Raw genomic sequence first — 144179 nt, forward strand, 5'->3', positions numbered from 1 at the left:
GACCACAGTGCACCTGACACACTTTTTGTTCAGCAGCTCTGCTTCTCCATTTCCAGTGCCAAAACACCAAGGGGGAATTGTAATTAGGTCAAAGAGAATTTCACAGCCACGGAAAATAAATGCAGAGAGGTCAGGAATAGATTTGGGGACAAGAACAACACTTTCAGACAAGTTTTGCAGCTTCCTGCACAGGGTTACATGGGGCATTACAGTTCTGGACAGGACTTCCTAAACCTTGCCCTGAAAGAAGGGAAATGGTTGTTTTTTACAGGACTGACAGCAGGGACAGGCATAATTAATGGGAAGGGGCTTTGCAGAGAGCTTGTATGCTCTGAGGCTTTGCCTTACTGGTTCAGTGACCACGATAAACTTGAATTTGACACCCTGTGGCACAAATCTCTGCCAGGTTGTGAAGCCTGGCAGCACCATCACAAGAAATTCATCACCACCAGCTGTGGTGAGGGCTCAGAAGAGGTAAATTAGCTTTTTCAGCCTTCAAAGGCATCTCAGCAAGACAAATGGAGCACTTGTGTTGCCTTTGGCAAGTTGGGTCCAGGGATGGAGGAAGAGGAGGCACCACCCTAGCTCTGATTGCTTTGCTATCCTTAGTCTAGTCTTTAGAACATGGAAAATCCCACATTCCCTCTTTGAATAACCTCTGTGGTGTACTGGCACGTGGACTCTGATGCTGAGCACAGCAATATCAAGTTTACAGGCATTGCATGGTAGCACATGAGAAAAATGAGAAGGAATTACTGATTTGTAATATGAGGATAAATCCTTGTGGGGAAAAAAATGTAGCTTAATAAATGAGAGTAATAGCAGAGAACCAGTGGGGTTGGGTTTTTTCCAACCTCAATTTCATCTTTTAGGGCAAGCTAGGTAGGGATACCACCCTGGTGATGTTATGAAGAACTCTGTGGGGAAAAGCTGGGGTGAGATGCACGGGAGCATTGCTGCTGCTCTGCCCCTGGCCTCACTGGGTCAGTGCTGAAAACCACCAGGGAGCTCTTGTTTGTACAGTCCTGTCCCTCTGGCAGCACTGCAACAGCCAAGTCAATCAAATTGTCAAAGCCTCAGTCAAACAGGAGATTATCTTGGTCACAAAGAATGTCCTGGAAACACACCCAGCTCAAGCTGATGAATGCACATCCCAGGGGATGCCTGGGAGTGTTTGGGGCAAAATGTGTTTCCAGAATTAAATATTTCATTTTCTCTTTACTTCCCATTCCTGAGGAGTAATCTGAATTAGCCATTAAATGGCTTTGTTTCTAGAGTGTTGATTATATTTCAGTGTTGGGAATGGTTTTCATTTCCCTCAGGAGAGTGACTTTACTGGTGTTATGTCAAACCCTTACATTGGTGGTAGGAGCAGCTCAACTGGTCCAGGGGCTGCACAAGCCTGGCCTAACTCACAATCTGCAGCCTAAACCTCATCTCTGGGCTCTGCACCCACTAGGCTGGAAAAGTATTTACTCCACAGTGTTTGCAGGCATTCTTCTTCTGTGCTTACAATTAATCATGCAAGGAACAATTGGCCAAGATGGAGCAGCAGAAAGGCTGGGACGTGAAGAGCAAAAGCTTGGATCGATTATTTGTGCTGTGTTTGGGGTCTCATGCTTGGCATATCACAAGAACAGGGGTTCTCAGTGGTGGGACAGCTTTAAGGTCCCTTCCAACTCCAGTCCAGCCTGGGATTCTGTGATCTCAGGCTCGGCTTCATGGCCCAGTGAGCCAAAACAGCAGGGGAGGTTTAACTGCAGCCTGTGTATGGCTTGGTGGGAGGCAAGCCATACACATGTCATTTATTGAGGGCAATAAATGACATTCACAGCCCACTCAGGCCTTCATCCCCGCTCTCTTCATCTTTCCCAAACATCTGTTTCTGGCCTGGAGTAGCTTGCTTTGCTTTTCTTTCAAGGGCTGGTTGATTAGTGTAAGTTTATCTGGGCTGGGAAACAAAGAGAAACCTTCCAAGATATTCCACCTTCCTCCCTCTCTCCACCATCAAAATGTCCAATAAAGTTTTTCATTAACCTTACGACTTCTTCAGAATGAGAGCGAATTTCTGTGGAAATGAAACCGAAGGGAACAAACAGCATCTGCTGTGCAAATATTAAATGCAGGCAGGAGATGAATAGACTTATCTCCTTCATCATGATTAGCCACATTTCGGCCTTGTAATTTTGGCCTATCACTCAAAAGAAACTGTAATCAGGATGTAATACATCCTATTGGCAAATTACAGCCATGCAGCTGTTGGAGGCAGCAGCTGAGCCCTTCAGCAATTTAAACTTGGTTTTATTACACCAGGGCAAGGCTCCAATAAGTAGATTAGTGACATGATTTAAAAATAATAAGAGTTGAATCTTGGCCCACTGAAGAATGTGGAACGATGTCGGTTTTCGTGGGAAGAAGTGTTTTGCCAAAATCAGGAATCCAGGAGCTCTCAGGGGTGTCCTCAGCAGGGTGAGACTGTGAGAGCAGAGGAGCTGTGGTGAGATCAGCCCCGAGCAAAGGTGTGAACTCCTCACCGGGATTTCTGGGTTACTACGAGCCAAGAAAAGTTCCATGTGAGGAAAGTTCAGTGAAATCTGACTACAGAACACAGGGCTCAGACAAGATTTAAAATGTGCTGTGGCAAAGTGTGAATTTTCAGCTCTCTTCTTGAATGCAGCAGTGAAGGAGCTGTTACCATAACAAAGAGCACCAGAAGTGTATTTGACTTCCAATGTCAGTGTTTCAATTTTGCTGAGTTCCAAACCAAGATAAAACTAAAAGCTGTTACAATTCTTGAGAACAAGAATCCTGCAAAAGTGCCTAAAGTTTTATGTAAAAAATTGCCAGTATTTTTTCAGGCAAGAGCCATAACTCCTAAAACAGATTCCTATTACGAAGTCACAAATTATTCTGTGGGTTATTCTAATACCTTGTAAGAGTAAGAGCAGCACTGTTCTCTTTACTAGGTGCAAGGTGACACTTGTCTAATTTGCAGTGCCCATATCTATGTGTCAATATTCCCTAGACTAGCAGCTGTTTTCCATCTCCATGTGCTGGCTGTCACCAGATACCATATTCTGTTTGAGAATTATTTGCCTTTTTTTCCCCTAACGCTTTCAGTTCAGTTGGAATGACAGGGTTGATGAAAAACTTTTTGGGCTGAATCACAGAACTAGTTTTTAAGTCAGAAATCAGCACTTTCCTCCTCTTTTAAGCTGTTTTCCGGGAAGCATCTTGCATCTGGCTGTGTCTCCCTTCTAAAATACAAAGTTTCTGGACAGTCCCACTTCTGGATTCTCACTTCATGTGATAATATTATATTTGTTAATGTGGATACAGCTATGGAGTGATTTGATAGGGAATCTCAGTTGGGATCTGTACACAGCAGCCAACTTATCTCACATCAGAGCTGTAAATCAGATATGCTACAACATTTATTATCTTTATCTCCCTTATTTAAGAGCTCAAACCTGTCAGATGAAACCATAAATCTGCTCCTTGCAGCAAGCCTCTTAATATTCCAGTTGATGTTTATTTCCAAAAACTCTCTGCCAACGTTTCATTTTCCTCTCATACTGACACTTAATGCCTTAAGTGCTTGGAAAGATAAACACTGGCTTTAAGCAGCACAATCTCATGATCAGTTTAGCTGAGGATTATCACATGGGTGCACAGAGGAGTCAGGCATAAATTGAGCACTTTTTGCCCTGGCTGCTGATTTAATTGCAGTGAATGGGGTGGAATATTCTGAGAATCACTGAACTGGGATGTAGTAGAGATTCAACTTACAATTTTACCCAATTAAACCCTGCTGGGGTGAGGAGAGAAGATGAATTTTACTGGGGGCTGAACTGGTGTCTTGAAGTTAAGCACAGCAGGACAGACCAAGAACCAGTGGCAAAAGGCTGAAGACAGATTGACAGAAACATCAAAGAAGACACAAACATTTTATAAGGGAAGGTGATAACCTCTGGAAGAAATAAAAAAATTGACTGATTCACCTTTCCACTACAAGGCAAAGCAAGAACTCTCTTCAGTAGATGCTTGAATGAAACACCAACAATTGGATTTAGCAAATGGGAAATACAATTGTCTGCAGTGCACAGATGATTAGATTTGATCTCAGCTCCCTTATGAACTTTAAGCATCTTCCCTGCCTCAGGTACAATAACACAAGAGATGATTCAAAGTGCATTTTCACAGAGCTCAAATGCACTTTCAGTGGCAAGGCAAAAGTGTGGCAGCTCTGCTCTCTGGGCAAACAGCTGGGATAAAAATATCTTAAATTGTTAGAGGGCTCCAAGGGCAAAAATCATCTCTCAGAGCCATGGGATTCTTAGCCTTAAACAAGGACACACAAGCCTTTGTTTGCTGTAGTGCTCTTTTTCCTTTTCAGCCTCATTTTGAATAGATTAACTTTGCAGCAGGGTTTATGGCTTATACCAAATGCTACTTTCAGCACAGCCAGAAAAGGTGGAGTCTTCCAGTGGAAAAAGTATTTTAGAACTGATATTGTATTAAAATAAACCAGCACAAGCTCATCCCCTTAAATGAAAACCAGGCAAGAAACCAAGAAAGTTTGATTTTAGTGCATGTTGGACTGAAATGTAGAAAAGATTCTGCAAGATGTGCTGGGAAAGGGCTGTGACAGATTAAAACAAGGTATGGAACTGGTCAGCTCTGCCCTCCTGGCACCCCAGACAAACAGCTCAGAACCTGCCTGCACATCATTGAGTGCTCCTCTCAGCACATGAATAGAAACTGAAAGTCTCTGAGCAAGGAATAACAAATCCTTCACTTAACAGAGGCACAAAGCAGAGCAGCCACTCCAGGCTCTGTAGAGCTGCTGAGGGGTTCTTGCTACACTCCTGCTCCAGACACCACAACGAGGACACTTCACTCAAGGCAGGAGGGCACAGTGCTTAAAAGCTGAAGCAAAAACAGTGAAATGTTTGCTAAATCTTCTGACTTTTCCATTCAAGGCTTTAAAGTGCTCCCAGCAAGTTGATCTCTGCAGAAAGAATGAGAGTTACTTACCCATCCCCTGGGCAGCACAGCAGGGCAGGGGAGCAGGTGCTCACTGGTTACTCTGCAAAATCCTGTGCAAAATGAAAATGAATAAATGTCAAACTAAGCTCAGAAGAGACCAGTTAGGGCAGCTGCCAATTAAATATTGCCCTGGTAATGCAAATATCCCTAATATCAGTGCACAGCTCTCAGCTTTCCATTCCGCAAGGATATTTTTTGGTGAGTTTAAAATCTGCTTAGTGGAGTAAGTCCCCATTCTGCTTTCACCCCACACAGGCCAAAATCCTCCTGGATTTTTGATTGGAAATGTAAATCCCAACAAGCAACAACAGAGCTTTCACTGTAAACTTCCTTTCTAGGCTTAACTCTTCCCAAGGTTGCTCCTGGTGACACTTCCATGGCAATCTGACATTTCTTTTTTTTATTTGCTTGCAACTTGTAAATCTGAGCTGCAAGAGTGATCCAGCAATAATTACAGTGTTCCTTTTTGCTGGCTTCAATATCTGAACTGAGTACAGCTCTGCCTGTAGGAGCAGGTTGTCAGAATCACCACCCAGTTACAACTCTTCTCAAATATACACAAATAATTCTTCCAAATTTCCATTTTACTACATTATTTATACCAGCAGATGTCAAGGCAAGAACACATTGGACTGCTTTCTGAAAACTGGCACTGATTTCAGTTTGGGAGTGCATTGTCCTAATGAAAACCACGTTAGAGGAGAGGATGTTTTCAAAGCAACTGGTTCTGGCATGTTAGGTGTTGAAAATAATGATATGCTTTACTGTATCCTAAAAGAATTCCACAAAATTCACACATACTTGGGAAAACAAAAGATCTTTTTGTCTGTGTGTGAATATTGACCCGTTTCTGGAGCAAGAAATTCAAGCTAACAAAAAATCTGCAATGAGGTCAGATCATTTTGGACTTCTGTGTAGATTCTTGGACCACTCATAGCAGTGATTTTTGAAATTCTTTGCTTTTGAAAGGTTCTTTGTGAGGGAAATGGGGTCTAGATGGAACCAGGGCTTTGGGAGCTGGAATAGAAAGAGACTCCACTTTCTCATTAAACAGAACACTTTTCATGTTCTAAGCATGGCAGACCAATACAAGTCCTAGACAGGCCTGAAATTCATGATTTGAACCCACAGGCAGATCTGCCCTTCCACTCTGTTCCAAGGGAAAGGAGGAAAAGACATCCCCAGTTTGTGTTCACTGAACACTGAGGGGACAGAGAGCTCCCAGCCAGCAGCCTGATGTGCGAGGCTGACCGGGGAACAAGATGGATTTGGGATAAGCCTCCATGGAATGCTGAAAATTCTCCTCCTCAGGGATTTGGGACTATCCAGACTCTCCCAGGGCCCTCTGGTATTTTCCAGGACAGAACTGGAGAGCTCTTGTCTGTCTCCTCACACACTCACAGCTTCCCTGTGCCTGGACACACTGCAGGTTGCTGCGGTGACTAATTAATGTGCCTCTGCAAATGACTTCATGCAAGGAAATTACAGCCACATCTCCTCTGCTGGCATCATCTGAGATAAGCTCTGAAATTGTACCTCACTCTCCTTTCCTACAGAACAACAACCTTTTTACTCCTCCAGGCTTTCCTGTCCAGGTTATGTTTCAACAGTTACAAATGTGGTGTGGTGAAAGCATCACCATAGAAAATGTCTCATAAATAGTAACAGGGTGCTGTGCTACCCTCTCACTCTTCCAGAGTGAAAGATGAATTCATTTCAGCAAAGAAGTGCAGAAGAAATGGTAAAAATCTTTTATTACAGGTCATCTGCTCCTTCTCTCTGTTCCTGTTGATTGAGTAGAGGAAAGTAACAGACTGAGAACTGTGATTTTTTTTCTAATTGTGCATTAATAGGTCTATGTTGGATTCAAGAACATGAATTATTACTGAGCTACATCTGTTAGAGAACACTGTCCAGGTAAAATCAGCTTCTGCTGGCTCCTGTTCAGATGAAATCAATAGGCTTTTTGCCATCATTTATAGGCCCAGCTATTGCTGTAAATGTAAGGGTAAAATATTTGGACAGGCAGACACATATGATGTGTCTGTGCAAACTGAAGCCAAAGCTTCTCAGCCACCAGCAAGATTGTGTTCTTAATTAAGTATAAAGAGGAAGGATAATTTGATTCAGAAATAACATTATCTTTCCTGCAGCTCCCCTCACACCAGAAGGTGCATTTGGTTTCACCATCATTAATAAAAGCTCAGACCATCAAAGATCCATGGCAGTGCCACGGAGCTCCCCTGCTGTGCTGGCTAAAAACAAGCTCTGGTTAATCTGGAGCACAGGCCAGGGGCTCTGAACTGGTTTGCAAGCAGTGAGTGCTGCAGAATGTGGGGATCTGTTCAATGGAAATGGTGTTTCTCTGCAAGGGCACCAGGCCAGGATGTCCAACTTGGTGAGCTCAGGAAGAAATGATCCCTAAAAGGGAAGGAATGGTCCCTAAAAGGGAAGGAATGGTCCCTATAAAGGAAGGAATGGTCCCTAAAAGGGAAGAAGTGATCCCTAAAAATGATCCCTAAAATGGATGTATTGTGCTCTGGCATTGGCAGCTCCATCACTGCAGTGTGGTTGCATTTTTACCTCTCTTTTCTGTGACACAGTTGTGGATTAACTTCAGCCTCAGCACTGCCAAAGGGCCATCCCCACTGGTGGGATTGCTCTGTAGCTGCAATCTCCTCTTTGATGCAGCTCCTGGAGCAGAATCCTACATGAGGAAGTGGTTTTTGAGGTTAACTGAAGAATGTAGAATGATGATGGGTTTTGTTTTCTTCAGTCATCAATCTGTGCCTGAGAAAGGCTTTAAAGAAATCAGTATTTTCTATATTTGCTGGCTGCCCAGTGATAAAGGGAAGGACATGCAGAGTTCCTGTACTTCCTGTACACCTGGACATGATGGCACAGGCTGGATCACCTTCCTGCCCAGCTTTATTCCCTTTGGCTCACACATGGAGCAGTGGGGACAGGCAGCTGAATTCAGAGGACACAATCAGAGCCTCTAAATTAGCATTTAACTTTTCTCAGGGTGCAGTGCCTGTGACAATCTCTTTGGACACTGGTATGATCAGGGATCAGTTAGGGATCCCCAAGGTGTTGAAGACACATGAAAATAAAAGTTCTCAACACAGTTCCTCAAAATGAACTCCTCATTCCATACTTGGAGATTCCTCCACAAGCAATGAGTGTTTTCAGTGGAAGACACAGCAGTGGTTCCATGTGAGGCAGCCTGACAAAAAAACTATGAAAGAAAAATTGACCTCAAAATCAAAGATGATAAAGCAGAAGATGAAAAGAAAGTTGGTTTCAAAGATAAAATCTTTGGAAGGCTTTTGGAAACACAGGTGAGGAGAGGAGACTATTTGGAGTTGACTGGAATAATTTTAGTGAGAAAATGAATTCAATAGCCACAATTCTCTGTGTCTTCAGCACACTGGGACATTTCACATTAAGGTTTATGAGCAGACATATATTTCCTCTCTCATTGAAGCATTTTCCCTCTTCTATTTTCAGAGCCCTCTGGAGTGCTCAGATAACGCCTCTCTGCAAGCCAATCCCAGCTGGAGACTATTTAATAAGACTCTTTTTAAGATAAAATATTTCTACAAAGGTGGAAATAATGCTATACCTACAGTCCTTTTCAAAGGAAGCAGAACAAGAGAATTTTGCTGTGGAAAGCCCCTTTTTGATCATTCCAGTGCCTGTCTCTCTTGCAGGACACAGCAGTGACAGAGCTGTGTGATTTATGATTATGGCAATCACTGAGGCTCATCTGGAGACCCCTGAATTTCATTATTCTGTTCCACACCATTCCCACTGACCCTGCAGTGTCCTTGTACCTGCTCTGACCTGTCTGAGGGTGCTGTCAACTTAATTTGGTTGCCAAAGGACCTGAACAAAAGCTGGAGCCTGTGCTACAGCTCCTCTGTTTGCCCTCCTGCACCTCTCAAAGGCAATGACAGGGTGAAGAACAGAGGAACCTGCTTTGTCTGCTCCAGTTTAACAGGAAATCCTCTCTTGGGCTCTCAATATACATCAAATCCCATTCTGGTAGGGGCTTTCATATCCTTCTGTACCATGGAGAGCTGTTCTTGTTCATGGAAGGCACTTGGGTAATTGAGCTGTTAATTTATTTGTCATGTTGTCTCCAGCTTTCAGAATTTGTTTTCTTAAAAGCCAGGAAGAAACATTTGGACAGCTCCCCTCAGCAGGTGTTTATTTCTGGCCTCTGAGTGGTCTGAGCACCCAGCTCCTGGAACCCAGGGCTGCTGGGCTCTCCTGAGACCTGCTTCTGCTGCTCCCCTCCCTCCAGCTGGGCCTTACATCGAGGAGAAACCTTAGCCCCCCTCAGATGAGCAATCTGGGCCAGACAGGAAATCTTCAGCCTTTCATGGCCCTTCAGGGGCAGGAAAATCAACAAAGAGGAAAATGCTCAAGGTCTCATGTACTGTCCAACAGCCCAAAGTACCAGGAAATAGGAACTGGAAGTCTTTTCAGTTTATTCATCAGTCCTGCTCTCTCTGCCCCATGCACCCACAAGATAAAAGGACAACAGGACATACATTCTATATTGACAATATATTCTATATTGACTATATATTCTATATTGACTATATATTCTATAGTGACTATTGTATTTTGACTATGCTTCAAAAGATGAAAGCTTTTAAACACAGCCAAAACTTTAAAAAATACACATTGTTTAGAGGAAAAAGTAAAAAAAACCACAAAAAGTTGTGATGCTTACGACAAAGCCAAGTATTTTTCTACACAACCAAACCATTTTGTGTTGATTTTTATACGCTGTTTTAATATGTATAAGAAATTCTGTCTACTACTGACATTTCTTTCATTGCTAATTCTTCAAAGATTAATAATAACAAGTATTATAAAAAATCTAAACTATTCAACTTATCTTTTTTTCTTTCCTGCTAAACTGGATTGATGAATTCACAGGAAAGGTTTTAGTTCTGCAAAATCAGCACATCCCACAGAATTTTTGTTCCATAGGGAAAAATTTTATCTACCTGCATCCGGTAATTGTTCTATTTTTCACCTCCAAGAGACCTCAGTTGGATCAGGTCAGCTTTCCTATTCTGGTTTACATTTATTTCCAACAGGAAACCATGTCTGTCAACAACTGAGTCTTCTGCTAGCAGTTGGAATCCCATCCAACATGTGACAGCTTCTCCTAGCATGCTGCAAGAATGGAAAAAGGGCATTTTGGATGAATTAGAGGTATTAATATGAATATGTGTCACACACTAGGCATTGTTGATTTGCCATGACAATATCTCCATGGAGATACCTTAAATACATATCCCTGGTTAATGTTTTCACTAGTGATCAGAGACTCATTCCCCAAAATTTGGGGTTAATATGGGTATCCTGGGGGTTCCAAAGGAAGTACAATTGGATGCAATTTGCAGAGATTCACAGAATATCCTGAGTTGGAAGGGACCCACAGGGATCACCCAGTGCAGCTCCTGGCCCTGCACAGACACCCCCAAAATCCCCCCTGGGCATCCCTGGAGTGCTGTCCAAACTTTCCTGGAGCTCTGGCAGCCTTGGGAATGTTCCCATCCCCTGGGGAGCCTGGGCAGTGCCAGCACCCTCTGGGGGAAGAACCTTTCCTGATATGCACCCTAAACCTTCCCTGGCACAGGTCTAGAGAGGAGAGATCAGTGTCTGCCCTTCCTCTTAGGAGGAAGCTGTAGACCGCAATGAGATCTTGACCGCCCCAATGTTTCTGTAATCCCCTTTTTCCTTCCCTTCCCTTCCCTCCCCTAAATAAATAAATAAAATATTGATTGTGATTATTTTACATGCTCAGGTGTCATTCTGTCTCTTCTTTTTCTTCCTCTCTGATTTTGCTTTATTACCAGGAATCCATCCACTCCAGGAGTTCTGCTATTTTGATTGACTCTAAGAAATTAAACTACTGTCTTTCATTACACAATTTAATTCTGTTTGCTTTTGGAAAGGTTTTAGGATAATCTGCCTGCTGACCTTGGCTTGAGCAGAACAAAACTCCCTGTGTGCTCCAGGGGGTCAGTGTTGTGGCATGGGAAAGCTCCTCTCTGGAGCTCTCCTCCAGTGGGCAAAGTCTTGGGGCTGCACTAAGCTGTGTGCTCTGCACACAAACTGTGCAAGAAAAACAATGAGCATTATCACTAATGAATTCATCTCCATTTTTTCCCTTTCAGCACAGATTATATTTAACAGCTATAAAGCCAAAACAGCTGTAGGTGAATAACAGCAGAGCTCAGAATGGACTCTGGCCCTAAAAATGTCACTGAAAGCCTTCAGATCTGCAAAGCTCCCTGCTCACTCTCCCTCAGGATGGCTGGCAGGGCTGCCACAAACTGCTCCAGTTCCCTGGGCTCAGGATGGACTGAGCTCACTGTGAAACGACTTTCTGGGAAGCCTCTCCCTTGTTTATTGCAATTCCTTGTTTTCTGGAAGAGACTCTGGGATTGTTCTGTGAATGTGACCTCAGATGTCTGAATTGTTCTTTCTCTAGCTGGGAGGATTTAGCAGCATGGTTCAGGGGCCAACAAAAAATGTTCCCAGTTAGTGTGAAATGTTCACCTGGTGCCTGTGCAAGTCAAAGTGCCCAGATGGAAATGGATAATAAAATTCATGACACAAGAACAAACTCACGGAGAAAAAGTGTTGAAATAGTTAAGGCAAATGTGGCTTCAGGCTACAAAAGAAAATCCAGAAAACTCAAGCAAATTTGCTCTCAGGGATCAATAGTGTTTCCCAAAAGGAGCTCAGTCTGGAACTTCTAACAATGAATCTCCAGGATTTGCTGAGCTTCTCCTTGCTGGGACAAAGAATTTAAACTATTTCAGGCCTGACTTCAGGCATTGACTACCAGGGCATGTTTGGCAGGGGCCAGCTGAGGGAACCTCCACAGGATGGCCTGGAGAGGGAAGTTTCCTGCTCCACCACAGCTGGAATGTTTCACAGCTGCTCTTCCTTTTGGTGATATCTCACTGGACTCTTGAGTCTCTCTGTGCTTTAGGAAGAATTCTTCTTTAGGAAGCCCTTACAGCATTGCTGACTTCCCTGATGGAAGGAGCAGGAGAAATGATGTTCTCAGCAGTGCCCTGATGTTCTCTGAGTGCCTCTGTGAAAGCACTGCTGTTTTTTCCAAGCATTTTCCAGGCTGCTGGGGCAAGGCCCTGGTTCTGGGATCATCGATAGCAGAGCTCTGAAATAATCAGAGCCAGCAATACCCAGTGGATGTGGATCAGCCATTGGGATTGTGCTTCTGGTGAAATGCTGAGTGCAGGGGACAGCATTCACTCTCACTTTTCCTGCCTAGAAGAGGAAAGACCATTTCTGATAGAGGAAAAATGCTGGAGCAGTAGCTGCAGGAGATGCCTCATCAGGACAGAGACTTCTGGTCCAACATAAACTTCTCATTACTTTTTAATACATTCAAATAGGCAAGTCTGCTTGCTCTGGATCAGTGTGGTGTGATTCTGTGTCATGACTTTCTGAGCTGGCACAAGGAGCCCTTAAGCTGGATTTATTGTTTTGTTGAATCATGACCTCAGGGATTTGTGAGAGAAATGAACTGCAGCCAAGTGTTGGAGATTTTAAGGCAGTTTACAAGTGGAACCTGGGTCAGGCTGAAGTCAACAGCAAATCTCTGCATTCTTTTTTGGAACAAACCCACTTGATCTCTGAAATGTGAACTTTCTGTGAGAACATATGGACCAGGTTTGGTGTGGGTTGAATTTCTGGCCTGAGGCCTCAAGGAGAGATATTCCTTCTCTCAGAATGATGGAGAGGCCATCCCACCTCCTTTGGGATGGGGGCTGGAGCAGCCTCACACCAGGATCCTGAGCACCCTAAGCTTTCCCTGCCCCCTTCTCTGACAAAGCCACTCTGCAGGGTTTCTGCTCCACTGCTGCAGCTGATGCTCCCACATCCACCCTGGTTCAAGCACGAGGCAGGAAACACTGAAATGATCCTTGTTTTGGAAAGGGATCTTTAATCCTCCTGTGTGTGCCATTGGTGTCCTTCCAGCCAGTGACTAAGTAGTCAGAACTGGATAAAAGCCACTTCTCCCATCTCTCCCCCAGATTCTTTTCCAAGACACTTTGAAAGGCCTTTCTACTGCAGTATGGAATATTTTGGAAGATGAAATAGAATGTGGCTTATATAAAACTGCAGGATGCAGAACACAACCACATTCAGACACAATCAAAGCTTCCCTGAATATTGACATCCTTTGGAAATTTTCATTTTTTTCACCAAATTTTCAGAATCACTAAACCAGCTGAATTACTTTTTAATGTTACTTTGATTAAAATATTAATTTTCTTTCAAGCAATAAATGATCTTAGCCAGAAAATAATTTGCATTAGTTGAGCATATGGGTTGACTCAAAGACAAGTTAATTACAGAACACAGTGCAGAGAACCTTTGCCTGCTTGAAGGAGACTGCTGCAAAAAGGAAAAATGAAATAGGTGTTATCTCTTTTTAAATTAAATTGCCTGTTACAGGGGATGTACTTTATTCAACATGAAACAGAGTCTAGATGAAATGAGGAAGGAAAAGAGAAAATGAGATTGAGAAAGCATTGGGAGAAAAAGAAGAAAAAACACCTAAATAAAAGGCTGGAGGAGAGAATGAGGGGTTTTTTCTGTATTTTTCAAAAGGTCCCAAAGGAACTGAGGTAATGCTGAGATGGAAGATGGAAGAGAACAGGACTGAACCCACACTCTGCTGGGTTAAGGGAATTTCTGCTGCAATTGCTGCAACTAAGTCAGGGCAGGGCTCTGATTTTCACCAAGAAAAGCAAGTTCTTAACCCAAACAATTCCTCCCCATGTACCACAGACTCCCTGTAATTGTCCTTGGGAGCAGGACAAAGCCAAGGCCACAGCCTGACACACCAGGCTGAGCCTTGCTGTCAGCTCAGGATATCTTCATGCAAACATATAATTTCAAAAGGCAGCTTTAAACACTGGGATGATACAATTCTGCTCTCTGTGATTCCTTCCAGATTATATATGTGGATATTAATTATGGAAATAAATTTATCATTCATGTAATAACTACATATGGTGACGAATATAAACATGGGAGTCATGCCAAAGGCCAGGGAGAGGCTCTGCTGAATTTCAGAACAAGACCTTCTGGTCCCATTTCACGCTCTCTGATAAGATCAGAGAAGTCTTGGTGCACATTAGAGCTACATGTTCCAGTATGAGACCATCCAGAACTGGAGCATTTCCAGGCTTGACTTCCAGGCTTGATTTCCAGGCTTGACACACTTCCAGGTGTGAAAATGGAATTCCCCCAGAGAAGAAAAGATGAAAAATGCAAGGTAACTTTTCCCTAGCCATGTGTGCAGCGCAGGCTTGCAAAGAGCCCAGTAATTTTCAGTATCATTCTCTTTAATCTCAGTGTACAATCCATCTCCTAAAACCTACAGGATCTGAACTGCTTGGTGCATGAATTCAGATCAATATAATGAATATCAGGTTATTGTGTTTGCTGACATTGCTTGTGCAGGATAGAAGATTATAACATCAGAGTTACAATTATGTCACCAAAAGCTTTGGATTTAGTGAGTTAGTTGGGTACCTGCAATTTACTCTCTGATTGATCATTCCTCATTCAACCTTTTATTTATCCCATACCTGGAAGATGCAGAGCACATGAACCAAACACCAGTTCACATTTGATCTCCCTCCAAAAGCTTTGTTTAGTTTGATTGATTTTTTAATATACCTTCAGCTCTGGGTCACACCAACTGTGGCAATGACAGCCCTTTAGAGTAATTTCAGTATCTCATAAAAAGGGATTTAAGTCCCTGCTTCTCACAGTACATCAGTTTTATTGTATGTGTGAAAGGTTTGGACGTGGCAGGGAGCGGCCAGCCCTGCTCTGAAGCCCTGTTCTATCATAGGTGAGGAAAGGAAACTGTTCCTGTAAATATCTGGAGATTTATGGAGGTGCAGGAGTGCAGTGGATGTGTTTTATACAGTGAATCAGTACATGGTTTATGGCCCAATCACAGACACAGCACTTTTAAAGCCTTTCCAAGGCATGTCACACATTTGGATTGTCCTGTGTGTGGTAGGGATGAGCTCCAAGAGGAAACCTCAACACTAATTTCCACACGCTTTCATGGCTCTAAAAGGTCAATGTATAATCCTGTAACCCAGGTTTTGGATGGCACCTGTAGATGCACTTTCCTATTTAAGTTCCACAAATCAAGAATGTCTTCATAATTAATTCTTTGGAAAGATTAAACTGATTCATAGATGTCATTAAGGGCATAATTTAGTAAACCATCATTACAAGATAAAACCCAGCCTGGCACAGGAATAATCCCAGTTTGAGTCTAGACTTTCCTGGGGTCTGTATTGGCAAGGCACTGTTGGTATGGGTTTGGGGCAATATGGGGAGATTTCTGTGGGGAAGGGCAGGACTGAGCTCTGCACCAGGGGGGCTTTCATGGGCCTCAGGTGCAGTGGTACTGAGGTTTCAAAAGGACCCTGACCTGTCCCCAAGGATAGAGGGAACTTTCAATGTGGAAAGCTTGAGAGTAGTGCAGGAAATTCATTATTTTTAATTTTTTTTTTTCAAAATCCATCTTGTTCTAAAGGAATTCTGAACATGAGCAGAATTCTGAACACTCAGAACTGCAACCTAAAGCAGGGACACCCATCACCCAAATAGATGTTTAATATCAGAGAGTGGACTCACTAAAAATCTGTTCAAGAGCAGATGACAAAAAAAGGTTTTCCATGCCAGTCTGTGCCAAACTGGGATGTGCTGGCCAGGCAGACCCAAAGCCAGTGATGCCAAACTGGTGCCAGTGCTCAGAGCAGTGCAGGGTGCTGGGGTGGATCTGATGCCTGCCTTGTTTGCATGCTCCCCTCACTGCTCTCCTTTGCTCAAACAGCAGTTTTACACAATGCCTTTGGGACTTTCCCATCTCTGAGCAGTGCCAGAGAAAAGTAGAATTGGGGAGGTCTTGTACAGCATCAAAGTCAGAGCAGAGCACAGGAAAGAGCACTTTAACCCTAATTTGACACATTATTAAATTCAAAAAGGACAGGGGGAAAAACATCCTGGTGAAAGGGGACCATGAGGAGCCTTTTTTCCCCACAACTTGCCAACCCTAAATTAGTATTCCGTGCTCTCCAAAGGAGGAATGATTTTTTTGTGCTGTACTACTTCAAAATGGCCCTTCAGAAAGTGTTTCTCAGCATGCAGGGAACAGCTGAAAGTCTTGAAAGAAAAGAGTGCATTCAAACCAGCACTTGGCACTTGCAAAGATTTTGGCTTTCTATGACCCCAGTCCTCCCATTCTTCTACAACTACTATCCAAAAAGAAATATTTTCATCCAGCTGGCCTCCCCTGTAACAAAATAAGCCAGAATCTTTGTGTTAATTTGCAAACTGGGCAGTTCTCTGGGATTTGGGCACTCCCAGCTGTAATTTATTCCTTCATGTGACATGTATTCCAGCACAGTGACACTGGCAAGGGCTGCAGCAGGCTTTGGCCAGGGCAATGTGGGCACTTGCCAAGAGAGCCATGAGCTCCTGCCCTGCTGGAAGGGCTCAAATGCCACTGCAAGGGGCTGGAGGGAGAGGAGCTCTCTGCTCCTGCAAGCCCAGCATCCTGCTGGCAATGGAGCCTGAGCCATTTCCCCCAGGGATATCAGCTCAGCTCTTTGTGTAATTCTTTCTTCTGCCCTTTCACCAGACAAGGGACTCCACACCCAGACCAAACTCACAGAGTGGATAGCAGAAACCTTGGATGGATACAAGTTCCAGCTCATTTCCATTGCTTTGATTTAGTTTGACATCAGGTCTTTAATTTGAAATAACCTTTAAGTTCTTTTACAAAATTAAATAATTTTCTTATCTGTTACTGATTATTTTCTTATGTTCCTTCCCTGGGAGATTAAGTGAGATAGTATCTGTAAGCACTTTGAAGATGTTAAAGTGCTTATTACTGGGTTTGAAAAGTCAACAGAATCATAAAGTTACAGGGTAAAAATATATATTAAAAAGGAATAAATCCCAGACACCACTCCTGACTCATCAACACAGCTGGATGCTGAGTCCTTCTGACCCTGGATCATGTGCTGCTCTTTATCCCACTGTCCAAATCTCACTGACTGCCCAGGTGAGGAAAAAAAGGAGCATAATCTAATTCAAATTCCCAGTTTCATTCTAAAGAAGTCCCCTGGGATCCAAAGCTTGCTTTTCTCTGAGTGGAAAGGGAATTTTACATCACCAGTTTCTGGCCTTGTGTATGTAGGCAGACAGCTCTGGTTTCACAACTTGACTTGAACATCCTGGGCTACAAATTACAGCCTGATTCAGATGCTGCTTCATACGTGGCTCATCTGTGCCTTCTGCCAGCCCATGAATTGCTGGGAGGCAGCAGGGCAGAGCTTGGAGCTTCAATTTAATCTCTTAGTGCCTGGCAGTTGATGCCCCGAGGCACTGGAAGGGAGGTGCAAAGTGCAGCCCTTCCAAATTCAGGTCAGGAAGAGTCATAAGGACACAGAGCACTCCACAGATGGATTTCCCTGTTCTGCAGTCCATAGTAATTGAGGAATTATTGTGCAATTAGTGGCAAAATTATACAGAGCAGGAAATGGATTCAGGGTAGATTTAACGTCAGGGAGGGGATATTGAAGGTGGTACCACAATGTCACTTGGTTTATGTCCCTTTATCTCCTGGACAGAATCAATCCTGGGGAAAGGAATACACTCTGGAATGGGGGTTATGCCTTCACTCAGCAGTTTTTGCAGCCTTTGAGGCCTCCTGTGATATGAATCCTCCATCACCTGCAACTGCACTGACCTCCCTGTGCATTTTAAAAACTTGTTTTCTTCTCCAAAGTCTCCCTCTTTGCTTCTCCAGAGCTTCTCTTCAGTCTTGCCATCTTGGAAAGGCTTCAGTCAAACTCATCAGAGGCAGATTTGGTTTTCATTGCTCACATGACGTGCCTTGCTGACCTTCTGGTGCATCTGTTAATCCTGGTCACCGTGACACTTCAATTTCCCCAAAGTGAAAGGAGGAACGAAAAACCAAAGGGTTTCATCTGCAAAGCTTCCACCTCTGAACTCCATAAAGCAATGTTTAAATTGAAGGAGTTAATAAGTATCAGAAGTCTTTTTTAGACCTCAGAGAAGGGCAGAGAATACAGCAAAGGAACAGCACTGTCTGCAGAACTGTGATTCAGATTTCTTGTACCTTTTTACAGAGCTCCCAGAGCTTTTCTTGGGTATTAGTTCTGTCCCTTGTGCTTTGTGCCTCTCTGACACTGAGCCAAGCCTGCTCAGCTAATGCTTTTACAACTCAAAGAACCTATTTTATCTCATTATTTTTCAGCCACTTGAAATTAGGGTTTGAAACTGCTCTTACAAAGAGCCATCTGAACTGATGAGAATGGGAAAAAATAGCTCAAGTGCCCATCAGAGAAATATCCTGACTGTCAGCTGCTTCTGGGGAAGAAACCACTGCACTGAGCTACAAGAGGAAGCACCCTTGTAAAGAGCTCTTTAGCCCCCTTTTTGCTTCTAAACAGGAAATTGTGTGATCATGGTTTGAGGAACACAGTGGGGAGAGCTGAGGTGTGAACTGTGCTAAGCCCCAGAGGTGGTGGCACTGAGTCTGCATTTCAGCAGCTCAGAGGAAAATACACAGAGGGGGCTTTTCATTGATCCCAACACAAGGATAGAACCAGCAATTCAGCACTTGGTCTGTGTGCACTCAAAGGGAGCAGGAAAGGTGTTGTGCCTAATTCTCCACCACTGGTAGGAATAAGAGAAGCAGCTCTGTGAATGTGCTGTCTCTATGGTAACTGTGCAACAGGCTCTCACTGCATGGATCTGCTCACTGCTTTTTGCACTGCACAGGAAATAAACACCTGTACCTTCTCTGTGAACTCCAGCATCTCTGGATTTTATGGATTCAGAGCAGAAGCTGTGCAAAAAAATTGTAATTGTCCTATTTCAGATTTCAGTTTTGGAGCTAGACTGCCAAAAACCCTAAAAATGAACCAGGTTTTTATCAGTGAAAAGGTTTTTTGTGGGCAGGGGAAGAATTTTTTTTTTTTGTAGTGTGTACTAGAGCCCTGTCTCCTTTCTCTTTCATATGTCCACTGTGTCTCAAGCATGGATTTAAGGAGGTGTAGATTTTGTTTCTCTGAATGATGATTTCTTCTGGGCATTACCCAAAGCCAGAGTGCCTTTGTCTGCTGCTGGTCATATTCATATTTGAGTTTTCACTGGATCTTTTTGGAATTTGTGGGACTCATCTGGACTTGTGTAGATCTGGCCCCGAGGAAAAGTTTTGGATCTGCAGATATTTCAGCTCCTCAGCACTTCAGCTCTTTTTCCTGACACAAGAGTGGTATTTCACATCCATTTCAGAGTGCAGAGGTGGAAGAAGAGGGTGATGGCAAAATCACAAATTAAAAGCAGTGGTACAGAAGGACAAAAGTTCTCCTATCCCACACTCAGCAGCGGCTGCAACACTGCCCCTTTGACCATGCTTTGGTTACTTGCTTCAGTTTCCACTTCCCCCTGGAGACACAGCCTCTCCTCTTTCCCAGTTCCTCTCAGAAGCTGTTCTATCCAAGGCTGCCCCAGTCATTTCTACTCTGTGCTTACACAGAAAAAAGGCTCAGCCCAACATGAATCCTGGGAGGTCAGGGGTCTTCCAGCTCTAATAACTTCCCAAGACTGAAACATGAAAGTAGCTCAAAAACAAGAGTGAAAAGGAGCAAAAAATGATTTTGCTAAGAAGCTCTGAGTTCATGGCAGATTCATTTGCAAGGGGAGGTTCCTACTTTTCTTTCCATTGAAATACAAGGAAATAAAAAAAAACCCAGTTAATCTGCTTAATTTACTCACATCCTGAAACCATTAATAAAACCATTTGGGAAGCCAGTTGAAAGTGATGTTGTAGTCTCTTTTTAATTCTTGTAACATCTCTGGAAAATATCACAGTGGGCTCTGCTCTGGGTTCAGGCACCCAGAGAGTGGCTGCAGCAACACAGCACAGCAACACCAAGTTCTCCCTGAAATCCCAGAAATGCTTTAGTCAAGATCCTGAGCTGAAGTCTGCAATTATTCTTGTGCTTATCACAAAGAGTTTTACATGTATAATGTCCTCTTTTCGAGGAACTGGTGGCCTCAGCTGGCTCCAGCATTTATACCTCACGTTTTTGCTAGCAACAGAGGGGACTTAATGCAATTTGAAAAGATTTTAGGTCAAGTTCATCCATGTTTAATGCATTGGGGAATGATCTGGCCCATTCTGTGCATCTCAATTTGTTTGACTGCTTAAAACAGCAAGTGTGCCTGTGTCCAAGCAAAGAACAGGACTTACATGGTCAGACATACACAATTTGTGGATTTTACTGCACAATGAAAATACAATGGCTTTGTGGCTGTGCCCTGATGCAAACCAATGGGTTTCACTGCTGGAGCTCACTGTAGGTGTTACACTGGCAGGAGTCAGTGGGAATGCAGCATGGCTGAGCTGCTGAGCACTCTGGAATTTTGCCTGTTTGCTCTGAGCAGGGGCTTTGTGCCATTTCCTGTTCCCAGTCCCAGGCCTTGTCCTTACTACTGGTGCCTCCATCCTCACCCACTGACACTCCACCTTTCCACTTCCTGCTTTTTCATGCTCTGCTGACACATCCTTTAACGGCAGCAGCAGCTTTGCTCTTCCTTCCAGCCCCCCTCCTAGCTCCTGTCCCATCCTTCCTCAGATGTGGGGGTTTGACCCCAATTTCCCTTCTGAGCCCCTCCTGCATACTTCTTTGTTTCCTGAAATGTTGGTTCCAGCTTTGCTGTTTTCCTGCTCTTGTTTGACTCTTGGTGAAGGGAGCCTGTCCAGGAATGTCCCAGGAGCTCAGACCACATCAAAAATGTGACAATGGTGAAAGAGGGCAGAAAAGGCCCAAGAAAAAGATGAGGATGAGTAAAATGATTTTGATAAAAACACAAACCAGATAGGTGACAGCAGTGAAGAGAAGTATTGCACACTCAGAGCAGACTGAAATCAAGATGGGGAAGAAAGTCTGGTAAATTTAGCTAATGTTGACTCAGCTGATGTCCCCAGGGTGATCCACTAGATCTGCTTTACAGTTTCCTCAGGTTGCTGCCTCGTATTTGAGTCTTTATTAAAAAAAGCTTTCAACCAACAAAAGAACCCAAACACCTGCCTCTTTCCCCCTCAAAAAAACTCCAGAGGGTTTATCTGCAAGTGTTCTTTAGGGTGTGCTCTGTGCTGAGCCTTCCTGGAGGAGATGTGGTTCCAGGAACCACTCATCCGTTTCAGGTATGGCTGACCAGCTGGAGCTGGGAAGAACAAGCTGGAAATGCTCAGCTGAAATCCTCATTACTGAGTGTTTGGCAGAATTATGAGCATTCATCCTTTGAAGCCAGTGATAAATGCCAAGAAAAGCTGAATTTCTAGGACTGCCTGTTAAAGTGCCTCCAATGCCCACAACTCAGAGCGTGTATGCATGCCAAAATATCTGATTTAATTACTACATCTGATATACATCAACCAAAATATTTTTAAGTAGATGCTGGAAATTGTAAATGAAATACATGAAAACCTCTCCCACTTTACTCCTACAAAGGATTTTTAAAGACTACAAACCCCCCAGAATGTCCCTCAGACAGGCTGTGTGTCCAGTGAGACACAGCTCACTGAGGTGAAACACAGAGTGCACAAACCAGCAACTGCTTGTTAAGGATATCAGCCCAAGAATAGCATCCATCTGAAACACCAAGGAGAATTTAGGTCAGGAGAACATAATTATCCAAGTTGGAGTTTGTCCAGGTTACCTGGATTACCACTGCTATAAAAAGCAGAGTGGGACCATCAGTGAGTGATTAGGAGCTGTGTTTAGCAAGGCTTTGGAAGATCCTAATGTGAATTAGTGTTCCATTCCAACAACTTTTGGTCTGAGTTGTGCATCCATTTCATTAAAATCTCCCCTTTATGTCATGGCATTTAGCTGCTGCTTTCTGGCCAGTCACAACAGTGTGATTTATTTTTTTCTAAAGTTTCAGTGAAAAAAAAATTTACATAAAGCATTAAAATCTTCTGTATTAGATAAACAAGAAAAACTACGAAATGTTTAAACATTGGCAATTAGTCATCTCTTGTGTTTTATTTTTGGGTTCTTCGTGATCTCAGCCCCACAAGGAGCTCCAGATTGAACAGGATTAAGGACTATTCTTTCTATGAGCCCTAAATTGGTATCTCCAGCTGTAAACCTATTAAAAAGGCAGGCAGTTCCCCCCAACCTACTGCACCATGTGCCTGTAGAGCACAGGGAATTTCCAGATGTAGGTTCATAGCTGGGTAGCAGCCTTTGCCTGGAGGATGACAGAGCCCCTCTGTGCAGAGTTCACCTCTGTGCTGGTGCCAGCTGGGGCAGCCTGACCTGCTCCATCACAATCTGTCATTTTTCACTGCCTTCCCTGCACTTTGCTTTCAAAGAAATTAAAAATAAATCACACATTCCCAGAACAATAGTTATTGCTAAAGGAAATGGAGGCATACTGGGGCATGCTCAAGTTTGAGTAATCCCTGACAGTTTTCCCTTCTGTGCTGGCCTGTCCCTTGCAGACCTATTTGCTCTCTTTGCTGACTCACAAATCCACGTGGCAGACTTAAAAGACTTTATTATAAATACACCAATAATCTGAGCTATCACTCCTGTGAGCTGCTAAGCTTCTGCTTGGGGCAGGGGTAATAATGAGTTCTTCTATTTTATTTTCCATGAGGGAGAGCTATGCATGGATTTGTTATCAGACATATGCCCTGTGGGATTCTACAGCTACTTATTCCTATTTCCACATTCTGGGGAAGGATGGATTCCCTTGGTTATTTTGCTTGTGAGCAGAGGAAAAAAAAAGAGCAGCTAATGCTCCTTCCTTTGTCTGTGTGAATTGTGGCATTCAGCAGTTCCTGGAGGGCTGTGCTGCTCCACACAAGGGTTCAGGGAGCACAAATCCATGACTGTTTAACAAAGCCTGGATGTGGCACTGGGTGCCAGGGTTTAGTTGAGGTGTTGGGGCTGGGATGGACTCGATGATCTTGAAGGTCTCTGTGAATTCTGTGACTCCACAGCACACTGAAAAGCACAGCAGTCATGGACAGGACTGTACAAGGTTCTGAGAGAGACCATGACTGCAGGAAGGAGGATGTGACTGAAGCTCTGCCATCAACAAGGAAAAGGGAAGTCATGCTAAGCCTCCAGTGGGCAATAGTTCATTACCAGCTGTTCTACCCACAGGGTTTTGCTGCCCACCCTCAGCCTCTCTGTCTGCACCTTCCAGCTCCTCAGCCTGGGGCTGCCAGAGTAGAAGAGCTCCCCTATTCACATTTTTATTCTGTGATGTTAATCAAGTAGGCTAATTATATATGTGCCAGGGTTGACATTGGCAGGAATCAGGGAACTGGAACCACCTCCCACCCCCTCACACTCCCCTTCTGTTCAGACCTGGGGTGTTATTAATCCCCTAACACCAAATCACTTCCATTCTGTTCTTCCAGTTATGACAAATGCATGTGCCAATTAGACTTTTGCCCCTAATTTGCATGTCCTCCTGAGTTTTGAACAGCATGCCTCAAGAAAATGGGTCAAAATTCAATGAAAAAATATCCTACCACCACTGCTTCTACAAAACCTCTGCTTTCCTTGAGAACATGTTGATTTTCACGTGTTGGCACAAATAAAAAACCTCCCCCCAGACATGAGGCACTTCAATGCAGTTAAATTATTCTGCTTTGGCTTTGTGCCCAGGAAATATTTTTGGGGTTTGTACATAGAGTTCTCTTGTGCATTTCCATTCAGAAGCAATAGGATTGATGCTGAAATGATTGCTGGATCACTGTGCTCTGCAAACATTTGCTGTGTTGTCTGCTGGAGACAGAGAGGGGGTAATCACTCGTGAACTATTTCTGTGGGAGAGCCCTCGTGCTGCACCAGCCATTTCAGATGCACTGCAATTTATTCAGTGTCAGAACTGGCACTGGAGAGGCTGCAGCTGCTGGGATCACACCTGGGATCCAAGCAAACAGGAATTCTTCCCACATTGGGCACCAAGGGCACTGCTGACCAACCTCACTATTCAACAAATGCATTCATCAACCACAATCCTGTAAGGCTAGGATTAAATACTGCACTTTCTGTCTTTACTCAGGCAATAATATAACCCCTCATAGTGCTTCTACTTTCTTTTAGCATTTTGCGATTCCTCAGATTGTTCCTATTCCCTTTTGACCATGTTCATCTGCTACTTCTTAAAAGTAAAATTTAAAAAATCCCCTAAGATCTCTCTTCATTATATCACGTGAGAGGCAATCAAAGCCAGATTTGTGTGGGAGCTCACCAAGACATATTCTTTAGAGAACTGAAAAGGTCTTTTTGGTTCAATTTTCCCTATTCCCCATTTCAGCTGCTATGATCCAGGAACTCCCCTCAGACACAAAGCTCTTTTCCCTCTCAGCCAAAGGATGCAGGTAAAAATGTGTTGCTCTAAGTTTTGCACACCACATTCATTTGTGTAAGATCTTGGCTGGACTCAGAGAGATTTGTTTCAGCAAACGGTCAGAACAAGTCAAGATAAATCAGGGAAATTTGTGTTCACACCTAGAAAGGTCCTCCAGTTTCTGCTTTCTGATAATCCTGTGGCAAATTCTAGGCAGGCAGTAGGATCATGAATTGTGTAACCACACAGCCACAGACAACATCCAATGTGACTCAGAGCAAATAAAGAGTTTTTTCCTCAGAAGCAGAAAAAATATCAGCTCTGTAGGAATTCCTGCTCCACCTGAGGCAAGGACATGAAGGTCAGTGGATGGGGCAGAATTGCTTTTCACATTTCAATTTGGCAGAGGAAGATGGTTCTGAAATGCACTCAGCATCTAGAGAATAAAATACAATGAGAGATCCCCCAAGCTACTTTGCTTCATTGTGGGCACACCAAGGAATTCCACAAATCTCCTGCTCATCACAAAGTTCATCTGATGGACAGAGCTTTGTGAGCACATTATGAGCATAAGTAGGACAAGGACAGAAAAAATAAAGTTCTATTTATATCACTGTAAACAGATGTCCAAGACAAGACCAAGCAAGCAGCCAGAGACACAAAACCATCCCCAGAAGCAGCCAAATAAATTCCCATCCATGGAAGCTGAGGCTAGAGGTGTGCACACAGCTAATTAGTACTTGCTTCTGCCTAAATTAGTGACCTTTCAGAGCAGGGTGTAAGGAACAGAGGAGAGAATCTCCCATACCACTCCTGTGGGATTTAACAGAGCTCTTCTCCAGGGCACAAGCTTTTTTGGGTTTTAGGATGAATCCCTTTGCAGTTTGTGACTGGGATTGCCAGAGCAATCCTGAGCCTGTCTGAATAAAGGTAGAGCTGATGGCACACACAAGTGGGCAGGGTTTGTGCCCTCTCTGGGGCTGCTTGGGCGCCTCCACCTGCTGAAACACCACCCAGCAGGTGCCACATCAACTTTGGGGAAGGATTAGCACAATTAAAGGGTAGCTTTTAGTTTTGTACTATTAAAATGTCTCTTTGAAGACAAATTCTCATTTTAAAGGCTGTTCCCAAGGCTCAGCCACCTCCTGACTTTGGAGAGGGACAGGGGTTGCTGGGCAAAGGCATGGAGTGGCCTGGCTGGGAAGATTGAGGGTACAGCAAACCTGGGATCTAGACCCTCACACGACTAAATCATGGAGAGTTCAAAGTTACTTTGGACAACAGGACTGATTTGTGGATGGAGAGGGTAAAATACTAATTTTCCCACAACACACCAAGGTTATTCTGCAATGAGCTGAGAGCCTGCACCCACATGCTCACTGAAGCACACCTGGAGTTCCAGAGAGGACCCAGAGCTGCAGGGACACATGGAGGGTGAGCACACAGCCCTGCAGGCAGTTGCTGTGGAGTCAAATACAAAAGAAAGCATGCAGCTCTGCACTGGTACAAACAGAGAGAGATCCCATGGCAACTTTTATTCTGCAGCTTTCAAACAAACTGCTACAGCAGGGAGCAGGAGAGGTGGGAGGTGGGTGTAAAACCACAGCCATGAGACAGCTCCCTCCAGGACATTTGTGCCCACACTTCCTGGCTCCTGGTTTCGCTCTTGTTTGTAAGGGAGCTGAAGCCAAGATATTTGCCAGCCTTTCTATCACTGGAGAAGGCACCAGCAGCTCCAGCTCAGCACAGAGGAGAAGCAGCTGTCTGTTAAACCATTGGAGAACTTTGCAGTGCAGCTGCCTTTGGAGCACAAATAATTTCTGTTAATAGGCCAGGTTGGCAAATTAATTCAATTGTTTCCTCTCAAATAGGGTTTTTGCATCCAATTTTGACAGGATGTTTGAAGTGGAGGCTCTCAACTCAGTGCTTCTTGGAGACGTTTTCCAGAGAATACATTTCTGAAGAACACCTGGGAATTTGGTGACATTGCAGTATTTGTAAGACCTTGTGTAACGCAGTAGCAAGAATAAGCTACTAAACATGACTTGGAACCATCTCCATCCCTGTGCCACAAGTATCTGTCAGACTTTGGATAAGCTAAGTGAAGGAAAGGAGCAGGACATATGGGGAAAACCCCAAGGAAACAAAAAACCCAACAACCCCACATTTTCCTTTAGAAAGCAAATGCTCAGCCTAAGCAGTTCCACAGTTCAGGATGCTGGATGGTCAATTAGAGAAAGCCATGAGCTGGCATTGCTGCTAGGACAAAAAAAACATGCCCAGCTCTGGTCTTTGGCAAGTTACTACATCTTTGACCCATCCCAAGTCATGAGAGGCCTCCCAGAGGGTGAAATCCACAGCCCTCCTTCAGGCTTTGGTACCCAGTTTGTGTAAGAGTAACAGGATCTGCTGGTGGGATTTAAGGGCTAAAGAGGCAGCTTATGATTGCTGGGAAAACTCAGTGCAGCCAGGATTGGGTTTTGTCTCTTTGTTCATCAGGTACTTGAGAAGGAAGACTCTAAGTGAAGATGGGAGGATTTTCACGGTGAGAGAAAGAGGAAAGAGTCCACCTCCATTAGCCAAAAAACCCCATAATAATCTTGCTGGACAAGTCAGCACAGAGTGGCCATTCAGGAGAGGCTGCAAGAGAGCAAAGCTGAATACCTAAGGGTTGGACTCACGATCCTTGTGGGTCCCTTCCAACTCAGAATATTCCATGACAATAGGACTTCTATGGATGGCAGAGTATGTTTTCTTCTATAGATTTACATTTTTAATCTGGTACCATAGAGTTTACTCACTTTTGACTCAAAAGGCAAATAGCCTGTGTTGCTAAACCTCCAGCTACCAGCACAGCTTTTTAAACCAAGCTCTTGTTTAATGATAACTCTGGCATCATTAATTTTATTTATTTTAATAACCCCCTGGATTCAGTTTGCTCTGTGTTGCTGAATACTCTGCAAGGGCAGTGATCTAGCACACTACAATGGTTTCTGCATTAAGCATCTTCCGTGAAAAATCAGAAAACTCCCGCTGAGCAAATTGCTGGGTGTTGTTTGGGCTGTGCTTGGTGCTTTGTAAAAAAGAAATCCATCTCTCCTGCAAGCCTTAACCAGGGACTGGTGTGCATGCCAGCTGTCAGCATGAGGAAAGCAGGGTAATTGGAGTGATTAAAAGCTCACAATGGTTACAGACATGCTTTTGCATTTAAGGTGGAGTGAAACTGAGCTGTGACAGTGCCATGGCTGCTCTGGGGAAGTCTGTGTGAATCCTAGCTGTCATCTCTGCACCAGTATTTTAAATTCTGGAACCTTGACCCTACCAGTTGGCAGCTACATAAACACCTCCAAGACATGCTGGGGAGCAGCAGCACAAAGTGATGTGCTGACCCCCAAGCTGTGCTAAGGAGCTGAATTTTCAAAAAATCCTCCACTTGAATATATAATGAAATAGTGGCAATTTTAGTAGCTAATGCGAGGTGAACACAGGAGGGCTCTTATTTATTATTCCAAACAGTGCAGGGAAAGAAAAAATTCCACATATATTTGATAGGATTCAGTAAGATCTCAGAGCTAAGGATCCAGAATCTCTGTAGAAATCAGGACCATGCAAAGCAATGATATTACAGTTAATTTGAATTACTGCACCAGTGGTATTTTGCAAATTTATCTGAGGGGCTGCTTTGCCCCTCAAAGGATTGACCCAAGCAATATGAGTGTGCAGGACATCTGAATATTACCTAAATTTTCCAGAAGATAGTTATACCTTTCTGGAGCATAAAGGAGACCTTGAGGAAAAACAAACAGTGCTGTCCTCTATCTCCAAAGGCTTTCTTTACATGCACATTTCACACTGGATAAAAATAGCCTTAAACCCTGGGTTAAGTAAGCCTCTTATATTGGAAAAACCTGTTTCAAGTGGACAAAGGAGACAGAAGTGGCACACCATAAAAAGGCCTTTGGTTTCAGTGTCTGCAACTTGAAACACCATCCTGGTCTCATCTTCTGTGTCCCAGAGGGAACTAACCAAAACTGATTGCAAAGAGCAGAGTAAGCATGAACAGGGTGTGGGCTGTCTACTTCTCCTTTCTGCCTTTTGAGGTCAGGCTAAGTTCCTTTTCAAGCCTAATTGGAAACTGTGAAGAAATATTCACAAGGAAAAGACAAAAATCCATTCTGTATCTCTCATCAATACTCAAAACTTACAAGCTGGTCAAGATCTTCACTAGAGGAGAATCAACTGCAGTCATTTCCATAGCCAGTAATTTTGAAACTGTCTCATTAGTATTGAAACATTTCTAGAGACACACACAGAAATAATTACAACAGAAATAAGCTGAGTTGAAAGGAAAGTTGAAGAAAGTCGGAGAACAGGATATGAGACTTCCTGGTGCATTTTTAAACTGCAGTGCATAAAGCACTAGAGCTCTGTAGATTACTCCAAAGGGAATGGGAAGGGAACTAAGGAAAGCAAGCCCATTGTTTTGCTAAACTTATTAATCAAGTGTCCAGAAACAAAAAAGAGTCAAAAAAGAAGAGCTAAGCAAGATATTCAGAGACTGCAGGCTATTGCTCAGTTCTGCTGGTCTGTTCCCCTTGGCTGCAACATTTCAAGCAAACTTGGTCACTTCAGTGTGCCTCAGTTTCCCTAAACACCCCACACTCCCCCAGAATAAGAGGTCAGAAGGTTATTCATTTCTCATAATTAGCCACACAAAGATTATTACCTTGGAGGATTCTGGCCTGAGCCCTTAAAACTGATCCTGGTAGGACTAGAAACTAAAGCTTTATTATTATTATTTCTTATTAATTACTACTATCCCCCTTAGAAGCCTTGCTGTCAAGCCCAGAGTTTCTGTGAGAGCTCCTGGGGCAGATGCAGGACAAGCAGCTGGGTTACAGAGGGAATTCATCACTGTCCTACAGCAAGCCATTCCCACACCTGAATCCATGCCTTTTGTGATGGAGACCAGCTTAAAAGTGAAATTTAGTGGATTCCTCACCACACCAACTTAATGTTACCGCTCTAGAGGCCAAACTCCACCACTGGCTGTGAATAGTTCAAGGTCTAGAAAGGAACAGAAAAATTGGAATTTTTGTCCAGAATTATATGCACATTTTTGTGGCTCTAACAACAGAATGGGCAAAAGTAGCTCACATGAGCCCATAAGATCTTAAAAATGTAGACCTTCCTACCAAGCAACCCTTCCTAGACTGATCCCAGGGCTGTGCTCCCTCTTTGGGTGACTGGTCTCTTGTTCAGCTCTTAGCACAGGTTTCAGAAGAGCTGCAGTGTTTTCCCCTCTTCAGGGCAGAGAGCCTAGCCAAGATCACAAAGGTGACCCTCAGAATGGATTTACATGGTGAAAGACTTCACAGCACATCACCAGCTCAGGGTAGCATCACCCTTTTCTTCCTCATAGGTATCCAGGAGGCCATAACATGAACCTGTCAGGAGCCTGATCTGGCTTTAAATATCAGGTGATTTTTAAGCTGATCAGTTCCCTGATCCACTTTACTGTATAAAAAAATCCTTAGATAAAACTGAGGGCAAGACAAAACCAGGAAAAAGTGAAACTGGAGGAAGAAACTAGAAGAAAAGAACACATCAATCTAGCATTATTACTGAATAAAGAATTAAAGACATAAAATCACTATAGAATTCACAAACTTTAGGGAGAATTAGGTACCAATACTGATGATGGGTGGCTGTGGAAAGCTGTTGGACCCTCTCAAGGTTCAGTGAGAGAATCCCCACCTGCCTTGAACCAGCACAAACACATGCAGCTGTTCTTTCTCCACATAGCAACGTTTAAAACATTAACACAGCTCCATAAAGCCCTTTAAATTAAGGTTTTATATTCCAACCTGATGCACAGACTGTACTAGCACTGAGAACTGTCAGGGAGACATTTCAGGGTTCCATGTGGGTTCTTATTTCCCTCTTTTTTTCTGCTAAAGGAAATATCTTGGAAACCTTGGAAAGGACAGGCCTCCTGCGTCTGTTTAGTAATGAGTCATGGGCATGTCTGACCATTTGTTAGTACAGGGAGAGGGATTTCTCCTCCAAGAATAGATGAAAAGGAATTAGGGCTAATTGAACAACATACCTGAATAAGCCAGAAGCAAGCAATGCAAAACTCTGAAAACTGCAGATCTTCCTTGAATTTTCTCTTGGACTTTCCAAGGGAAATTTTGCCAGCATGGAACAATCCTTTGAAGCAATGGAACAAAAGTGTGAGTCACCTAAAAAGTTCTCATTTTAAACAAAAAGCTGAATTACTTGCCCACTCTAATGGGGACAGATACTAGGCTGAAAACCATGACTCTACTGATTCAGCACATTGGTGTCTCAGGAGACAAAATGTTCCTGTTGTCCAGGAAAGCTGGGAATTGCAGGAGAGCAGGGAAGCTGCCCTACAATGCCTTACAGGGCCTAAAACTGCAAGCAAGGGAAGGATAATTTTGCTAAAAAGACAGAACTGAAGTTCTGTCTGAAGGGGAAAAAAACTTACTTGCAGTCTTGACTTATTTCAAAACACAGACATAGATTCATCTGGATTTTAACACCTTTGTAAAGGAGATGGGCCATGCCTCTTCCCTGAGAAATCAGCAATGATACTGAGCAAGTGAAGCCACATAGCCAGTGTCAAACTGTACCTTGACATGCCTATAAGTTAAAAAAAACACACTTGGGAAAATCAAGGGGTTTAAGGGCACCTGTGTTAAAGGGCAAAACAAAAAGTACAATTGGAACATGCTTATTGGGGTCCATACAAGGATTATTAAGTGAAACTTTGTGGCTTCTACCATGGAAAAGGCAGATTAAAGCATTATAATGAACTGATTGGGTTCAGAAAAATTACTTGTTGAGTAAACAAAAGCATAAAAAACCAAAAAGTACAAAAAAGATTCAACAGCCATCACATTCAAGGTAACACAAACAGATAACACAGGCAGTGTTTCCACACACCCCACCAGTGCTTTCCCAAAAACAGAGCTGTGACTTGCCTCCCTCAGACTAAACAGGAAACAAGAACTGGTTTGGACTGGAGCCACATACTCACAGTAAAATGATTACTGGAGAAAGCATTTGGTACCAGTTTCAAACCCCACCATAAGACAGAGATTGCTCATCTAATTTCTTTTCTTGCACAGGAACTTTATATAAGATTTTAAACACTGCTTTCTGTGGGGTTTCACCTGGAAAAGCACGTGGCACTGGTCTTTAGGAATTAGTAGGATGGTGTGTATGCTACAGCAATGCAAGTGCAACAAAACAAAATGATAGCAAGCAGAAGATTCAGCACAGGAAAATACAGACTGAACATGAAATTCCTAGACAACACATTTGATGCAGCTTGATTTAATATTTAAATCCCCAACCTTCCTATTTATTCCTGTTGAAATGCATAATGTGAAAATCATTTTGACTTTTCCCTCCCCACAGGTGAAATCTCAGCTTTGAAAATTTTAGCTCTGAAGCCATCACACATCTACTGTCTTTTTACACAAGTGTTTTGCTAGAGATAGTCAGACAATGTTGGTTGCCAACCTTTGTTTTCACCTTTTGCATTTAGAACTGAGCCCATGCCAGGTATTAAGGGAGTTCTAGATGCTCTCCAGTCAGAAACCCTAAATACTGTGGTGTTTGAGAAACTGCCACACTGGTAAATCCACTGCTCCTAATGAGTACAGTCTACGAACAAACCAGGATTTATTTATTCCAGACATTATGAATAATTTCTAACAACAAATCCATCTGAGAATTTTGCAGTTTGCCAGCAAACAAAGGAAGTGGCAGAATTTCTCAAATTAATTTTAATGCATTATTTACCAAAGCTTCTTGTATAATGAGGTAGGGAACAACTCTCTGCTGACAGACAGAACTAGAGTAACAATCTAAACTGATATTTTTTCATCTTATGTTTCTACAAGATGGCAAGGTCTAGAAACATTCATATTTGTATCCTTCATTACCTTTATCAACACTGTGACCCAAAGCCTTATATGCTCATTAATATGATTAATTAATATACTTATGTGCTACTTAATGCAGAGCATATAATTAAATATTTACTGACAGGGCACTAATCATACATTTGGTTAATAAAGAAAAAAGTGGTGCTTGCAAAACTAAAGATAAATTAAACCAAAACATCTCTAAAATCTTCAAAAGACCTTATCAGAGTCTACTTTTCAGAGCATTTCCTCCAGCCATCTCACCCCAAGGTCTGCTCAAAGCCAATCAATCACTCCCCACCCTCCTCCTCATCATTTCCTTTTAAGCAATAGCTGGAAATAGCCCCATCTGCTCTGAAAATCAAAGAGCAGCAGCTGGTGATCAGCCCCCTTTTAGAGCAGCTTGTGAGACTTAAGGATATTGTCCTGAGCAACTCAGTCAAAATTAATTATAACCTAGATGGAATTAATTAGAGGCTATCTTTATTTCATCTCCATTGTTGTGCAGACAATTGTTTGCTACTCCTCACATGACTTGGTAATTACAGTAAGATGAAACCACTTAAGATGAAATGTCCTGAATGGGTTTTGATTCAGATTTACAAGAGTGTGTTTGCAGAGCTGGGGGGAGAAGGGTGCTGTTAGTTAAATACAGAGCAGATCTCCACACACACACACATGATTTGTCAGCTCTTATTATTGCTCAGTTGGGGCAGCAAAACAGAAAGGTTTTTATTAATTAAAAAAATAAAATACCAACGAGGAACAAGTTATCTCTAGCACAGAGAAATTGTGGAATTCTGTTGTAAAATTCAGATTTTAAATGCAGTTAGCCTTGCCCTCCCTATTTGAAGGTGTAAGAAGCTCCCTGAGATCTGTTACACGTTACCAGAAGTTTTATCTTGCACTGTGGGAGGGAGTTTCTATTGGCACTTTAATTCCACACCAGATCAAATAGCTCTAATCAGTATTTTCTCAACCTTTTATCAAGGCAGGCAAGTGCCTGCATGTGATGCAGATGCTTCCCAGATGGTTTTTCAGCTAAAAGGAAAGAGTCTTATCAGGACTGAAAAGAGACAGTGGCAGATTTCTATTTGGTTAGTAACCAATGCTCTCCATATTAACATCTTTGATTAGATTACAGGAATGAGATTCTCTAGTTTGATAGTATAAAACCCATTTGAGAACAGCAAAGAAACCCCAAACCTTGCATTTAAGAGAGGAAAACATCCATCTAGTTGTAATCTACTGAAGTAATTTCTCCCTAGCAGCATAACAAAGCTAAATTATTCTAAAATAATAATGTCTGTTGCACGTGGGCTTGGGGGAGGCTAAATGGAAGCTCACCCTCCCTGTGGACATGAGTGCTCCATGTTTCCAGGGGTAATAAATAACATATCTCTTGCTGGAACCAGCAAATGCAATGCCTGGCACCCCTGGGAATTAGGCTAAACTGAGTCTATGGCACAAAAGTGGAGCTGAGTGATTAATTCATGTGGTGCCTGCTACGAGGAAGATTCAGAGGCTCTGGGTCATGGGGACATTATTTTTACAGTGTGAAATCCTATGAAATTATCATGACTTTCACATGTATAATACATGAGGAGGCAGGGAGGCTCAGCTTCATTCTGTCTCTTCTTACAAGTAGCGGCTCATGAGTGAATTTTTACTTCATCAGTCATGTGACAACCTCAGGAGAAAGAAACAGCAAAGATAAAATGGTTCTTGATAGCAGCAAACTGTTCTAAATGGGCTCAGCTTTCTCCTTTCTGAAAAATTCACAGGAGAACACGTTAAAAATCAATATAAAAACCATCAGGTGGTTTTTGGGACAGGTAACAGTCACAGGTGTTCTAGAGCAATCCAAGACTTTCCTGAGGTAACTCCATTTAAAAAGAATATTCTGTATCCATCCCTGGTTCTATAGCAGTGATTTCCCATGGAGGTACAGAACTACATCCAGCAGCAGGAGTTTGGGTACTAAAATATTGCAGTTATACAACACACACACAAAATGCTCAGAAAATTTTAAACTGAAAAAGTACATACCTCTCTTGTTGTTGTCACAGATATGCAAAATTAACTAAGTGTAACAATAAATGAAATAAAGATGCATAATTTCCTTAGACCCTAATAATCCTGAGACAATCTGACTTGATTTCCAAACCAATTTTCCCGTTTTTTATCCTCTGGAGAACAATTGCTGTTTACAAAGTTGCTTCCCAGAAACACTGCTGTAAAATATTAAATCTCCTGTGAGCAGAAAAAGGTCATCATGGACATTATGTTCAGTGGAGCACAGAAAAACCCAATTCATCCAAATAAAATGAATGATATGTGTTTATTTAAAAGCTATGAGTTCTCATTATGTAATTGGTTTAATTAATAGGAATTTTAGTCTAAATCCAAAATGGCCATAAAAGAGTCTCCATAAACTAGCAAAAAAAAAAGAACAATTATTTATTTATGCGTGCAAAATCTTAAATATTTCACACAGCATTGTTCAAAGGATCTTTCTGTGATTTCAGTCTCATTTTAATCCTAACAGCATAAGACACTGTTTACAGTTCTTCCTGCTCTTGAAGAGGGTTTAAAAACCTTGTGTCCCAACCAGCCACACTATAATTTCCCACATTTAATTAGAAAATAGATGAGTTCAGTTTATTTGAACTGGTACTTGAAGTAAGCAATTAAGTGCTTCACTTAATAGGAGTGTGTGCTGTAAATCTGGCCTTTCATTACATGCACAGCTCCCCACACAAAAGGTTTCTGGTAGCAGACAGAAGCTTGCAGGCATTGCTTTAATAAAAATACACTATTTAGGAATATTGTGATGTATTTCCACTGCCCCTGAGGGACTTATACTAATACAGCCTATTATCTGTCCTTATTACATTGAACTAAGTATGCAATTAATTGGCACTCTGTAGTGGATTATGGAAACATTCCAGATGGATGGGGGCTTATCACAGCATTTTGCTGCAGCAGATACTGTAATTTCCTAAGTTTGGGACACTGACTTTACAAGAATTTATTTCTTTGTCAGATATTACTCGTGAGCAAGAATTTCCATTTCCTTTTACAGCAGAGGCAAGGGCTGGAGTTGCAGCACAAAGCACTGTGAGATAACACAGTATTGCTTCAGCAGACTGTCTGTGCTCACACACAATGGGATGTGTGGGCTGCACCTCCCTCAAGAAATGAAAATGCAATCAATTGACTTAGTTAATATTTTGCTCTGTGGGAAAAACTGCATCAGACAGTCTGGAGCTCCATTAATCCGTGGCACTGCTTGAGCTGTAGCAGCCTGAGCAAGAGAAAGCCCTTGGTGGTTTGCCAGCCCTCCTCAGCAATGTGGGGGTGAGAGGGGGAGCTGTTAACCTTTCTACCCTTGCCTTCCACTGCCACTGGAGCTGGATAATGCAGGAAAAAACCCGGGGTCAGGTATCTGGAGCTGCCACAGATGGCTCCACTGCCACAGGGACCATGGCTGTTCAGAGGGAGAGCTCACCTGGGAGCTGAATCCAGACAATATCCAGAGAAGAGCAGCGGACCCAGCAATGCATCACAGAGCAGGCAGGGGCTTGGAACACACCACTCTCCCAGGAAGGGTTCTTTAAGATATTAAAATAAAATGTTATTGTGCATAAACCTCATCAATGTATTATTGACAGAAAGGAAGTGCACAGAGAGCCCTTTTGAAACCAGCAGAACATGAACTCCTGTTCTGGTATAGCAGAGGGAGAGCCCATAGGAAAAAAAACTCTAATTGTATCACACTTTGGGGCAAATGCACACATTTCCCTCCCTGCAGTGGCAATGAGTATTGTTATTTATTAGACTACCTAGGTCTGTGCAGATAAAAAGTCACCTTAAAACAGCATTCATGTTATGTAGCAGCTCTTACTCCATGTCTCAAGACTTCTGTTTTCTCCCCTCAGCATAAATGCCCAGGAAGCTACTACAATGCATGGATAAGAGTTCTATTCTTGCTCAGCTGGGTATCAGTTCCTAAAAGTGAACAGCTCACTGCTTTTCCTATGCACTCAGCAAGTATCACAATTCTTGTGAACATTTATAAATGCCTATCTGCATAGACCACAGCTCAGCCAAGTAACCCAATCCTCATGTGAAATACATGCCCTGTTGGAAGAATTTTCACTTTAATGTAACTTAAGATCTAAATCTGACTGTAAGTTAAAATATCTTTTAATTCTTCCAGCTATACCTAAGCCTCCTGATTCCCGCTTCTCTTTGGCACTTTCCACCCACATTTATTTTCAGACTGGTAATTGCCCCCTTTACATTTCCATCAGTAGACCCCCACACATCCAGTGAATCTCCAGATTGCTTTTGCCATGTGTTAGGATTAATAATTAATGAAGCCAGTTGATTGTTCCAAGTGACCCATTATCATGTCAGGGCAGAGATGAACTAGAGAGAAGACAGGATTCATTTCTGAACCTCCAATTTCAATATCAAAGTTCAAAATCAAAACACCACCAGCAACATAAATCTATTTCTCTCAAGAGATCTCTTTTTTTTTTCAGAGCTGGCCAGAACAGTCCCTCAGCCTGAAAAGCAGATATTCCCATGCTCAGGGCTTTTTAAACATAAACTATTTGTTCTCCAGTATGTGGCATTTCTCAGGGCTTTTCTGACATTTAAGTATCATCCAGGTATTTAATGATAATCAAGAAGAGAAAAAGAATGGGAAAAGGAAATGTACATTAGCATGAAAGATTAAGGGACATGAATATGTATAGCACACACACAAGAATAAAAAGCTGCTATACAATGGGATGCCACAGAGCAGAGTGGGAGGGCTTCTGTTCATTAAGTGTTGATACAGTGGATTTAAATAAAATTGAATAAAATCCAGTTTAAATGCCAGGATAAAAAGCCTTGAACGACCAGGCAGGGAACAGAATGAATTTCTGTCCCTCAGAGGTCAGATCAATGCCTGACCGACGGCAGCTGCAGATGGTCGGCAGCAGAAGCCTGCAAAAATAAAAAATTAAATGGTTAGATCAGGTCTGCTGATTCTTTTTAATCCCATTCTTTGCTGTTCCTGTAACACAATATTTATCTCTGGTACAACAAAAAAAACCCCCAACCTATCAAAGGTGTCTTAACAGAGCTACCTCATTAATTTGCATCATGTCTCAAACCACCTTAGTCTCTACATGCATAATCCTAAAACAGTACTATTCAATTCTACAAGAATAATTGATGCTCCAGCAAAAAGATTGTAAATTCACCCGCTGAGAAAAAGCAAACAAACAAATAAATGACAGCTCATCAATTTATTTGAAGTCACGAGCACAGCTTATTATCAGCCTGCTGTTAATGTAGGGCTCCCTGCTTTGAGATTATTTAAGGATGACTAACTCATGTTACATTTATTTCCTCTAAACTTGCTCTGGGCTATATGAAAAGCAGGAATCAATTAATTATTTGCAGGACCATTCAGACAGCGCTACAAACAAAAATTAGTCTTTCAACACAACACTTTTGTGGGAGCAATATCACATGAAGTTGTACCACAAGAAATTAAAGAACCCAGAAAGGTAAAAATTAATTTTCCAATGGATTATAAAACCACTGAAGCGTTTTAAGTGTGAGAGCAATTTAGATGGAAACACTGATAGCTGAAAAGTTAAAAGTGCAGATGGAATTGCATAGGTTTCATTGTTTTCAATCCTGTCTGCTTTCTTTGCCACTCATAATTAATATTTACAGAATGCAAAACCTTTCTTAAGAGCCATCCTACTGCCTCAGGATCAGTATTTTTTCAGCAGATGACTCACATTTTAATCCCTTGCATGTCACAGTAGGGCACAGAAAAGGAGGGTGCTCATATTGTCTCTAGTTGGCTGCACAGCTGAAATGGTGCTGCTGTGACTTCATTGTCCCCAAGGGACTCAGCATGGGCAGCATGTTTTAGTCATGACAGAAGGCAAAACCTGTGCGTGGTTATTTGAGGCAATCACTGAATCACTTCTGTGTTGTGCCTGGTATTGATTCACTCCTAACTACTCTTGGCTTTCAGCAATAATCTCACTTTACCCTGAGATGTGTCAGGGACTGCACACATGGGGACAACGGAGTCACAGAGCAGCCTCTAATGTAAATTACAGACAGGTTACAACAAAGTGGATAAAACATCCTGAATTAGATACTCCTGCCTCCTGTCTTAATGGAGAATACCTGACCTACTCTTGGATTTCTGCTTCAAAAGATGGGCTAGAATCTCCAGCACTTGGATTAGACACTGGGATACTTGTTTAAGGAATGGGTAGATGATTTATCAAGCTGCTGCCAGCTAAAATGACATTATAACGCCATAATACAATAATACCTTAAACACTGTGGTAATAATGCCTTTTACCCACATAAAGAAAACTGTGCAGAAAGTAAAAGAGAGAAGTTTCATCTGAAACTTGAGTGGACAGCATATTTGAAGATACTTATTGCCCAAAAGGATGTAGGTACATTGTGCTTCTTCTCTGCAGGGAAAAGGAAACAAGACCTCTCCAGGGATTTTCTGAGGAGTTTGCAAAAAAGGCCTTTTTATCATTTTAGAAGAGTAATTACTAAACCACTTCAGCCATGGAGTACCAGCAGCTGTCTATCTTAATTTTTCCTGAAAATGTCAAAAGTGCAAAATGCACTGGAAAGCACCTTGCAGAGCAGCTGTGGATTATTTATGGTGCCTTTACTACCCGTGGTCTCAAATGCACTGCTCCACATTGAAGGAATATGCCTTCCCAAGAATGATCTGTGAAACACACAGTCCTAGCAGTTCAGTACTGAAAATGGGATGTCTTGAGGGAAAAAATAGAGCTGGTGAGAGTGTATTTCAAATAATAAAGTGCATTCAGTACTAATTAATCTGTAAAGTGACAATATGAACAGACTGGCTGGATCCTCTTTGTCTGGTTATTTTACTGTGTGCCAACACAGAGCTATTCAGGGATACCAGAGCAGTTTGTTAAGTACATGACTGGGTGGTACATGACTAAAATTTCCTGGAATTACATATGCGCTTGACTTTTCATGTACAAAAAAAACTGACTCAAACCTGTGCTAGGTTAGCAGTGCCATTCTTCTCGTGCATTTCTCACTTGTGTTTCAAAAACCTGGCTCAAGTTTCTGGCCTCAAGTCTGCAGATTTTCCTCCAAGACAACCATTTTGTCTGCCCATTGCACTGCTACTGGAAGGGGACAGCAACTCTTCCCCACCCGAGATGAAGTAAGGGGAAGAAATAGTCTCAAAAATCAGAGCTGTTGTCATGGAAACCAGAACAAGGATTTTCGAGGCGAAAATGGATGCATTTATAAATCAGAGATGAGGAAAATCCTACCCTTTAATAAAAATACGTTAAGTGGAAAATGCCTTTATCATAGGAAGTCAGATATTTACTAGCTCAACAAACGCTGCAGTGTAAAGCAGTATGTGAGTAAATATTTTTTTTTTCTATAATACAATATGATCTCATCAGCACCAGTGGTTCATGCATTTGAGAGAAAGGCAGTAGTAGCCATAGAAACAGCCTGCTCTTCCTGAGTGGCAGAAGGTATCGTGTGACACCCAATTTTGGTGGTGGCCTCACACTCTGCCAAGATTTGTGGCTGCTTTTGAGTGTGAGGGGGTTTTAGATGCACCTCAAGCCACTGGAACCAGTTTTATTCTGTGCAGCTCCACAGCTTGGCATTGCCTCTGAGAGGAAGGAGATTCTCTCTGCAGGATGGGAATAAAGGGTGGCTCTAGGGGTGCTTGAAGAAACAGTGCTGTTACTTATCCTCCCTGTGTTGTTAGAAAGCATGTTGCAACAGCACTGCAATAAAATCAGGGCCATTACACCATGTACTCTTTCAGTATTTGTGTGGAGAGATGTACAAGTGAACAACAAACCTGCCCGAGGCCATAGAGCAAGACAAGGAGAGACCTTGGGAAAAAAAAAAGAAGTTTTTTCATTTTTCAATCCCAACCATTTACACAAAGCATCTCACCACTTCACCCTCTTTTCCCACCACCTTGAATCTCTCCTTCCCCACATCATCTGCCAGCACAGAGCCCTACCTAAAGGCAGAGCTTGGCTTGGACTCTGATCTCCTGTGACATATTTTCTGTTTAGCGCTGGAAATCGCTGCTTTAAAGTGCAACTTGAGCCCTGTCTGGGGACACAGGCTCTGAGTCACCTCTAGCAGCAGATGATTTACAGGCAGCCCTTCAAAGCTGTCCCAGATCACTGCTATTATCTTGATCTCATTGGTACCTTCCTCAGTATGAAAGCACAGGTTATCCTCTGGCTTGTTTGCAATGCCTAATTAGGCCCAAGCTGTAAAGATTCAGACTGACCTTTAACAGCTCTTTGTACTGGGCAGAAGAGGTGGATTTGCAGTTTAAGACTGCTTGTTGATAATGGTTGTTTCCCTCTCCTGAGATAAAGTACAGCCCGAAAACAGAAAACACAGAGAAAGCTGCTGTGTCCTGCTCTGGAGAGCATCTGTGGGAGACACATCTGCCACACCTGTTTAATGAGGGTACTGGAGTACCCACACATGGAATAAACACTGAGATGGAAGCAGCTTATTGCCCTGACTTTCTCCCACAGCTCATGGCTCCAGCAGGCAGTGCAGCTGGATTACAAAGGAAGCTGCTAGATCACACAGGATCCAGCTGCTGGATCACCAGGTTTCCACTTGACTTCTTACACTCTTAGTGCAAAGAACAGGTGTTTAAAGGCTGGTCAGCCTCTGACCTGGAAATTCCCTCAGCAGGAGCATAATCTGTGTGATTTAGTGTGAATATCTTGTGGCTTTAAGAGCTGGTTACCCTGCAGTTTACAGCCTAACGTCACAGGCAGGTGACAAAACTCCATCCAGCTGGATCACACTGGAAGCTGCTCCAGAACCAGGCTTTTATAGCCCAAAATTTTGAAAAAACCCACCTGGAACTGACTGGAGCAATTTGGCAATGCTGAGATGTACAAGGACATGACTACATACTAGATATAGTATATATATATATATATACACATACACGCCTGGGAAAGGCATGAGGCAGGAACAGCTTCCTCTCCCACACTTTGATCTGGTGTCTCACCTTTTCCTGGAGCAGAGATTCCCAACACTGAGCAGTCAGCAACAACTGGGTGCTGCCACAACCTGCACTGGTTTTGTTTTGGGGAATAACCGTCCCATCGTGGGCTCTGGGTCACTCTGTGAAAGGTAACCAAAGGCTTTGGACTCTGAGAGACACACTTCACACCTGGACAGAAATATGGGAAGCAGTCAAAAAGATGAGTTACAGTGGAAAACAAACTGAGCTGCACAAACAACAAGATCAAGAACAAACAAAGAATGAATGGATCCAGCCCAGGTGGAAGGGAAGAAGCTGTATGGGAAAAGAAGCTGCACGTAACAAAGCAGGGCAATGCCGCTTGTACAAACCCCTGAAACTGCAAGAAATTTGTTTACTCAATAGCTCTTGACATCACAAGCCATGATCATGTTTCCATCACTTATTTTCAAAACTTAAGGGTTTTCCATACAACAGAGGACAAAACACTGGTTTCTTGTTACATGGTGGGTGTCAATACTGCACAGTGCCAAGAAACACAGCTGCCCTGCTGAAAAAGCCTTCCCTCACAAATCTAGGATGTTTCAAGGGGTTTTCTCCCACTGTTTGGAGAAAGAGTCTGCATACATTAAAGAGGTGAACAAGAGTGAAAATGAGTTCAGGAATGTTACCAGAACTTTCCCATCTGGTACTCAAACATGTTTTTGTTAGCCACACACAGTGCTCTAAAATTGTTTGATGTTTTTCACTGTGTTTGCACCTCATTGTTTCTGATGGCGGTGGCACTTCCAGGGTTTGGGGTCGGCAGACCAAACAGTCTGACCCCAAGGAGACAATTGTGATAACACCCTGTGAGGTGATCCACGCTCGCAAATAGAACAAAAAGTCTGGGCCACAGTGTTACTGTGTGTAGTGCTGCCCACACTACAACCGAAATAGAGAGAATTAAGCTGTGTTCTGAGGAAATGAGGAAATGAGACCTTCTGTTTCCATCTGCATCCTCTGCTTTCCATCTTGCAGTACTATATATGGAAACAACTAAAGTTATACATTTTCTATGGAAGACTTCCTCATTGGAGAAAATATCCTCAACAAATTCTAAAATTCCTTCATAGAAAGCAGCCTGTAAATGAAAAAAAAACAAAATTAAACCAACCAAAAAAAAAAAAAAAAAGCAAACTTTTGACTTTGATAAAGACTGTTGATATTCAGAATTCTACCGTTTGACTCCTTTACTCAGTTACAGGCTCTACAGTTTTCACTAAACACAGATTACAAACCTTTGCAAACAAAACAAAAGAGTTGGGTATAATGCAGTAAGTAATCTGGAATTTCATTCAAACTAGGCCTGAGCTAAGCAGAAAATAAACAAAAGAGGCTGTTTAGGTTTTCTCAGCATCAGAGGTTGCATATTTGGTGGAAAAGGTTCTCTTGTTAAGGATTGTTTGTCTTGTTGAATTGGCTGTGGTTTATACGAATGTTATCCCACCTGTAAGTACATTTTCTAAAATACTGCATGTTCCAATCTCTACCCATAATCACAGAATCAGAGAATGGTTTGGAGATGACCTTAAACATCCCCTAGTTCCGACCCCAATAATCAGATTCATCTCTTCACTGCACCCTTTCTCCTTTTATAGAAGAGTTGGTTACCAGCAGGCAGAGGGGTTGTTAAAGGGAAGTACAAAGACTTGCAAAACCCAGAACTTCCTTTGTGACTACCTAAGGACTCCGTTTGGGTGAGAATCAGACTTTCTTTTACCCTTATATGGCAATCCTACAAAAACCCGAAGGCAAATCAGGTGAGAAGCTGTGAAGTTACAGCTCCTACAGCAGCCAGTTACAGGCAGAGCTGAACAACACGGATATTTAAGGGTATGTGGGGTAGGTTTGGAGGATACCTTTTAAAGTCAAAGGAATTTTGTGCTGAGGTCACCCTACAGATGATCAGAGGGCCGAGCCTACAGCTAGTTTCATCTAATGGCATTTTCGCAAGATTTCACTGTGACCGCAGATGCCCTGTGAAACTTCATGTGTCCGTCAAAACAGGAAACTCTGAGTCTAATGGCATTAAAAGGGGTAAAATGACTTTTGTGCTCACTAGACCCTAAAACATGGAAAGGGTCTTTTATAATTTAACTCTTTTAACTCAAATGTGACCTTTTTTGCAAAGGGCAGAGTTCTGCAATAGAATGTAACTGAAATGCTGAGTAATAACTGGGAAGTGAAAAGCATTAGCTATGTTTCCTCCATGTGACTTACAGCAGGGCTTATCTACACTCCAGGCTGCAAGAGGTTTCAAAGTGAATGGCTTATTTGGACCTATAGTCCCAATCTCCCTTTGCCAGGAGGTGAACATACCCCTGCTGAAAAGTGCCTCCGGTGTGATAATGCCATTTTTGGAGTTCTCAGATGCCTGTGGCGGAGAGGGCTGGAGTTCTGCTCATTGCATGTGTGAGTGCAGCTAATTATAAGCTCTTTGGAGCAGAAATCCTGTCTGTCTGCACAGTCTTTGGCACAGCAGGGTCCCTTTCTCAGCTGGCCTACAGTGAGAACTCAGTGCGAGGTATGAATCATATCAAAGGTGAATCAGAACGATTCTGAGTCACTGACACCAGAGAGTAACAACTTTAACCTGTGTATACAAGACTAATGAGCTGCAAAATTCCTCTGTTCCAACTCAAGAGAGGAGAAAAAAATAATTTTAAAGAAACTAAAAGATAACTGAGGTAAAACAGATGTGCTAGATATAAATGCATATAAATAGTCTATTTTGTTACCTTGAAATAATTTATTTTAACTGAAGGAGACTTACCTGAACTGAGAGACTTGAACTGAAATAAGGATTACCTGGAACTAAGGTCATCTAAATTTTCTGTGGTCTTTGCAAACTAATAAAACCAAACCTACTCCATTTTATTAAAGTCAAAAATATATAGTCTTTTAAATAAATAGTTTGCGGTTTTCTGGTTTTGCTTTTATCACTCTGAAATCAAACACACATCTAACATCAGTTCACAAAATTAGCCACAATTGTTTATAGAACCTTATATGTTTTTCCTCTTTTTTATACACCAGTATATTCTTGAATGTCCTTAAAAGGCATCTTAATGTATTCTCTCTTTCTGACTGGCAGAAACAAAGCACTCGAGACACTTCACCAGCCTCTGCTGAGTAGCTGAAAATACACATGAGGAAGTGACGACTCATTTAAGGAGAGCTGCGAATTGCTGCCCTTATGCACCCGGTTTCCAGCTTGACTTTTTACACTCTCGGTGCAAAGAACAGGCGTTGAAAGGGTGGTTAGCCTCTGACCTGGAAATTCCCTCAGCAGGAGCATAATCTGTGTGATTTAGTGTGAGTATCTCGTGGCTTTAAGAGCTGGAGTTTACAGCCTAATGTCACAGGCAAGTGACAAAACTCCATCCAGGAGCAGCTGGAAGCTCGGGTTAGATTGAGGGGCAGGGCAGACAAACCCTCAGTTGGCAGTCAGCTCTGTCACAAACGGCCAAGGCTTGAACAAAAGAGGATAAATTTGAGCTAAACCAGGCCAGGTACCTTTCAGTAGCTTTTGACTGATTCTGAGCTCAGTAGCTGGAGAAAAAGGGTCTTGAAAGCATCATTTCTTTGTGAGGATGATACTGGTCACTCGGAATTGGCTGGCTGGTTGTCAGTCTGAGTGCAAGGTCAGTAAGACTAGAATCTCAAGTCTTGTCATATTTCCAGACTGAAAAGAGGTCCTACAGAAAGAGATAAAATCTGAAACACAACCAGTAAAACAAATAAATGTAAAAATCCAAATGCATGTGAAGCGATACATACACAGAAACACAAAACAATTTCTTTAAAAATAAATTAAAGAAGAAAAAGTTAACTTGAATGAAAAACTTTGTTTTTTCTTATGGTGCACGTTTCACTTTTCTCCATGAGCATCATCTGGAAGTTCATTAATACGGATGGAAACCAAACACACAGCAGACTTTGTCCAGAACCTGCTCATGTTGCTCAGGGAGGGATTTCCACCAAGAACCGAGTTTTGTCCTCACGGTCACTACGCAGAGTTAACAGGAAAGGGATAAACCAGTTTATTACACAGGTTTTACTTCTAACACAGTGTGTAAACGGGGGAATCCAAACCCGCTGGGAGCGGTGCTGAAGCCCGCAGTGTGGGGAACTTCCTAAACATGCGATGCCATCGTGTGGGCAAAGACATCTCCAGCAGTTTCCAGAGGAATGTCATTGCATCCTGGAATGCTTCCAGCTGTTTTGAGTTAAAATGGTCATCTCGACACTGCTACGGGCAGGGACACCTTCCACTAGCCCAGGTTGCGTTCATATCATATGAACATGCCATTAATTATTTCATTTTTACTTTACTATGTCTGATCCTGTTGAAGGAGATGGGTAACTCCTGTGCCTCTAGTGGTGATCAGAGAGAGTCTGAAACAGCAACCACCCTGGAATTCGGGTCAATCTGTTTATGAGCTGGCAACAGGAAGACTATTCTACAGGTTTTTATGAAATTTTGCACCTGTGAAGGTTAAAAAAAATACCCCATAATTAAAAGTTGTGGTTTAACTTTGTCAAGAGTTTTACTCATTCTTGCAAAAGAGCAAAACAGTGGGAGCTCTGCCGTGGTTAGTGCAGACAGAATCACAGATTGGGTTGTGTTGGGAAGGACTTTAAAGCTCATCTCATCCCAACCCCTGCCATGGGCAGAAACACATTTCACTAGCTCAGGGCGCTCCAAGCCCCATACAACCTGGTCTTGAAAGCTTCCAGGGATGGGACATTAATAACTTCTCTGGGAAACTATTTTTTCCCCCTAAATTCTCTTCTTTTGTACATTTCTGCTTTCTGTTAAAAACACACTGATCAGACCATAATTAAAAGTTAAATGTCAAAGCTGCTAACCTGTTCCATGATACCTTGTTGCAGGAACACTCACAATACCAGATTTGTGTGAATTTGTTCATCTCCCCCATCTGGAAGGAGAAGGGGGCTTCAGGCTCCAAGAAAATCAACCACAGTCAGACAAAGCATGGACAAAAATGGTGCTACTGTTCTGAATGTGAAGGTCTTGGTGTGCTGCAGGAACCAAACCCTGTAGCTGAAAGAACAAGGAGAATAATGCAAATGGGATGAAAAGTTGCTACCTGGAAAAAAAAGAGAGTTGTGGGACCAGAGTTTTGCAACCACTGAGGTTGTAATTTTTTCTCCCAAGTATTCACATGTCTGACTGAAGGCATGGCCAGTCCCTGTCACCTTGCATTTGTCCCTTAGCCCATGTACAGCCTTTTTACCTCTTAGCTTCACGCCAGCCTGATTTTGCCAGTCAGGAGACAGAAACCGAACCTATTCATTGAAAAATTGTTGTGCTTTCCCTCCAGTCCCCTCTGCCATTGAAACTGACCAGAGCTGGAGCATTTACCCTGAAAGTGACCAGAGTGTGTGTGTATTTATTATACACAGGCACACCCAGCTTCTCCCTTCCAAAGGCCGTGAGCTGTTTCCAGCACAGATCCGGGCCAGCAACACCTTCACCCACAGACCTTTCTGGGACCTTCCCGGGATAATTTCTGGGATGGTTATTAAAATGTTTCTGCACAAGGCACCTGGTACCTCAGTCCTGACAGGAGCTGTGAAGTGTGGTTGCTGTGTCGCAGCTACAGCTCTGAATTTTCACTCTTTTTAATACATATTTTAGGGCCAGGGAGGCTGAGGGAAAAGGGACGCCACAGGAAGAAGGGTCTCCTCAGAGAAAAGTGTTCCTTCTCCTCCGGGAGGGCGGTTTCCTAAAGGAGATTCTCTCCAGGGAAAAGGGTCCCCTCAGGGTGAACGGTCCCCTCAAAATGGAGACTTTCCTCAGGACGGAGGCGTCCCTCAAAAAGGAGGGAAGTGTCCGCTCAAAAATGAGGGTTTCCTCAGGGAAAAGCGTTCCCTTAAAGAGAAGGGTCCCCTCAAGGCTGAGGAAGCTCGGATGGAGGCGGGGTGGCCGCGCTCTGGCTGTGTCCGGAGCTCTCAGGCTGCCTCCTCACCGCCCGCCTGTCCCCTCCGGATCGCGGGGGCAACACCGCTGCTCCTCGCCTTCCAGGCTTCCCTCCATCCCTTCCCTGCCTACTTCGCTCCGCCCGTCCCTCCCCGTGGCCGAGGGCCGGCCCCGCGCTCCGCCCCGGCCGTGCGGGCGGAGGTGCCGGATGGCGCCGGCCGGGCCCAGGCTGGTGTCACAGCGCGGGGCCCATCGGGGGCTATCGAGGCCCGGGCCGGTGTCACAGCGCGGGGCCCATCGGGGGCTATCGAGGCCCGGGCCGGTGTCACAGCGCGGGGCCCATCGGGCGCTATCGAGGCCCGGGCCGGTGTCACAGCGCGGGGCCCATCGGGGGCTATCGAGGCCCGGGCCGGTGTCTCAGCGCGGGGCCCATCGGGGCAGGCCCGCCGTGCCGGTAAGCGAGGGGCGGGCGGGGGGCTCGGCCCAGCCCCAGCCTCCGCCTCGTCACCGGGATGGGGCGGGAGCTGCTGCCACGGGCTGCGGAGGATGGGCAGGGCTGAGCTGAGCTGAGCTGGGCACACCGGGAATAAACCTTTCAAAGCCCCCTTTTGTCCAGCGGTTCGCTGCTTAATTTAACAACATGTCCATGGTCTGTTTTTTAGGTTGCAGTGGTTTCCATTCACCCCTCGGTGTTTACCGCACGTTCGGCATCTTCCTCAGGCAAATAAGGCTTTAGGCCCGAAGGTGAAGCAGTCACAACCCGGCCTCTTGTTTACGGTAAACAAAGTTAACGACAGAAATACTGCATTGGGCTCAACAGTGTGTCCTTCAGGAGAGGCTGAAGAGCCGCCTGATAGATTCGTTTACACAGGAGAGGTGTCAGGAAGGACATGGAATTTGCAGAAAAAAACCCTGCAAAATGATGGTTTTGTTCCATATCTGATATTTGTCATATTGTCACCCCAGTCTTGTCTCTTCCCGAGACAGGGGGGAAGGCTGTTGGCAGTGGTGGCCGTCACTGTGGTCATGGTGGAGTTTGGGGTTACAGGTGCTGCTAGATCTGTGCTGTGCTGCTCCAAGGAGAAGGGCAGAGCACATGGCCCAGACAACACTAAAAATCAATCTGTAATGCAGGTGACTCCTGGGACTTTGAGAGAAATAGTTGTACCACTAAAAGTACAAAACAAACAAAGGAACCCCCAAACCAGTCCCCCACTGCCAGCTTTAATTCTCTGAGTACCAACTCCCGATGATTGATTTATTGGTTTCATAAAAATCTGTGTGTTTATAATGTGTCTTGAGTTGTGTTCCTAAATGTATTTGTTCCTTTGTTTCAAATTATTTTTATAGTGTGTCCATGAAAAAACCCACTCTTATGTGATTTTCAGAGACTTTGGAGTGATGGTGTTTTAGTACCACATCATATTGGCAAACTTAGGTTCAGTCCATTAATGCACCAGAAAGATGCAGCATAATCTGTCATAACTAATCCATTATCAGGCTTTTCCCTTCATGTTAGGGATGTAATCCAGCTGTCAAACTCACGGTCACTTTGTGTAAACTAATTTTACCATTAGATCATATTGGTTTTTCCATTTGATAGAGACTTGACTGAGGTTGGCATTGGTGGCCAGGGTGGTTTTAGCCAAGAGCTGTCAGACTGTCAGCTTTTAAAGCACAGTCACTGTTCACAGATGTTCTCCAGGTTCATTGAGCCTTGGTGAAGTCAGAGACTAAACAGTAGTTTTAATAATTTCCTGTAAGGCTGTTAATTTGCTCTTCTTGTAAGGCTTGCACTGGTATGTCAGTCTGTTTGATGTGTCTTTCATGGCCCTTGTGATACCTTTCTGTGTTTAATGTTTCTTTTGATTTTTTTTCTCTTCGCTTCAGGTTGAAAAGATGGGGAATGCTGAAAGCAATGCCTATCAGAATCACCTTTCCAGATTTCTTCCTGAGGAGCAGTCTGACATTGATGGACTGTTTGACACCTTATCAGGATCCAGTGGCTCATCTGGAGCAAAAAATGCCAAAGCTGCAAAGAAGACTGTGACTCTGTCAGCACTACAGGCAAGACAGTCTGTTATTCATTATATATCTGGGATGTAGTGCATTGAACAGAATTCCAGAAATAAACTATAAAGATGTGGTATTTTTTAAGGATTGCTCATCTCAATTTAATTTTTCATATGTTGGGGCAGGATGGATATTTAACTTTTTCTTGCAGTTTAACCAGACTAGTGACATTCAGGTTTGCATTTATCTCTTAAATTGCACTTTTGGGTCCGTTTGCCGTTTTCCTAATTCTAAAGTAAGATAGCATGTATGGAAATATTTTCACAGAGACTTTTGGGTCCGTTTGCCGTTTTCCTAATTCTAAAGTAAATTGCACTTTTGGGTCCGTTTGCCGTTTTCCTAATTCTAAAGTAAGATAGCATGTATGGAAATATTTTCACAGAGACCTGAAAAATGGGAAGAATATTTTTACCCCTGGAGTCTGTAGCGTGCGATCATTTACAGATTGTCTTGAGAAGCTGTCACAAAGTCAATTTTTATTTGGTTATGCCTGTCTCCCTTGACATATCACTGTCTCTAATCTCTTCACTTGTACTAAAAGGAGAGAATTCAATTTGACTTGATTAAGCTGTGGCTCCCTGTTTTAGCAAATTAACATGCATTATGCTTCTGATTAACTTTGCATTCATTTTCTAATCAAGAAAAGAGAAAAATGAGTCACTGGGATCCTTAATAACTTCAGCTAGTCAGGAGCTAAGTGGCCAAATGAATGTGGTGGTAAAGTGCAGTTTGATGTATATTACACAGATAATGGAGTCAAATTAAAGCTCATTGAAAGCAGCAGGTTATTTTAAGGTGTTCAGCAATGCCTGTGCATACAGACCAGCTTCAGCCTTCCTGCAGCCTGGCTGTTTGTGAGCTGTCACCATTTTTTGGAACACCAAGTTTGGAAATTGTGTTCCTGATGCCTGGTTTTTCAGCACTAGTTCATCCAATATCCTTGGTGCCTGTTAATTGTTTGGGACCTGGCAGAAGTTCTCTTTCTAGCTTTGCCCCAAATCAGTGTGATCTTTGATGAACATTTGCCTTTTCCCTTCCTGCCTTTTTGTTTGCCAGGTTAAATTAAAATCTTTTGGAAGACTTGCTGTAGGTGCAGAGGGAGAATGGCAATGGCATTCGTGCCTTGTAGGTGACAATGCTCATGCCTGGACTGAGATGTGACAGATTTGATCCCACAACAATCTGGTACCACTGGTGTGGCCCCAAGCATCTGAGCCAGGACAGGCTGCACTGCATAGCTTGGGAAGCAGGTGGAGCAGGAACCTCTTGATAATTTCATGAAGCCTTTTTAAAACAAGGGCTCTGAGCTGTCAGAGGTGTGAGTTAGATGGTTATTAAGGATTCCTTTTTTACACACCTCCTTTTTTCACACCCCAGGCCCACTCTTTGGAATAGCTAGAAGCAAAATGAAACAGCTCAGTGAAGTGGTGGGATTAGGTAGGGAGTAGGCAGGTAAATCAGCAGTGTGAAGTAAAAAACAGTTGAGTATAATGTTTTAGTTGTGTTCCCTGCTGCCTCTCCCACTTGAGGCTCATAGAGGATTTTTAGAAAGCCTCTCAAAGCCAGCTGTACCCCCTGTGAGCATCCCTCCCTCGCTGTGGAGCACTCTGATGGGGAAGGCTGTGGCTGCTATTTCTGCTGCTGCTGCTGGAATCAATGGGAGTTGTAGCACTGACGTCAGTCCCGGCAGCAGAGAGCTCAGGGTGTTGGATCTCTCATGCCCAGCAACAGCCATTACCAGCAAATAGGAGCAGCCCAGGTGGCTTCCCATGAGTGGTATTGAGCCAGGAATCAGCAATAGCAGCCCCCCTGAGTGGAGCTGCAGTTGGGCTTTTAGGCAGGTGGGGCTCCACTGATTTCAGCACAGTCCCCACTGAGCTACAGCCTGTGTGGAAGAGTCAAGTCAGGTCCTCAGCACACCTCTGTGCACAGTGAGGACACTGGGTAATCACCTCCCCTTCTGTGCATGTACTCAAGATTATTTATTTTTAAACTCTGTAATTATCTTGAACACTTTGAATCCAGAGTCAGATCTTTCCCACAGAGCTGTGATGAGTGATGATATATTCCAGCTAGATTTCAATTCAAAGGGCCAAGTATGCAATCCAGATGAATAAGTGCTGATTTTGACTCTCTTAACACCAGGGATGCTTTTTAAAAATCAGGTGATCTGTGCTTCAGTTCGTTGCTATGCAGGGGGAAATTTTCCAGGATAGTTTCTACACATGTATGTGGGGTTAAACACTACCTTGAGGCCAAAACTGAGATATGGAAAACACTCCACTTTGCTTTTAAGTGAGCTGCACTATCGAAAGCGGAATTAAAACACAGTTTTGAATGTTTTACTGGCAGAGCTGTAAACCTTTGCACCACCTAGAAACCCTTTGCTAATATCCTATTAAGATTTTACAGTGTTGATTTTTCTGAAGCCCGTGGTGTTTCTAGAAAACAGTATCAACCTAAATCACTAAAAAAATCACTATTAAAATAGAGATTTTTAGTTTTTCTCTTGTCAAAGCACTTAATTGACAAAATTTTGTTACTGATGCTACATACTGTATATCAGCACAGATTAACTGGAACATATCAGTTATTCTTAATTTCTAAAATGTGCTCTTTGCTGTTTCTGTCACTGCAGGCACACACCCGGGAGCCCCTGCCAGAGCCAATGACTGCTCGGTTGTACAATGGAATGAAAAGCGTTGACCTGCCTGGCAAATCAGCTGGGCTCACTGAACAGATTGCTAAGGAGCAGTTTGTAATTTTTATGTCAAACCTCTTAAAAGGGAATGCAGATGAGAAGATTAGCATAATAATGAGAATGATCGCCAAGACGGGAGGGCCTCTGAAGGGCAAACAAATCCAAGAGGTAAACAAGCAGTTAAATGTGCGTTGGGGGGACAGTAAGAGAGCAGGGCTGTGGTGTGGCTGGTGCTTCTGGGAACTGAGTGAAATGCTTTCTAGAGCTTTAGTTGCAGGATCAACTATGTAACTTTTGAGATACCACAGAACAGTAACTCACTAGCAGCTCCTACGTTGACCTTCCTCTCCCTCTTTATTTTATGGAGGTGCTTTGTGAAGTAGCATGTATGAAACAACTTGAAAAAAGATATTTTTCAAGGCCTGTGACACTGAAATAGCATTTCTGTAGTTGCTGACTTGTCATGGCAAGAAATGTTTCTGCCTTTGGGATTACAGCGTCACTGCTTCTTGACTTTATCTGCAGACAGTTCTTTGAAGCTCTTGGGAGTTTCACTTAAGAAATACCAAAATGGTGATGTTTTAATCTTTTAAGTTCACAGAGGATCTGATCACATCTGTAGTCCATGTACTGAGCTACAGGAAGGAGCTGAAAGGTTGGACTTTGGAGAATACGAGGGATTCTTCAAGTGGAGTCAAAGCTTTGGCTTCTGAGCTGCTCTCAGAATTGAAGCTTCCAGGTAAGCAGCCCTGATTCAGCTTGTCCCAGAGCTTGTGTAATCAGTGATCTGATGAGAATTTCTATCTTTAGGTCACATCTTTGAATTTTAAGGGTGAGACCAAAATTTCAAACCTAGTGCTTAGAAAATGACATTGCAATTTTATTTATTTAACCTTACCATCTTTCTCCCCTAAATTCAGGTGAGATTCCATCTGAAGTCCTAGTTTGTCATGGAACATGTCTATTTTACAAATCCCTAACTTGCAAATGATTGGAATGGGCATTTAAATAATATTTATTTAAATAGTATTTATCATGTATTTTTGGCTATGTCCTTTTATAAAGCATAGATCTATCTTTGCACTGTTGTAATAACAGATCTTGCTGTCTTGTAAAGAACATTTCATGAGTTGTAGTTCAAAGTCTGTGTTTCTAAATCATGACAGCCCAATCAAAGAATGCCACAGGTAAAGGTTTCTCATTTCTATGGTTGCATTTGTTTAATTTGTTTAATGTTGACATTTTACTGTTCCTGGTTCCTTTCATTAGTGGTTTTCTGTGCATTACAGTAATGGACTATTACGTTTACACTTCCTGATGATTTTCCAGACAGGGAGACTTACTCTTCTTCCTGTGTGTCTTATTCTTTAGATGGGACAAAACCCGTGGGGTCTCAGCTACTGGAGACAAGTTTTGACCAAAGTGTGATTGAGGACTGGGTGTACCGAGTTCCCCAGATCTCAGTTTTCCTCAGTGTTGTCATCAGGCAAGGCCTCCACGTCCTACATTCCCTCCCAGACCAAACCAATGACATCCTCAACCTGGTTCCTCACTGCAAAGGCATCAAGGGAAGAGGAGTTGTCAGTCTCTTTGACATCCCAGCCATCATCTACATCAACTCCCACCTGCCTGCAGAGATGCAGCACAAGTGGCAGCTCTTATTTTCCTCCAGGCTCCACGGGGAAAGCTTCTCACAGCTGTGTGCCCATATAGTGAACAAAGGTCCTTGCATAGTGATCATAAGGGACTTGGATGGTTTCCTCTTTGGTGGGTTTGCATCTCACTCCTGGGAGGTGAAGCCACAGTTTCAAGGTAAAACTCACTTTTCTTCCTGTATCTCTGGTAAATTCCCTGGTTTTTGTACAGGCACAAGAATCCTGTCTCCTTGATGGATACCATCCCTTTAATGACACAAAGTGTTTCTTACACTTCCAAGTGAATTTCTCTGTGGCAAAAATAGCAGTAATTTTCAAAGAATATAAAACACATGCAAAGTTATTCTTAGCATGGCAGTCAGGCATGTTGCTGATTAATATTTATAGTTTTTTATTTGATAAGGCTTTTAAAATTGCAGGACTTACTGACCACAGAGCAAGGTTTTAGGGAAATCTATCAAGCCCTGTAGCTGCTTAGGTTGAAAATCAAATGAAAATGAATGAAGTAGAGCACAGATGATGAATTAGTGTCTAAATAAGTTGACCACAGGATGGCAGTCCTCCCTCAGGAACACCTGAGCCTGCACTGTCTTTGTTCCCCTTCTGAAATCCAGCAGCCAGAGGATTCTTGGGGCAAGCTCAACTTCTCTTGTTCCCTTAAAACTTTGAGGGAGAAGAGAGGGTTTTTGAAGAACTCTTTGGAAAGAATGTTTGTGATGGATTTTAGAAGAAAAATCATGGGCTATGGGTATTTGGTGTTGCTGGGAATCCTCACTCTGGCTACATTAGAAATTCTATTCATGTCCTAAATGAGTATTTGAAAATTACCACTTCAGACAGTTGGTATAATATTATTTTACATTGATTATACATCCATTTCCTTGTATTTTTTCCTGATAGAGAATCATACAAAGCCTACAGGGCAAGCACACCACAGGTGCCTCTGAATCCTGAACTGGGCATGGTGAAAATTGCTCTAAATCATCAAATCTGTACTGATTCATCTATCAGTGTAGTCAGAACTAGGGATGTCTGCATTCAGTTTGTACAGATCTGTCAGCTGGCCAGTTTTAGGTGATATAATGCAGTCTGGGATAGGTGACATAGTGACATAATGTCCTAGTGGTGCCTCTGACTCTGCCCTTGACCACAGCCTGTAATTGCATTGATTTTTGTGACTGCACAGAGTTCACTGAGAATAAAAAATAGATCTAAAATCTCAGAAAGTCAGTAGATCTCTCTTTATGGGGGATCTACTGGCTTTCTGAGATGGCAGCTGTCTTTGAATTATTCAGCTTAAATTATTTTTTCTAATTTATTTGTTATTGCTCTACCTCTTGTCTGACCTGAGGTGCTTTTCTGTTTGCAGGTGACAACAGATGCTTTCTGTTTTCTGTTTTCCCCACTCTGGCTGTATACACATACACAGGGTACAATGACCACTACATGTATTTAAACCACGGCCAACAGACGATGCCAAATGGACTGGTAAGTATTCAGAAATGATGATTTGGAAATTGGATTTGTGGCTGGCATTTGGAAGTGTTTTGTGGGGGGTTTTTTGCATTCTGAGAGCAGATTTATTTCACTTGTTATTCTCTGAGGAAATTTGCATGCCTGAAGCAGCACAAAACAGTAATCTGTGTAACTGAGGATTCTTCCACTGGCTGTTCTCCCTACCACAGCAACTGCTTTTGGAATTATGGAGGAGAAATCCCAGCAGGATGAGAGTGCAGACATTGCAAGTAGCTGCTGCTGCTGTGTGATGACAGTGGCAGGAGCTACTCCTACTCAAGTTCACAAATGAGTTCTCCAGATGCAGAGGAGTTTCTACAGAGCTACAGCACACCACCTGTCCTGGAAATACTTTACAATTTTGGATCATTATGTGCCCATAACTTTGGGAATTTCCAGCAGGCTGGAATTAATTTGCTCTAGAAAAAGTGAAAACCATCAAATTACATTATTGGTTTCTGTAGATACTTTCCTAAATGGAAAGGAGGCAGCAAACACGAGCACTGTTTGAAATGGAACTGTTAATAGTCAATAAACAAAAGCCAGGAGTTTAATTTTGGCACAAGTGACAGATATTTGTATTCTGTGAAGCACAGAGGTAGGGCAATATCATTCAGGTAAATTTTCAGTTGTATTCAGGAATAATTGATGTAGGTATCCCCTTTCTTCACCTACCCACAGAAGTGTGGCATAAATACTGACCACAGCAGCTTACTCTCAGGTTTCCTGACTTTGCCAGTCTGTTTTCCCCGTGCAGGATGTGTTTAATGTGCTGGTTTTCTCCACAGGGTATGGGTGGACAGCATGGCTACTTTGGGCTCTGGATAGACAGTGACTACGGGAAGGGCCACAGCAAAGCCAAACCTCGCTGCACCACCTACAACAGCCCCCAGCTGTCAGCCAAAGAGGATTTTACACTGGATGCCATGGAAGTTTGGGCAGTGGGAGATGCCCCTGAGAGTGCAGGGGTAGGTGAAATTGTGTCCTGGTTGGAACAGAAGGTGTGAGTGCAAAGCTCACGGTTGCAGTTTTCTGTTTAAACACTGTCTCTCCACTGTAGTGAATAACATGTTCTTTGCCTGGCCCTGTGGTGCCATGTGTTTTGTAGCACCAAATAGCAGAACTGTCGTGGAATTATTGAGGTGCCAACAAGAAGGAATGGAGGAGCCATGAGGTGATAGAGTCAGAGTAGCAGTACTTGGAATTTCAGAAGGCCTTTTTGACATTGAGGAATGGTCTCTGGGAGGAACCTCCTTGGAGGGGCTCAGTAAAACCCAGAGTTTCTAAAAGCACTGGAAATTTTCAAGTAAAGTCTAATCTGTAGTTCAAGAAGAGACCCAAAAGCTTTCTTTATCAGTAACTTTAAATTTACTATTGTTTTACCAAAAATTTGTGTGAATAGGTTTATGCCAGTCTTTCTGCATATGGTTTATTTTTGGGAATGAGTGGAAGCCCTCTCTCCAGTCTCCTCTATCCCTGCAATTTATTCTTTTATTAAACTGTCTGGTCTGTACAGGTTGGTGAAGTTTTAAAACTTATTTCTTTTAATTTTTACTTATTTTCAAACTAAATTCATCTACCATGACTTCACTGGACATATAGCTCTAAGTAGAAACAAAGCAAACTGTTTACAGAAAATGTTGAATTGTAACTGGATCTCTTTAAAAACCTCACATCAGCACTTCAGACTGAGGTGGGGTTAACCAGGATGTCCTGGATGGCTTGTAACCTGAATAAACTTGAAATATCTCACTGTCATCTTAGGAAAAGTTTATGGCTGTTTTATGTAGCTGCAGCAGTAAAAATCATTTGATGCATTTGAGAATTTTGAAATTGGAAACACATCTTCTCCATTGTGCCAAGTTTGTAGACCTCATCACTTACAGACTTGAGTTGTCCCTTCCCTGTAGCCTGATCCTGACCTTTTAAATTGACTGTATTTTATTTTGTTTTGAAGAGAAAAGGTAAGAAGAGTATCCTGGATGTGGATCCTCAGGCTCAGGCCTTGCTGGAAATGGCCGGGAAAAGTCGTCAGAGCGAAGGTCTGCGGGAGCCCGTGGAAGAGGATGAAGGTGATGATGATGAGAACTAAAGGAGCCACAGAAACCTTTACTTTTTCTTACTTCAAGTGGTGATGATGTTCCTTGGACAAGATGTTTTTTTCCTTTTTTTTTCCCACTTGAATGTACCTTAATTGTCTGGGACAAAGCTTAAGCCTTGTACTTGTGTAATATTTAGGTGTAAAACACTAATCTGCCTGAAGGGTTTTGTTTGGGGAGGACAGAAAAATTAACTGGGGACATAATCATCAGGCATGACTGAGCTCCAGCTGAATATGAATCTGCTTTCATTCCCCATAGATCTTGTCTGCACTCTGAATTAAAAGCAGAAGTTATTGACAGTGTGGCTTTCTGTTCTGGAGAATTGATATGTACATAGTTATATATTTATAAATCCTGTTCAAGGCACTGATTAAAGCTCTTATACCTCAACTGCACATATTCATTTGCATGCAATGAAATTAAGTCAGCAAAGCTTACAAACTGTAATGATGTCTTACACTGATGAACATAGAATAGTCACATGATGCCATATGAAGGATGCTATAAATCTGCATTGCTTCAGTTAAAGCATTAAATTTCAAGATTTAGAATTCAGATTTTCAGCAGGTGATTCCATGTGAGCTGTAGGATGTTACACAACAAGTTGTATAGTACTATACTATCCCTAGTGCATCTCTCTTCATCTGTTTCTGCAGAAACTTGTCTGTTGCTTTTTAAGCTTAGACCAGAATCATTGGAGCCATATTTATCCTGAAAATACCTCCAGCAGAATTCTCTAGAGAAGGTACATTCTTTAGTAGCTACATGAGACTGGAGTAAAAGATCAGGCTGTAAAAAAGGTTGAGTAAGAAGCAGCCACACTTAATTGAGAACAGGATCTGCAGATACCTTGTGAGTGAAATAAAAATCAGGGTTATGTCTGTAAAATGGTTAAAGATGATTGCTGTACACTTTATTTCCACATAATGAGTCATTACTATGTTATGGAAAAGAATCCCCACAATGGGAAATGTAGTTGTTGGGGTTTGTGCTCTGTTTTGTGATTCTTCAGTCAGCACCGTTCTGTCAGGTCTCTTATACTCAGGACTTTTTCTACTTGAATTAGTTCCCATCTCTCAGTAATTATTCATTTGACCTTGCTAATTTACTATGTGTAATTAACTTGTCAAAAAGAATCCTGATTTCTAGCGGGGGCTGCAGTTTCTAACTCAGCAATATGTGTTTGGTTATCAGTGTCTCTGATTGTCAGTTTTTCTCCTCCTGAGGGAGAGGACTGTGTCCAATCCCCTTTGTCCTGGCATGAGTTTGTCTTCTTTGCAGCTTAGAGAAAAACAATAGAATTCTATAATTTCTGCTCATGTGGCCTTCCTTGAAATTCTTTCCCTTGATGTTTTTTTGTATGGCATTTTCCCCCCACCTGTTGTTTTTCATAGGGAGCCAGATTTGAATATTCTGAACAATCTGCACTTGTGCCTTAATGTAGATCTCATTTGTAAAAATTATATTAAACAACATAAAGTTAGCCTTGAAAGGAGAGCATGAAGAAATCACTCCAGCCAGTCATCCTAGGACTCAGCTGTGTGTTTTGTAGAGTACCTGAACTAATGCTTGGGGCATTTACATGCTCTTTGTTGTAGTACAGAGAGTGCTGTGAAAGGCCTGGAAGAATGTCCTTTTATGCTGTATTTGCTTAGAGAAACCAGATAATCTCCCAAGTTTGTAAGACACAGGAAAAAAAAAAAAGCATCAGAACAATTGCAGTGATACTTTTGTAGAGTTTTCTTCTCTCTATATATTAATAATATTAAATTTTGTAATTTAATGTAAGGAGTAGTAAGTACATGATACTGTCTGTAAGTGTGGTGATAGCAGCTTTTGTTTGAACGTTCTCAAACTCCCACCAGGAGTCTCAGAGGTCCTTTTCACTTAGCAGTGACTAAGCCTATGAAACACTCCCATGTAGATGGCATACAGGATGAGACAGTTGAATTTCTGCAGTTAAAATAAACAGCTAGACTTCATTTTCCTTCCATTACAAGGCAAAAGCTTGTTTTTGAGAACTGAAACCATCTGCAAGGGTATAAAAAAACTTGAATTGTACAAAGCTACTCTCCACCAAAAATATTTCAGTGGCCAGGTTTTCTTTGATTTTTAATGAGTATTAGTAAAGCTGTTTCTTTCTAGATTATGAACCCAAAATATAATCCTGTTTGAACTTCACCTTGTGACTATCAGCATAGCATTGTAACCTCTGAAATTGGAGTTTTTTGACAAGTTTGTGTCTGAGACTCTTCACTTTGTAGGTGTTAAGCTGGGGTAAGAAGAAAACTGACACTGGCAGTTCAGCAAATGTCTCAGTGAAGCATTATTTACTAGGACACCACTGATCCAACCAGCAGATGCGATTAATCCAAATTGTTCTTTAAAAGTAAAAGACAGGCTTGGGAAAGACTCAATTTTTATTTTAACCTGAGCCTAATGATTAAGAAATCTGGGCTTTGTTCTCATGCACCTAAAAATGTCCAGAAAGCTTTTGTCAGCAGTGGGCTTAGCTATGATCTGAACAGCTCAGTCTCTTTTGTGCAGTTTTGGTCCAGCTCCAAAGCCCAACATCCCTGCTCTGTTCCTGACTCATCTTTGTTGTCAGGCTCTTTGGAAGCGAGTCCCTTTCCCATTAAATCCATCCACTGCTGAGCACTGGGTCTGATCAGCCTTCCCTTCTCCTGTCAGTCACACAGGTACAAAGACTGACAGCTGAGGGTTGGCACTTCAGCTCCCTGCTCTGTTTGACAGCTCCCCACAATTTCCTTGAAAGTCTTGCTGAGTCAAGCCTGGGTATCTGGGAATCCACAAACACTCTAGATTGAAGGAAAAGAAATGCTTCAAGGCAGGTCTTCCCCACTCTTCTAGTGAAACATTAAAGGACGTGTCTAAATCACGAGTCTCACTCAGATACTTGTCAGTAACATTTTAAAACGTAGATTTTATTAATAAAAATGATTTTGATTTAAATAAATAAAATTTCAGTTTATGCACAATAGATTTTTCTGTACAGGTGTGAAACTCTTCTTTTGTCTGGGACTAGCTCAGCCTTCTGGAATACAGATCAGTGTTACAAAAATATACCTGCTGTTGGTTTAAAAAAGGAGCCACTCTGGAGGTTTGTGCAGACAGCTCATGTGGGGGGTAGAAGAGTCTCTGGTGTAAGGACTGTTGGTACAGCTGCACTTGAGTACCTTCAGGAAGGATGTGTGGGTCACAAAGCCATGGATTGGGATTATCACAGCTGTGCTCCAGGTGTATTTCAGAGCAGTCTCAGTCAGTTGTGGCGTCCCTTGGTGTGCTTTGGGGGGCAGCAGCGCTTTTCACAGAGTTTGATGAGCTCAGACACCACGAACACTGAGGAAGCCAGGCCAGTGAGGAACAGCAGGTCTGGGAGAGGAGAGAGTGGAGGTGAGCTCAGCTGGGCAGGAATCCCAGCCAGGGCCTTCCTGCAGCTGGGAGTTGTGCTGGTGAACCCCTCGGCACGTGTGCCCTGGCTGTGCCCTTGCCAGTGAGAGGTAGGGACACCAGTGCAGCCCACAAGGGTCACCCACAGCTGGGATGGTCCCCTTGGAGGGTGCAAACAGGAATCATCCTGTCCCTGCTTATGACACAGCCTAATGTAGATGGAACACGGTGTGGTAGGGTGCAATTTGCTGATTTAAATTAAAATCTGTGCTCCGTTTCAGCTGGGAAAGTGAAGTTTAACCCAGCTCTTTACAAAGGGAGTGTCTGCATAATGATCTGAGAAATATCATGCAGAGCTGGAAAATCTTGGCATGTCTCCATTTACGTGCAGTAAATCAAAATTCAGAATGTAAACTGGGATAATATGAACTACCACTACTATTTGGGTACAGCTCTGTGTAAATACACAGAGATTGGAGCTGTTGGTTGATTTCCCCTACCAGTGATGTGCTGGGAGCTAACAGAGCGAACCAGGAATGGTATCTGCTGTCTGAAGTCACTTCAAGGAAAAACAAAAACCCCAAACAAACCATTATTTATTCTGCAACTTACCTAACACTCCTAAATTCTCTGTCTGGAAGATCTTTTGTAGTGGAGGAATGTAGATAACTGCCAACTGTCCCAAAAATGACCCAAGCACAGAATACAAGAACATGCGGTTTCGGAAAAAGCCGATTTCAAATATCAACTTTGTCTAGAAAAGGGAAAAAAAAAATAAAATGTAGCTTTTCCCAATCTCTGTGGGAGCTAAATGACACCCTGTTTCTTTACATTTCATCTCCATTACTTTTTAAGTTCCATAAACATTAACTTAGAGCTAAGTAATTGAACATGTAGTTGCTCTTGTAATGGATAATTTTATCTGTATAAAAAGTTGATAAAAATCATACTGCTTTAAATAACATTAAAAAACCCCTTACTATGCAAAATGCTGGTATTCTAATGTTTATGTTTGTGATTTGAGACAAGAAATTACTGCTGACAGAGCCATCTCACCTGAGAGCGACATGTCAGGGCATTGAAGAGGTCAAAAAACACAAAACAGGTGAAAGTCATCGTTGTGGTTCGAGGAGTTATGCCCCCTTTTGGATTCTGGAAGCACACAAAAATTCAGGGGTTAGTTTAACCTTACAAAAATATGCCAATTCAATAGAAGAATTAAATGTTCCCGTTAATGGGCCCAGTCAAATCAAAGGGTAGTAAAACAAAGGAGTAAATCTAGCTCTAGCTATTGTAGGTAGCATTCAGTTCTCTCTGCTAATTTTAAAGTTTATGATCTTATCAACCGTATTTTAAATTCTTAAACTGATGGGGACTTTGAGTAAAGAACATCCTAAATTAAATTACTGAAACTTAAAGTACCGGCAGCAATCCATTGTACTTGGCATTTTCTGCTGGGAAAATGGAAAGCTGGAGGTGAGGAGTCCCTTAAAGTATTGATGCCACATCAAGTAATAGATTTCCCATTCTGGATTGGAAAGACCAAATTAGAGGTAACAGAGGAGCAGAGCTGGGAGCTGACCCTGCTTTCTCAGCCCTCTGCCCACACTGATCCTCCCCATGGGATGGATTCCACAAAGTCCTTCTCATGTCCTTCAGAAACTGCCCTCATTTTGTGCTCCAGCCACCCTGATGGAAACAAGATCTGAGTGCACATTTCCCTCACCTCCTTCCAGAAGACAAAGAGGGTTCCACTGATGATGATGATTGCTGACATGAAGATTTTCAGGATCAGGGATTTGCTGAGGATGGTGTCTGTGATGCACCGGGGGGGCTGCTTGATGGTGTCCCTGTCAACGGGTTCAACCCCCAAGCTGCCTCCAAGAGAAGCAGAGGGATGTGTTAATTAATGCAGGGTCCCAAAAGGGACATCCTGAGGAACCAGGATGGAGCTGGAGGATGCAATTCTTTAGGACACAGTGTGAATATTCAAGCAAGGTGACATAAGGCCCAAGTTTGTCCATGACACTGATACCAAAGGTCTTTTCTGCATATTGAGTGCATATTGAGCTGCTGAAATAACATTAAATCATTAGACCACCCCAGAGTGAGAGTGACCATAGCGTGGAAGCCGTAATTGTATTTAGCTGTAGTTGTAATTAGCAGTTGGATATGGTTCATAAGTCTTGTGATTTTGGGGCATATCCCCACTATTCCCTGGTGGTATTTTCAGGATAACAAGCCATTCCTAGTCCAAAAATGGAATACTTAAGTGATTCCACCATATACCTGGAAAATATAGAAAACCTCAAGTAATTGAAGTACTTTTAAAAAGACTAAGAGGGAACAGAAGTGCAGCTTATTGAACCACTGATGGTGATTGATGAGGAATCACAACAGTTTGTGTTCCTAGGCCAAATTCAGACATATTAAACTCAAGATTATTTTGTTCACTGGACTTTTCCATACCTCTGTGCTGGCGGCCCATCCATGATGATGTTAATCCATAAGATCTGCATGGCATTGAGTGGGTTGGGTAGGTTGAGCACTGTTGACAGGGTAATTAGGCTCAAAGCTGAAATACTCCTGCAAGCACAGAACATTATTGTGCAGGGCCTCACCCCGAAGGTGCTTTCACAGGAGCTGAAGCGAACAGGAACTTACGTGCTCAACTGGAACCGGACAAAATTTTTTATGTTGTAAAATATTCCCTTTCCTTCTTCTATGGCATTCCTGGAAGGGAGAGGGGATTTTATTAAGTCAAGAGCCCTCCCTGAGTTTACTGTTTACACTGAGCTCCCTGTGACACTCAATTGTCTTTTGTAGCCCGTATTTCAGGGGAAGTTGAGAGCCCAGCTCAGGAGGAGGTTGTCAATGCAGTTTCTCACTTGTAATTCCTTTATCAACGTGTAGATCTGAAAGCCTGGGTCATGTGGCCGGGTTTTGGTTCATAAAGCAGGCCTGGGACCTATTTATATACTCACTGTACCTTGCCCACTCTGTTGTTATGAACCAACAGAGCATTGCAAATTACGTTTTTCCTCTGAGCTTCCTGGACGAGCCAGCATACGAGGTAGAATCATAAAGGTTGGAGAACTCCTCCAGGATCACTGAGCCTCAATTTTGACCGAAAAAGCTCTGATCTACCCAGACTTTTAGGTGCTCTCAGATCGCCAGTTAGCTACAGAATCATAAAGGTTGGAAAACACCTCCAGGATCACTGAGCCCCAATTTTGACGAAAAAGCTCTGATCTACCCAGACTTTTAGGTGCTCTCAGATCCCCAGTTAGCCACAGCAATGAGGAACCAGGGCTTTCAGGTGCAAGGTGGCTTGGTCAGCACCACCTGGAAGGAAAGTCATTGTCACGTGTGCAACTAAAGACAAGTCAGAGCCACCCTGGTGCTCTCCGCTTCCATTCCCAGCCCTCCTCGCGCTACGGGCTTGTTGCAGCAGGCAGCCAGAGAAGAGCTGCAGAGTAAGAAAATCTCCAAACCTACATGACTTTTGAGAAGTCATCGTCCACGAGGATCATGTTGGCAGCCTCTTTGCTGACGTCCGTCCCCGCCCGTCCCATGGCGATGCCGATATCGGCGGATTTCAGCGCCACGGCGTCGTTGACCCCGTCCCCCGTCATGGACACCACAGCACCGGCCCTCTGCAAGGCCTGTGGGAGGGCACAGCTCAGAGGCTCTCAAACCAGAACGGGAACAAGCCATGCTGGCCATTTCAGAGCCCGGAGTGTTTGCTTTGCTCTTTTTGTTTTGAAAGATCAGTTGGACTCTGCGGGTAAAATGGAGTCGGCAGCACGCAGAGCATAAAGCTCAGACCAAGGTTTTTAAGGAGTATAGGGAATCTCACAACTCCAGCAGAAGTTAGAAGAAGGGAGTAAAACCCTCAGAAATCATTCTCCTGGCGTTGTAGTTGCTAATACCTCGCTAGTTTTTTTTTTTTTTTGCATGCCCAGGGCCCGGACTTGCAAGGAACATCATTAAATCATAGAATATCCTGAGGTGGAAAGGACCCACAAGGATCATCAAGTCCAATTCCACACCTAAAACCTTCAGAGAAACAGTGCGAGTGCTCTAGCTGGGGTTTTCCAATCCTTTAGTTTGAGCTGGTGCTGCTGGGGAAGACCAGATCATGCAGAGAACTGAGGCTCCCTCCCCCTTGTTTTTGTGAGGTGTACAATGAATTTCACAGGCTCCTAGTACCTTTATTATTTTTAGTTTGTGCTTAGGGCTTGTTCTGAAGAAAATGGAAACCTGAAAAACAACAAAAAGGACAAAATATAATCTCATATTAGATGGAAGCTATTGGAAATAGGCTTTTTTTTAATGCAATCAAAGCTGTTACATTTTGGACAGTGGAGGAGAGCTCTGCCTCTGCCAGTTGGTCCAGCTCTTCCCCAGACATGGCTTTCAGCTTCCCATTGCAGAGACCAATATTCTGTCCTGCAAAGAAAAGAGATACACTCCAAATATTAGTGGATTCCATAACCCTAGCAATGCTATTTGTGTCTTTTTAGAGGCTTAAACTGAGATTTTACCATTTCTGGTGCTAAAATAGTGGAATTAATTTACTGGCCCAGAGTTTGTAGCTGCTCTATACTCCATTTAATGTTTGTTTCAGTGGAAAAGCAAAAACTCAGTGACCTTTAAAGCCTCTACTGAGCACACAGAAACGATGATAAAGTTGATTATTAAGGGATAAAACACTTGACTGATGTGACAGACATACCACACGCCCCCAGGAGAGCAGCAGAGTTTGGTACCTATAGCCAGAGCTGTTTCCAGGGCATCTCCAGTGATCATCTTCACTGCCACACCAGACTCAAACAGGATTTGCACAGCTTCTCTCACCCCAGCCCTTGGGGGATCAATTATTCCCACCAGACCTAGAAATGTTAGTTTGCCAAGTTCTGGACCTGAAGCCAAAGCAAGTACTAGTAAAAGAGGGGAGAAAAAGAGGACAAGAGTAAATTGTTAATGATGTATTTCCGTGCTTTAAAAGGAATATTTAGAGAAGATATTAAATTGCCTGTTTCCCAGCAGAAAAAGTCATTAAAACCAGATCTTTAGTCATTACAATCAGATCTTGTATAGACACAAAAATTCAGTCCGCTAAATAAGAGTTTCTCTGAATGACAGCATTTCTGTTTGACATGTTTCTCTTAGGATTTCTTTATTTCTAATTTTAAGCTGTCTACCACGTCTTGCCTAAATGCAGATGGATTAAATCTGGACAGTGTTATGTTAAACCAGACACTGTTAAACTCCTAAGTTAAACAATAGCATTCCTGCAAAAACTTACACTTTTTTAAAAAACCTAAAAATGTGACATGCAAATTCAGTTAAAGCAGTGAAACTCCCACCATGTAAACATCCAGGCTCTGAACATTTTGTCTCTGTTCCTGGTGCACACCCGTTATCGCTCAATCATTCTTAAATCACTCAAGGATGTTTTGCCAGGGGTTCATGTCAGCATTGCTTTGATGATGGAATCAAAAGCTGCAGCAGCTGCCTGAGTTAATCACTTCCCCTCAGAGCAGTAATTTGCCATTGCCACGAGGGCAGATAATTTGGATATTGTAAATCAAGAGCTGCACAGGAGCTCCTAACCACAGGGCACGGGGTGGGAGAATCTGCACATTAACTCCACCATCCTCCAGATCCTGCTGCCAGGGCTTGTCCTCATCTCCTCACAAGCTGGGAATGCTGTCTGTGTCCCTGTGTGGAAGTCTGAGACGTTTCTGGGGGGATGTTCTGGTGATGAAGGAGGTGACACATGGATAAAACTGCTGTGGGCTGTGCACTGACAGGGATCAGGAGATTGAGAGATTGGGGCCTAGCAGAGCATTGAACCGAGCTTCAAACAGAAATCTCAGCTCCCAAATCCATATTTGGAACTCCTTCCAAAGTGGATTTTTGTTGCTGTCCTCTCCAAAACCAAAAGTTGGCAGAGCAGTGCTGAGATGGGGCCGCTCTGCAGGGCAGCACCCAGAGCGTGCCCCAGACAGTCACAGCTCTCCATGGAGGAGAAACACTCCATTTCCAGGGCTTGTCTTCAGCTCCTTTCAAACTCACTAATTTAAACCCAGCACAAAAACCAGATCAGCTAGCAGACCTAAGACATGGCCCTTGGCACTCTGACAAGACTTGGGAAGAGACCATGAAAGTGATGCTAAGAACTGAGGGCTTTAAGGTGAAACTTGAGATTTAGATTGGAGATTAGGGAAAATTCTCCCCTGGGAGGGTGGGCAGGCCCTGGCACAGGGTGCTCAGAGCAGCTGTGGCTGCCCCTGGATCCTGGAATGTCCAAGGCCAGGCTGGACAGGGCTTGGAGCAGCCTGGGCTAGTGGAAGGTGTCCCTGCCATGGCAGCGGTGGGATGAGATGAGCTTTAAAATCCCTTCAACCCAAACCATTCTGTGATTTTGTGAGGACTGAGCTCTGCCCATCCTCCCCATAACTGAGCAGTAAATTTTGAGGCCAGGTAACCTGTGAGGAGCAGCAAGGACTGACCTCGAAGTCCCGAGGAGCCCATTCTCTTTTCCTCCTGCTGGTAGAGGGCTTTCTGCTGGGGCGTGAGTGACAGCGAGATGCCACCACTGTTGTACAGAGTGCAGTGCTGGATAACTTCTTCAAATGCTCCTTTCATAAAGTAAATATCTTCCTGATCCTGGGGAGCAAGGACAGAATACACTTTATTCTAAAAAAGGAGCACATTTTAAATGAGTAAGTCTCTTTTACCTGTTTCAAGAGATGCCCAGGCACATATATTATGGATAGGATGGGATATTTTTGCTCTGGCCATTTTTCACGTTCAGCCCTCACAGACAGCATGGTGATGAAAAGGTTGGTGAGTTTTTAAACCAGAGCATAGTATCAGCCAAAATGAACTCAGTAACCCAGTAAGGACTAAGGGGCCAACCTTTTCTCCCAAAGGCCAGACCTCTCTCTCCCTGTCAGTTATCTCTGAAAAGCTTTTGTTTTCCTGCTTGAACCATTGCAAGAGAAGTATTTCCTCCTCCCATTTGAGCTGAAAATCCCCCCAAGCTGGGAATTTTGAGGTTTGTTCCGTTTTCTCCCGACATAGTTAACTCCTTAAAACATTATTTGCTGAGGAGATACCATTTCATGCCCATTGTTGAGGTGCACAATTAGAAACACGAAACCAGCCCCTGCCTCTGTTTGCTTTACCTGATTTTTCAGTGTGCATTTCACAGCCATCCACTTCTGCTCAGAGCTGAATGGAATTTCCTTCTTTCTTACATAAATGTCCTTTATGTCAGCTAATTCCATCTGAAGCAAGGTAAAACAAAAAGAGCACTGTGAGGCTGGGCACTGCCAAAACCTGGATATATTTTCTGTATCACAAGGATTGACTGTTGGTTGTGTCCTTCCAGGCCGTCAGATACCACAGAGCTCAAGAGAAAACACGAGGAGAGCAAAATTCATATTTCAAACCATTTTTTCCCTTTTGGTGTGCCTGATATGGGATAAATCAAACTGGAGTTTGAAGCTTGTTTCCTGATAAATTTTTAAATTTTAAAATTAAAGAATATATTATAAATTAAATGAGATTAAATTAAATTAGATTATATTATAAATTAAAGAATAAAAGGCTGAACCATCTGAGCTCAACAGAAATGCATTACCCAGCCCAACTGCAGGATGAGCCAAGCCAAGCAAGGATTGCTGCCAGCACAGGAGCTCAAGGAAAGTGTTGGTCCATGACTAAAGGATGGGAGAGGAGCATCTGTGACCTCGGGCAGAGGGGACAGAGGAGGACCAAAACCAGCCTCATTCTGCTGCCAGACCTCAAAAATCCAGTTTATATTTATTTACTTATTTGAATTGCAGGGAAATTTTAAACTCCAAGGGTCTTACCTTCATTGCCAGGGCAATGAGAGCTCCTTCTGTGGGCTGTCCTATCACGCTGTTTTTCCTGATAACAGCATTGTTGACCACACAGCCAGCCTGGAGAAAGGGACAGGGTTACGTGAGCTATTTTTGCCATTGCTGAAATCACAGCTTTTTCATCTCTTCAAATGAAATGGAAGAAGGGGAATGGAGGTTGGAAGATGGAAGGTTGGGGAATGAAAGGAGCCACATCCCAAAAGTTTTGGGAAAAACTCAGCAGCATCACTTGAAATCAGTTCTTGTGTTTTCTAAAGCCACTTAATGCATATAATATACCAATATTTTGGTAAAATATTATGCTTTGGATAAATTAACATCAAGAAAACATAAGATACATCTAATGAGCTTCATAGATCATGGAAATGAAGGCTCAGTCTCTCCTACTATTGTTTCTAATGTGCAGTATGAATAAAACAGGACCTAGTCTCCATTTGAGATTCCAGCTCAAATCATTTCACCACCCAAACACTCCACTTTAGCCTACAGCTGAATGTTCAAAATTTTATGTAAAGCTGACATAAAACCCAGAGAACATCACAATAAATTTATAAACTGACTGTATAGCTGGCTAATGTCTAGAAACATTAAAAACCTGAACAGGGTTTTTTTGCACATTTTTTTTTTTTTTGCACATTAAAAACCTAAACAGGGTAAAATGCATTGGTTTCTCCTCTGCCAGAATTGTGTTTTTATCCAGAATGTGATTGACTCCTGAAGCTGATGGCTCTGGTCTCTCCCTGCATGCCTTATGATCACTGCCTTTCACTCCTAACTTCAGGAATTACATCACACTCAGTCTTTCCATGAGAGTGTTTTAGCAAGCCAGTCCATTTTAGAGTTACAAAAGTGTTGGGTTTTTTTTTTTTTTCACAGTAACTAGCCAAAGTTATTTGTGCAACTGAAAACTGAATGTAACTAGGATAGGCTGGTTCATAATTTATACTTACCTCCACGAGTTTCCCAATGGAGATGTTGGAAAATTCTTTCAGGATCTCCTTGGATGGCAGAAGATAAACATTTCCTTCTCCATTGTAGCCCACCCCGCTGACCTGAGGGAGGGAGGGAGAGGGAGGTGGGAAATTTCCCCTTTGCCAGGCAGGACCGGACTGCAGATGTGTGCAGGGGGCTGCACTCCAGAAAATTCTCATTTTGAAAGAGTGCAGGGGTTCTTCTTTCTTTCTCAAAGCAATGCTTAAAGGAAGGGCTGCAGACAGTGACAATGCCACATTAAAATGGCTTTTTAGGGACAAAATAAGCCCATTTATCCCATAGGGAACTTGTTTGCTGTGATTCCAGAAGTCTCCTGCAGCTCAGGGGAGAGATGCAGACCTTTGGCAGCAGTGGCATCACTGGGTTTGTTCAAGCCCTGCTCTCTTGACTGTCTGGCTTTCCTCTGCCTCACATTTTGCATTTGCCCTCATTTTGCACAGAGAAATGAACCAAGCAGAGAATAAAACTGCTCTTAGAATAAATATTCCTGCAGGAGAGGGACCAGCAAGGTTCAGTGTCACTGTTGAGTCAGGAAGGGGAGTGAGGTGACACATAGACTCCAGGTTTCTTCAGGAGGTCAAATTGAGTTTTATTGAAAACCTATTCTTTTCTACACCATTCCAATACAGGTGGACCTGACTGGTCATTTAACCAATACCCCATCACACCACTGGCTAATTAAGAAGACACATTTTGGTAAACATCTTATGAGAAAACAGCTGCTCAGAACACCAGCTGTAAGATTGCTTTAATTCTTTCTCTCAGCCTTCTCAAAACTCCCCAGAACAATTCCTGGGAAAGCTTATCTGGCTTTCTCTCTCTGACCAGACTGTCACATCCACAGGTCAGTGGCAGGTTTCAATTTACAGTAACTGCAGGGAACAGCAGGTTATGCCAATCACAGAATCACCAGGTTGGAAGAGACCCTCAAGATCGTCGAGTCCAACCCATCCCCAACACCCCAACTAAACCTGGCACCCAGTGCCACATCCAGGCTTTGTTAAACACACCCAGGGACGTGTTCAAAAAAGTTCCAACTCCACCACCTCCTCAGGCAGGCCATTCCAATATTTTATCACTCTTTCTGTGAAAAACTTCTCCTTAATATCCAACCTATATTTCCCTTGGCACAGCTTGAGGCTGTGTCCTCTGCTCCTGGAGAAAGAGACCAACCCCACCTGAGCACAGCCACCTTTCAGGAGTTGTAGTGAGTGATAAGGTCACCTCTGAGTGTCCTTTTCTCCAGTGAACACCTCTGTGGGACCTGAGCAGCTCTGTCCCCAGGGCTGTGAAAATCCCTCCTCTTTATGGAACGTGACAGGAACTGCTGGGTTTGGGGCTGACTCTCCCTGGTTTGGGTCTGAGTGAAGCCAGGGCAGGTTGAGTGCTGCTGAATTCCAGCAGGAAGGGCTGCTCAGCCCCTCAGCCCCACGCCTACCTCAGCCTGGCAGCCGTCCGAGGCCACGAGCCGCGTCACCGTCATCTCGTTGGCGGTCAGGGTGCCCGTCTTGTCCGAGCAGATGACATTGCAGCAACCTGGGGCAGGGATGGCTGGGGTCAGAACTGGGCAGCAATGCAGCCCAGCAGGGAGACTGAGAGGGGGGAGAACAAGTTTCACTCGTGGTGTTTGAACTGCACCAGCGGAAGGGAGGAAAGATGGAGACGTGGGTGATGTTCCTAACAGGGAAGGGAAGGGTTTGGGTGCACACCGGGGCATTGTGAGCATCACTGGGGTGTGAGATGTGGTAGGGGACACCTGAAGAGGGTCACATTGTCTTGGTCAGTGTTTTTGGGTTGCAATATCACACAACACAAGAGCTGCTCTATTCCAAAAAGACAGACCCAATTCCCACCCTGCTAATTAAGCCTTGCTTCTCTAAGTCAGGAATTGCAGCCCTTCCCTGCCTCACCAAGGGACTGTGAGAGGAGATGGGTTAAAGGCTGTCACAAAAAATACTCAAAGATCCACATCTAGGGGCATAATCTGCCCCTTTGCTCTGCTTTGTGCCAATCCTGATCCAGCAAAGCACATTTTTCCAGAGCCCATTTACAAAATACCACAAAAGGGTGAATTAGCAGAGGCACCACTTCCAGATAGTTTCTACTCCCAAGAAGGGGGGAAATTAATACAAAACAAGCATCAGGGTCCAGCTCCCCTCTGAGTGTGAATATCTTCCCTTGCTCTGGAGGTGATCACAGCGCTCAGGCACAAACCCCATGAGCACAGTGACCTCCAGGTAAAAGCCTGGAGAGAAAATAAAGCAGATTGGGCCGCAATTAAATGAATCACACTTTGGAAGGATTAGCAGAGAGGTAAGCTGTGACCCCCAATACCTCATTTTCAGTGACTGATAATTAAGGAAGGATTGTTTTCCTCCTTTTCAGAAGTTTCCCAGACAGTTTTGGCCGTGCCTTCTCTGCCCCTGCAGTTCCACCTTTGTGGGCGCAGCCCTAGCAGAACAAATTCCCTCAGGAGGGAAAAGCCCTTTCAGATGTCCTGGGTCAGGGCAGAGACAACAAAATCAGGATGATAAGATTCCTTAACTGCAGAACAAACAAGGGCAGTTCAAACAATAGCAGTGTATTTCCTCAGAGGACAGGTTGTAGCTGCAGGACGTGGCCGTGCAGCAGATTTTGGGAACTGCAGGGACCAGCCTTGGTGTTTATTGTGCATTTAATGAGTGGTGCTGAAGAGACTCCGTGTCTCCTCCTCCATACCCCTGCACCCTGACCCAGGGCAGAGCAGCAAAGCCTGCAGTACAGCCACCTGGGAGTGAGGGACAAGTGAAAGATAAGGGGAGTTGGAAGAACAATTCCATCCCAGTGTGTGGTGCCCTGCAGATGTGAGGATCTGCTGGACACCTTCTCAAGTCCCCTCTGTCCCCCTCTCCATGACTTTTTGGATATCAGAGACATGGCCACCCAGCCTGCAGAACAAAAAATGGCTTTATTTCAGGAAGAGGCTGGGGAGGTTTTTTTAGCCAGACACTGAAGAAGTGGACGGGCTGGATCTGCAGGAGGATCCCACAGCATGGAGAGGAAGGAGAAACAAAGATTTTAACCCAATGTGTGCCTGCTCCCCATGGGCTGGGTTGCACCATTCCAAGCATGTGCCTGTGTTCATACCACCCAACTAAGGGAGAAGGGTGAGAAACACAGGGTAGAAAATGTATTTCATTCTGAGTGGGTTGCTCTGTCCCAGTCAGCCTATTCCAAATTTATTTTTCTGGATCAGCCCATGGCTGTCCAGCTCAGATTTTGGAGCCTGGCAGGTGAGCAAGCAGTGTGGTCCCTCTGCAGCCTTACCTAAGGTTTCTACTATGGGCAGCTTCTTCACAATCACCTTTTTCTTGGCCATGCGCAGCACTCCCAGCACCAGGGTGACAGTGACCACGATGGGCAGCCCCTCAGGGATGGCAGCCACGGCCAGGCTGGGGACAGCAGAGACACAACAGCCTCAACACGGGGGCCACACCACAGTACTGACCCAAAGGTGCCAAAGGACATCCCCAGGGCTGAGTTTTCCTTAGGGGATAACCCTCGGGACTCCTGGCACACTGTAAATACTAAAGCAGGATATTTATCCAGCCCTTCAAGCTTTTCCTGGATGATTTTGACAGAGCAGTTGTTTTTCTTCTTTACCTTGCCAAAGAGCAGTAATTTTTGGCTAAGCAGCGATGTATTTAATTTCATTTATTTAACTTTCTGAGGATGGGAATTGAATATTCCTTGGCATCAGGGCTCACACGTTTGCCACTGGCTCCTAGCCGTGTGCAGCTCCTTACCTGCTCTCTTACCCCACGATGTGGGGGACAGAACCAGCTCCCCAAATGTCCCCACCATCAAAACCTGCAACACCTGATATGCTGGAAAAATCCAGCCCCAATCTGTATATTGGATATTAGATATTCCTTGGGAAACTCTGATGTTTCTAGGCATGTGCAAAATGTAATCCAGGAGACTTTATAAAGCCATCATCTGCCCTCCAAAACTCAGGATTAACCACTTTCCTTGCACTGAATCAATTTGGCTTCTCTCTTGTCTCCTCACCTGGGATTTTTTTTTTCTTTCTATAGAACCTTTTATTTAAGAATTGATTTTAGATCCATGACAGCACCAAGTAAACAGGTTTTATGGGCACTGCTGAAAACACATTTTTATTGTGTTTGATTAAGAAGCTGTGCACGCTTCTTGATGCTGTATGAGGTGTTGTTCCTTTTTTAGACGTAAATCCAGTAGGAACAGCAAAGGCCAATATTTGCTGTTGGTACACTCCCACTGAATTGATAGCACAGATAGGAAAGGGCACTCGCAGCAGGATGAGGTAGAGATGCCAGTGAAGGTTTTTGAGATAACAGTTCACAAAATTAAACAAACCCTCAAGCTTGGTTCTGTTTTTCTCCACTCTGTTTAAACCTCACATTAATTTTGCCAGAAACACGTATTTATGGAAGGTTTTACTCAAGTTCTCTTATGTGAAAAGTCCATTGTTTTGAACAGGGAATGCCTTGGGATGTTTCTTTAGAAATCAAAGAGCAAAGGGCTCTCCAGTCCTCACCTGACTCCAGTGGTGAACATGCTGAGGAGATGCTTCCCTTGCAGCCAGCCAATGAGCATTATCAAACCTGGGGGAGTGGGTAAAGGATCTGATTTAAAAATATAATTTAAAAGTCCCTAACCTGTTTTAGCTGATGTTGTGGAACTAAAAATGCAACGAGGCACCCAAATCTCTCCTTCAGTGCTGTCTCTGCTGGAACCCCCAAAGTCCAGGTGAGCCAGACCCATTGGTGCTTTTGGAAGAGCACACAGGGGTCCCACAGCCAGCCCTGCAAGTGTGAGCCCTGCATCCCACTCACCGATTATCCCAAAGGAGAACAGGGTCAGCTGCTTGCCCAGCCTGTCCATGCTCTTCTGCAGAGGTGTCTTGGGAGTCTGGAAAAATGGGAGATGATGGTTTTTCTTTGGTTGTTGTGTGGCATGAGGAGAGGGTGGTTAGCTCAGAACAAGTGACCCAACAGTCCTGGCTGTCAATCTGGTCCCTTGTGCTTTTCCCACCCTCCACCCTCCAACAGGCAGAGCCTGTCCTGTCCTTCTGTGTCACTTGGTGTCCCTCACTCACTGTGTGGCAGAAGCAGAACTGAGCCCAGTGCATTGACTCCTGGGACTGCTCGTGCTCACACACTCTCCCCCAGGACATGCAGCACTTCCCCAGACAGGGACTGTGTTACCTCCTCAGCCTGCATCATCTTGAACACCTCGCCAAACTGGGAATTCTCACCCGTGCCAATCACCACGCCCTGAAAAAAGGGAAAAAGAGAGATGGAGGTGGAAAAATCTAGAGAATCCCAGGCTGGTTTGGGATGGAAGCCTCTTGTTCCAGCCCCTGCCATGGGCAAGGACACCTGACACTGTCCCAGGCTGCTCCAAGACCCATCCAGCCTGACCTTGGGCACTGCCAGGGATCCAGGGGCAGCCACAGCTGTGCCAGGGCCTGCCCACCCTGCCAGGGAAGAATTCCTTCCCAACATCCAAACTCACCTGCCCTCTGCCATTCCCCTTTTCCTGTCTCTCTCCATGCCCACACCAAAAGAATCTGTAATTAATGCCCAGGAAAAGCTCAGTGATGCCAGGACTCACTTTGCCCTTCCCGTATCGCACCAGGGTCCCCATGAAAACCACATTGCTCAGCGTGGTGATGTCCCCAGCTTCCAGCAGCACACCCTCAGTCTTGTTGCAAGGCTCAGCTTCTCCAGTAAAACTGGATTCATCCACCAGCAGATCTGTAACCTAATTCAAAAGGTTCATTTCTGGCACTTTTAAGACATGGACTTTGCCAGCCAGGCTGGTTTCCAGCTGAACTTACCTCGATGAGCCTGAGGTCTGCAGGAACCCTGTCACCCACAGACAGGTAGATGACATCTCCAGGCACCAGCTCTCGTGCTAGAAGGTGCTGCAGTTTTCCTTCCCTTAGGCTGCACGAGGCAAATGGAGAAAAAACAAGAAAGGGAATCAGGCTGTGAGGGTTTCATTCCTTCTGCAAGCTTGGGAATGTGGCTGGCAACAAAGCAAGAAGCCTTGCCCCAAAGAGCTTCCAATGTAAATAAGAGCGGAAAATCTTCATAGCAATGAGCAGGGGATTATGTTCAGCTTGGGCTTGGTTTTAATTCATAAATAGATGGGCAGGTGATGGATGATTTACATTTCAGAAGTGACTTAAACAGTATTTATACAGTAGAGGAGCAATGAGAAGTTGTGCTTTCATGCTTTAAGTAATGAATTGCAGATTCTTGAACCTAAAAACGAGGCTTTTTAAAGCTAGAATTACCCCTGGCATTCCACTGTTGCATTCAAAGTGGAGCCTTCCAGGCAGCTGGATGCTTCTGGTGTCATATCATAAACAAATAAAGAACCAACAGTGGGGTTTCTAAGCTCCAGGGTGAACTTTGGACCAGAGGAAAACCCCACACCTTTTTGGCAGGGCAAGGCTTCCCTGAGCTTCACAACTTTTTCCTGTTGGCTGTGACAAAACTGATTTGCAAAGACATAAATAAGGAAAACGTTTCCTGTGATTTCCAGCACTGATAACAAACATCAAAGCCGTGGGGAAAGCAGTGTCTGATCCACCCTGCAGCTGCTCCATGGGCTGTGACCTGGCTGTGCCTGTGCCTGACACGTGTGTGCAGCACCAGGCAGGGCAGGAACCCCATCCCACCTGCACCTGCACTCAGGTGCTGCTTTGTGCCCAGCTCTTGAGGGGAAAAACTATCCTAAAGCAAAAAAAAATATATACACAGGTGAGGTTTGTCCTGCCTGGGGGACAGGATGCCACAGGGATGTAGAGCAGATTTTTCTGAGACCCTCCTGTCTTTTAGCATTTATTCAATCCCACAGGGTGCCTATTCCTTAATTCTAATTTTTTCCTAATAGTTAAACAAAAATTCTAATAATTTCTGATCAATACTAATTATTTCATCCTCGACCTAGAGCTGCACCCATTCGCAGTGCCACCCCTCCAGAGACCAGCCTCTCACTATGTGCACCACAGCCTGGAATCATTCTCTTCTCCCTTTGGTGCTGCCCTCTCAGCCCCCTCCCTGCTGCAGCCCTGTCTCACCAGTTGCACTCGGGGGGCACCAGCTTGTTGAGCTCTTCCAGAGACTTTTCTGAGCGGTATTCCTTGGAGAGGAGAGGGGAGAGCCAGGTTACAGCAGAGGGCTCTGTGCTGCTGGCCATGGCCACCAGCAGAGCTCTGCACAACCCACCTGGATGAAGGCCACGGTGACCACGATGAGCACGGCCTGGGAACAGAGGGTGGCACAGGTGTGGGCACAGGGACACGGGGGGGACAGGACAGGGGCCACCACCGTGGGGACAAAGGACAGGGGCCACCATCATGGGGACAAAGGATAGGTGACACCCACTGTGGGGATGGGGGACAGGGGTCACCCACTGTAGGGACAAAGGACAGGGGCCACCCACCATGGGGACAAAGGATAGGTGACACCCACTGTGGGGACAAAGGATAGGTGACACCCACCCTGGGGATAGGGGACAGGGACCACCCACCATGGGGACAAAGGACAGGCAACACCCACAATGGGGACAGGGACAGGTGACACCCACTGTGGGGATGGGGGACAGGGGCCATCCACCATGGGGACAGGTGACACCTGCCATGGGGACAAGGAGAGGGGCCACCACTATGGGGATAAAGGACAGGTGACACCCACTGTGGGGATGCAGGAGAGGGGCCACCCATCATGGGCATAAAGGACAGGTGTCACATACCATGGTGATGGGGACAGGGGACACCCAATGTGGTGATGGGGACAGGTGACACCCACCATGGTGATGGGGACAGGGGACACATACCATGGTGATGGGGACAGGGGACACCCATTGGGGTGATGGGGACAGGGGACACCCATTGGGGTGATGGGGACAGGTGACACCCACCATGGTGATGGGGACAGGGGACATGTACCATGGTGATGGGGACAGGTGACACCCACCATGGTGATGGGGACAGGTGACACGTACCATGGTGATGGGGACAGGGGACACCCATTGCAGTGATGGGGACAGGTGACACCCACCATGGTGATGGGGACAGGGGACACGTACCATGGTGATGCTGGCGGCATCCTCGTACTCCTTGGTGATGACGCTGACCAGAGCTGAGGCCAGCAGCAGGAGGATGAGGGGGTTTTTGAACTGAGAACACAAGGGAAATATGGAAGGAGAGGTGCTGAAGGTGAGGTGGCTGTGCCAAGGGAAATTCAGGTTGGGTATCGGGAAAAAGTTTATCACAGAAAGGGTGGTAAAGTTCTGGAATATTCTGCCTGGGGAGGTGGGGCAGTCCCCATCCCTGGGTGTGTGTAACAGAGCCTGGATGTGGCACTGGGGGCCAGGGTTTAGTTGAGGGGTTGGGGCTGGGCTGGACTCCATGGTCTTGGAGGTCTCTTCCACCCCAGTGATTCTGAGAATCCTGTGAAGGTCACACCAAAACACCTGAATCCCCCCACTTTTCCCCTTTTTGCACAGGCACTGCTCCCCTTTGCAGACACAGAGCTGATTCCAAAAGCTAGATACACAATAAGAACAAACAAACCCTTTACTGTCTTTTTAGAATCTGAAACCAGAAATCCTCTTTCCTCTTCTTTTTCATTTTTTCTTTAATTAATCTGCTCAAATCTTCACTGGACCGAGGGCTGTGGGAGTCAGGTGCTGGCTTGTTTCACTTCTAAACAGAGATTTTGAGGCCCCTTTGGCTACCTGAGAAAATTACAGCTCTGTTTAACTGATGTGGAAATTGATGGAAAGGAATTAAATGGATAAAGATAAATCTGCCTGCTTTGTGCAACAGATGTGTGGTGATGCTCAGCAGGAAAGCCAGGGTTTAAATTTATTCCTGGATGGCTCCAAAGGTGAAAGTCCCTCCATTTCTCTTTAGAAAACCGAGGCAAAGGGGATGTTTACAAAAATAGCAGCTGGGAAAAGCCAAAGCAAGGGTGTGAATGGTGCAGGACCAGAGGCACCAGAAGATTGCAGAAGGATCAGAGATGAACCTGTAGGAGAAACTGGTTCTTATGGCTGAGCAAAAAAAAAACCCAAAAAAACCTCACTTTTTATCAGGAATAAAAGAATCCCTGGAGAGATTTAGTGATCCTTACCAAAAGCTTAAAGAATATCAATCATATAAAAAAAAGGGATAAAACAATTCCTGCTCCAGCTGGGCACCAAGGACAAATGAGCCAAATCTCAGCCCAGGAGCACAAACCCCGTGGGCTGGAGAGAGAAAAACAAGCAGGGTGGGACTGCAGGGGCTAAAGCTGGGATGGGACAATGAACTGCAAGGTGCAAATGGAGCAGAGCTGATCCCAGGGAGAGACCCCGTGCCCAATTGTCTATTTTAATTTTTTTTTTTGTGGCCATTTTGGGTTGTGCTGCCCAAGGTGGATCCATTGAGGCCTCTGAATAAATCCCTACTTTATTCTGTATCTCCATCTAGACTCTGTTCTGGGTCAGCCTTCACAAGGCATCAACCCTAAAACTCCCCTGAGCTTCACAGCTGCCCCTTTCCTGGAGGGACAGCCAAAATCTGAGCATCTTCCAAATCACAGCATCTCCAAACCAGAGCATCTTCCAGCCACCGCTGACTCTCCTCAAACCTTTCATGAATTCCTCACTTGCCTTAAAGGGAATAGATATGCTCCAGCAATCTGATCTACAGCTGGATTTGTGGCCCATTTCTGCAGCCTCAGGGAGCTGCAGAGGAGCCTCACAGTGGCTTTTCCCAGGGCCAGGAGCAGTTCCTGTGCCTGTTCCAAGGCTCAGCCCCTGGAAGTAGAAACCCTGAATATTTCAATGCAGGCACATGCTCAGAGCAGCCCAGCCAGGTTTTGCTTCTGCCAAGAAATGAGGATTTGTGCAGAAAATCCTCACCTGGTCCAGGTATTTCTTCCATATTGGCTCTGTGTTCTCGACTGAAAATTCATTCCAGCCGTGTTTTGACCGGCGCTGGAGCACGGAAAGCTCAGAGAGTCCAGTCTGTAAATCAACCTGGAGGGGAAAAAACCCCAACCTAAACATTTCATAGTTACAGAAAACTTATTATGTCAAATTTATATTAAACCCCTATTAGCAGACTGGGCAAGATCTTCATAGCTCAGTCCCACGTGAAAAAAAAATAAATCTGTCTGTTGTTTTTCTGTTTAAATATGTATTTTTGTGAAACTATCAAATTTTACCATCAACCACCACAGAAACCCATGATGTAAGCACAAGTTAATTAAAAAAAAAAGTAGATTCCCGAAAGGGAGAAATTGTATCATAAATGATGAATTAGAAATGTAAAACAGTAAAAGGAAGAAGGATTTTCTGGTTGCACTGTGTATTTAAAGAGGAAATAAAATAAATACACCCTGACAAAACTCAAAGGGAACAAAATGAGAAGGGATAAAACCTATTCTGACTGGATTTAAAAAATACTGAGGTCAGAAACAAAAATATAGCCAGGCACTAAAGCTTTCCCTGGTGGTGGGGACCCTCAGAGGATCCATCCCACAAAAAGGCAGAGGGATTGGGCACTCCAGGAGTCAATTAAAGGCTGATTTTGCAGCTCAGGCCCTTCCCACAGGCAGACCCCACGTTCCCAAGGGCAAATCCTTACATTTAGAGCTCTTGCCAATTCCTCCCTGTGGCATTTACAGGCGTCCTTCGGGGGCAGGACTGCCACCTCCTGCTCCTGCTGGATGATTTTCAGCTCACACTCCTCCTGGGGCTGAGCAAACACAGCAAAGCAATGGTCAGGTGAGAGCAGTGTTCATTAAAGCTTTCCAGCACCTCCTTGCTTCTTCCCTTCATCCCATTCCCTCCCCTCCCCTTGCCAGCTGGGCTCCCTCAGTCACTGAACACTTCCCAAATCTCAGAGCTTTAATACCAGCTCTAATTAATCCTGAGCACAGGCTTAAAGTCAGGGGCAGGTTCTCATGGGGGGAGAGAGGCTGTGAGGAGCTGGGGAACCAGAAAGGGAAGTTCATGGTGGTGAGGAGGAAAGGTTTGTGCTGATCAGGAAAGGTTTGTGCTGATCAGGAAAGGTTTGTGCTGATCAGGAGAGGTTTGTGCTGTTTGAAGGGTCCTGCCCAGAGCAGCTCTGTCCCCTGCCAGTGGCTCACAGCCCAGACTCGATGCTCAGAGCAAGGAAAACACCTTTCTCCTCGTGGAAACACAATAAATGAACTGAAAGTGGGAGCTAGAAATGTGAGCCAGAAGGGGAAGCAAAATCTCCCCTCCTGTGTCCAGGGCTGTTTTGCTCCCCCACTGCCTCTGCAGCTCCTCCAAGCAGGGTAAACCCTTCCTGCCCCATCCAAACCCTCAGCATCCCAACCTCTCCCTTTCAATCCCCTCCATTTCCTTCTCCAACATGCACTTCCCAGAGCAGCAGCATCCCCAAATCTCTGCCAGGCCCAGGATGAGGGCACTGTGCTCAGGCTGGGAACAGAGAGGGTGCAATCTCCCCCTTGCCAAGGGACAGGAGCTCCATCCCCTTTTCCTGTCATCCATAAATCACAGGAGTGTGTGCTCCTTAAGAAAGGAAGCCCCAGAGAGCGTGGCAGGCACTGGGCACCAGCTCCCAGCAGCCTGGAATGTTTGCTGTGGCATGTATCAGGTCTGGCTCATCCTCCTGCAGGGCCATTTGGGGACTTGGCCCTCCCTTGAATGTTCTGGAGCTTTCTAGGAACACCCAGGGCTTTGCAATCTAAAGCCTGAGATAAATGCAGAAAATTATAAGTGCAGAAAGCGTGCTTGGCTGTTTTCTCATGGACTTGGTTTCAGTCTTGGGGTTTCTGAAGAGCTGGGAGCATCTCTAAGCCCTGCTCCTGGACCAGGCTTTAGCCATACCCGTCTGCTGTAGCCCCTTTTTATGGCCATTTCCTGACATTTCTCTCAAGCTGGTTACCCCATTTTGCCCCACTGCTCCCCTTTTTGAGCCATCCTAGCACTGGACAGCACCCTTATTTCCACATCTCCTTAATGGGCCTCTTGAGAAGGGACAGAAACACCCCTCCCATGTTTAAAACTCATGATTTTTATCCCTGCTTGGGTGTCCTGGTTGTACAAATCCACCAGTTCCCTGTAACTCTGTTGACATCCAGACACTGAAATCCCAAGAGCCACTCATGGAGGTGGAAGGGTTTGGAGGGAAGGAAAGACAAGGCTGCCATGGATAGACACACCCTGGAATTCACTGTCAGCCTGATTGATGTGGCTCCTCTGTGCTGCAGGTGACACACACGGGTATCAAGGTACAGCTCTGCCCTGGAGGAGTTTAAATTTTAATGAAAGTGGCTGGAGGGCAGGAAGAGACCTGGACATGAAGATAACATGCCTGCAGTCCCCAAGGGAAGCAGGGCCCAGCTCTATCAGCAGTATTTCCCTTCAAAAAGGTGTGGAGGAAATAAATGCCAGAGGCTCTGGATGGGTCTGAGCCCTCTGTGGTTTCTCCCTGCTCCTGGCAGCCAGGGGCTGTTGTGACAGGAACAGCTTCACTGGGATGAGTTCTCCCAATAAAGGGCTTCTCTCTCATCAGCTTTTCCCACCAGAACAGTCCCTGGAATGCATCAGAAGGGCCCCATCTCCCTCCTCATCCTCATCCTCTGCAGAGCCCCTGTGCCCCAGTCCCAGCCCAGCCCATGGATGTGGGTGTCCTGTGCAAATCCCTTCCCAAACAAACCTCTCCTGGAGCATTGCTGGCTTCATGTTTACACTGCAAAGCATTTGTGGGTTATCCACAATATCCATTTACATTTATAACCTTCGTCCTTGCTGCACAAGAGCACGGGCTCCACACAGCAGGGCAGGAAGAAATAACAAAAGGGGAATTATCAGTTTATCTATTGCTTTGCAAGATCAGGAGATACTGCAGGCTGTAAAGAGCAGCTGGTGTGGCTGGGAGCCACCTTGGAGGTACCTGAGCATCCCTCATCCCAAAACAATCCATCAATTGTGCCACTGAGCAGCCCATGAGGAAGAAAGAGAGCATGGGGCTTTCTGCAGAGCACACAGCCCTTTTTGTGTACTCTGGCAAGCAGCCCAAAATATCAGTTCTTGGGATTTTCCCCCACCTCTCCCTCTGCTGAGGCTTTGCATATTCTTTTGCCTGTCTTAGGTTACTTTGGAGCAGCTAATGGACTGCAATCCAGAGTGGGCTGGGTAATTTAGTCTTCATGAAGCCCTTCCAAACATTAAAATTAATCCCTGACAAATACACAATAAATTAATCAAACCATTCTCTCCAAAGCCTTTTACATTTCTTCTTTTTGGGTGGGCATGGCAGGCAAAAAGACCCCAGGGTGCAGGCAGAATGCAGAATCCAGCCCAGAACAACCCTCAGCCCTGCAGGTGAGGAGCTGCCTTGCTGGGCTTCCCTCTCCAAGCTCCCAGCCCTTTCCCACCACCACCACCACCACCATTTCTGCACCTCCCACACCATTTCCCAATCCCCTGTTGCACATCTGTCAATATTTTTTGCATGAAACAAAGATGCAAGATACAAACCCCAGAACAGTGCCTTGCTTGTGCCAGAGGCCCCAGGTTTTGCAGCAAAGCTGATTTGAAGCAGCCAGCTGCAGCCCCTCGAGTGTCCTGCCCTGGGCTGTGCCCACTGGGGCTGCCCTGGGTTGTGGGCAGAGGGAAAGGGGGATGTAAAGAAGCAGTGCCCAGGCTTTTCTCCTGCTTTCACCCACCCTGGGATGCTCAGAAGGAAAAATCTTTGACTGTTCTTCAGATTTCTGCAGGAAGCACACAATTCTCCTGATCTCCACAGGAATTCTCCTGGTTGTGAATGGGGTGCTGCAGGAAAGGGTTAACCCATGTGCAGCAGAGCCTGCACAGGGCTGGGTGTGTGCTCTGCCATCTCCAGGCAGCACCAGGGCCACAGGTGAGCTGGCCAGCACCCCACAGTGACAGCTCTGGGACTTTCCTTCTCAGGAAATGTTGGTGAAGGCATTTCCTCACAAACTCTGGGGCATTTCCACTGCCTGCAGTGCCATCAGGTCCCCTGCAATCACACCTTTATGGCCCAGCACAGTGCCTTGACCAGAATATTTATAGGATTGAAAGTGCTCTGCAACTGTTCTCAAGTGAAGAAGCAAAATGCCACCAAGTAGGGGGAAAATGAGTCATTTACCAGCCTAAATCATACTCTGGGAATAAGTTCTTGATTTACCAAGTTCTTATTTTCATTTTACACTGCTGTCTACCTCCCACCCCGTGCCAAAGCTCTCTTCACCTCCCTCTCCTGTTACACACAGACCACTCTCTTCAAGGACCAGAGCTAAAATTCAAGAGGGGTTTCGATTTGGAAGCAAATAGATGTCACTATTTATTTTGGCACAGCATAAATGGCGCAGCCTAAGAACAAGCCAGCCTAATTGCCAGTGGCCTCCTGCCTAGGTGCAATCAGAAATCTCAGCCTCCCACCAGGGCAGGTCACAGGGACTTTCTGCAACCTCATCAAGATCTTTTTTTCCTGGGGTTTTGAGCTCTGGGTGAGCAGTGCAGAGCAGCATCACCCCATGCACTGCACAGGGTGAGAGTTCAATGTCTCATTTTCTCCTCCCTGTGACACTGACCCACCCACACTGCACAGACAAGCCTCAGAAAGGGGATTAGCTGAAATGATAGCTGGGAGAGGCTTCAGTCAGTCAGGAAAAGCTCCAAGTGTGGATGGAGATTGCTGGGATGGGAGTAAGGGCTAAGCCCACGTGCTGAAGGAATTAGACAAATGGGGTTCACGTGGCAGAGCACCCAACCCATCTGCCAGGTGCCAGAAAAACTGGGGCTTGAACCACGGGAACCTCGTGCCGAGCAAATAATCAGGTCATGCCAGCCTGGAAGATTTTGTGGTGAAAAACCAAGAAGAACAGCAAATATGTCACCCAAACCACCGCTGGGCACTCCATCTGCACTGAGGACAGGGAGGCCACAGCAGTGCAGCATCCATCAGGAAAGGGAAGCAGGGAGGGGCTTTTCCCATTGGACTCTGCAGGTCTGAACCAAAACTCTCCTTGGCCACTGGCCACCAGCCCTGACTGCAGGGACAGCACAGAAGGGTGCAGGAACAGCCAGAGGGTCACAGCTCCAGGGTCACAGCCCCAGGGTCACATCCCAAGGGTCACAGCCCCAAGGTCCCATCCCGAGGGTCACAGCCCCAGGGTCACAGCCCCGGGGTCACAGCCCAAGGGTCCCATCCCGAGGGTCACAGCCCCAGGGTCACAGCCCCTCTGCCAGTGACCAGCACTGGTGGCAGGGTACCCTGGGGACAGGGGAGCCCTGCTCTGCATTTCCTCTGTCGTGCCCACACTCCCATGGCACTCCAGGGCTCTCCCACGCACTTCTTTAGATTGGAAGCTCCTCAGAGCAGGGAACAAAGTTCCTGGGCAGGATTCGGGCCTCAGCTCTTGGATTACTGCATAGAAACAAGGCTCCCCATGGCTCCGACCCTGGCGAGCAGCATCCACCTCATCCCCTGCCGCGGGAGCCGCTGGGCTCGCAGGGAGCGGGGACAGCGCAGCCCCAGCGCTCTCGAGTTACCGGCGGGACAGAGCAGGCGAAGCGCACACAGCGAACCCCAACCACACAAACTATTCCAGCAGGTCCAGGCAAGAGGCACGAGCAATCCTCACCTCCTCTTCCGGCTCGCCGCTTCCCAGGGGCTGATATTTCTGCACGAAGCGGAGGAGCGACCTTTTCTGGAAGAATTTGGTGATGCTCCCTTGGCCCATCTTCGCCGCGCCGCGGAGCGCCCCGGGGCCAGCGGGGTGCGACCACCGGGGCCAGCGGCTTGCGACCACCGGGAGCAGCGGGCTGGGAGCAGCGGCAGGGCTGGCTCGGTCTCCCCGGCAGCTCGGGGTTACCTGCAGGGAGACAGAGGCACCTGGAGCTGCCGCCAAGTCACGCCTTCCCTCGGCCGCCGGAGCCGCGGGGAGGTGCGCGCCCTGCCAGCTGCTCCCATAAAAGCCGGCCGGGAAGGCTGGCTGCGTGTGACACCCGGCTGCCACTCGAGGCACACCTCCATGGGCACCTGAAGAGCAGGGTGGGGTTTTTCCTCCGCCCTCCGAAGGATTGTTGCGGGAGGAGCGTCGGCGGGGAGATAGGGAAGGTGTTTGGCCAGGGATAGGTTACATGCACGGCCGAGCCTGTTTGTAAACTTCCAGGCTGGGATGGTTCTCCTTAGGAAATGCTCCAGTCAGCACAATGCCGGGATTTAGCAGTGTTTACATCATGGAGGTGTGATGTGGGGGTCTGTAATGATCATTCACCAAACCCACGGTGTTTCATTTGTGCTTTCGTGGTGAAGCCCAACACAGCTAAGGTTGGACTTCAGTGTCCAGAGCTGGACTTCAATAATCCCTGTGGGTTCCATTCCAGCTCGGGATATTCTCTGTTTCTGTGATTCTAGGATTGATAAAGTGCACTGGTTGCATCATTCCCAAAGATTTATGGCTGGTTTGCCCCAGGAGACCGACATGCTCCCCCAGGCACTGTGACTGCGGGATCCACTCACCCTCAAGCTGCCCCTGAGGTGTAACCTGTGAGATTCACATCCTCCTTTGACAGTAAAAACCGCACCGAGGGAGTAAAAGTCATTCCCAGCCAGAGAAAAACAGATGTGCACTTTTCTCAGGAGTTTCCTCCAAGGATGATGTCCAGAAAGCTGCACATTTATTTTGCTCTGGACCACGATGAGGCCAAGTCCCTAGAACTCTGTGACAGCTTGTGGTGACAAAAACCCTCACCAAAACACTGCTTTTCCATGGAGCTTGTGTATCCTGCTTGCATCCCCCGGGTCCCACCAGGTCCAGGAAAAGCTGAGGAGCTCCTGGGCCACCCCAGAGCACCCACCGAGGTGCTGTGGAGGGAGGGAGGGGCTTTTCCCAGCCTGGGCGGAAAACACAGCGATTGGGAAACCCTGCAAGGAGCCGGGACCTTGTAAAGCCCAGCTCCGGCTTCCCGGCTCCCGCGGTTGAGCAATTCTTTCGCAAGGATGCGAGCGGGATGCGTCAGGCAGAGGGAGGGAGCTCCTGCATCACCCAACAGCGCTCCTTCCCGTGGGAAAGGAGCCAGCGGTGATGCTGGGCTCTGATTTTCGGGAATCTCACATCCAGGCCCTGCCCAGGGTTGAAGTAAGGTGCTTAGCCAGGGCTTGGAGCAGATACAGAGGGATTTGGGCTTTATCGTATGGGAATCAGGAGGTGGAACCTCTCTGAGTTCATTTGTGCTCTTGAACTGGTTCCCCCTCCTTGTGCAGCTCTTCCAAGGAGCTGGAGCACGTCCAGCTGGCTCTGAGAGCTCCTGACAAGGCACAGCAGCACTGCCTGCCAGGGAATCCCTCCCCCTGCCCACCTGAGCGTGTTTGTGGTCTCCACAATCTTACCATCACTCCAAATCCTTGTGTTCCTGCCAGAAAAGTGGTGAAAAATACCTTCCCCCTTTCTAGGCAGGTAGGAAGAAAATTTCCCTTTGGTTTTGCTTTTGCTGTTGTCACCCCAAATCCTCACCCATCATCCTGGGGCTGTGCTGTGCATGGTGTGCCTGTCGTGGCCCTCATTAGCCACCCTGGCTAATTGAGCAACAGGCTGATCCCTGCCTTATTTAGCATCATCCCCTCGGCACAACCCTGCTGCTTGCAGGGAGCTCCAAGAGCAAAATCCAGAATGTGCACCATGGCCACACCCTGGGTTAGGGAGGGGGAACAATGGCCTGAGTGGGACTGGCAGAAATTCCAAGGCAAAAAGGACACAGAAAAGGAGAAAAACGTGTTGGTGAGCACAATAATGCTCTGTAACAACCAGTGCAGGCTGGTTTATTATCCAGCAAACCGGGAGGAACAGCCTGGTTTGGGCTCAGGACCACAGCCCTCCCTCTCATCTCCGTGTACCCTCAGTTCTGTAATGGGAAATTGTATTCCATGAGATGGAATAAATGCAGGAAAATAATGTTGCTCTTTGCCACTCACTCTGAGAAATTGCTGAACAGACTCAAGTTTCATTTTCTTGCTGCTGTTGATTTCTGCATGTTAGGAAATCTAATGAAAAATTAATGTATTTTGCTATCCCATGGCTCAGAAAACGCTGGGAATAGACTGAATCAGGACTATCATGTTAAGAAAACAATACTAATACAAGTTGTATTTCTTCAATCTATCATTTTCACACTCTAAAAACATAACACAGCCCAATTTCAGTTCCCTTACAGCATTTCCTATTTAATTGGATAATAAAGCTCCAGTTCTAAGGAGATTATTTGGAAAACCTTTCTCTTTTTTTTTTGTCTTTTAAGTAGAAAATATCTCTTATGCAGACACACACAGCAAAGGAGCCATTCTCTGAGACTCCCTGAGCCCAAAATTATGATGCTGTGGGCTCCAAACTCACAGCTCCTTCTCCTGCTCCCCTACTAGAACCAGCCTTGTTGCACTTTTGTTCCTCTTGTGCCACCTTGAGGGAAAAAATCTCTTCTGCACGGGCAGAATGGGGTTTGCTGCTACCTAAAAAATCCAAACACTTCGCTTTTGGGTTGGGATTTTCCTGGGCTGCTCCTGGTTTTTAAAGCAAAGGACATCTTGTCCCATCAAGGTTGAGTAAAATCCTTAAGTCTGTCCCCAGGTGTGTGATGGGGAAGAAAGAGGGAGTTTAATGAAATCTTTTGGTTTCTTTTTGCACAGTTTCCTTTGCTTAAATTGAGAGAATCACCTGGAGGGGGGCTCAGGGTGAGTGGAACAAAGCCCCACCATCCACAGCTCTGCCTGGGAAACTCTCTAAAGACCTTTTTTTGTTTTACACAGCTTCTCTTGTTCTTGCTATTTTGCCTGCATGGAAAAATAACAAGGAGAAAATAATGGGAAGAAATAAGAAATAGGATTTACCTCTGCAAACTCACCAGAAAAAAGTGAGGGGATTTTTGGTTTTGGGGGTTTTTTTTGTTGTTGCTGGTTGGAGAGGTCCAAGTGATCCCAAGGACCACGAGAGGTCCAAGAGACCCTGAGGACCAGGAGAGATCCAAGTGATCCCAAGAGATCCCAAGGACCAGGAGAGATCCAAGTGATCCCAAGAAATCCTAAGAACCAGGAGAGGTCCAAGTGATCCCAAGGACCAGGAGAGATCCAAGTGATCCCAAGTGATCCCAAGGACCAGAAGAGGTCCAAGAGATCCCAAGAGATCCTAAGGACCAGGAGAGGTCCAAGTGATCCCAAGAGATCCTAAGGACCAGGAGAGGTCCAAGTGATCCCAAGTGATCCCAAAAGATCCTAAGGACCAGGAGAGATCCAAGTGATCCCAAGTGATCCCAAGGACCATGAGAGGTCCAAGAGATCCTAAGGACCACAAGAAGTCCAAGTGATCCCAAGGACCAGAAGAGATCCGAGTGATCCCAAGAGATCCCAAGGACCAGGAGAGATCCAAGTGATCCCAAGAGATCCTAAGGACCAGGAGAGGTCTAAAAGATCCTAAGGACCACAAGAAGTCCAAGTGATCCCAAGGACCAGAAGAGGTCCAAGTGATCCCAAGAGATCCCAATGACCACGAGAGGTCCAGGTGATCCCAAGAGATCCCAAGGACCAGGAGAGATCCAAGTGATCCCAAGAGATCCTAAGGACCAGGAGAGGTCCAAGTGATCCCAAGAGATCCCAATGACCACGAGAGGTCCAGGTGATCCCAAGAGATCCCAAGGACCAGAAGAGATCCAAGTGATCCCAAGAGATCCTAAGGACCAGGAGAGGTCCAAGTGATCCCAAGAGATCCCAATGACCACGAGAGGTCCAGGTGATCCCCAGAACACCTCCACTGACCCAGTGAGGAGCTCCCCTGACCCCTGGTGCTGCCTGGGGTCCCCTGAACCCCCCAGCCCGTCCCAAGGTGCCAGCCTTGCTGCACACCAGCCTTGCTGCCGTCCCCCCCATGGCTCAGAGGCAGCTCCTGTCCCTGCTGTGCTGTCAGGGCAGAGCAGCCCTCCTGTCCCTCCTGAGGAGCAGGTAGAGCAGGATCCTGGGTGGGGCAGGGGAGGCTGGGGACAGCCCAGCCCCTCTCCCGTGCCAGCTCTGTCCTGCAGTGGGCACAGCCCTGCTCTTGCTTTCTCCACCCTCTGAGGCTCCTGCAAAGCTGCCTGGGCAGCTGCTGGTGCAGCCCAGAGCACCTGAGCTGGCAGCACTGCAAACCAAGGGTCACCTCTCCTGGGGCACCACCCCAGGGCACTGCCCAGAACTGAGGGTCTGACCCAAAACTCTGGAAGGGGACAGTTTGCAGTGGATGGTGGATGTGTTTTGGGGTCTATCATCTCCCTTCCAGCGGACAAAATGACTTTTGTCTCCCTATGCTTGTGTTACGTTCTCCAACAACTGAAATTTAGAAGTTTTCTCCTTTTTTTTCCACTCCCCTAATCCAAAGCTGAAAGTACATCAAGAAGACACGACAGAAACTCGGCGGGGTTGAAAAATAGACTGGTCACTTTTTATTGAGCACCAAAGCAGAACCTGAACAGCCCAAAGCAGGGAGGATCCTCCTGGGGCTGCCCAGATCCTCGGGGATGTGGGAGGCAGTGGGCAGTGCAGCACCCAGTGACACACAGGAAGGTTATCATAGCACCAAACACGCTGCAGAGGGGCGATGGAAATGTTAAAAACATCCTACAGCAGGCATTTCCTACTGTGCTGCACCAGGCTGCTGATGGAGCATCTGTTTTTGGAGAGAAGAGCAGCTGAGGACAGCTCACCTGCTCTGTGTTTTCATTTCAGTGTCTGAGTTTCACATTTCAGTGTTTCACTGCTGAAAACACAGCACTGGGTCAAGTCCCTTCTGTGGCTTTTGTTTCTGAGTTTGACAATTAATAACTTGAATTAACTTGGGAAAAACCCCCTGAGCATTATAGCACCACGAAGAAGGGTGATGGCTGTGAAACACCCAGTAAACAGAAATTCATCATCAAATGATTAATTTGTCAATTTTCTTTCTTTTTTTTTTTAAATTCCTTTTTCAAGCAGAAAATACCTGCACTGTCCCACCCAGGTGGTCAGGTATGTGCTTCTGCAGCTACAAAGAAAACAGACACTGAAGTGAATGTGTCCACTCAAATTAATCATATTTTGGGCTGCTTTGAGAGATTAGGTTGAGATTTGAAGTTTTAATCTTTCAAATTTGTGAATGCACAACACCAGTTTTTCAGCTAACTCCTCACAAGGTTTTAGGAATTTTTTTAGTTTAAAATAGAACATTTTGGCATTTACCCTTTGGGGCCAGCAGTGATCATTGGAGGGCTTTGCTCATTTAATCAGAATTAGGTTTTTTTTTCCTGCAGGAAGTAATGCTGAACAAAATCAATCCATTTCACTGAGCAGCACTGAGGAGGGAGGCTGCAGTGGGATAAGTGACAAGTTTCTGGTCTGAACACAGATTGGAAGTGTAAAATATGGATTGGAGCCTGGACAACCTGGTCCAGTGGAAGGTGATGAGCTTCAAACTCCCTTCCAACCCAAGCCAGTCCACAATTCTCTGGTTCTGTGGCTCCTGTGTCCAAGCAGGAATTAAAACCTCACTGCAGGAAGCTGCACAGGATAAAATTCTAGAAATAGCTCTGCTGCAACACGGTGCTGCATTTAATATCTTGCACTTTGGAAAAAAGTGAGTTCAACAAATGGAGATATTTAGGGAAATGTGGAGCCCTTCAGCTGCTCCTTTGCTCTGTAAAGCACCCAGGAGTGTGTTCAGAATAGGAAACAGAAGAGCAGTTTGGCACCTTCCATCTCTCCAGCTGCAAGTGTCATGTGCAAAGTATCAAGAGTTTTATAGGTGCCTTGGATTTGGCTTAAACCATTCAGTGAGTGGGGAAAAAAATCCTGTATTTTGTGAGTGGGAGCAGGGGCTTGCATTTGTGAATTGGGTATTTATATGCAGTGCAAGTGAAAATGCTGATTTCATGCATGCAGATGGGGATGTGGACTAAACCATGGAGCAAATGTGGCTTTTCTGCCAGACAGTTCTGGCTGGTTTGTCACAATAAATGCAACTGTCCCTTCAGGACTGCCACAGGAAAGGAAAACCGTAATAGAAAATGTGTTTTCCATTGTATAATGGAGAAGAGCTAAAAGAGGCTGTGAGGCCCAAATACCAATATCCAGACTTTAAGGATTTAGGGAAATCAGCACAAAGGTACAGGACTCCTGAGGAGCAGTGGCCCATCTCCCAGACAATCATTTTCATCACACAAATTTATCCTGGGCTTGATTTTCTAACACATTTAACAAATTATCCAGACTTCAGGCCTCTTGCTGAGGTTTTGCAGGTACAAACCCCCAGATTTTGTGAGAATTAACTGAGCTGGCTAAAAGCAGCACATTACAAAACCTGGCATGCATTTGTGTGTCAGCCTGGATATTGTAGGAAGGAATCTGTTCCATTATTAACTCTCAATCTGCAGCTCACCAGACTGAGAAGAGGAAAGTAACCTGAAAACATTTATAAAGCTGTTTTTGCTCCTAGCTTAAACTTCTTTAAATTCTTAAGGCTTCAGGTTTAGCCATTTAGTGTCAAGCCTGGTTTTTATCTGGATGTAAATAGGAAAAGAAGAAGGTTTCTTTGCAGGTTTCTTTGCAGGTTTCTTTGCAGGTTTCTTTGAATTTTGAGCTGATGAAAAGGTTTCTTTAAAGGGTTGTTCAAGACAGGCAGGGACTGGGTTTGATCCAGAGAACCTCTTTAGTCTCTCCTATTTTAAAGCAACTTAGATATGATATTTAGGTAGAATTCTGACCTCAGTGGGTTGTGTTCACAGGCCTGAAATCTGAATTGGTCACACAACGAGCACACGAAGGGCAGGCTCTGTGTCAGCAGCCTGATCATGGCACTGTGGTTTACAAGGATCCCTTGGAGGTGTTTGCATTTCATTTGGAGAAGGGCAGCTGATAAACAGGGTGGCTTCCTTCAGGGGATCACATTTCTCCCCTTCCTGGTGGGGTTAAAATCTGGACTCATCCTGTTCCTTGGATAATGAGTTTTTTGGTCAGTGATGGGCAGGGATCAGGAGGTGCTGGAGATGTGGAGATCTGGGACCAGAAAGCTGCTGGGTAAAGCATTCCTTGACAGAGTGGTCCAGCTGGGTAAAAACCAAACCACAAAAGAAAGAAAAAAAGGAAGAGGAATTAAAATATTTATCCTTCCTAGGATGTTTGCACAGAGCTTGTCCTTAAGTAGCTGAGCAATCCTAACAGCCAGCCTGACGTAGGCACAGAGCAACACTGAACTGCTTTGTTTTCACAGCTCCCAGCTAAACCCAAGTTAATTTTAAAGTGAAGCTGAAAGTGTTGAGAAAACCATCTCGGGGCAGAACTTTTGGTGCAATAAGTATTTTCATTCTTGCCTGATGCAAGGCTGATAAAACAGACAGAGCTTTTGCTGTTGGCGTGGCTCTGGCCAGATCAATGTGCCTTTGCTGACATGAGTGGGTGCCATTGCTCAGCACAAGTGTGCACACACAGGAAAAATTATCCCACAAAACCCCCCAGGTGCTGCAGCATTTGCAAGACCGACCCTTTTTGCAGTCAGGCCAGAATAAACAGCTTTTCCATTTGTCTGGCAGGCCCAGTTACACCTGTGTTAGGAGAAGCCCCGAAACACAAAGTTTAAAGTCTTAAGGAACACCAATTATTTTTCATCCTCTAAATGGCCACAAGGCAAAGGTTCTGCAAAGAAATCAGGTGTGCCTGGTGGAATAAGAGTGCTTCATGCATCTGCACAGGGTTTTAAGGTGCTGTCCTCACTCCAGCATTTTGCTTAGAGGAAATACCAGCCTCAGACAATGTTTCTGTGAATAATTGCATTCTAAGCACCAGCTATTTCCACCCAGCTTTCCCTTTACTCACAGGGCACTTACCCAGGCACACCTTCAATTAGCCTAAATGCTTCTGCTGGTTTTTCACATAGCCAACCAAATTGTTGGAATTGCTGCCTGTAAAACAAACATCAGCAAAGTCAGGTTTTGGGTTGGGCTGTGGCCAATGGTTTCTCAAGGTTCCCTCAGCAGTGCAGCTTTATTGGCATCATTACTGAGCAGAGAGCTGGGCTGGCCCACACTGGAAGAGAGGAAAGGAAATCCTCTCGTGGTTTTATCAGCCAAAGTGGCCAGATTTGGCTGTTTGGAAATTTTATGTCGAAGATGCTGTCTAGTTGTACCTGAATGTCACTTCCAATCTGACCCAGATCCAAGAGGGAGCAACCAGGAGCTTTGGAACTGTGAGGAAAGATGTGGGAGATGCTCCTGCTTTCTTTGAGCCCCAGATTTGTGAGAGGGACCTGGCACCTCTGAGGGAATTCACTGGGCTCCAGCCATCCCTGATCTCTTACCACAGTCCAAGACCCTGCTTTAGACAGAGCTCTGTGTTCAGCTGCGACACAGAGGAGTCCTGGGCCAAGAGCACAGCTCCAAAACTATGCTTAAAAATAAAATTAAAAAAAAAGATTATTGGACTGGGTGGTTCCCCTGGCAGAAAATTATTTAACTCATTCTGTCACAGCTGAAAGTTCTGGTTCTCAAGAGTCCACAGTTCGAACATTGTAGATCTTAAAATAAGATCTGACCAAAGCATAGAGAAGATTAAAAAATCTTTTTTTTTTTCTATGTACAAACCTTCATTTCATAAGGAGCAAATTCCTTGTAAGCATTGCAAGAATGGTAAAGCTTAATAATGATAAAACAACAGCAAACACTTCATGCCAGCAGCTTACCAAAATATTCCTTGTAATACTTATGCCTCAGGTTGTGTCCATCTGGAAAAGAAGGTTCATGGTGAGAACATACCCAGTCAGCCTTCATTTTTCATGTTAAACTCTGACCTGCTGCGTACAGCACAGAGAAATTAGAGATAGGGAAATAATAACCTCACAATGAGGGAAATAAAGGTCCTCTGTGGCTGAAGTAATTTGGGTTGCTATAAACCTCTTGTAAACTGCTGAGATTACTGAGCTCTGTGGGCACAACTCATTTGCCATAAGAGTGGGAATTGCCACTAGCATTTTATAACTTTTTCAATAGCTACAAGTCAAGGAATTGGAGGCTTTCCCAAATGAAATAAAATCTGGGTGACCTTTCAGACCATCTTTTTGTATTTTACATAATTCAAGTTCCAGCTAGGTTGTTCTGTTTGCCATTTTTATAATTATTTAAGCCCTTAGAAATACTTCATGTCTAAGATCCCCACAGTTCTGCATTGCATTGGTTACTATGGATGTCATTAAAGAAAAGGTTATAAAGGAGATGGTCCAAAAGCCCTAGAAAAAAAAACCCTTAATCTGTTTTGGAAGCAGCTCAGACCTGGTTTGATGCTTCTCCTGTCTTTTTACAGTGACCAAATGGCAAAACTGATGTCCCATGTCTCTGCACTGAGGTGATTTGTAGCCCAGTGCCAAGGTACATATCCTACCATTCAATGAATATCTAAACATGTTATGAGCTTTCCTGGAAAATATTTTGGCATGTATGAAATTCTTTTTCGGGCAAAGGCGTCAGCAGAATGAAGGCAACAAAGTTTTGGATGCAGAAAGCAAAGCCAGAACACAAAACTGGAATTTAAAACTCAGGTTTCTCGTTGAAGCATGCAGTAACTTATAAATATTTCTAATTTTTGTGCTGTGCAGTAACAGCACACACAGACACAGCCCCAGAGGACGCTGGCACGAGTGTCCTGGTGTCCTGGTCCCTTCCTTTCTGCTTCTGCCCTGCAAGCATCAGCATGCATGAGATGTTTTATCCATTCAAGAGAGAGGGGAAAATGTGGGAAATGGATTTGTAGAGAATTCTCAAAGTCTGACAGAAAGCTCACACAGTGTGTGCATCTGTATGCAAACCTTGAGATAAGAAACACTGACTTAGAAACACCATGGAAGAGGACAGACATTGGTGAGAGAGAAATGGAGCTAGAAACAAGTTTCAAAGGGCGGCCTTGCAAATAAGACCGGGTACTTTGGGGAAACAGAGCTGTGAAAGATGCATTGCAGTGGGACCATGAGGGGTAATTTTAGATTATTTGCTTTAAGGCATCTACAGCATTGGTGTGGCTAAAGCTGACAGGCCAAGAAATGCTTAATTAGCAAATAGCTGGCTTCTGATGGTGATGGCATGAATGACAAAATCTGCGTTGTCTCACCCTTCACCCGAGACCGACAGTAGAATAAAAGCTTTTAAAACACTCTCAGCAGCCCCCTGTGTGAGTCAGAAGCAGCCACCCTGCCCCAGAGGGGCTCTCCTGCCCGCTCCCACCTGGGTTTCCCCGGAGCTTGATGCACTGCCCGCGGTTGGGGATGCCCTCGGCCGTGTTGCCCGGGTCGATGATGTGGCACTCGTAGCCCGTGGGGCAGTGCAGGGGCTCGTCCCCGTCCTCCGTGGTGCTGCAGGCCTCGGCTGCAAGAGAAGCTGTGACACCACAGGGACCCAGCACGGCCACCAGCCCACCTCAGCCTCCTGGCCATGCCCCTGCTTCCCCTGCTCAGCCCCACTGCCTGCACCATCCGCCGCTGGTGCTGCAGGGTTTCGGCTTGGGTGTTCTTCATGTATTCATAACCCCGCAATTCTTTTAGCTTTTGTATTTTTCAGATGCTGTACTGCATTGCTGTGTCACTCTGAACTTCATATGCACTCTTCAGAGTTTAGTCAGACAGAACAATCCTTTTCTAGCCCAAGGACACCACTGCAGCTTCAGGCCCAAAGTGGGAAACACAGAGAATTCCCAAAAAGTGGGAAACACAGGCAAAGAACAGAGAGTTGAGGGGAGCAAACTGGGAGGATGGGACTGAAGCTGTAATTGGACAATTGACCCCAATATGGAAATGGACCAAAACTTATAAAAGTGTGAAAACTCGTGACCTGGGGTCCATCTTGGGTGCAGCCATGGCCAGGCTCTTGTGCTGCCCAAGGTGCATCCTTTGAAGCCCTTTTAATAAATCCCTACTTTATTCCCTTAACTCTGTCCAGCCCAGCCTCTTTAGTCACCAAGTGTATAATTCTGAACTCCATATCCAGTGTCAGCTGCTGCTTTCCCATTTTGGGCAGACACAACAATTCCTCTCCAGACCTGGCAGTCAAGGACACCTCACTGCCTCAGGCCAGAGAGATGGAAACAAAAGCGAACTTTGGGGCAGCAAACTTGGGGTCAATGACTTCATTACCTGAAGCTGGAATTGGAAGATTAGCCCCCAATGGACCAAACTTATAAAAGTGTGAAAATCTGTGACTTATTGTCCATTTTTGGGTGTAGCCCCTGCGGGGCTTTGTCTGCCATAAATGCACCTGAAGGCCCTTCAATAAATATAAATAAACTGCTTTTCATCCTCTTAATTTTGTCTGACCTCTGTTTTTAGGTAGCCCAAAGAGGCATCAGCAGTGCCTGCCATGCAGGATGATCCCCCCATGGAGCTGCTCTCCCCAGGAAGGGATGAGTGTGCCCCACCAGGCAGGGATGAGTGTGTCCCAGCAGGCAGGGATGAGTGTGTCCCAGCAGGCAGGGATGAGTGTGTCCCAGCAGGCAGGGATGAGTGTGTCCCACCAGGCAGGGATGAGTGTGTCCCAGCAGGCAGGGATGAGTGTGTCCCAGCAGGCAGGGATGAGTGTGTCCCACCAGGCTCTGGGCTGGGTGAGGAGTTGGGAATGTCAGCAGGAAGCTGGCAGTGTGCTGCTCTGCTCTCTGCTCCACACCCACGGGCTTGCTGCTGAATGCAAACCTCAGGTGTGGCTCCCTGCAGGGTCAGGCAGTGCCACCCCTGTCCCAAACAGAGGTTTCACCACTTTGACTTGGGACAGGCAGCCAGTGCAGCTCAGAATGGGAAAGCAAAGCAGGAGCTGGGCAGTGTTTGTGGCCTTTACCTGTACAGAGTCTGCAGGGCCACTCCTCCCTCCCATTTTTAATTTCAAGTACATCTGCTGTAATTCTCATGCCGTGACTGATGGTTCCTGCTTCCCTAATTACTCCCTCAAGCTGAGATGAGGGTGTTCAGATAAGAACAAATAATATAAGCATGACAAGGATGGATGAGGAGGAACCTATTTTATCTTGTTTCTAGCTGTGCAGCTCCAATGAGCTGGAGGCAGAATTTTTTCTTCAAGAACTTGGAGTTTCCATAATAGATGAGAGTTGAGGCTCAGCGAGTCTAAAACCATCTGTGTAGGACCAAAGAGGGGAATTTATTGGCACTACCCACATCTGACTAAAGCTGATCAAAAGCTGGGTTAACTTTTCCATGAAAAACCCAAAAACTTCAGGTGTCCATACATCTGGGAATGCCTCACAGAAGAAAACTTCTCTTCCCACCTCCCCACTCCCTCCTTATTTCAATTTTAGGTACTGGAAAAAATTAATTTAAACCCTCTTCCCTATGGAATGAACCTGAGAAGCTCAGCCTCATTGTCAGTCTCCAAATTTAGATGCCCCAGTTGGCACAGCTCTGCAGCAGTTTGCCAGGGCTCCTGTCCAAGTCACCTTCAGATCCAAGAGCCCCAACCCCAGCCCAAGGCATCTGGGTGATGAGGCCACTCTGGATTAAAGGATCTCCCATTCCAAGTCCACCCACACTCCATCAGGAAGCTGGCAGAAAATTATGTGTATGATGACAAAGCCTTTTTCTAAAAGGAAGATATATCTCTAATTATTTGAAGAATGGGTACAAGCCCAGTCCCCTGCAGCATTCCTAGTGCTCTGCTGGATAATCCATATCCATAAAAAGTATTTACTGCAGCAGAAAGCAGCCCCCAGCACCACACAGAGTTATTCCTGTGGAAACTCCAGACAAACACCAGCAGCCCCAGCAGCCCAACATCCCAGGCAAGCTCTGTATGTCAGGGATTCGTTCTCCAGGACCTTTGTGGGATTATGGACATTGCAGAGAAGACAGAGAAATGTCCTGTACCTTGTAAGACTTCCTCTGGGCCATCCAAAAGCCACCCATTGCCTCCCAGCCAGCGGGGTTTGGGCTGAACCAGCCAGTCCAGGACTGCAAAAGGCAGAAACAAGAGACCACAGTGTCAACATGCAGCAGGCACAGGGCACAGAGTGATGGAAAAGTCGTGGATTTCCTCTAAGGGCCTGTGGGGAGGCTGCCTGATGGATTGATCTGGTTTGGACTTGTATTCATGCTCTTGTTGTCCCAGTAGAAAGGGAGACATGGATGTTATCCAGGGCCACAAGAACCTGGTGTCCTGGAGGCTCAAGCAGTTGCTGCTTCCCATTCCCATTCCCATTCCCATTCCCACTCCCATTCCCATTCTCATTCCCATTCCCACTCCTATTCCCTTGGCAGGGAGTGATGAGGTGCCTGAATTAATGATGACTTCTGTCAGCACTAATTCAGGCCAGGATTGTCTCTTTTCCTGGATATGAAAACACAGAATGTGGGGTTTGGGTTGGAAAGGACCTTAAGGGTCATCTCATTCCAATCCCTTGCCGTGGGCAGGGACACCTTGCACTATCCCTGGCTGCTCCAAGACTCATCCAACCTGTCCTTGGACACTTCCAGGGATGGAGCATGGAAAATGCCATGCCAGGAAAAACAACTGGCCTTGAGTGACTTCTACAATTCATCCAAGTAGAAATTTTGCCATACCAGTTTGCCTTGGACACTTCCAGGGATGGAGCATGGAAAATGCCATGCCAGGAAAACAACTGGTCTTGAGTGACTTCTACAACTCACACAAGTAGAAATTTTGCCACACCAGCTTGCCTTGGTGTGGCATCCCCACTTCCAGGGACGGAGCATGGAAAATGCCATGCCAGGAAAACAACTGGCCTTGAGTGACTTCTACAATTTGACCAAGTAGAAGTTTTGCCACACCAGTTTGCCTGTCCTTGGAAAAGAACTGCCCTTGAGTGACTTGAGTGCCTATCCTTGGAAAAGAACTGCCCTTGAGTGACTTGAGTGCCTATCCTTGGAAAAGAACTGCCCTTGAGTCACTTGAGTGCCTATCCTTGGAAAAGAACTGCCCTTGAGTCACTTGAGTGCCTATCCTTGGAAAAGAACTGCCCTTGAGTGACTTGAGTGACTTCTTCAATTCATCCAAGTAGAAATTTTGCCACAAAAGTTTTGCCTGTCCTTGGAAGAAGAGCTGCCCTTGAGTGACTTCTACAATTCAACCAAGTGGAAATTTTGCCTCACCAGCTTGCCTGGGACACCCTTCTCACCCGTCAACCCCGCAGAAACCCCAAGTGCGGAAGGGAACCCGCGCTCCATCCTCCCGCACAAGAAGACCACGCGCCCAACACACATGGCCATGGCCATCCCCACAAGCCCCCCTGTGTCCCAGCTCCCCCAGAGCCCCCGTACCTGGCGGGGGCTGCACGGACTCGAGGCAGGCGTAGATGCAGCCGTTGTAGCAGCAGCGCTTGTGGCGCTGGCACTCGGCGTCGGAGCGGCAGCTGGGCACCTCGCAGGCGCGCTCCGGCAGGCTCTGCGGCGGCGGCGGGCACCGGTCGCTCTTCTGCTGCTGGGAGCTGTGAGAATGAAGAGGGTACTCATAATCCTTTGCAAAGAGAAGAAAAGGAAGTCAGGTTCGGCATAAGGGACGTCCCGCAGGGGGAAGTGGGATGAGGCGGTGTAAAAGCAGGCTAGCCCGACAAAGGGGGGAATGATGAATTTGGTTCTGTGTTGTCAGAAGGGTGATTTATCATAATATAATATAATATAATATAATATAATATAATATAATATAATATAATATAATATAATATAATATAATATAATATAATATAATATAATATAATATAATATAATATAATATAATATAATATAATATAATATAATATAATATAATATAATATAATATAATATAATATAATATAATATAATATAATATAATATAATATAATATAATATAATATAATATAATATAATATTTGGACGTTATAATTTTATATATTATATAATATTATATATAATTCAAATTTTTACTTTATAATTTTATATAGAATAGAATAGAATAGAATACTTTTAATTCATAATTTTATATATTCTATTCTATTCTATTCTATTCTATTCTATTCTATTCTATTCTATTTATTATATTATATAACATTATATTATATTACATTATATTATATAAATGATAAATAATAATATTCAAAGTATAATATCTATAATACAATATTATAAATGATAATAATATTATATATTATTTATAATATCTATATTATAAATTATAATAAAATATAAGGATTTAATATTTTAATAAATTATAATATCTATAATACATTGTTATAAATCATATATTATATTATATTATATTATATTATATTATATTATATTATATTATATTATATTATATTATATTATATTATATTATATTATATTATATTATTTCTAGGGGAGCCTTTCAAGTTTATCCATGGTGGAGCTCTGGGCTGTTAAATTAGAGACCATTTCTAAATCACGGGACATTCTGGTGACATCTGTGAGAGTGATGCCAGCTTTGTCCCAGAGAAAATGAGCCCATGTTTCACTGCAGCAGAAAGAAGCTGAGCTGCTCACTGCACACTGTCAGGACAAGGGAGGTGTCAAGTGCATTAACGGGCCCAGGAACATTTATGAGGCACAATTCAGATATTTTTCACACTGGGGCTGTTTTAGCAAGAAGCCAAATCCCTGCAGCAGAGAGGTGAATCATCCCAGCCCACTCCTTTCTCACCTGTGGCTCAACCACTCCCTCACCCCTGGGCTGCAGAAAGGGCTCAGGGCACTCAGGTTTCAGATTTATTAGCAACCATTCATAAGCTCTCATAAAATCAAAAGTGGATTCTGGATTTGCACTTTTAAAAGAGATCAGCACCAAGCCAGGGGTGTGCAGTGAGCGCTGCCACGGCCTCATGAGCAGGCTGGTAAAGTCAAAAAAGAAATAAAATGTGTGCAAAGGTACACTTGGCCAAATCACTGGTGTGTTACAAAATCAGTGATGACAAACTGGGGTTGTTATTCCAGGAATAAATGTGGTGCAACAATCCCCCAGGGGTTGCTAGGAAATTTCACCAGCAGACCATGGAGAATTTGAGGTGAGATGAACATCCCTCTCTACATCCTGCTCCATCCTTATGGCTGTAACCCCCAGTGGCTTCTTTGGAGCATCTGTCCTTTGACAACAGCCTGTTCCCACATGGATTCTCCCAAAAACTGCCAAGGAGAGGGCATTGCAGGAGATGGAGTGTCAGAGAGACAGAGAATTCCTGATGTTTTCACTACTGACAGTCTCCTGCCCTGTTCCCAATATCAATAAACAATTTTCTTCTGCTTTTTCCTTTAAAACCCTTCTCTGACATTGATTTCCCATTAACAGGCTGTTTAAACCACTAAAAAAGTTTGAAAACACCCAATATTGATGATGTTTTCCATGCTGAAGGTGCAAGCTCTCACATCAGTCCATTCCTCAAAAGCTCCAAACACTCCAAATTGGAAACATGTTTTAAAAAATACACTTTTCTTGGGTTTGTTTTTTTTTTTTTTTTTTTTTTTGGTTTGCTGGATTTTAAGTAGATTAAATTTTCATACCAGGGGTATGAGGGAGCACTGAGCAATAAATCTGTGCAGTTCCAAACCCTGAACAGGTCTCCTTGTTGGAGGGAGTGCTCATCCTGGAAGGTCACAGTTTACTATTCTATCTGAAAGGTCATCTGCAGACGGAAATGGGACCAAAATAATCCTGGCAAATAATGGATACATGAAAAAACCACCAAACAATTACTGCAGTTGCTTCACAGATGATTCAGAAACCAAGAAGCCAAAATTGCAAGGAACAGCTGGCTCCATGAATGAAATTTCCGTTGGGGGAACAATATAACAGCTGTAGCCAAATAACTTTGTACCTCATGACCTCCCTGCCCATTTTCTCTGGTCACCTATTGCTCACAACTCATGGCTTTCAAAATAAGAATATTTTACTTATTTTGTTTAATAAACCCCTTGTTTATGGGTGCATAAACCAGGATTCCCTCGTTCCCCAAAATAACCTGGTCAAGGATGTCTCCAGGTTTGGGTTATAAGGTTTTTTAAAAAGCTCTCCCAGCATTCACAATTTGGCTCTGATTTATTATTTTTGCAGATTGGGACGACAGTCAAAATTTCTTTAAAAGCATTTTTCAGTACAGGAGGTAAATTTCTATTTCCCAGAGAGACTTATTAAATATTTCAATGACAATATCTGCCTTAGATAGCCAGAGACAAAGTAAGGGGAAAAGTTCAGAGTTCAGCTGAGGAACCCTGGAAGTCAACAAAGATGGGGAAGAACCTGGATGGAATGACTCAGTCTCAGGCATCATTTCAATAGCAACTGAGGGATGCAGTCTGCCTCCCAAAAATCCCAGCTCTGTTCTGTTATTTGTGTCTGGAGCTGGTCCCTGAGCTTGTGTCCAAGCACAGTCTCTGCTACTTCATATTCTGCATGGAGCCCCTCGAGGTGGCACGTGAGGTTTATTTCAGCCTCCCACCACCAGCTCAGGGTATTCCCAAACACTGGCCATAAAACAAAACAAAACAAAAAATACACAGCCAGGGGGAGTTTTGAATCCTCCAATATCTCCATTAAAGACCTGGAAAATCACCTGCCAGTGATGATCAAAGTGGCAAACATCAGGCTGAAAGCAGCTTAACCTGAAGGACAAGACCAAAGCAATGGCAATAACATTCTCCTGTTGTTAGCTCAGGATTTGTCATTTTGGATCTGCTGTTGGAAGGACCCTGCAGAACTGGGGTGGGCCCCAAGAAGATGCACAATAATGAGCAAAATGCTGGAAAGCAGGAATGCAGAAAAAGGTTTGTGTGTGTGTGTGTGTGCAGGTTCCAAAGGGGAGCTGAGGCTGCTCTGCTCACAGGTTACCCTGAGGATATGGGGGCCAGAACACAAAGAGGGTACCCCAGGGCTGATTTATGGCAGCTGGCTGCTGGAGGGTAAATAAATTGTTGGAAGAGCATTACAGCAGCTGTGAGGAATTCTTCATTTCTGGAAAACTTCAGAAGAAGGCTGGGATTTTTCTAAAACACTTGCTGTAGCTGACAGTGGAATGAAGTCCAGACTGGCCCAGTTTTTCCCAGCAGACATGATGGGTGTTTTATAATGAACTGAACCCACTCCCAGGTAGCTCCCTCCCTCTGCCCCTTGGGAATAGTCCCTGGAGTGTGGGGGCTGCAGAACACCAGCTGCAAATCACTGAGCTTGACAAACATCCCTTTGGAAAACACATGGATTTGTTTCAAAGCCCAGCTCCTGCATCCCACTGTGGCTGCCAGGTTTTCCTTCTCACTGCAATCCCTCTTTCTCCCTTCTCCAGTCCCACTTGACCCCTCCAACACCCTTCCTCACTGGGGGTGAATGAAAACCCCCTGGCCAGACCCCAGCCAGCTCCTCATCCTCACACCTGCCTGCCGTTCTGCACCCAGCATTTTTCTGGATGCACTCCTCTGCTGCAGGAGAGGATGGAGAGCAGGCTCGTTCCCCCTGACAAGGCTTGGAGGAGGAGGAGGAGGAAGAAAAGCATTTTCTGTTCTCCCTGGATCAATGTTTCTGTCACTATGAGCAATTCTGCCAGATCAGTAGCACCTGGATTCAGGGCTGCCAGGAAAAACAGCCCTTTGAAGAAGTGCAGGTTGAAAGAAGAGGATATATCCCCAGGGGAGCTGGCTCCTTATCTGAAAATCAACATGTAAATTCCTCTTCTGCTCCTGTCCTATCTCTCTGGGTCATTCACCTCTTAGTTCCTATTAAATTTGAGCTTCACTTTGAAATATGGCAGAAGAACATCCAGATAAATGCACTTTCCAGTGAGTGATTTTGCAGGAAATGCAGCTCTTTACACCACCATTTTCCAGATAAAGTGCAAACCAGGGGATACCCTAGCCCAAGAGAGGCTATAATGAAGATTTCTTACAAAATCCTGAGATGCCTTTCAAATACCAGCCCAATGTTTTCTACACAATTTCAAGGATTCGAGGCAGAATTTCAGTTTGCTCACTGGGGGCAGGGGATGTGTGTCACAATTCTGAGTCAGCAATTGCACAAACCAAATGTTGCCATGCACAAACATCACCCTTAAAGTCATGGGCATGAAACCATCCTGTTTGAATTAAAAGCTGCAGAAAACAGATGGAGGGATCTTCCTGTGACACCAAGGTGCTGTTTATACACATGCAGTGGCTGGAAGATGCAGCCAGACCTGAGCATAAGAAAATAAACTGTTTGGGGCTTGCCCCCAAGCCATTCAAGGGGCAGAAGCCTTGGCTCAGTGCTGGTTTCTAAGGGAACTTGAATGGAACAAGTGAAAATTTCAAATTTATAACTTTTCTTTTTCTTTTTTCAACAGCAAGTGCCAAAACTCAAGCTACCAAATTATTTTCCTTTTTTTTTCAATTCCCATTTCCTCTGTGACCATCTCTGACAGTCCTTTGGCCCGGACACACCAGGGCAAGACCCAGCAGCATCCCCTGCACTCGCTGCTGTCCCAGCTCCAGATCCAGCCCTCCTGCTTAATCAAAGTTCCTAAAGGTTTTCTAGCAGGAGCTGTGCTTTGGGCAGCTCTGCAGGGTGGGTTTGGAGGTGGTGGCTGTGCCCAGTGCCCTGTGGAGCCTGCAGGCTGCCAGCAGCAGGCACAGATGGTGGCACCCAGGGTGTGCCAGGGCGTGGGCAGCAGCTCTGCTGGCAGGGGATGTGCCAGGCGCAGCCTCGGGGATGGATTTCTGGGATCACCACCCTTTAGGGTGATGGGCAGCGTTTGGCTGAGCTCTCTGTGCTCCAGGGATTCACAGAACCGTGGGCAATGCCCCCATCCCTCCTTCCGAAGTTACCCCAAAAGGCAGCACAGGAGCTGGGCAGGGAACCCTTCCTGCTCCAAGCAAGAAATCCCATTATCTTCCTCGCCCTAAACCTCTCTCGGCGCCGCAGGGTTCGCATCCCCCTTGTCCCCGGTCCCTTTTCCCGGCTGCCCCGGGGGGTTTCCAGGGAAAGCGGTGCCATCCCAAAGCTCTCTCCCTGCTCCCCAAGCTTCCCCCTGCAGCAGCTAGGTGGCAAAAGTCCCGCTCAGCCCGGGAAAACTTCTCGGATGGCAGTGATACAGAGCCAGCCCGCCGATCCCAACACTCCTTTATCCCAAATCAAGTCAGGATCACTCCCCTTTCCGCGGGGAGCATCCCCCGGGCCCCCAGCCCTACTCACATCGTATCTCTCGGTCATTTTCAGCAGAGCGCGTTTCCAGAGGGTCCTGGCGCAGCCCGGCTCCGGCAGCAGCACCAGCACACACAGCGCTGCCGCCAGCAGCTTCTGACACAAACGCATCTCTGGAAGCAGCCTGGAATTCATTTTTTTTCTTTTTTCCCCAGGGAGAGATGGAAGAAGGAGCCCCGGAGCTGTCGGGGTGGGGGCGGCTCCGGGGTTCGCAAGGAGGGAGGGAGGAGAGGAGGGAGGGAGAGAGAGCGAGGGCTGAGCGCTCCGAGCTTTTCCCGGCGCAGCTTCTGGGAAGGCAAAGGGGAAGGAATTAAAAAAAAAAAAAAAAAGAAAAGAAAAAAAAGCAAAAAGCAGCCCAGAGGCAGAAGCCGGGAGCTGCTGTTGAACTTGTTTAAGTTAGATCAGGTTCTCGGCTCACATGTTCGCACAAAGCTCACCCTCTCCTAGAGTGATGGACGGGAAGATTACTTGGGAAGATTATTTTTAGACCTTTGTTCCCAACATCTGGCATCCTCCGAGAGCCCCATTCAGAGCCGAAGCGTGGGATCAGATGACAGCTGCCGCAGGGGGAGATGAAGGTCCCGGAGGGGTGGGCTCGGCAGATTTTCTGCAAACAGTTCACCCAAACTTCCCCAGAGCCTGGTGGGCTCTCCCTTTGTGCGCTTCCTGCTGTGGGTTTGCATCACTTTGACAAAGTGATAACTTCATCTGGAAGGAAACGATTTAACGAGGCGATAAACATCCCGGGGCTTTCATTAAACCAAAGTGACGCTGGTTTTCTGAACATGACTTAGAAGGAGGGGAAAGACCATTAGGAAAAAATAAATTGGGGCGTGGAATAGGGAAGGAAGGTGGAAATTACATGAGCACACAGAGAAAGCAAGGAAGGGGACGTGAGTCAGGCCGTGCCTGACAATGGGAGGGACGGAAGGAGTGGACGTGGGGTTCTGGACATCTCCGTGGACATCCAGGGCCTGGAGGATGGGAATGGACTCGTGGAGTCAGGCTGAAACTGCCCAGCATCCTGCCTGGCATGGACACAGAGGCAGGTGCCAGAGGAGAGCTATAAGAACAAGGCATTCGTGCAGATTGGTGTGTATAAATACGTATATCTGCACGTGTGTAACTATAGAGACATCAGGAGGGCTGCTCAGGGCTCCCTGAGCCAAAGGTGGGGGCTGCTGGTTTTATAATCCCCCCTGAGTTTCTCCTCCAGCAGCTTGTCCAGCCTCCACCTGAAGGAAGGAAGGAAGGAACAGAACCACAAAAGTTGTTGAGATGCAGGCACTAAGCCCTGTTTGCCTTCCCTTTACCCCACTGCAGCCCTGCTGAGCAGAGAGGAGCCTTGCTGGATTTATTTTATATCCACTCTAAAATGGGTCTGTGGATACACAAAAAAAATATCTGCCAATTATTCCTTATACCTGAAAGCTGTGGAAATCCACTTTGATCCATGCCCAAGTGTCAATAGCTGCACGCTGGTGGAAGCCAAAGGATTTCATCTTGAAGCTTGCCAGAATGTGATGATGGGAACCTGAAAAAAAGAGCAAGGTGTGCCTCAAAAAGCTCAGTAGTTAAGGGAATATATTTGATTTATTTAGAGTTGAGGTAGCTGTGGGCAGCTCCAGGGAAAGGTGACTCCCTCAGGACAGAAGTGTCACCTTGGGATGCTGGCAGAGCTCAGCACCTGCAGGGCACTGTCACCTCCACCCAGATCTCGCCCAACACCACCTGGGAGCTGTGCTGCAATTACTGAAAGGCTCACTCAGACATCAGCACATCCAGAGAGGAATGAATCATAACCCTGCCACCTCTCCCACCTCTGGCTTGGATTTTTACAGCTCAGAGGGCTTTGTCTGATGCCACAGGGTTCTCCAGTTCCTTCCACAAACTCTGTTCCAGTATGAATACCTGCACCTTGATCCAGCCCATCCAGGAGCTCCCCCTGTGCCCTGGCTCCTCTGCTCCGAGGTGACAAATGGCATGGCTGCTTGCACAGAGTAAACAAGATTTTTCCTTGGAGTATTCCTACTTTATTGATGTCTTTGTGCTGGTCTCTCTCTGCTCCGTGCTCTCGCTGAAACCCAAACCACTGTGCGACAACTGCTCACCATGAATCTCCCTAATTTAATTCCATTTTTTTGTTGTTTCATATACTTGTAATCTGCACTTGGAGCAACTAATTCCAAAGATTAATGGCTACTTCAGACACCATTTACTGGCCTTTATTTCTGCAGATACACAGCTCTGACATTTATCTGGGAAAAAACAGGGCTTGTGCCTTGTGCACTGAAGAAGGGAGAATTCTGCAGGACCAAAATTCAACAGCTGGTCATGGTCTTCACATGGAAATGAAAGTTGATGTTACAACACTTATGGAGCTGTAACTCATCCTGCACACAGCTCTTTCATGAATTCTTCCTGCCACCCATCTCCATTCCTCACATGCTTCTGTCTCCAGTCTCTGCTGGTAGCTCGGCAAGGGATTGTATATTTATTTACAAGGTTAAGAAAAACTTTCCTGGCAATGCTGAAAAAAAAAAAGAAATAAGAATAAAAAAGAAAAATAATATTTTTCTCCCCTTTTCTGGATATTCATCTTCTTGGCAGTCCCTGGCTGGGCTGTGTTGTCACAGGACAACTCCAGGACATCATTTATCCCATTTATATCCACATTATCCTCCCAGTTGGAGCTCAGTGAAACCTAAAACATGAGAGACCTCACTCCACTCACTTCTGGAGGTGTTTTTCATCCACTACAGAGCAGTTCCTGCCCTACCAAGCTCAGCTTTGAATGGCCCATTTAGGCAAAAAAAAAGAAGAACAGCCATGACTTTCTGAAGACTTTCCTGTTTAACACTGGCAGGTTTATGTCTCCCCTTTTAGTGTAAAGCATTCTGAGCAGCTTGTGAAGAAATCCTGGGCATCAGGCACAAATCCTTACAAACACAACCACTGGCAATAATTAGAAATTTAAAATTTAATGGTAAGCAGGTGCCTGAGCTGGGTAATTGATGATGGATGGTGATTTAAAAGGAATTATCACAAGGAAGAAAAAAATAATGGCAGGCAGATGTACCTGAATGAAAGGATGGGCATTTTATCAGATTAGGGCAATAAAACCACGTTCTGAAACTGGGGTTCATGCTGCCTGATTGGGATGACTTAAATCCTGGTTTTTAAAAATATTCTCAGGGAGGTTGTGAGTGAAAGTCATGGGGGCAGCCAAGGGAAAAGATCTTTTTCTAGCCAAAAACAAGGTAGGTCAGCCTAAGTCAAGACTTGCCTTTTCCCAGAGGAAAGATCTGACTTTTAGAGAAAGATGATATCAAAGGGAGAGTTTCCTGAGAGCACACCAGTGCAGCAGCACGAGGTGACTCATTCCAGCTGGATATTGTCCCAGCACCTTCATGCCAGGGGCTGCAATTCCTTTCCCAGGGGCTGTTTCCTTGCCAGCTCTGCACAGGTTCTGCTGCCAGCAGCAAAGGGCAATGCTTTTCTGGGGGTTATTGGAGATTTTTATGTTACCTAATCCAGTGGGAAGGTGATTTGTGTCCCCCCTGAAAAATAATCTAATGCTCCTCCCTGCTACTCTGGTTGACTCAAGAAGGGAGGCTCTGCCCCACTTCCATTCACTCTTAAGAAATCAGAAAAAAACCACCAGTAAATCCAGAGTGGTTTTGTTGTGAATATGAATATTGAAATGGTGAAATTGTGAATATGTGAAATTGTGAATATGTGAAATTGTGAAATTGTGATTATGTGAATATGAATATGTGAACCTGTGAATATAAACATAAAGAAACCACAACCCTGGTTCAGCTTTCCAAAGCTGAACCTGCCCCATGAAAAGCAGGGAGAGCCCCAGGGGTGCTGGGCTCCCCAGCACTGCTGGACACCATCATTTGTCCCTGCTTTGTGTGGGGTATCCTAAAGCAGCAATATTGGAATTGTTGCTTTTTTCCTTGCCCAATCCAGCAATTGGGATTGCTCCCTGCATGGATTAGCAGGAAAAGCTGTGCCAGTCCTGAGGGGTGAATACAAAAATCAACAAACAGAGGAACCTGCAGCATCTCTGGAGGGGTGACCCTGGATGCAGATGATTCACCCCCTCACCCATGGGCTTTTTTATGGCCAGCTCTACAGGAAGACCCCAAACCTGGGGCTTCAATCTTGGATTAATCCCTTCCTTTATTTATGGCTAGCTCTATAGGGAAACCCCAAACCTGGAGTTTCAATATTGGGTTAATTCCTTTCCTTATTTAAGGCCAGCTCTACAGAAGACCCCAAACCTGGGGTTTCAATATTGGATTAATTCCTTTCCTTATTTATGGCCAGCTCTACAGAAGACCCCAAACCTGGAGTTTCAATATTGGATTAATTCCTTCCCTTATTTATGACCAGCTCTACTGAAGACCCCAAACCTGGGGTTTCAATCTTGGGTTCATTCCTTCCCTGAGCAGGAAAAGCTATGCCAGATGTTTGCTACCAGCGAGCTCCTCTGGGAATTTATAGAGTGAAATAAAAGATCAAAAGCAATTCAAAACACAGCCAGGTGATTCCCTTTAAGCATCTGGCCCCAAGCCCTTGCAAAGCCTGGCAGAGGTCACTGCTAAGTGGCCCCTGACCATTTGGGCAGGCCTGTAAAGAAGAATATAAAGCCTCTACTTTCAGCCAGCTTTGCTGGAGATGAGGTCTAAGTGAAGCAGATGAATTTTATTAGGGAAGGACTTGCTGAGCGCTGCATCCCGCTGACAAAATTCCCAGGAAGCCTCCAAACGCAGGATCCCGTTAATTAGGAGGCAGAATGGCTCTCAGTGTGGGGCAGAGGCTCCTCTTTGGGGGGTGCCCTGGGGATGATCCCAAACAATTCCTCTGGGTGGGACTGCCCCAGCTGCTCTTGCCCACCCCTGCCCTGCGCCAGCTCCCTCCAGGGCACGGCTGTCCCGCAGCCTTTTGTCTCCAAAGAACCTTCTGGGAGCTGCTGGTGCCCCCCAGGAGGGGACAGCAGGATGCTCTCCTGTCAGACCACTGGGAATTGGTTCATCTTTTGGGAGGGGAGGATGTGCAGGGGAGAGCTCTGAGAGATGAGGTCCAGACTGGAAACCCCAGAGAAATCTCAGAGATTTGCCCTAAAATTAAAGACAAGGGAATTTGGCTGTGGATCCATGTTGGATTAAGCTCTTTTCTGACCCAGAAATGGGAGCATTTCTTATCTCAAGGTTTTGCATGTGAACCTTCTGCCAGGCTTTGAGAATTTTCTACAAATTCATTTCCCACAGATCCACAGCAAATCCTCAGCCTTTACCATGCTCTGCCTTCAGCCAGGCTGAATTCCTGGGGGGGACAGAGCTGCATTCAGGGCCCCCAGCCCTAAAAGAGCTGAGCTGTGTTCTGGGGGTTCCCAGAAATTGTGGGGCACGGCAGAGCCAGAGCCAGGGACCCACAGACACAGGGACACCAAGAACACCTCCCCAAAGGCATGTGCCAATCCCAGATGTCACACAGCACCCTGAGACTGGGGTTATCTCGGGGTTAACACCCTGCTCTGACCCACAAAGGCTTGGCAGGGTCAGAAGGTTCGGGCCAAGCAGGGAAAGACAAGGTCAGGCTGTTTGATTTTGGGGCTGCACCTCTCCCAGCTGAAGCTCTGCCCCAGAGACAGAGGGTTTCCCTGAACAAATGTCCTGCCTACACCCCAAAATAGCAAATTCATAGCTCAGAGAGACCTGCAGAGGCAGGGGAAAGGCCAGATGTGTATCAGCATCTGCTTGTGTGGGATTTCCTCTCTGGAACCTTTAACCTCCACATCCCACATCCTATTACAGTGCACTCCCTCGCCCTGCTGCAGCTCCTCTGGCAGGACATGAAATGATATCCCAGCCCCTGGAAATGCCTCCAGAGCTCTGAAAGAGCTCCAGCTGCTCACACCAGCCCTGGGGATGGCACCAGAACAGCTGCTGGTGTCACCTGGAGCTGTGCTGCAGATAATACTGCAAGCAAATTGCAAGGGCGACCAAAGGTGTTGAGTAGCTTAGTACAGGGTCAATGGTGCTTCTTAACTAAACCATGAACCTTCATCCTAAAAAAGTCACTGGAGACTGTGGATGAAGAGTTGACTTTTCAGCCAGCCATTATAGGAGCATTTGGAGCTAACAGGAAACAGGCAAAGTCCCAAAGTCAAAGCACGTGGGTCTTCATTGGCTTGGTCCACAGGGACAATAAAATATTACATGGGCTTAAGAGGAGACTGGACAAATGACAAATCCATTATGGATTTTGGAAGATAAACCACATCAGGAAGTCCCTAAAATGAAGTTGGTTGGTGGGCACAAAAGTATTTGGGAGAAGGTAGTATTGACTATTATAATATTCAGTTCAATATTGGGCAATATTATTGAATATTACCTAAGTATGCATGGGAGAAGGTGGTATTGAATATTATAGTGTTGAATATTATAATGTTCAATTCAATATTGGGCATAGGATGGGATAAACATTTGCAGGTGGTTTGGCACAAATTCCAGGTCCCCTTCAACTCCACCTCTCTTTTAAAGTCATCAACCTGTTCTTGAGTGTAACCAACCCTAAGAAATCCCTTTTTTCTGCCTTGTCTCCCTGAAGTAGGTGCATTCTTTCATCATCCATGTTTTCTGCATTCTGAGAGTGTTAAAGGGAGGAAGTGAATAGCTGGGAATTCAAATACTTTTTCACAATATCTCTCTGTCTTCCCTTTAAAGTCCTGAATTTGGGTTTCTTTTCCCAACTTACATCCAGCAAGAGAAAGCTCAGATGAGGCTTGGTTCTTTAATTACATTATTGGCAGGCTGTGGCATTCTTTTGTTTCTTTTTTGATATAATTCCCCCAAAGAGCTGCTTTGGTGCAAGGAGCCTGCTGGAGGTTTCTGGGGCACTGAGCCCCACATCCAGATTTTGCTGAGGCTGTGTGGAGGGAAAATCCTTCTCATGACAAGGTAATGGAGACAAATGGGGTAAGACCTCTTTCATCTGGGGCTCTGTGTCTGCAGAGCTGGCAGTTATTACCAACTTTGTCTCAATTAACTCAACACTTCTGCCAGAGGAGCCCTGGACAGGCTGTTTGCAGATTTACTTTGCTGTGCAGACCGAGGCAGCTGGTTCAGACTGTGGCTGAGAAGTTTTGGCATTTACAGCTGAGCTGTTCCAGGCTCTGCCCTGAAATGGAGCTGTGGAAATGTGAGTGGTGTCTCCTCATCCCTGGCTCCCTGCTCCTCAGATGGGAGGCCTGTCTTTGTGTCAAAGGATGAAATCCCACTTCCCCTTTGGAGAAATCCTGTCCTGTTCCATCTAGCTTCCCATTCCTCAGGCTCTTTCCTTTGGGAGCTTGCTGCCAGCCATAAATCCCAGGCAAATCAAAGCAACTTTTAATTTGGACAGAAGGGAGAGTAACAATTAGCACCCTCTGCAGAGTTATTGATTGGACAATTACCAGTCTTGCTTCTGGAAATTTGAAATAAACTTCTTCCTGCTTTCAAACATCTTCACAGCAATTCCTTGAGCAGAGAACCCTTCATTCTCCACAGTCAGCCCTGTGGCAATGCTGAAAACTCAAGCTGCAAAGCTGGGCTGGAGTAGGTTCTTCCCAACTAATTTCTTAGGATTTTTTAGCTAAGCTGCCTCAAAGAGAGATTTTCTTGGATTTAGTCTGGGATTCCCCACAGAAGAAGTTTTTCTCACCTAAACAGGCAGATTTAGACCTCTCAACAATCAGCTTATATACAGTAACTGTGAATTATTACAGAGCAACGCCTGGCTCAAAATATCAAGGAAAACAGATTTTAAACATTATTTGAATGAATGGAAGGGGTCTTAAATGAAGGGAGAATGAAGATGAATAAACCAGCAGCCTGTGCTATAGGAAGGCAGCATTATATCCAGGAGAAAACACTGGAATTTAGGTCAGAAATTCCATAACTTACTCACAGGTCACACATGACCTGGCACAGCAGCCCAGCTCCTACGGCTTTCCTCTCCCTCTGAGGAAGAAAACGTGCTGCTCTCCCCCTCCACACCAATTTAGATTTATAATTGTGTGTAATACAATTCTGATTCTGCTTTTTTTCCAAGCAATTGTTTGCTGGGAGAGCAGAAGAGATAATAGCTGAGAATAAAGCAACTCCCTTCAGGTGAATAATTGCACCATCAGCCCTTGAGTGAGAGTCACAGCCAGGAACTTCCAGGCTGCTGCTGGGACCAATGCAAAGCCTCAGGAATGCATAAGCAAAGCCTTCAGACACAATGCATCTACTGGGGCAGCCACTCACACAACACAGCAGCTCCTGGAAAGGTGGAAAAACATCTTCAGGGCAGGAATAACTCCTGGCTGGTCCCCCCGAGGGGAGCAGGCATTGTAGAGCAGCACTGTTTATAAAGTGACCTCCTAAAAATAGATGCTTTAGGGGGAAATGCTGATTCTTCATAAATACATTTTTGACAGGCATCCTGCAAACTCAGATGTCAATGCATTTCATCAGTCTGCAAATTTTCAGAGGGAGGAAATGAAAATTCTGCAGGCTTGCCTGTGGAAGGCAGTGGGATGGGAATGGGATGGGAGCTCTGAATTGAAAGGCTGGAGTCAGGCAGGGGCATTTCAGCCAGAGAGGCATTTCACCTTCCTTCATTCTGTACATCCCTCCTCACTCTGATTCACCTTCCTGTCCCTCTGTCCATCCCTCCTCACTCTGTCCCTCCTTCCTTCATTCTGTACATCCCTCCTCACTCTGTCCCTCCTTCCTTCATTCTGTACATCCCTCCTCACTCTGTCCATCCCTCCTCACTGTTTCACCTTCCTCTCATTCTGTCCATCCCTCCTCACTCTGTCCTTCCTTCCTTCATTCTATCCATCCCTCCTCACTCTGTCCCTTCTTCCCCTGAGTCTGTCCATCCCTCCTCACTCTGTACATCCCTCCTCTCACTCTGTCCATCCCTCCTCTCACTCTGTCCATCCCTCCTTGCTCTGTCCCTCCTTCCTGTCACTCTGTCCATCCCTCCTCACTCTGTCCATCCCTCCCTCACTCTGTCCATCCCTCCTCACTCTGTCTCTCCTTCCCCTTACTCTGTCCCGCCTTCCCCTCACTCTGTCCATCCCTCCTCACTCTGTCCATCCCTCCTCACTCTGTCCATCCCTCCTCTCACTCTGTACATCCCTCCTCACTCTGTCCATCCCTCCTCTCACTCTGTCCATCCCTCCTCACTCTGTCCATCCCTCCTCACTCTGTCCCTCCTTCCTCTCACTCTGTCCATCCCTCCTCACTCTGTCCATCCCTCCTCACTCTGTCCCTCCTTCCTCTCACTCTGTCCATCCCTCCTCACTCTGTCCATCCCTCCTCACTCTGTCCATCCCTCCTCACTCTGTCCCTCCTTCCTGTCACTCTGTCCATCCCTCCTCACTCTGTCCATCCCTCCTCTCTCTGTCCCTCCTTCCCCTGACTCTGCAGTGGGCTGTGTTCCCACACTCCCTGCAGAATGGGTGTAGCAATAACTCCTGCTTTCCCTGGCATCTTTCTGACAGGGGGCTTTGCAAACGAGTTCCTTCCCCACCAGAGCTTTGGGGCCACCATGAGAAGCGCTCTCAGGGCCTCTGCAGAGCTGAGGTGGGAGCCCAGGAGCCGAGGGGTTACTGCCAAAGCCACAGGGATGGAAAGGGCCCCAGGAGCCTCACAGAGCCAGAGATCCAGGAGGAATCTTGGCCTTAGCCCTGCATATCTCGAGATGTGAGTAATGTCTGAGCCCTGCTGCTGCTCTGCCCTGACAAATGCCAGCCTGGATGGTGATCCTTCCCACCAGGGGATGGATCCAGTGCCCAGCTGGAGCCTGTGCCTGGAGCAGAGAGGGGCTGTTTGTCCTTGTCCTGCTCCCTCCCTGCCCCACCACGGGAAAAATCCTGGAATCCACAGCCATTCCTCAGAGGGGATGGAACTCCTATTTATGGAAAGAAGCAGAAAAAGGACAGAAGGTTTTATGATGAGGTCTGGAATGAGGCAAGGGAAAACAATGTGAGCACTTCAGATCCCAGCAGGGTCTGGTGTTTGAGCCAGCCCCGAGGTTTTAATGGGGGCACTGCCAAGGGGCACCCCAAAATGTACCCCTGAGGAGGTTTTACCTGCTGGCATCACAAGGATCAGTGCAGCTCTGGGCAGGGCTCATTGCAGAGCCTGACTTTGTTGCTCCAGCTACCGTAAAAAATGAACACAACCCTGGTGCCTAACCACAGCTAACCCTTGGAATTGCAATTATCCTGCCTTGCCCAGGCTGCCAGCCCTGCCCCTCGCTGGGGCCCTGCTCTGTAGGAAGGCTGGGACAGCGGTGATGGTGGGAGCAGAGCAGTGCTGACAGCACTGAGTGTTTCCCAGAGGCAGGGATGAGCAGGGCTGTGCCTGCAGCCTCTGAGGGCTCCTCTGGGCCAGGGCACTCTGCAATGGGACACAGCCCCACCCCATCCCACCCAAACAGGGAATGAGGCCTCACAAAGGATCAGTGAAATGCTGGGTTTGCAAAAAAACAACCTTCATCAGATGGCTCTGCATCAATCTGTGTGCGCTTGGTCTCCCTTTCTGCACAAGGGGAATATTTGAGGATGCTTCTTCTTCTTTTCTTCTACTCTTTTTTCTTATTTTCTTCTTCTTCTTTTCTTCTTCATCTTCTTTTCTTCTTCTTCTCTTCTTCTTCTTTTCCTCTTCTTTTCTTCTTCTTCTTTTCTTCCTGGTCTTCTTTTCTTCTCTTCTTTTCTTCTTCCTTTCTTCTTTTCTTCTTCTTCTCTTTTCTTCTTCTTCTCTTCTTTTCTTCTTCTTTTCTTTTCTTCTTCTCTTCTTTTCTTCTTCTTTTCTTCTTCTCTTCTTTTCTTCTTCTTCTCTTCTTCTTTTCTTTTCTTCTCCTTTTCTTTTCTTCTTCTTTTCTTCTTCTTCTCTTCTTTTCTTCTTTTCTTTTCTTCTTCTTCTCTTTTCTTCTTTTCTTCTTTTCTTTCCTTCTTCTTCTCTTCTTCTCCTTTTCTTCTTTTCTTTCCTTCTTCTTCTCTTCTTCTCCTTTTCTTCTTCTTTTCTTCTTCTCCTTTTCTCCTTTTCCTCTTCTTCTCTTTTTCTTTTTCTCTTTTCTTTTTCTCTTTTCTTCTTCTCTTCTTTTTCTCTTTTCTTCTTCTCTTCTTTTTCTCTTTTCTTCTTCTCTTCTAATCCTTTTCTTTTGCTCTTCTTCTTCTCCTTCTTCTTGTTTTCTTTTTTTCTTCTTCTCTTCTTCTTCTTGTTTTCTTCTCCTCCTCCTTACTACTACTACTACTATTATTATTATTATCATTTATCACTACTATTATTATTATTACTATTACTGTTATTATTCTGCCCCTGCTGTTTGGGTGAACGTTGCAAAGCAAAACCCCGACCCCATAAAGCAGGAATGTGAGAGGTGTAAATTCAGCAAATGACAACAGGCAGAGAAGAACCTGAAACTGTTTCTCATTTATTTCTTCAAGATGTGTCTGTCCTGCTTTGAATATCACCCCTTAATGGCAGCTTGTCCCCTCAGCTGGGATAAGCTGCTCTGGGACCATTGTATTTTGGGAGGAAATCCTGTTCCCATTTCAAGTGGAATTGCTCTTCATTCTCATAGCCCAGGGACTGCAGCATCTGTGCTGAAATCTGTGGGTTTCACACTCTGCAGGGGGGCAAACATTGCCCTCAAGACTCAGTTTTCATTGAGGATTTTATGGAAGGAAACATTCCAGTTGTTCAAAGGCTGCATTTGAAAAATGCTGATTCTGCAAGGTCTTTAAGTCAGAGCCAAATTTAAGGTAAAGGTTATTTACCCTTTCCCCATGTCAGAATCAGAAATATGAAAAATAGTTGTCAAAAGATTTCTTTATTAAAAACCTGAGAAGAGAGGCCAGGGGGTGAAGGAGCTCTGGAAAACAGAAATCCTTAAGGACCAGGTCTGGTTGTTTTTTTCTGAATGGGAAAATTGCTTTGTTTGAGCCCTTTGAGTGTCTGCTGATAGAGGTGAAGCAAAGCCCAACCTCTGAGGATGGAAATGGAACTGAAACTCCATATCAGGGCAGGGGAGACCCCAAATGCCTTTTGTTTTGGAGGAGCTGACCCCTAGGGATTCAAAAGTCCAATACTTGACTGCAAAGCATAAAGATGGTTTGGACTGGGTTTTTTTATTCTTTTTTTTTAAATTATTATTGAAAATCTAAAACCAGACATAAAGATGCAGGTTCACGTGGCTTTCTTGGTGAGGTGAGATGGGAGTCACTCTGTTATCTCTGCACAAATCTCTGATTCCTGTCAGTGCCAACACTTCCAGGGAGCTGCTTCAAAATATGGAGGAGAGAGAGAAAATACAGTGAGAGAAAATATCTTGGCGTTGATGTGATCAACTCCAAGACTTTCCCTCCTGACCTCTCTTCTTTTCCCAACAATTTGCTTTTTCCTTCTGCATTTTGGTCATTCTTTCTCCTCTCTCTTGGAGAAAAATCAACTTAATTTTATTTTCAGGGCTCCTGGGATGTTCAGGCTGCTGATGCATCAGGAGGAGCAGGAGATCTTTGAAGGGAGAAGTTTCTTGGGTGCAAAGGAATTTCTGCAAAGACACATCAGAGATATGGAGCAGTTGGAAATGCACCAAACTCACCTAGGGAAGACAAAAAGTTAGTGACTCCTTCTTTCAAAGAGTGATGTTCATTCCTCTTGGATTACAAGTCAAAATATCTTTTAAGGGGAAAAAAAATGAATCAGTTGTTCTTATTTTCCCTAGGATTTTCACTGTAGAAGTATAATAGGAGTATAATTACCTTAAATCAGGCATGGACCATGAAGGAAACAGATGCTTATTTCTTTTAGAGATTAGACAACCTTGCAGACTGCCCAGTAGGAAGCAGAGTAGAAAGCAGGCCATATATCTCATAAGCATCAGGCAAATTGCAACATTGCTCAGGAAATAACGAGATTTTATGACTGATAGGAGGAAAAAAAAAAAGATTTATTTTTTAATGCAGGTTGTAGCAAGATTACTTTAGAATGAATGAAATCTGCCTCTCCAGGAATTGTATTTTAGCCAGCTGCACCTCCTAGATGTGCCTGATGGTTTGAAAGAGAAGGAAAAAGGGTATTTCCTGAAAATCCACTGACACCCCTATAACACAGCCACAGCTTTCCTCGAGCTGCCCTTTGGGGCTTTCTGAGCTCAGGATTTTTCAGGAGCTGCTGATCACCAGAGCCCACATCCCTGTGGGGTGCTGGGGCTGCTCCCCAGCCCGGATCAGCCCCCAGAGCAGCATTTTTGCTGTCAGGGTTCCCTGCCTGCCTCCAGCCCGGCTCAGGAGCGCTGGGAGCCTCCAAGCATCCTCCAGCAGAGATTTTCCAGTTCATTAAAGGCCTGATCCATTAATGGGCTGTGATTCCAGGGGCTGCTGTGCAGGGCTCCTGCAGCCGGTGCCTGGAGCTTGTTAGTGTAATTTTCTAAAGATTAGCAAGCGTGGATTGCACTGGGAAGCCTTGGGGAAATGCCCTTCATCTCCCCTGACCGCGGGGTCCCTGCTGGGCTCCCAGGGATGTTGCTGCTGCTGGGATGGGGCTCCCAGGGAAAGTTTTTCTCTTTATGAAGCTGCAGCAGCTGCAATCGAGAGCCATTAGCTAATGGCAGCTCCACGGAGGCACAAACTTGGTTTTTACGTCCCCCCATCACCACATTTCTCTGAACAGAGAAAAGGGAGGCAGAGCTCCCCGAGGACAGTGTGAGATTCGCATCCTCTGCACCTCAGAGAGTGATCCAAACAATCCTTATCTCCAATCCTTATCTCATTTACTGCGCCCGTGCTGGTCACAAGGGGAATGCACTGTGGAAGGTTTACCTGAAGGAAATGGAGAATTGCATTCTGGTGTGCTTTGATTCACTGACCAAGTGAATCCAGGTGTGTGTGTGGGGACTGTCAGCTGACAGTCACCAGATGCTGCACACTTGAGTTGAGTGCTTGGCAGATTCAGTTTAGATGTGTGATATAATATAGAATAAGATATAATTATAATAAATAATATTATATATAATAATATATACTAATATATAGAATATGTGTAATATAACAGAATAATAATGCAATATAATGTAGAATATATATAGGATATATATATTCTATAGAATAATAGAGTCTAATATAATATATAGAAGAATGTAATATATAGAGAGAATAATATAGAATAATAATGTAATGTAATTATAGAATAATTTATATCATACATATTCTATATAATAATAGAGAATGTAATGTAATATATAGAATAATGTAATATATATAGAATAATAAAGAATAATAGTGTAATATACTTATAGAATAATTTATATAATTATATATTCTATATAATAATAGAGAATGTAATGTAATATATAGAATAATGTAATATATATAGAATAATAGAGAATAATAATATAATATACTTATAGAATAATTTGTATAATTATATATTCTATATCATAATAGATAATGTAATATAATATATAGAAGAATGTAATATATATAGAATAATAGAGAATAATAAAATAATATACTTATAGAATAATTTGTACAATTATATATTCTATATCATAATAGAGAATGTAATATAATATATAGAAGAATGTAATATATATAGAATAATAGAGAATAATAATGTAATATACTTATAGAATAATTTGTATAATTATATATTCTATAGAATAATAGGGAATGTAATATAATATATAGAATAATGTAATATATGTAGAATAATAGAGAATAAAAATATAATATATTATAGAATAATTTATATAATTATATATTCTATATCATAATAGAGAATGTAATATCATATATAGAAGAATGTAATATAATATATAGAAGAATGTAATATATATAGAATAATAAAGAATAATAATGTGATATACTTTTAAAATAATTTATATAATTATATATTCTATATCATAATAGAGAATGTAATATAGTATATAGAAGAATGTAATATATATATAACAATATGGAATAATAATGTACTTATAGAATAATTTATATAATATATATATATATATAAAGTAATTAATTAGCCTTCTAATGAGATAGAGTCAGATGCATCATTTTCTCCCTGCCACGGGGGTCACCCTGTTTCTGATACCCCCCAGGATGGCTGAGCCCCCAGGGCTCCCACAAAAGAGAGGCACTGACTCAATTCTGCCTTCACTTTCCCCACTGGAGCTCCTTTTAAGCTCAACAAGCTCGGACAGGGATGCTTTAGATGGAATTTTACCTGCTGGAAGGACACTGTATGTATTTTAACACAGAAGGGTTGTGTATATGTGGGAGTTATTAGACACTGGAGAAAGAAAACTAACCAGAATAATTCAATTTCCTAGACAAAAGGTGGAAAGTACTAAAATTAAGTAGCAAGTAATTCAATTTTCTGGTTACAAAACAGAACATTCTTGGTAGAATTAATGAATGAACGCTGAGTTTCTGAGCCAGTGTTTACAAATCAAATCTCACAGTACACAGGTGGCAATAAAAAGTCTAATTCTAAATTAGGCCCACCAAAGGAGGAGCTTGGAAGCCGGTTTATATTTTGAATAACTTTTTTCTCCTATTGTGTGTGAGCCAGTTTGGGATGTGAATACATTTCCAACATCTTGTTCTGAATGCAAGAGGACCTGCAGTGGTTTTCAGTTTTGCATTGTGTGGAGACAGGCAGAGCCTTACCCCAGGGAAAGCACTATCAGCTGTGGCCCAAACAGGGACACTTAGAAAGAGCAAAGCAAAGTGCCTCGAGATAGACAAATTGTCTGGGCTGTCCAGACATTGTTTCCTTATCTCTGGCTGAGCTGGGGAAGGAGATTTGTTGGCCTTGACAAGGAAGCCCTTTGTAGGTTGTGGGAGCAGGAGACCCTGGGGGAGGAGAACAATGGGGGATGGATTACCTTCAGGAAGTGCATGTGCCTTGCCCAGTGATTGAATTCCACCAGTGCTTTTTCAGGATCATCTAATTATGTTACAGACTCTACCCTGCTCCTTTAAATGGCCACAATCTCTTTTACCACAGTAATGGAATAACCCCTGCCCAAAATAATGGCATTTTTGTGATGGGCTGGCTTTGCAGCCAGAGCTGAGCATTTTCTGCTCAGGCAGCAGAGGCAGCTGCAGGGATGTGGTGGCACATCTGTGCAGGCAGGGGCTGTGGGTCTGTCCCTCCAGACCCTGCTCCCCAGCTCCTCAACCACGCTGGCAGGAGTCTGGGGAGGGAGAGAGCTCCGAGCCGCTCCTCAAGCAGCAGTGAAATGGTTTGGGGGATAAAAAGGAAGGAACAGCAGGGCAGGGCTGGGTTCCTGCTGCATCAGCAGCTGCTCTGCATTTGGGGACGCTGCCTTTTCAGAGTTGCAGGGGACACTGCTGGTGTAAAGCACCGAGGAGCAGCTCACAGGGACCCCAGGGCTCCTTCACCAGCCTCACAAACAACCCAAACTGTCTGAGCAAAGCACCAGGCTCGCTGCTCCCCTCACACCCAGCATCTTGCAAACAACAGCAGCCTTCTTTCTGGAGCAATCTGGTTGAGGAAAGCTTGTCCTTTCCCTTTTCCTCACAGTATTTGTTTCCAGGGAGATGCCAGCTCGCCCCACCGCTGCGGCATTGATGGAGAACCTTGAGCAGGGACTCCCTGCATTGCCCAAGGGCTGCCCTCAGCTTGCATCTTGCACAAACAGGCCCTGGTGGAGAACAAAGGGGATTCGTGGCTGTTTGCTTACAAACTTTTAAAAGCACAACTGTAATTTATGGGAGATTTCCCTTTCCTGTCAGCAGAGCTCTGTGTTGCTCGCTGTGGTTATGTGCACACAGCCCTGGGATGCTGAGCTACCAAGGACACTGCCTTGCACAGATGTTGGGGATTTTATTTTATTTTTTTGTGCTGAAAATGATGAATTCCAGAGATCACAAAAGCTAGAGAGCTGTCAGCAAAGAGCTTGTGGTTCAGGGCAAGGGAAGGCAGCTGCTGGGAGCACCTCTCCCCACGGGGCCCCTGCAGTGACCTCCACCTCTGGCAGGGGATCAGTGAGGAGGAGTGGGATGTCAGAGCAGGAGGGAGCTCCCACGTGGGGTCAGGGAGAGCAGAGATGGCCGAGATGTTTGGGGATGAATCTGCTCCCAGGGAGTTAAAGGTTTGTGAGCAGAGGCCAAGGGAGTGGGTTACAAAAGATGCTTTACTAAAAAGAGAGCTCAAATTGACAGAAATTACTCCTGGCCATTGCTGCCTTGATGTTTCGCTATCTAATTAAATCAATTTCTTTCTGATTTGCACAAAACCAGTTTGTGACTTTCAGAGCCCAGTTGTGTGGCAGAGGAGACAGACCCACGGGTGAATCATTCCCCCTTTCCAACTGACCTTTTGCTCCCAGGGATGAAAATCTCCACTTTATTTACAAACATCAGCTCACCGAATGAGCTGCTGAGGGCTGCAACTGTTGATGGATGCTAAGGTCGTCTGAAAGATCAAAGCAAAGGCTATTTATGAGCAAGGATGGGGAAAACATGGCAAGCTGCCTCTCCTCCTCCCCAGCCATGTGCTGCAGCCACCCTGAGAGGATTTCAGCAGCACAGGCAGCGACTTTTATGGGCTGAAGATGAAAAACCCAGCGGGGTCTCGATGGCAGCAAACACAAATCTGATTCCTCAGAGCTCCAGGTGCCCTGGGCAGGGCATGAATGAGGCAGTGCAGATGCAGGAGGGGAGGAGGAGGAGGATGAAGAGGATGAGGAGGAGGATAAGGATGAGCATGAGGATGAGGAGGAAGATGAGGAGGATGAGGTTGAGGAAAATGTGGAAGCTGAGAACAAGGAAAATGAGGAGGAGGAGGATGAGATGAAGAGAAGGAGGAGGATGAGGAGGATGAGGAGGATGATGAGGAGGATGAGGATGAGAAAGATGATGATGAGGAGGATGAGGATGAGGAGAATGATGAGGATGAAGAGAAGGAGGAGGATGAGGAGAAGGAGGAAAAGGAGGAGGAGGATGAGGAAGATGAGGAGGATAAGGATGAAGATGAGCATGAGGAGGATGAGGTTGAGAAAGATGAGGATGATGAGGACAAGGAGGATGAGGATGAAGAGAAGGAGGAGGATGAGGAGAAGGAGGAGGATGATGAGGATGAGGAGGATGGGGAGGATGAGGTTAACAAAGATGAGGATGATGAGGACAAGGAGGATGAGGAAGATGATGAGGATTAAGAGAAGGAGGAGGATGAGGAGAAGAGGATGATGAGGAGGATGAGGAGGATGAGGATGAGAAAGATGAGGATGATGAGGACAAGGAGGATGAGGATGACGAGGAGGATGAGGATGAAGAAGAGGATAAGGAGGAGGATGAGGAGGATGAGAATGAGGAGGATGATGAGGATGAAGAAGAGAACGAGGAGGAGGATGAGGATGAGAAAGATGAGGATGAAGAAGAGGATGAGGATGAGGATGAGGATGAGGATGAGGATGAGGATGAGGATGTTGTTGTCCCTGGGCTGGGAGCATCAGGCTGGGATGGAGGCTGAAGGCTCCGTGTCAGCCTCACCCACCGGGCTGTCCCACCCCAGCAATCAGAGTCACTTCCAGAAGCAGCCAAAATGGTTTTATCAGGATCCCCAAAATGATCTAAAATCCCTGCTCATTCCTCACTTTATGTGAGCAGGGAGAGCCTTTATCCCCCCAGCCCCAGGAGCTAAATCAGAGATGTCCCCTTGGCATCCTCTCCCTCAGCTTCTCCAAGCTGCAGACCCCACAGAAAACACCAGCCAGGATTCTTCTCCCATCAGTTTAGATTTCTTTCAGTCCTACTTGAATCAAAAAGTGGTCTGTTATTTTCCATTTAATTTTTCTTTTTCTTTTTTTTTTTTTTTTAACCTAGCAGATTGAAAAGATTAAAAGGAGCAATTCATTTTTCAGATAAAGTATTTCCCTGAACTTCCTTGGTCAAGAATTGGGACGTCTGCAATAGATCTCAGGTTCACACAAGCAACTGCTCTCTGTTTTTCTTGCAAAAAACCCAAATTAAACACACAAATCAAGGGTATCAGTAGCTTAGAATCTTGTCAGAAACCATAAATAACATGCAGTTTATTCCAAGGAAGAATATTTTGGAAAATAGTTTCACATTTCAAAAAGGTTACGGGGTGGAGCAAAAGGAGAGGAGAACTGGGCACAGTTTCCTCTTGTTCCCACTCCTTTCATTAGGTTTTACCTTGACATTTGCAATTTACCAGACAAATGATTTGCACCAAAATGGGAATATTTCCCTAGCTGAGGGAGGATGGGCACCATCCAGAAGGATCCTTGGGAGGTTTGTTCTTGATCTCAGAGGGCTATTTCCCCTGTGCGTGGCACTCAGAAATAGCTCCCAGGATATACTGGGCTTAATAGCCACCAAAAAAGGACATTTGGATTAAAAAGTACTAACATCTCAATTTCCCCAGGCATGACAGCCTGTCAGCTTTGTTTGGCAGTTGAGAAACTGAATTTTTGTTTTTACTTAGAGAAGGGAGCTGAGCCTGGAGCTGGTTCAGAGTTTTTACTTCTCTCAGAGCTGTCTTTGTGGTGAAACTGCTTCCTGGAGCCTGGGGCAGCTGTCAGATGCCCAGAAGGGACCTTCCCCAGCTCCTGCTGGGAAAAGCAGGCTGTTTGCTTTGCAAGCACAGCTCCCACATCCTGGCAAACCTTAGTAAATTTTTCCCTCAGGTCTTTGCACTTTGCCACACCTCAGCATCTTGGGGGCACTCCTTCCTTGAAATGTGGGCTGAGAAAGAGGAAATGAGCCTGTAACCTGGTGGAGACAACGAGGGGACACTCAGCCACACCATTTCTTACACTTTCCTCCAAAACTACTGTCTTATCTCTCAAGCTAAAGCCCTGCCTTAAGCCCTACATCTCCATCACACCCCAAACCAAAAGAGCCTCCACCTCCCCCCATGAGGACTGCGGGCTTCTTTCACTTCTCCAAAGCCATCTTCCAAAAAACCCCCAAATTACGAGCCCAGAACACTTCAGCAATCGGGTGAAGGTCACTGGTGAGGGTAGAAAAGCAGAGGATTTTGGCAGCACGGGGTTTTAACCCCTTTAAATAATTCCCATTGAAGGAGGTCTCGTACGTTTCAGCTTCCAGATGGGCTGTAGGGTTTTGCTGGTTTGGGATCTTGGACCTCAAAGCACACAAAAGGAGAGATCTGTCAGGCTTCAGATGAACCACAAGGGCAAATTTAATCTGCTTAGAAATGTGCAGCTGACTTGATACAGATTTTCTGGTGCACAGATCAAAGCCAGAGCTGCACGCTGGGCTGGCTGAGTCCCCATGTGGGAAATAGATGGGGAAAAATGAGCAGAAATATGGAAACTGTGAATGGGGCTTCAATGTTTGATGGATCCCCTCATTTGCTAAAGAAACCCTGGGAGAGAGGAGAGGGGAATGCAGGAATTTTGTTGCTGAGCTGTGACTGCTTCAGACAAACTCCAAAACTGCTCCAACCACCAGCCTGAGCGGTTTGCTGCCAACTTCTTTCACCTCCTTGGAGAAAATTCATTTTTTGAGCCTTCTGGGGGAAAGGGTTAGGCAGAAGTTGGTTAGGTAGAAATGATTCCAGCCTGGAGAGGATGGGATGGCTTTTACACTCGCAGCATCGATATGGCATTTACAGCACAGAACAATTCAAAGGGCTTGGGGTTTAAGCTGTGCAGCTCTTCGAGGTGCTGTTGAAATGAAAAAGGAAAAACCAAGCTGTTTTTGAGGGTTCTGGTGTGTTGGGGGTGTCTGTGCTGTGCTGCAGGGTTCCTGGCACGGAGGGGGCACAGCCAGAGCTCCCTGTGTACCCCTGGGTGGCAATGCCATCAGCCTCCCCTCCCAGAGCAGACAGGGAAAGCTGTGCCTTTTCTGAGCCTCTTGGTCTGAGGAATAAAACATCAAAGCCTGAGGGAGAATTTAAGTGGCAAAATAGAAATGTTCCCGGAGCAAGGATTTGAAGATCCCTTGTTTCTGTGAGCCGTCATAAAGCAGGACTCTGCAGCCTTCCCCAGACAGGACCTTGACAGCAATCAATAACTGGAAAAATGAAGCCAATTGTTGGCAGCAGGATTTAATATCTCTTTGATATGGTGCTTTATTTTATTTCTGTGCCTGGCTGTCATCTGCTGGGATGAGATCTGGGAGGAGTGGAACAAAATCCCCAAATTTTTGTCGCACTTCCACAGAAGGAGCGAGTTTGTTTTGCACCAGGATGTGAGCCACAGAGGAACTGCTCAGTCCTCCTTTTGTCCCCCATCCCCAAATTCCTGAGTTCCTCTGAAAGGTCAAATATAGCTCTGCTTTGACCTGGAAAACAAGACATGTCTAACGGATTTTTAAGGATTAACTTCTCCAAGGTGCATTATTTAAGTCATTACTCCAGTGCTCAGCTGAACTGTCAGATTTGGGCTGTGTTGTGATACTTGGGATAATCTCCAATTAGACACAACAGATTCTGCTGGGAAGGCAGGCAGGAATCAGGTAGTGCCCAGCACAGAGGCTGAGTTTTAACCTTAAAAGAAGCATTATTTCCAATATTAATTATAAATATTAATTCCAATATTAATTCCAATATTAATTATAAATAATATTATAATTACAGGTAATATATTAATAAGAAATAATGTCATAATACATTAATCATTATTAATAAATTAATAGTGTAAAATGAATATAAATTATAAAATAAATATTAATTAATGCCCTCATTGTGTTGACAACAGCTTCACCTGGGATTCAGAAAGGTGATAAACACGTATTTTAACACTTTGTTTACAAACTCTCCCCTTCTCCCTCCAGGAAAATGTGTGTTTAGTAAATAATTCTGATGACAGGAGCATGTTCTGTTGTTTGAGGTAAATGAATGTCATAGACTTAATGAGTTACATGTTGCCCTGGCAGGAAATGGGGAGCAATTAGAGCCACTGCATTGAACCAGCCCTCAGCTCCTGCTCCTTTGCAGATGATTCCAATCTGGCTCATCTGCATCTCCCTGGGAGTGCTTTCAGCAGAGAGGAGCTCCAGGAGCAGCACAGGATGAAAAAGTGACACAAAGTGATGCAAAGTGAAGTTTGCAGCTCCTGCCATGTGTGCCAACACCTGGAGCAAGAGCTCTGCACCCTCCCATCCTCGTCCTCCCCCTACAACAAGGGAATAATTAACCCTTGTTCAGCTGGGTCAGCTGTCCTGGCTGTGTCCCTGCCAGGGTGGCATGAGGAGCAGAAGAGGCCTTTGGCTGAACCAAAACATCCCAGCAGGTTCCAGCACAAACCCAAACCACAGCCTGGTGCCATCTGAAGGAGATGAGCTCTGTCCCAGCCCAGAGCAGCACACCCAGGCTGCCAGACTCACCCTGTGCCATCCTCTGCCTCCAGAAGGAAAATCACACATATTTCTGCATATACCTATGACTTGCTTTGAACTGACAGGTGTTTGCTAAGGAGGGCAGGAACCTCCCCTGAAATGGAAAATGCAAACCCCTTCCCTCCAAATTTGAAATTAAGGGGCTCTCAGGCAAAGATATGGGAGCAAGAATAACAGTGCTTTTTTAGGGAAGAAAATAAAAATAAAATAAACAATGCAGTAATACAAAACAACATTGACAGTCAGAGCAGTCCCTGTCCCCCTGTGCGTCAGGGTGGGGGCACAGCCCCATCCCATGGGGGCTCAGCCCTCCTGCAGTGCCAGCTGTGGCTCTGCTGCAGCAGGATCCTGCACAAGGGGGGAGTTTTCCTCTGAAGATCCAGTGGGAAAGGCAGCTGCTCCTCTGGGAATGCAGGGGGCAAAGGCTGCTGTGCTGTTCCAACCCTCAGATTGTATCCAGGTAGGAATGCTTGGCTCCTCCCCCTGGGCAGAGCATCTCCCCATGGGATGATGGAATTTTATCAGCCACTTTATTTTATTATTTATTTTTTAAATGCAGTGACACTCCCTGGCCATGAACAGCAGAGATCTCCTGGAGGGAGGATTGGTTGTGGGAGAGATAAACTGCCCAGTGAACAGAGATAACCGCCCCACCTCTAACAGATGGTAAATAGAACGCACACATGGCCTTGCAATCTAGGCCACCCTGTGCAATGTCAGCCCTCTGGTGTCACCTACAGCTCCAAAACATCATCCTCTCCCTTTACAGTGTTGGCTCATAATCAGAACAAGCAGAGGAACAGAGAGGGCTCCAGGAGCTGACAGAAAGGGTTCCAGTTTGCTCGAGTTCCCAGCCTGCTCCCAGGATAATGAGGAAGATGTGCTGCTCATTTCAGTTCAGGGCCACTTTGAAATGAGCTGAGCCACTTAATTAATGAACATATTTAAAACAGGGAATGGAGGGATAAAAATCACTGAGAGGTGCAATTATTTTGACAGATGCTGCAAGTAAGGTCCTGTAATTCCTCACAGAAGGACTGTGCAGAGCTAATTGTAAGGCAGTGATTCCACAAACTCTGGGGGACTCCTTTGCTTTGGGGGGAATTGGTCCTTCACTGGGGCTTCATTCAGGGCCTTCTGAGACCTCACCAAAAGCTGAAAACTCTTGTTTAATGAGATATTATAGAAAATGGGGTGAGAGCAACCAGTGCAGATTGGGTTAGTGAGCTGAGACAGGGTCTTGGCCCCCTGGCCCTGAGCCCCTGGTTGTGTTGCTGTTGGACAATGAAAGGCACATCCAGACAGGCACAAACATGGCCTGAACCATCCCTGGGACACCTTCTTGATGTCATGTCTGACAGATGGCCCAGGGCAAGGGCTTGTGAACCTTCCAGTCAAAGGTGGTCACTGAAATTCTTTAACTGCCCCTGCAAGCTGAGAACAGCACATCTGGAGAGCCAAACTCCTCCTCAGAACACTTATCTGTGATTTATGTCACCTCGAGCTCTTAATCCCCCTCATAAGTCAAAACACAGAGTTTTCTCTTTTTTTTCAGAGTACCCTAGGTAGTCACACAAAGTTCAGAATAAACCCTCAGACTCCCTGAATCCCAGCTGCTCTGAGATTCCTGCTTTAAACTCAAAGCCTTGCCTTAAATTCAAACTCAGGCTTGCCTCATGCCAGTGTAAATCTCAGAGTTGTGGAGTTTTAGAAGTCAGGGCTCGAACTTTCTTAAGAAATTTGCCATTTGAGAATGAATAGCGAGAAAAGCGCTCATTTCGAGTGAGGTCTGATTTTGTTTGGAAATAAAATCTATTTACACAAGCTCTTTGCAGCTTAACAGCCGTGGGTAACCCTCCTGTAACCCCACATGGCATTATCAGTTCTGTTTGAGGAGGTACTGAAAGCTGAAAAAACTCACATTTTCTAATTTCAGAGACTTGTTTGCCTTCCTATTTGATAGCATCCTATCTCTTCTGATGCTCCATTTCTTCCATTTCCACTTAAAAATGGCTCCTCCATTACTCCAGGACTATCAAATATTGCAAAAGATGAATTACATGGAAATAGATGTTTGGTATTTTGTTAATGCTACTCTGCACTAACAATCCAAAAAACATTATAGAGACTCTAAAAGCCGCTCAGAAAAAGAGATAACATTCATTTAATTTATTTTAGTGATGCTGTTAGTGTCATCCTCAAATGTCACACAGCATTTTCCCTCCTTTTAAAGGCAATTGAGGAGCTGACTGCAATTCTGGTACCCATTCTGCCACAACTGTTGATTTAACTTGAAACTGTGAGTGTTTTTATGGCGCAGAAAATGTCACAATAGAAACATCCAGAGCTGAAGGATCAGAAAGCACAGCACGGCACTGCAAACTGGAGCTGGGCTGGGGCTCAGATCCACTCTAGAATTACTCTGGGAGATGCTTTTGCTGAGCCTTTTAAGGGTGGTTTGGGCATTTTTAAAGAAGTCAGCTGTCCCAGTTGAAGTCAGGAGCTTTTTCAGCTAAGACACCGTGATGTTCATGCACATGGTGATTTTTTAACAGGAGGAAGAGGATGGAGAGTCTTTTCTGACTGAGTACACTTGTCCACGGAGTGAGTTGTGGAATGTCAGGGTGGACAAACTGAGAGCAAGGAGAGTTTTGCTTTGGAAGGTTAATTGACAGTGAAGTGGAGAGTGGGCCCCCAGCAGCACTGGGTGCTCAGCCACAGCCCAGCCCTCCAGGTTGTTTTCCTGCAATTCTCCTTGGGGCAGCCTCTGTGGCTACCTGGGCCAGCAGCTCTTTTCCTGCCCTTCCACAGCACTGATTAATGCCAGCTCAGGGCTGAGCTCTGCCTTTGCCCTTCCACTGACAGCCCCTGGCTCGGGTTGGTCCCTGCAGACACAAACTGCATCTCCCACAGCAGAGAGTTGTTGCTATATAAAATAACTCGGCGTGGACACTGGAATCTCCAAGGTAAAAAGAGGGAAGTTTAATTTCTGACTCCAACATTTATAGATTTTCAGAAGTGACAGTGGATTGGAGGGTGGCAGTGCCCCCTCTCCAATGACACCAGACAAACCAACAGCCCATCAAATTTGTCCTCCTCCAGAAAAAAAGGCAGAACAAAAAGCATTTACAAAAAAAGCGTGAGAAAGTTCATTACAAGAATGTAAAACATCAGAAGGCTTGGAAGAACTTAAAAAAACAGAGAGTGGCACAGATGAAAGGCAAAGGGCTATTTCATTTTTTAATGGCACACTGGTTCTTCTAAATGCTGTTGATGTATGGCCATTTTTACCACTGGGTATCCACCTGGGAGCACAAGATGCTGCACAGAGCCCTGCTCACTGCAGCTGGGTGTGTGAACAGCTGAGGACAAAGGACTTGCTCCCAAAATCCCCCCTGTGTTAAAAGGAGCACCCTTCAATGGTAACCTGAAGAAGCACAGCCACTGTATTAACACAACATCATTAAAAAGTGCTTAGGATGATTTTCCACAACCTGCAGAGCAGTCCCGGCTGAAATGAAAGGACTGTGCTGCTTGGACTGTGCTCTGCTGCTCCACAGCTGAGTGTTTCCAGCCCCTTCACCTAAAAATCTGTCTCCAGAGATACAAAGTCAATGGAAATGTAAAAGGAGTTACTGATTAGGTTTGTAATTAGCCAAAGGAAGCACTACAGGTTAAGGGCATGCACCCCCCTTCAGCTGCTGATGTAAACAAGCACTTCATGGTATTAAAGCACTGTCAGAAAAAAAATCATGGTGTGCACTAAACTTGGGAAAAGCTCTTCAGAAAGCTTGTACAAAATAAAGGATTTATTTACTAATTCTCAGACACCTGCTGGTGGGAGGTGTCTGATTTGCAGCATCCCCAAGGAAGCAAACACACTGTGGTGCCACGACAGAGACCTCACTCTGTCCTTTTTCATCCACAATTAACCTCACAGATTAAACAGCAAGGCATCTAGCACAAAAGTGCTGCTGAGAGAGAAGGGTAAAACACAGCCAGGAAAGTCTCCTGTCACTGCAGTGCTCCTGTGAGCAAAGAGGGAAACCAGGGAACCAAATCTGAGCCTCTTTCTGCCTGCCCTGTTAGCCTGACTCATCAGGCGAGTGGTCACAAATGGGAATTTCAGGGATTTGGGCACTCACTTGTTAACTCACACTGCAGCTTTAAAGCAAAGTTTTAGCAGCTTAGAGGAGAGGGAAATAAAAAGAAGTGGAAAATATGTTGCTGTAGAAGCAGAGCATTTAGAGAACTTCTGTTGGAGGCGAAATGTGGAAATAAACAAATTCTTGTAGACACTGCCCTCATGCTGCCTTTTAATTGAACTACATAGATCAAGGAGTGCCACGGGGAAGGGAAAAACAAACCAGTGAGGAATTTAAATGAGTGTTAGGGAGGAATTAGGAAAGTCACTATCAAGCCAGGCCCCAGCTGTGAATATCACTGATCTGAGGACCCTGGTGAGGATTTTTCCCATCTGGATTTTCCCATCTCTGGCTCACAGCAGACCCTGGGGCAGCTCAGCCCCCTCAAGGCAGACCCCACACCCTTCTCTCCTGCGTTATGGGTGTTGCTCTGGTCCCTCCTGCGCTGCTGCCACCTCTCACATGGAAGTCCAGCCAGCCTTCCCCAGGATGCCTGGCCCCTACACCAACCCCTGAGTCCTTCTTGTTTGGGGCTGATAATCCTTCCAGACCCAAACACACACTCTGCAAAGACTCTGGCTTCAAAGGGGGCTGTGGGCCCCCAGGAAAAAAAAAAAAAAAACCTTTGGTTCTAGGCAGGGTTTTACCCATGATGAATGACCTAAACCCCAAATAAACCTCTTTACTTGCCCAGTGCCATGAGGCCGGAGATTTAATTGGAGATCCCAGATGTTAGCAGATAATATATAATTACAATGACCATCTTCTGATTAGACCAAAACCCAAAAAGCAACACTTGAGTGCCACTGAAGTCAGTGGGAGCTTTGCCAGCAGCTCCAAGCTGGCAGGATTTCACCCAACATGTCTTTCACAGCAGATTTAATTAGTGGTCGGTAATGAGGCACTCTTAAAATTCTCCACATCTGGGGAAAGAGAAACATGATTAGATTAGAGTGTACAGTTATAATTCACAAATAGGATTGGTAGAACTAGTTTTCCTCTGCTTTTTTTCTCCTTCTTTGCCAGGAATAACACAATTAAACTCAGCGTCTCCGTGCGTAATGGAGTGAGGAAGGACTGAGGTGAGGTGGTGGTGAGGACAGCTGCCCACATGGGGGTCTGATTTAGGGGTCCCATTTCAGATTTGAGGGAATCCTGATTAATTATTTCATTTCAATGACTCTATTTCATTATTAACTATTTCTGATTATTTCAGAGAAAGCTGCAAATTAACCACAAATCACCCCGGAACAGATGGAAAACAAACCAAGAGGAAATTAGGCAAAAAGTGAAGCAGCTCTTCCACCAGGTAGATGGACACAGACTCCTTGCCAGGAATGTCCTCAGTGCTGTGTCCCAGCTTTCCTGGACCAAGGCATGGGCTGGCTGAGCCCTGATGTGTAAATTTGAGCTCTAGATTAATTTTTGTCACAGCTCTGAGGTCCCACTGGGTGTTCTGGGCCAGCCAGAGCTCTCCTCTGAGCCCCTCCAGGCATTGCAAAGTGAGGAGAGAGCAGCAGCAGCCTTGTTTCTGTCCCTGAGCTGCAGTGAAAATGAACAAACACACAGGAGCTGTTCCATGGGAGATACAGCAGTGCTGGTCCAGGAAAAGGATTCTGGTGAGAATCCACAGGCTGTCCAAGGGCTGGGGGTGGATAAATAACAGCAGAGTGGGGAGGCATGGCTGCTGTGACAGCTGCTCGTGTGAGGAGCTCAAACAAAAAGGTTGCACGTGTGTGTCACATTCACATTTTCTGGAAAAATCCCTTCACCTTCCAGGATTCTACTCCTGGGAAGCTGAGAAGCCTCAGAGAAGAAGGAAAACAACAATGATCTGATTTGCTTCTCCTGTGTTTTGCTCTTTGGAATGTGTTTGGAGATTGTTTATCCAACAGGGGGTTGTTTCATTGGTTTATTGTGAGTTGTTTTGACTTATTGGCCAATCTGGGCCAAGCTGTGTCAGACTCTGGAGGAGAGAGTCAGGAGTTTTCATTATTATCTTGTTAGCCTTCTGTAAGTATCCTTTCTGTATTCTTCAGTATATACAGTATTCCTTAATATAATATAGTATCACAAAATAATAAATTTGCCTTCTGAGCACATGGAGTCGGATTCATCATTCCCTCCTTCGTCCGGGCACCCCGCAAATCCAATACATGCGGGGTGACGAACAGAAGAAGTTCAGAAATCTGGCATGTAATTTTCATATTTCTTGGAAAAAAAACCCAGACAAACAGGATGAGTTTGTTCATATTTGAGAATTCCACAGGAAGCTGTTTCTCTGATTTCCTAAGCAAAAATTTTCCTGGTCATCTCAAACTCCTCCAATATTCCAGGTCAGAAGAGAACAAAGGCTGGAAGCTGAGCTCCAGAAAATGCTGTGACATAAAGCCAAAGTCAGACCCAAGCTGTAATAATGGCTGCAAATATGGATTTTATTTCCATTTGCTTGCCTGAGTAAGTGCTCCCTGGTTTTCATTAGCATTTGGAAGAAATCATGCTGACTCCAAACCAGTTAGGAGGGGAAGCCAGTAAATGGAAGATGGATTATGGGATCACTGGCTGGATTAAGCTACCCAGAGAATGGCTACAACCTTCACTTTCACAAAGAGTTTCCATTTGTGGATGCAAATGACTGGACAGCATGGTTACAGCTGTATTATTATATCCAGGATTTTTTTCTCTTTCCCTTCCCAGAGGATTACTCCTTTTGCTTGGAATAACGAGCAATAAAAATGAGCAGGCTGTAAAACCCAATGATCTGGATGGAATTACCTCCAATCTGCTTCAAACAGCAAATGCCCATGATCCTGCTCAGACCCTGGCCAGAAGTTTGCTGCAGTCCCAGGAAGGACAGACACAGACTTGCACACTCACAGGATGAAGAAGCAGATGTAACTTTCCTTGGTTCAAATATCCACATTTTAATGTTGTTCCTGCCCTTCAAGCCTCCTTTGTGTGGAAAGGTGGTATTTGTTTCACCACACAGCCTGGAAGTATTGAGTTTCTGACCTGCCTTTGCTCAGTTAGCACCAAAAGGAGCAATTACACCCAGCAGAAGTGTAAGATCAGATGTCATAAATAGTCTGGTGCCTTCACACTGCCCTGGAGGGATCCCATTTTCATCCTCATCGAGGTATAATTGTGCATATCTACCAATGTCACCTCCACAGGGAAAAAGTCAGCCTTGCATTTTACACATGAGCTGAGATGCTGAGGAAAACTTCTGTCACTGTTGGCTGCTTAACACAACCAGGCTCCCACAAAATTCACTTGAATCTGTTGTTGGCATGGGCTGGAATCTCATAAAACCTCACAAAAGTGGTTGACTTTGCATAAGCCTTTCCCTGCTTAGGAAGTACCTATCAAGAGTAAATTTGCAATGAATAGATTCCTCTCACTTACCCAAAATGCTTGTGGAAGTATGTGACCTTCAGGAAAGAAGGTGATGCTTCGGGCTCCGAGGCTGAGGAGCAAATGTTCTTCAAGTATTTCATGTTGGCACTAGAAAGACACACTCTGCTACAGAGCATTCCTTGAATGGTAAATTTGGGGATTCAATCACATCCAATCATTCAAAGCAAACAGAAGCAGATGTCTGATATAGCTCCCCACCTATACACAAACCATAAAATTGGTTCTATTCCTGTATAAAACCAATAGGTATCTGTAAAGCTCAGTGCATTGACTGGGGGAGTGCTGGATCCATCACCTGGGGGTGTTCCAGCCTCTCCCAGAGCCCTCCCTGAGGAGCTGCACACATAACTGGAGAGATTTGATAGCACTAAATTATAGAACTGTGCTCTGTCTCTGTCTGGCCAGCCTGGAGCACCCCGAGGGAGAGAATCTCTGCAGAGGAGCAGAGCTGTGAAAAATTAACTGCTGCTGGGGTGCTGGCCTTTCCTCCAGGTCTGAGAACAAAGATGTTTCCCTCCAGCAGCAGGGCAGGGAGTCTGAAACTTGAACAATTGCTTCTTTTTTTCCTCAGGACTTTTCATTCCAGTGTAAGAGCTTGCCTCTCCTTCCAATTATTTTAACTCCTCGGAGAGCAATCACCTCTTCTAATGGAAGTGATGCCAAAACTCCTGGGAGCACCAGCATGGCCCTAAAGAATATAAATCCTTCTCCCACTTTCTCTCTTAATCTCCACTAAATCCCCTTACATTATGCTGAATTAGATAACAGGGAGGGCATTAATATTTCCTCAGATAAGAAATAAGCTGCCCTGAGTTAAACAACCCCTATTATTTATATCCATGTGAGCAACAACCATGAATTAGAAGTTGCTGGACTCCCTGGATTTTTTCTTTGCCTTTTTAATTTTTTTTTCCTTCCCTTTTTTTTTTTTTTTCTTTTTCTTTTTAAATATGGTGGCACATAAAAAAAAACAAAAACAAAACAAACAAACTTGTGAAGCTGGGGCCAGAAGTTATTAAAGTAATGGGAAAATCCTGATGGAACAAAGCTGATCCAGAACATGGATTGAGGAATATTATGTAACTATCAAATGTTTCCCAAAAGCAAGTGAATAGTGCCCTGAATCTGTGGACATGACATCACCACCTCCTAAGAACTTAATTCCCACAGATCCATTGTATCTTGTGATTATTTACAGGGGAAGCACCGAGTGAAATTGTCTCCAAAGCACAGACTGGCTGCTGCCATTGGGCTTAGGAAGTGCTGCTGCCTGTCAGGGCTTCAATAACTGGGTTTATGGGCTTCTCTTTCATTATCTCTGCTCCAGGATGTGAATCCCCACTCAATCCACCCACATCTGCATGGGGGAATTGGCTGCTGGGGATGGCTTGGCTTTTTTCAGCAATTCCCCTCTCAGGAGAGAGTTTCTGAACCAAGGTGGGAGAGGATCTTGAAATATTTTGTGTGAGCCACGGATGGAAACATTAAGAATCTAATTAGAGAAGTACATTTACTTGACCTGACAGGTTAATCTGAACAGTAACTATGGATGACACAGCCCCAGGTAAAACAAAATTCATGTGGCAATTCAGCAGGAGCAGTTGATTAAAGAATTACCAAATAACCCCCATGAATCTGCGTTTCTGAGGTCCAGCTCTAATTTCTCAGCAGTTAACTTAATGGCCAGCTGAAAGCCCAGTGCTCAGATGATTCAACAGAATATTCCTTCACCATCAACAAACACATAAACCAGGAGTTAGGAGGAAATTGTGGTACATGTTGGAATTAGCAAGATCTGGGCAAACTACCTGTAATCATTTCTGTGATGGATGAGACTTTCCCCCTTGGCAGACAGCACAGGTTGTAATGCTCCTGAATGTGCTTATTATTTTAAATTGTTTGTTCTATCATTGTCTCAGCAAATGAAGGGAAGGGGTTGTCAGGATCATATACCTCTGGTTATCCAAACTGCTTGTTTAGCCTCCAAAAGTGCATATTTTTCCTCTCCCTGAACAGAAATCTATTCTTCCCCAGCAATATTCGCCAAGTGTTTTCTTGCAAAACAGAGCAATTGTGAAAATATGAGTAAAGAGGAATTAGAAGCAAGGAAAGCAAGGGTTTCCCAGTCAGATTTTTGCAGACTTTTATTTCTGTGGGGACTACAGTACTCTGACTTGTTTATTCTAAAATAAAACTATGAATTGCATCCACCACTCTCTGTCCATCCCACGCATCCAGATTCCCTTCAAAAAAATGAACCTGTAACTCCCTGCTTCTGGGAATAGATCACACAGACTCCATCTTCTTCATGGGGGGAAAAGCCCATTCTTTATTCACAAAACTCCTTTTTTATCCAGTTTTACAGACTCCAATTGGTCAGGAGCTTTCTTGCCAATTAATTTATTGGTCAGTAACAAATTGTTATTCTGGATTGATTGGTCACTCAAACCCCCAGTGTGCAGGAAGAGTTTGTGAGAGATAGTTTGCATTTTTCTATCTAAGGTGAAAACTGGGTTGTTTTTTACCCAGGAATAGATTGTTATGTTAGCCAACTGTGGTTCCCACAGAAATAACAAAAATCTGCAAAAATCTGACTAGGAAACCCTTGCTTTCTTTGTTACCAATTCCTCTTTATTCTTATTTTCAGGATTGTTCTGTTTTGTAAGAAAACACTTAGCAAATATTAGGGGAGAAGAATAGATTTCTGTTCAGGGACAGGAAAAATGTGCACTTTTTGAGGCTAAACACCAGGACTGCTTTCACATGGGAGCCTGCAAAGTGCCAGCTTGACAAGGCCAGCCACTGATTTTATGAAGCCTTTCTCTGAGATCTTTCTACCCTCCTGCAGCAGCTGCTCCCCTGCAATTGCCACACTCTGGATATAAATCCAGCTGCAAAGGCTGCACAGCAGCAGGCAGGGAGGTCCTGTTCATCATCCCCATCTCCAGAGTTTCAGCCACACAAATCTCTGCAGGGCTGGGGCTGAGCTCAGCTCCAGCACCACGGCAGAGGAGCAGAGGGAAGGTGCCCTCCCTCTCCTCTCCAAAATTCTCCCTCTCCCCTCCCAAATTCCCCAATCCCCAGGCACGAGCCCCTGTCTGCAGCAGCCCCCGAGGAGGTTTTGGTGCTCAAGTGAAGAAATAGCCTGACAGACTGTGCTGCCCGTGTCTAATCCTGCAAATCAGCACCAATAATCATCTTAGCTCCCCAGCAGATCTATTTTTAATGAGTGCCACCCCCCAGCTGCCTCGGGCTCCCAGTTCCAGATGTGAAGCCATTGGCTGTGGCTAATACTGGGCTCTCACTGGGACCCTGTAATCCCTGGGGATTATTCACTGAGATGCTTCCCTCTTCTTTTTACATAACCAAGGGGACCTTTCTTATTTATCAGCAGAATGGAGTGGTGGCTAAATTCAGGCCACAAAGGCTGTTCTCTGCACTGACCGTCTGTACACTGATATTTATCCATTTATAACTGCAATATACTGAACTCAGATAAATAGGCTCCTAATTCTAGAGCTTCCAGCTTTTCAATTATTGTTACAATTAACAACATATTATATAATATAAAATATAATGTAATATATCTATTACAAATATATATTTGTAATAGATAACATATATATTTATTATAGATATATTATAATATATAATATAATATACTACACAGTATATATTATATACTAGATATAATATATAGTGTATATATACTATATATACTATACTATAATAAATATAATATAATATAATATAATATAATAAATATAATATAATATAATATAATATAATATAATATAATATAATATAATATAATATAATATAATATAATATAATATAATATAATATAATATAATATAATATAATATAATATAATATAATATAATATAATATAATATAATATAATATAATATAATATAATATAATATAATATAATATAATATAATATAATATAATATAAATGTATATGTATAATAGAGATTATGCATAATATATAATATATAATATATCCTATATATACTATATGCTATATGCTATATACTATATACTATATATTATATATATTATATATAAAATGATATTTTCTTTTAATATTCTAGCATTTTATTCCTTATTTTTATTATACTATACTGTTTAAACATATTTTTTTTTATTTTTTTCATTCGATTCAAAATTTTTCACGAGATTGAAATTTTCCCTGGGTGAAAATAAACCCCCAGTTTTACTCATAGCCCAAACCTTATATAACTCTTCAGGATGTGATTCATACTACAACTGCATTGGGTGACAACTGCACTTTGAAAGACACACACACAGACATTGATGTTGTCTGCCAGCATCTCAATTTCCTTTGAAACACATAAACTCTCACTGCCTTCCTTTGGCTGCAGGGAGAAATCTGTCAATGTTTTTAAAGTTCACTATGAAATACCTCCCTTGCCACGAGGAGTGAGTGGGAAGATTTTTCCTGTTCCCTGAAGAGCTGTAAGATTTTGGAAGAGTTTCATGGTGTGCATCAGGACAATCCATCAACACTTTGAAACTCCTCGAGGAAGAGAAATTCAGATTTCTTGTCCTTGGTTCTGTGAGGCTGAAAACATCTTGTTCCCCATGTGAAGCATCTCATTTTTGAGATGGAGATACCTGGAATATTGAAATGAAAAAATGATCACTTTCTAAAAACCCACCAATTTTCTTATTTTGATTGTGGTTTAAAATATAATTTTAAAATTCCTTCCAAAAATTGTCATTTGTTAAAGGCAAAATCGGATTAATTCCAGGTAAGAATTGCTCAGGGTGACTATTTCTTTAGGAATCAGTGGGTCTGTGGACTCAGTCACCTGGATTAGAGTGTCCAAATTAAAATGGACCATTGAGCAGGAGCCAGAGAGAACTCCTGCACCAGGGCATGGCCTGGGGGAGGGCAGCTGGCTGATACCTGGCTACTGAAACACACACCTTTCTGCCCAGAAACCTTAAAAATATTAAATATTTCATATGGTTTGATCCACGATTAAATGCTGCTACGTTATTTTATTTTAAGGAATTTGTAATCGGAGGCGTTCTGTTGTAAGAAAATAAAATCGACCAAGAGGAAATCTTTGGCCTATGGCCTTTTAAAACCCTTTTAAATTTTAATTAAAAATTAAAATTTGCATGATGGAGGTAGAAAGGAATTGTTTGCTTGCCTTTGCTGTTTGGCTTCCATATATTGGCTGGGTCGTGCAGAATATTATTTCTGTTCAGTCCTCCCCTCCCAATATTTCACTGTCACAGACCCAAAAGCCTCAGGATTTCAGCAGCCAATTCTCATACACTCATTTCAGCCTTAAAATCTCAATGTACATAATCCAGTGACAGATTGGGCTCTTACTGTGGAGACAGAAGAAATAATCAAGTGCAGGGCAGAAAATCCCAGACACCCATCTGACTTTAGTGCCAGGGAAAGCAGACTGGCTCCTTAAATTACAGAGAACACGTCAACAAATAGCAATAATGAGTGAACTGTGGCCCAGGATGGCCTGAGCCCTGTGCCAGCACAGGGATGGGCTTGCCCAGCTCTGCTCTGATCCTTCAGCTTCGTGGTCAGACAGTGAGGAAATGCAAAGCTGGCACAAGTCTTGCAGAAAGGTTTTTGAGATGCTCTGTTGTGGGAACCCAGGACATCCCTCTGGCTGCCCTGGGTGATTTGAGACCCTGGCAGGGGCTCAGAGACCTTGGCATGGAGTCAAAAACACCTGAACCTTGGATTTCAGCCCATGGAAACAATTCCCAACTTTGTGTGAGGAGTTACAAGCCACGAGAGTTTGAGTAGAGTGACAGTGAATTTGTCACAGGGTGAAAAAGTAGAATTTTGGGGATTTAGAATGGGGGTTCAGGAGGCAAGATGGAGGAATCTGGGTGTGTCCTGTCCTTCTTCTTCTCCTCCTTGCTCTCCATCTTCTGCTGTGATGGTGGCACTTCTGGACTGGTTTAGAGTAGAAGCTCAGTGTCTAACACAGGTGATAGGTATAGGAAAATTATTGCAAATAAAGTACACGTAATTCTTAGTATAAACAGCCAACGCCACCCCAAGGGCAGGGACTGTGCCACAACCTGACCTGCCAGACAGATCTCAGCAGCTCAGAGAAAGAATGTCACAGATAAGAGAAAATAAACAAGCTTGAAAAGCAGAGATGGGGAATCTTGGCTTCTTTGGTCCTGGGGCTGGGAAAAAGAGACTTTCCAACACCTCGGGAGCCATTCCAGCACAGAAACCTGAGACTCTGTAATTTAAGGAGCTGGGAATAGAACTGGAAACACTGCTAAAATTCCCACTTTATTTTCATGCCTCCTGGGCTCTCTCCTCCTTTAGGGTCTCCCAAACTGAGCTAAATCTGTGCTCCTCAGGCAGGCATCGTTCCCTGGGGCTGTTGTTCAGCATCCTGCTCTCACACCTCCTGAAGATCCACCAGGCTCTCTCTGTTTGTTCCAAACTCACACACCAGATGGACACCCAGCTCTCCAAAGAGCTTTGCTCCAACACCCAGCCTCCAACTTGGTTTTTTAAATTTTTTTAATTTTTTTTTTTATTTTGAGGCAACCCCAGTAATGAAAATAAATGCCTGGGGCCTGACAGAAAGCAGGTGTTTGATTACATGAACAGCCAGTTTTCCAGCCAGAAGAGATAACAAATTAAATAGCCATCTGAACCAGGCAGGAATGAACCCAGGAATGCTGGCACAAGTGCCATCTGTGTGTTGCTCACTGAGGATTCAGTCTCCAAAGGAACCTGGATGCAGCAAAGTGTGTGACTGAGCGAGGGGCTGGTTCCAAACCCATGGAGCAGCAGCAAAACAAAACAAAAAAACCCAATAAAATGAGCACTAAGCCTTGTATTTAATTGCTTTGCTGCAATAAAGGCAGAAAATCCAGTTCAAAATTAAATATATACTGCTGAATATTTAATCTATATGTGAACATAATATTATATAAATTATCATTATATATTATATTAAATATTATAAAATAATACATTTATATATGAGATGATATAGATTATGATAGCTAATAAAAATATATTATATTATATTATATTATATTATATTATATTATATTATATTATATTATATTATATTATATTATATTATATTATATTATATTATTACATTTATATATGAGATGATATAGATTATAATAGATAATAAAAATCTATTCTATTCTATCCTATTCTATTCTATTATTATTATCTATAGTTAATAAATATTACACAAATTATTATTATATAATTATACAATACCTATATATTAATATAATTAATATATATTAACAAATAATGACTATTAATACAAATAATATAATGATAAGATAAAATAAAATATAAATAACATAAATAAAATAAATTTAAATAAAAAGAATAAATAGAATAAATAATATAGTGAATAATAAATATATAAATATAATAAATAATGAATATAACTAATGCCTATTAATAAATATAATTAATAGATATGTGAACAAACACATTCTTAAGCAAAGTGATGAGTCAATTCCAATTTGCTCTGCTAGGAATAATGTCCTGCAGCAGGTACAGACAGCCTGTGTTACTTCACACCCCTTCATATTTAATCCTGGAGCAATGAAAAGATTGGATGTGCATTTCTGACACAATGGTTTTAGCAGCCCCCACAAGCCATGGTTCCCCTCAAAGGTGAATTTGTGCCTCTGACATTCAGAAGCTCCTGTGTAAAACTTTGCTCTGCACAGCAAAGCAGGTGCAGAAATATCAATTCTGACACATCAAATCCCACTTTTTGAGGTCTCCCTGTTCACTGTCCAGGAGTTCAAGGCCTTTGCACCAGAGACAGATTTGTGTGAAAATATTTCACCTGCAAACATTCTGCTAAATGAAGGAAAAAGCCAGAACTTGGCAGGTCCACAGGTCCCAGGCTGTGAGCAGCACTTCCCATGTACAAAAGATTTGCTTTTAGGTTTTACAGCAGCAATACACTATTTAAGCCAGGTAGC

The 144179-nt window shown here is 44.5% G+C and overlaps 3 protein-coding genes across 4 annotated transcripts; 1 reads left to right on the plus strand and 2 right to left on the minus strand.

Moving 5' to 3' along the window:
* Positions 1-47805: 47805 nt before the first annotated feature.
* Positions 47806-60646, plus strand: MEAK7 (MTOR associated protein, eak-7 homolog). Of its 2 annotated transcripts, none has more exons than XM_084215276.1 (9): positions 47806-48059; positions 48268-48382; positions 49496-49672; positions 52317-52547; positions 52974-53118; positions 53751-54191; positions 55404-55522; positions 56338-56517; positions 57507-60646. In XM_084215276.1, exons 3-9 carry the CDS (start codon positions 49505-49507, stop codon positions 57639-57641), a joined length of 1419 nt encoding a protein of 472 aa, XP_084071402.1. In that variant the 5' UTR covers positions 47806-48059; positions 48268-48382; positions 49496-49504; the 3' UTR covers positions 57642-60646. The 2 variants fall into 2 exon arrangements, with proteins under 2 accessions (XP_084071402.1, XP_084071401.1); XM_084215275.1 differs by having other exon boundaries at positions 47987-48059; positions 48268-48325.
* Positions 60647-60931: 285 nt separating this feature from the next.
* Positions 60932-85762, minus strand: ATP2C2 (ATPase secretory pathway Ca2+ transporting 2; the record flags this gene model as incomplete). Its single annotated transcript, XM_084214931.1, has 27 exons — positions 60932-61044; positions 61675-61816; positions 62119-62214; positions 62789-62936; positions 63532-63648; positions 63727-63795; positions 64561-64727; positions 65275-65325; positions 65417-65514; positions 65835-66005; positions 67584-67740; positions 68262-68363; positions 68952-69041; positions 69932-70033; positions 71413-71510; positions 73281-73405; positions 74533-74599; positions 74831-74906; positions 75203-75271; positions 75612-75761; positions 75838-75946; positions 77089-77150; positions 77237-77272; positions 78099-78188; positions 79920-80036; positions 80647-80757; positions 85664-85762. 27 exons carry the CDS (start codon positions 85760-85762, stop codon positions 60932-60934), a joined length of 2832 nt encoding a protein of 943 aa, XP_084071057.1.
* Positions 85763-90469: 4707 nt separating this feature from the next.
* On the minus strand, positions 90470-106744 carry WFDC1 (WAP four-disulfide core domain 1). The gene is made up of 7 exons (XM_084214981.1): positions 106191-106744; positions 100328-100523; positions 98918-99001; positions 96279-96419; positions 94748-94789; positions 93897-93971; positions 90470-93119 (listed from the first exon to the last, which is right to left on the minus strand). Exons 1-6 carry the CDS (start codon positions 106332-106334, stop codon positions 93913-93915), a joined length of 666 nt encoding a protein of 221 aa, XP_084071107.1. The 5' UTR covers positions 106335-106744; the 3' UTR covers positions 90470-93119; positions 93897-93912.
* Between the last annotated feature and the right edge of the window lie 37435 nt (positions 106745-144179).

This window comes from Fringilla coelebs, assembly GCF_963513975.1.
Source record: "Fringilla coelebs genome assembly, chromosome: 14".
Classification (NCBI taxonomy): domain Eukaryota; kingdom Metazoa; phylum Chordata; class Aves; order Passeriformes; family Fringillidae; genus Fringilla; species Fringilla coelebs.

Excerpts from the sequence above, each read along its gene's own strand:
- WFDC1 (XM_084214981.1), bottom strand. The coding sequence starts at position 106,334 with ATGAATTCCAGGCTGCTTCCAGAGATGCGTTTGTGTCAGAAGCTGCTG. Across the intron at positions 100,524-106,190 it reads AAATGACCGAGAGATACGAT|GATTATGAGTACCCTCTTCA; the intron begins GTGAGTAGGGCT and ends CTCTTTGCAAAG. Across the intron at positions 94,790-96,278 it reads CAAGCTCCGGGGAAACCCAG|ATGGACACAACCTGAGGCAT; the intron begins GTGGGAGCGGGC and ends CTTCTTTTCCAG.
- MEAK7 (XM_084215276.1), top strand. The coding sequence starts at position 49,505 with ATGGGGAATGCTGAAAGCAATGCCTATCAGAATCACCTTTCCAGATTT. Across the intron at positions 52,548-52,973 it reads AGGGCAAACAAATCCAAGAG|TTCACAGAGGATCTGATCAC; the intron begins GTAAACAAGCAG and ends TAATCTTTTAAG. Across the intron at positions 54,192-55,403 it reads GGTGAAGCCACAGTTTCAAG|GTGACAACAGATGCTTTCTG; the intron begins GTAAAACTCACT and ends TTCTGTTTGCAG.